At 37.5% G+C, this 144,179-nt stretch overlaps 2 protein-coding genes across 4 annotated transcripts; one reads left to right on the forward strand and one right to left on the reverse strand.

The window, feature by feature from the left end:
* Positions 1-3,811: 3,811 nt before the first annotated feature.
* On the forward strand, positions 3,812-53,198 carry FRMD7 (FERM domain containing 7; the record flags this gene model as incomplete). Of its 2 annotated transcripts, none has more annotated exons than XM_080718490.1 (12): positions 3,812-3,898; positions 30,464-30,568; positions 31,740-31,782; positions 34,651-34,729; positions 37,354-37,451; positions 45,404-45,518; positions 45,706-45,853; positions 47,535-47,630; positions 49,060-49,223; positions 50,829-50,897; positions 51,008-51,083; positions 52,110-53,198. In XM_080718490.1, the coding sequence occupies 12 exons, from the start codon at positions 3,842-3,844 to the stop codon at positions 53,196-53,198; spliced, it is 2,139 nt and encodes a 712-aa protein (XP_080574616.1). The 2 variants fall into 2 exon arrangements, with proteins under 2 accessions (XP_080574616.1, XP_080574615.1); XM_080718489.1 differs by having other exon boundaries at positions 3,842-3,898; positions 34,696-34,729.
* Positions 53,199-60,378: 7,180 nt separating this feature from the next.
* STK26 (serine/threonine kinase 26) lies at positions 60,379-120,921 on the reverse strand (the record flags this gene model as incomplete). 2 transcript variants are annotated; one of them, XM_080718683.1, is made up of 11 exons in its annotated part: positions 60,379-60,403; positions 62,156-62,292; positions 62,374-62,436; positions 62,882-62,975; positions 64,528-64,676; positions 65,769-65,954; positions 66,747-66,904; positions 67,000-67,108; positions 76,799-76,855; positions 87,838-88,068; positions 120,880-120,921. In XM_080718683.1, 11 exons carry the CDS (start codon positions 120,919-120,921, stop codon positions 60,379-60,381), a joined length of 1,251 nt encoding a protein of 416 aa, XP_080574809.1. The 2 variants fall into 2 exon arrangements, with proteins under 2 accessions (XP_080574809.1, XP_080574810.1); XM_080718684.1 differs by lacking the exon at positions 60,379-60,403 and having other exon boundaries at positions 62,181-62,309.
* Between the last annotated feature and the right edge of the window lie 23,258 nt (positions 120,922-144,179).

A 144,179-nucleotide genomic window follows, 5' to 3' on the forward strand; every position in this document is an offset into this window, starting at 1 on the left:
AAAACCATTTTTATTAAAAAATAATAGAATTATCTCATACCTGAAAATGCAAGAAACAAATGAGGAACTGCTATAAACATTTAAGAAAAGTCAGTATGTAAGATATAAAATTGATGTGTAAAATAAAGTCCCTCCACATATACAAACAATTGTCCATTAGAAGATATAATGGAGCCAGTGGTGCACAACAGTAATCCCAGTACTTGGAAGACTGAGACAGGAGGATCGCAGGTTCAAGACCAGCCTAAGCATCTTAGTGAGACCCTCAGCAATGTAGTGAGAATCTCAAAACAAAATAGGGTTGGATTCTAGCTCACAGGCAGAATGTTTTTCCTGTGCTCAATCTCCCCAAAAGATATAATGGAAGCAAAGATGTCCATTTTAAAAGAGCAGCCAAAAATAATATGTATCTTGGAGTCAATATATAAAAATACATAAAGCATATATGAAGAATATTCTCTCTCTTCTCCCACCCTTCTATCTCTCTTTCTCACACACTGGGAATTGAACTCACAGGCATTCTACTTCTGAGATACACCCCAGACCTATTTTATCCTTTATTTTGAAACGGGGTCTCCTTAACTTGCCGAAAGAGTTTCACTAAGTTACTGAGGCTGGTTTTGAACCTGTGATCTTCCTATCTCAGTCTCCCAAGTACTGGGATACAAGGTATGTACCACTGTGCCTGGCTAAATATAAACTTTCTGATTAATGATGTGTGGATTGCCGGGAAGCCACTTAGAAAAGGATTGAATTAGATTACTACCTCATTCCATACATCAGAATAATATCCAAATAGGTCAAAGTTTTAAGTTAAAAAAAAAACATTTAAATACTAAAAGGAAACTTTGAAGTGAAGAAAGCCCTTCTCATTATCACTTAAAATTCAGAGGCCATTTTGAAAGTGATTGACAAATTTTGCTACACAAAAATTAAAAAAAAATCAGCTAAGTGTGTTGGTGCATGCCTGTAATCCCAGTACTTGGAAGGCTGAAACAGGAGAATCAGAGGTTCAAGACCAGCCTCAGCAACTTAGCAAAACCCTCAACAACTTAGTGAGACCTAGTCTCAAAAAATAAACTTGGCTGCGGATATAGCTCACAAGTAGAATATCCCTGCATTCAATCCCCAGTGACACACACACACACACACACACACACACACACACATCCAAAAACACATGCACACACACACAACTTCTCATAGATACAGTGCATGCAGGTGCACAAACACAATCATATACATGACATACACAGCATCAAAAAACAGAGGACAAATGAGGAAATATTTTAACTCATATTCCTAATATTAGGAGTGTGTGTGTGTGTGTGTGTGTGTGTGTGTTGCCATGCTGGGGATAGAACTCAGGGCCTACTGCAAGTTAGGCAAGTGCTCTACCACTGAGCTACACCCCAACCCCTTCCTAATTTTTAAAAGAATTACTGGAGAGCTAGGGGTAGAGCTCAGTGGTAGATGCTTGCCTAGCATGTGGGAGGTCTTGGATTCCAAGGTCATCACTGAGGAAAAAAAAATGAGAGTTCCTAGAAGTTCATGAGAAAATATAACATACCAATATTTTAAAAGGTGTATATGGAAGTCCATGAAGAGATTGTTCACAAAAAAGAAACTTATATAATCCTTATCCATGAAAAGGAGTGCAACTTCTAACACTTTATGAAAATTCAAATTTAAATATATTATGTAGGGTCATGGTAGCTGATACAGGAGGATCACAGGTTTGATGATAGTCTCATAAACTTAGCAAGCCCATCAACAACTTAACATGACCCTGTTTCAAACTAAAAAATTAAACACGGCTGGAAGTGTAGCTCAATGGTATAATGCCCCTGAATTCTAGCACTATAAATAAATAAACAAAAAATACACAGATTATTTTTATTAGCTATCATTTTGGCAAAAAAATCTAGAACCTGGACACTACACTCTATTATTGAGCTGTGGAGAACATAGGCACTCTCTTACATTGCCCTTGGGACTGCAAATGGGTCCAACCATTATATTAGTTTTTAAAGGCTGCTATAACACAGTACTAGAAACTGGGTGGCATACATAACAGAATTTTTTTGTCATCATAATGGAGACCAGGATTCTAAGATTAAGATGTTGGCCTTCTGAGACCTCTCCTCAGCTTGTGGATGACCATCTTCTCCTCTCTGTGTTTTCATGGGGTCTTCTCTCCATAAGTGTTCATGTCCTAATGCATTTTTCTTATAAAGACACAAGTTAGATTGGATTAGGGCCTACCCTAATGACCTTCTTTCAGTTTAATTTCCTTCTAATTATATCTTTAAAGACTCTATCTTAGCCAGGCATGGTGGTAGATACCTGTAATCCGAGAACTTGGGAGGCTGACACAAAAAGATCACAGGTTCAGAACAGCCTCAGCAAATTAGAGAGATCCTATTTCAAAACAAAATAAAACAAAAATATTTTATAAAAAGGCTGGGGTTGTAGCTCAGAGGTATAATGCCCCTAGTTTCAATCTCTAGTACCACAAACAAAAATGATCCTATCTTCAAATCTCCAAATACATTCACATTTTGGGTGGGGGGGTTAGTATTTCATCATATTAATTTTAGGGGACACAGTTCCAGGCACAACAGGCCTTATGGAAGAAAATCTAAAGATAGCTAGCAAAACTACAATGCATTGCCCTTGACTGGAAACTCTACTTCTACAAATTTGTTCTATACCTGCACACATGTGAAACATCATATGTAGGATGATAGTCTCCTCAAACTGGTGAGTAAACTATGGTCCATCTACATGATACAAAATCATGCCACTGTAAAAAGAAACAAAGAAGCTCTCCTTGCATGGCTTAAGAAAGATCTCTACTATATATTGAGAAAAGGAAGATAAAAAACAGTGTTAACAACCTTCATATTTGCTTGTACAATATTTGCTTAAGGAAACACTGATAATTAAACAGCTAAAAAAAAAACCGAGACTGGGTAACTAATGTGGGTATAATAAGGACACAGAATATAGGGGACAGGAGTGGAAGTGAGACTTTCTGTATATACCTTGTTGTACAGTTTTTACTTTTAAGTCATGTAAATTCAAAATAATTTAATAAAAGTTAGGCATGGTGGCACATGACTCTAATCCCAGTACTTGGGAGGCTGAGACAGGAGGATCACAGGTTCAAGGATAACCTCAGCAAGTAGATTTACTTTCAGCAACCTAGCGAGACCCTGTTTCAAAACAAAAAAATAAAAATGACTAGGGGTGTAGCTCAGAGGTAGAATGCCCCTGGGTTCAAGCCCCAGTAGCACACACATACACAAATATACATGTATTTACTATATATGAACAAATAATATTAATATATTAATATTCATTTTATATCATTCAAATTCAAAATACTTAAAAGATCCCCTCCCATACACATATATATGTAGCCTCCTAGCCTAACTTTAATCTTTTTGAGACTGACTATTCTCAGTTTACCGAAGCTTCAGCTAAGGTTTTCAAATTGTGTTCTTGTGAGATAAAGAAAACCCCAAAGAGTGGCAAATTCTTTTATTTCCTTTGGTGCTTCCTTATAGAAAGGACCCAAGATTAAAGTCCAGTTGGATTTGCACCCAAGAGCAGGTTGCCCTTGGCACTATGGATCCCAGCACTTGGCAGCACACAGGCTCTTGGGTGTGCATCATTTCAAGCAAATAGAAATGGGCCCCGATGAAAGTAGGAATGCCTGGCTGGGGGTGGGGGACCTGAGCACATGCAGCTGAGTGAGATGCCTGGAGAAAGCCCCTTCCTGCCGCAGCACCCATAGCTCTCCGAGCCTGCTTGCAGCCCGACAGCCTCTCCAAGGATGCTTCATTTAAAAGTGCAGTTTTTGGATGATTCCCAGAAGATTTTTGTGGTTGATGTAAGTGGAAATCATATTACTATTATTCCTTTATTATTCATTCAGTAACCGTCATTTATGGACAGGCCATTAGCCACTGATCTGTCTTCTTGAGAAGGAGGGAGGGCTGTGGATTTTAGCTTGGGAAAAGGTATCTATATGTAATATCACAATTTAGCTTGTGTAATCTTTTATCTAGAATATGTTCTCTTTTTTCAAGGGAGAATAAAAGCAGATTTCAAAGATATGCTAAATATTTGTGAAAAGGGCAAACAGCAAAAACTTGGTTCCCCTACCCAGTAAGATATCACCATTCATTTGTCTGTGTCTCTCACACCCTAAGCTTTTGTGACAGAGCTCTGGTTCTGATGGAAAGGAAAGGGGAAGATGCCCTTCCTTCAAAAGAAAACCTCTGGGTTACGGGGTGTGGATTTATGTAGTTCTAATGAGAACTTCAGGAAGTAATGACAAGTTTCAAAAAGAAAAATAGCGTAAGAGATGATTTAGTTTGATTTAGGACTTAGAGTTGAGTTCTTAATATAATTCCTCGCTACAAGATGATTGCCAACAATTATACCTCATCTCTCCAGGAAAGAACAAATGGATTAAGCACATCATCAGTGCTCCTGTTCCAGCATCTTAAGACATGCACATTTTGATATCAGGGTTTATGTGTGAGCATTTTTAAACCTTCGACATTTTTATCAAAACCCAAAACTGCTATTTGCACCTCTATTTACATAACCTAACAAGGAACAAAAAATTCATTTTCCTTGAAATGCATGCAAAATACAGACTGCCTTCTTTTATACATGAGCTGACAACTGCTGAAGTTCAGCCGCGGTATTGGGTGTGTAGGTAGTTCATTTTTAAATGAATGTTTCATTTTTCTTTGGATTATGTGCTTTCCAGGTGATGATTTCATGACTTGGGCTGATGTTTGCTGTCTCTTTCTTTCAGTTTTATGTGCAAAAGGCATTTCTAGGTCCACAGACCTGAATGATTTGTTTTTGTAGCAAATAGCTTCCATTAGAAGAATGTGGCATTTCCTATTCTTTCTTGGAACACTATTGGGGGGGGTGGAAAATGTCTTTTGAGTAGTTTATTCATTTGCAGATTGCGGGTGGATGCTCATAGTGCTCCAGTACCTGAATTAGTGAGCTGGGAATCAAAAGACATTGCTTTAGGCTATGTTTTAATAGATATTTTGAGCAACTCAAAAAGCAATCTTTGACAAAAAGTGATGGAAGAGTTTTCTGAATATGTAGTTCTAATTCCAATCCAGTTAGATGGGGAGTGGGGATCGCAGACTGATAGCTTCCTACACTTCACCTTCTGAAAAGCTGATGCCAGCAACTTGAAGCCAGCATGATTTGGCTTTGAATCAGATTGTTTCTTTCCAGCTGCAATGCATTGTCTTCCTTGGAACTATAATGGGAGAGTTTTGATACCCAGTAATTCGGGTGTCAAAGCATCTGATTCCTTTTGCTCTGTGGAGGACTGCTCTGTAAGTAGCAATCATGGTGTTACTGGGAGTGCCAATAAAACCCGCTGCAGTCCTGTGAGCAGCTTGGTCCCGAAGTGATGGAACCTTGACTTAGCATTCAGCCATCCAACATATCTTCTCTCTTTAACAATAGTGGAAAAAAAGAGTGATGATAATGATGCTGGTGATGGGGATGATGCTAGCAGTGGTAGGGAGGCACTGGTAGATAGCACTTTAAAATTTACACAGCACTTTTACATCTATTACTTCATTGGTTACTCCATTCTACTCTGCCTGTAAAGGTAGGGAAAACATACTTTTCCATTTGTGTGTGTGGTACTTGGAATTGAACCCAAAGACATCTCCCTTTGAGCTACACCTCCAGCCCATTTTAGTTTTAGTTTTTGAAACAGGGTCTCACTATGTTGCACAGGTTGTCCTCCTGCCTGTGATCCTCCTGTCTCAACTTCCCAAATACTGGGATTACAGGCCTACACCATCATGCCCAGTTTGTTTTTCCATTTTATAAATTAAGACATTAGGGTTCATAGAGCTTAAGTGACTTATGAAAAACCATACAATATAAAAGTGCAGAGCTGAGATTTTTAATCTCACTCTTCCAGGTACAATAGATCAAGAAGATTCATATGTCTATAGCTTTCTAGCCTGAAATACAGTTCATACACATTATTTATTTTCTCTTGACCATAAAGGGCATATAGTTTGGCATACAGCAAATTTTATATGTTTCTTGTGAGCCCGTAATTATAATCTTTTTTCCTTACCCGTGGATGAGGAAGTATGTGGAAAAGTACTTCTTGGAAGTCAGGGAAACCATGGCATGAATATTTTTTTACTGACTTGGATGCTTAAAAAAACAACTTTAAGCTGGTTGTGATGGAACACACCTATACTTGGGAGTCCAGCCTTCACAATTTGTGAGACCCTGAGCAAGTTAGTGAGACCCTATTTCAAAATAAAAAGTTAAAAGGGCTGGATGTGTAATTTGGAGGTAAAATGTCTCTGCGTTCAATCCCAGCACCTAAAAAAGAGACTACCTTAATAATCATTTCTAATTAGTACTAACATCCCAAATAGGAAAAACAAATTCTTGGAATCATAATATAGAGAACTCATTAGTAGTTGAGGAGGAACTGTTGATACCAAACATAACTGAAGTCTCAGAAGCCAAGGATCATCTTCAGGAACAATTTTCCTTCAAAATAAGATTTGAGAAAATAATGGGTTTCATGAGAAAAATGGAGGGATCTTGTCCACTCATATTGGTTTTATAGGAAGCACAGTGAAAGAAATATAAAAAAGAGCCAAGTGTGGTGGCACATTCTTGTAATCCCAGCATTCGGGAGGCTGAAACAGGAGGATCATGGTTTGCAGCCACCCTCAGCTACTTTGAAGCCCTTTGCAACTCAGTGAGATCCCGATTCAAAATAAAGAATAAAAAATAGGGCTGGGGATATAAGTCAGAGGTAGAATGCCCCTGGGTTCCACCCCCATTACCACAAAAGAAAAAGAAATATAAAAAAGACACATGATCACATCATGTTATCTAAGGAAGTCTAATTGACTTCTAGAACCCTTATTTGACTCCATTGCATTACTTTGGCAAATTTGCCAGCTCCCCAAATTTGGTTTTAACCTGATTACAGGCTTGATTTTCCAGCACTTCATAAGAACTATAGTCAGAGACTCATTGTAAAACCACAATGTTAGTGCTACTGTTTAGCATCAGATTAGGGATACTGGGTCCTCTAGTTATTACATAGAAGGCAAAATGATGTCAGAAGGGTCAGATGTGAGAAATATGATTCTAATATTTGATGGCTCAATAATGAATTCATCTCTGCAAAAAGCATTGACACTGAGACCTTTCAGTCAATTAATTGAGTCATTTAGTTAACAAATTATCATAAAAGACCTAATATGTACCAGGCCCTGTTCTGGACACAGTTGATTTTACCATATGGGTAGCAAAAGTTCTGGAGCAAGGTCATGCTCTGATCTGGGAAGTACTGGTGGGCCACTACTATCTTGGATCCAGTGACTCCCTTTTTCCCCTCATTGTAGCATTGATTGTGTGAATGTGTGTGTGTGTGTGTGTGTGTGTGTGTGTGTGTGTGCATGTAAGTGTGTGTGTGTGACAGAGAGAGATTGTCCTATTGTCTTTAACTTAATACTTTAGTTAGGTTACTAGAATGGATGGCTTTAAGACATCCTGTTTGAAATGTCTTTGATTTTATAGAAAGGTGCTCTAAAATATTAACCTTTTTCTGTATGAACTTTTTGAGTGTTCAGGGAGTGCACAATAAGTATGTAACTTTGAGATTGCTGGTATCTACTAAAGTATAATAGAGGCCGGGTGTGGTAGCACAAACCTGTAATCTCAGTACTTGAGAGGCTGAGACAGGAAGATCACAGGTTCCAGGACAGCCTCAACAAGGTAGTGATGCTTTCAGCAACTTAATGAGACTCTCTTAAAAAAAAAAAAAAAAAAAACATGAAAAAAAGCCAGGTGTGGTGGCACACGCTTGTAATCCCAGCATTCGAGAGGCTGAGACTGGAGGATCGCAGTTCACAGACAGCCTCAGCTACCTAGTGAAGCCCTCTGTAACTCAGTAAGACCCAGTTTCAAAATAAAGAATAAAAAAATAGGGCAGGGGGTGTAGCTCGGAGGTCGAATGCCCCTGGGTCCCACCCCCAGACCTGCAAAAAAAAAAAAAAAAAAAAAAACCATGAAAAAATGAAATAGGGCTCAGGGTAGAGCTCAAAGGTAGAGTGTCTCTGGGTTCAATTCCTAGTCCTCCATCCATACATATACACACAAAGTATAATCCAATGGAAAAAGTGAATTCAGTAAGCACTCACCTTGCTTTTCAAGCCTTCCTATTTATTTCATAGGAGTGATAATCATCAAATATCACTGTCATTCTTAGTTTTGCTCTTATTCTGGACAATATATCCTCAGACAGTCCAGTAGAGCTTCCTAGAATGATGAGAGTGGGTGGAAAGAAAGAGAGATGGAATAAGGCAATGATTTAAAAATCAATTGCATAGGGAGGGAGCTTGGGGGAAGCTTACAAGTGCGGTGTGCATGTTTGTTCCTATCACTCTAAACTACATTTTTTTTTGGTGGTACTGGGGTTCCTGGAAACCCTTCTACCTCTGGGCTACACTTCCAGACCTATTTTATACTTCTTAAATTTGGAAATAGGGTCTCTTAAGCCAGAGAGGCTGGCTTCGAACCTGCACGATCCTCCTGTCTCTGCCTCCCAAGCTCCGGGATTACAAACGTGTGCCACCACGCCCGGCGTTCTAAACTACATTTTGATGTAAGACTACAATGCACCAATAAAAGCATTTAAATAAAGTCGAGTGTGGATATTAATGTAAATTAATTATTATAGTAAATTCAGGTTTGCTCTTCAATATGGGTAACAGGAATTTTTTGATAGAAAAAGATAGCCTAAATTCAAGGCTGAGGCTGAAATATTGGGGTAGAAAGGGTTAATTTTTAACTTTAATATGATCATCCCAACACATCACTCACCCAGCCAGTAATCATGACAAGTATCTTTGGAGGGCAATCTCTTGTTAAGCTGAAGCTATGTATTCATCTAAGATTTAGATGAAGAGTTTTATAAAATGGTAATCCCGTCACCATAAACTATACATTTCAATCTGATATTCATACTCCCACTTCCTGCTGTATTTCTGTCTTTATAGAAGCCATTGTTCAGAATTTCCAAAACTATGCTTCAGTGTGATAGTTTCTGGAACCTAAAGTTAGAATGAATGGTTAAAACATCTCTCCTCTTCCATTTCCCAAGGACAAAGTGATTGTATTGGCCATACTTTGGATACTCAGTGAGAGAACATAGTGAGTCACTCATGTGATTCCCTTGGAATCCATCATAAAGGCCACTGCAACTCATTTGATAAAAGAGACAGAGGAGGCAGTGTCAAAGGTGACACTATTCAGGCCAAATAGAAAAGCAAAAAATCACCTACCTATATTTCTTTTAGTCAGGTGGTATTTACCATAGGGTTGTTTTTCCAGCAGGTGGTTTTTCAATTTAGAATGATGAAGGAACATCTGTAATTTGGCCAATAGTGATTTAGATAACCTCTTCTCACACATTGTAAGGCTAAGTTCTTCCAATTTCAATAAGAGAAACCATTCTGGTGAAATAGAATACACTGGATTTGAGGCTACAAAACTGCATCCATTTAGCTGGGTATTCTTTGATGTTACTTCTCCCTTCTAGCTCCCTATGTTGCTGTGAGGAGTAAAAGAAATGAGATAATGTTTATCTGAAGTCTGATTAACCAGGATAAATTTGACTTTTCTTTTGTGGCATTGGGGAATTTATATGAGTATTAATTATATTAACTGTAAAAATTTAGTCTTAAGATATCAGGAAAAATTTCCCAAAGAAAAAACTATTGGAGTTGCTGAGTAGGAGCTAAGAACGTGAACAGTGGGCACTGGAGCACTGAAGGAAGAATGTTGACATGTGCAAAGGAGAATATGAAGACCAGTATGCAAATGACAGCATGGTCTGTCCACAAAAGCAAATCAACATCAGTCTGAATATAGAGTGGAGCCTTGAAAGGAAGATGTGATATAGATGGAAATCAAGACTGAATAAGAGAATCAGCAGATCCATTATGCAGGCACCATATTCTATATATTTAGAAGTCTGGTATTTATCCTAAAGGTGGTAGAGAACCACAAGTGGGGACATTAGCATCTGCAGATTTATTGATTTATAGATTTATTAGTTCAACCAACACTTAATAAGTATGTGTTATAAGTACTGAAGCCGTAAGGTGGTATTTGATTAATATCACATTTAGTGATTCCAATTTTAGATGGTTAAACTGTCTCCTAACATGTATGTCCAAATGTAATAATTCAGTCTGTTAGGACTTAAAGGAGTTAAAGATGTGCCATATCCATTATTTTAAGCTGAAATCACTTTAGGAACTCCATCTTCAACTGGTGCCCTTTGGCCTGTATTTTCCCTACATGCAGAAAGCCATAAATATTTTTTCAGAAAGGATGTCCTTCATATATCACAGCTGAAAAATAGCCTTGATCACTAGAGACTAGCCATTAGGGCTGCAAACAAACTCTTTGAAGTAACCCTTATCTTCTACTACCCATACATCTTTCCCTCCCTACCATACATCTTTTAGTTGCATCCCTAGAATTTTCCATTCTAGTCCAGATACCCGTTTGTCCTGTTATTCTTCATAAATTTATTTTTATTTGTCTCTGAAGTGTAAAAGAATCATGCCTTGGTCATTTTTTTGAATGCCAATCTCTTTGAAGTTCTCTGTGTATGTGTGAAATTAATAAAACTTTTGTTTTTCTCTTGTTAATCATCTCTTGTATTAATTTGGTTCCTAAATCCAGCCAAAGAGTGCACACAAGAACTAAGGGAAGTAGAGGGGCCCTCCATCCCCTATAGGGTCTGAATGTATTCAGTGCTGAATACAGACTGGATGGATGGTTAAAAGAGATGCTAAGGAGATAGCATTTGAAGAACCAAATGCGAGAGGAGTGAGAATGAATGTAGACACACTTTAAGTTTCTGGCAGAGATAACGTGTTCCCAAGATAGAGTACAAAATAGGAAAAACACATTAGGTTGATGGGCAGTGATCAGTTTGACTTTGGATTTACAGATGGGATTACAGAAAGAAACACATATGGAGTTTGGCAGACCTGAATCTTTGTCACAACTCTACCAATTGTAATTTGAAGGACTTCAGAAGGGTAACTTCACCTTTCTGGTCCTGTGCCTTTATCAGTAATAAAAAGATAATAATAGTACCTACCTCAGGAAATCATGATTAATATAAACAGGATAGAAGAGGTAAAGAGCCTGGCACAAAGTAGGTGCTCAATGCTTATGATTTCCCCTCTCCCCTGCTTGCACACCTCTATTTCTATGCTTTACAAACCAACATAGACCTGTATTTCACCTTCAGCTTGGAATTTCTTTTGAAAATCCAGCTCACCTTCAGATCTGGGGCTTCTTGAGGTGAAGTTATACTGCCTTTCTGTGATGTTTGCCCTCTGGCTAGTCAGCAGCCTGAGGCAATTTGCTCTTCTTCCAGGAGTCATTAATCCTGGGAGGGTCCATGATAAATATCTACAGTCATCTAAAATAAGGGCTTCCTTTAAGAAAGCAGATAGAAATAGCCAAGGCCTTTGCATTTGACTACCACTGTAAGTTACTCCATGGTCTCTATTCATAGTAATTCTAACACAGTTAACAATAACAATGATATTACTTACTATTTATCATAAATATATTTATTGACAGACTATGTTCAAAATGGATTTTGCATGGACTATCTTATGTAATTCTCATACAAGTCAAATAAGTGAGCATCACTATCTATGGCTGTTACATAACCTCTCCGTGACATGGGTTTTCTCATCTATAAAATGGGGTTAACAGTACTCACTCCATAGGGTCCTTACAAGTGAATAATGCATGTGAAAGAACAGTGCCAGTCAGTGCTCTATCAGTATTTGTTATACTGATACCTCATGGAATTAGCTTCAATTTTAGGTGGTGACCACACATCTTTGTACTTGTATTCAAACAGCAATATTCCCAGCTGATGAAGCCCAAAATATTTTTTATCTCTATTTCTACAGGCACATATGTTAGTCAGGCTTTTGTCACTGTGACAAAATGCCTGAAGAAAAACACTTAAAGGAAGAAAGATCTGTTTGTGCTCATGGTTTCAGAGTTTTCAGTCCATGGCTGGCTCCATTGCTTTGGGCCTGTAGTGAGGCAGAACATCATGGTGGCAAGGATGTGACAGAGCAAAGCTACTTACCTCTTGTGGCTCAGAATCAGGGAGAAGAGAAAGAGAAAGAGGCCAGAATAAGATATGGTACCTAAGAACACACCCTAAGAACTCATACCTTTCAGTTAGGCCTCACCTTCTGCAGTGTCTACCAGCTCCATTCAACTATGAATCCATCAAATGGTTTACTCCACTGATCAGGTCAGAGTCCTCATGATCTAATAACTTCTTCTAAAGTTCTCACGCTGAATGCTGCTGAGTTGGGGACCAAGCTTTCGACACATGAACCTTTGTAGACATCCAAAATCCATACCATAAACAGCATATAGATGAAACAGAAAAATTGACTTATCCAAGATTCTCTTGCTCTTTAATTCAGAGGGAGAGATAGGGTTCAAGCCATGGTCTGTCTAGCTTTAAAAACCCTGGCTGGTCTTTGTGTAGGGAGGAGGCTTATGACTCAAGTGTGATTACTTTAAGTACAACAAAGCTTCCTGGTTTTCCAGGACTTCATGGTGTATTCTCTAGTCCCCAACAACCCACCCTACATTGGATATTCACTCAATGTTTGCTGATAGATGGACCAACAGCTTGACCAGTTGACCACCATTCCTTGCCTGTACAAAGAAGGCCAAGAGAAAGAGCCTCTAAATCAGATTAGAGAAGTCATCCTAGAATCATAAGGTCCAAGCCTAGCCAATGTTGGCTGTTTCTTTGCCAGGGATTTATTTATTATTGTGAGGGTGGAGAGGCATGCTGCCTGGTGAATGCTTTTGTTTAAACCGAGTTTTCTCTGTCCCTCACCTCCTAAGATCTGTTGATTTGGAAAACAAATTGAACTGAAAAAGAAAGAAAGTGCTTGTGCTTTGGCTGGCCCCAGGCCAGACTGAGCAACAGGCCAAGTGTGGTTTGGGTACCACCCATTCTGCCCCACTGGGAGCCCCTTGTCTTTTGCCATCACCTGACTGCCAGGCTGCCTTCCTGCTGGAGCTCTGAAGAGAGGCCTGGCCTGCAGCCATCTCTTCCCAGCCCTTTCTGCTTCTTCTTTTCCATCCCTCAGCAGAAAGGAGGAGGGAGCCAAACCCAGGAACTGGGGGAGGAGACTGGGGAACTGGCTTTGGAGCCAGGTGGGTGGAATTGGGTGTTTGTTCAAGTCTGTACTCACAGGAAACTCTGTGAAGAGTTTCAGTTAGTTGGGGCCTTGCCACTATTTCACCTTTTATCCCAGCTCAGCTGAGCCTCACTACCCTGCAGCCAGGAGCTTTATGCTAAAGGGCAAGATTCCTTTGTAGCCTTCTTCTCTTTCTTGTTCAGTTACCCTGTATTCACATCATTGTCGTCCTGTTACAAACATGAATACATCGCACTCTCCAGAGTTTATCCTTTACTGTGCTTTAAAACAATGAAGTTGTCAATTTCAACCTAAAGAAGGGACATTCTTCAAACTAACTGAGTCCAGTGCTTTGGGGTCAAAGAGTATGGCTCCAGTGACAGAAACACCTGGGACATGGCCAGACAGGCCCTACCATTTCCTAAGAGGGCCTTCCAGCCTAGCAGCAGGGAGCTGTGCTGGCCTCTGTAATACTAGATGTCACTCAACAGCTTGGTGGAAGACTGTCAGGAATGGAAGGATGATTGGTTATACCTGTTCTGCTACTGAGAGATCCACCCTTCAAAGCTCACTGGCATCCTAGGTGCTATTGCAGTTAGCCAATGAGGTGCAAAAGCAAGGCACCCCTGGGAAGATCTACTGAGGGTTTCAGCCCTGGGGAAGATGGAAGGTGATAGGCGTTAAGAAGGCACATCTCTGGGGGCTGTAGAGCACTCTGATGTCTAGATTCTCTCTTTAGCACAGTTGCTGTGCAAAATCTGCAATTCGTTCCCCCACAGCATCTTTTTCCTGTCCTTTTTGCCTACTTGCCTCTCTTCCTCTTTCCCTACTTCCTCCTTCCCTTCTTGGTCCAAGGTATGAGGCCAGAAAGGGGAGTTCTATCTAGACAAGCTGACCCCAGGCCCTGGAAACACTTAGGCATGGTGCCTTACCACTAATTGCTGGGCTTAGCTGTCTTAAACAAGAGGCCCTTTGTCCTCAGAGATTCCTTCTATGATGATGAAATTCACCTTTCAGCAGACTTAAACAAAGACAAAGGTTCCCCAGAACATTGCACACAGAACATTTTAAGTGATCAAAAGAGCTTTATTACAAAGTTATTGTCAATGGCCTTTAAAGCTATGAGATGCCATTTCCCTGAACTTTGTTCCAGTAATGTCCATTTATCTTTTTTCCTGTGATAATTAGTTAATAAGTTTGTGAGATAGGTGTGATTCTGCTCATTCATTCATTTGTCATTCATTCAGCAAGTTCTGATGAGCAGCTCATTGTTTCAGGTTTTGTGTGATATTGAGGGTGCAGAGATGAATGGGAAATAGCACCAATCCTCCAAGAGCTGGTAAGCTAGTGGAAGGATCAGAAATGTAAACAGGTAGTTACATGACAATGTGGAGCATATGGATGACCACAGTAAGGATAATTTTTTTTTCTGGTCCAATGGAAGAGGTGCACCTGACTCTAATTAAAGTGTATGCAAGAAAGGGTTGGTCAAGTAGAGTTTTCAAGGTAAGCAATATCTGACCTGAACCTAAATGACCAGTACTTATTATTTAGGTATGTGCTAGGAAGTTGGGGGGATGAGAGGCTCAGAGTTGAAGACTGGTCCAGACAAGGGGAGAAGCACATATGGACCTGTGGAGTAGCTGGGTCTGATTGGATCTTCAAATAGAGGGCAGAGCTGGGAGTGGCAGCACACAACTGTAATCTCAGTACTTGGGAAGTTAAGACAGGAGGATTGCAGGTTCACGGCCAGCATGGCAACTTAGCAAGGCTCTCAGCAATTTAGTGAGATACTATTTCAATATAAAAGTAAAATATGGCTGTGCGTATAGCTTAGAGGTAGAATGCTCCTGAGTTCAATCTCCAATATCTAAAAAAATTGAGGGAAGGAAGTATGGACAGTACAGATAGACTGAGAGCTGAGACAGGAGAAACGACAAGAACCACATAATAAATCAGCTTTTTCATATGAAGGAATTAAGGATTAACCAGGTTAAAATATGAGCCCAAGGCATGGCATGGGCCTTTAATCCCAGTGCTTTGGAGGCTAAGGCGGGAAGATTGCCGGTTCAAGGCTAGCCTCAGCAATTTGGTGAGATCTTGTTCCAAAATAAAAAATAAAATAGGGCTGGGGGTGTAGCTTGGAGGTAGAATGCTTCTGGATTCAATCTCTAGTACCATAAACAAACTCACAAAATAGGAACCCAAGGTCATACAACCACAAGTAGATACTGGATTCAGGAATTACAAGTAAATATGCCAACTCCAGAGTCCAAATTTCTCCTATAGCCCGGCTTCTTCCTGGAGTCTGACTATCCAGTTTGGGTTCAAGAAATCTTTTCACTGCTTTACACAGCAAGGGTGATGATTGTTGTAAATTCTTCCCACAATTTTTACCATACTTTAGCATCCAACAGTGTACCTAAATAAGCTGAGGAATTCTATTTTTGAAGAACATAGCCTAAGTATATGGGTAAGGTATGTATAAGGTGTCTATAAAGATGTATGTAATATGTACATTTTACATGCTAAGATAGTTATCTTGAGGTTTGCAAAGGCGCAAACTTATGCCCAATAAGGTGTTTTCCTACAGAGTAACTAAAGAGATTCATAATATAATACTAAGTTTCATAATATTGATCATCAAAGAGGTTACATGCACTGAAAATTAACTGGAAAGCTTTACTTATACTGTCTCTTGATGAATAGGATTATGAACACTATTTCTTCTTTCTGATTTTCTGTTTATTTTTCTCTGATTTTATTTATTTATTTATTTATTTATTTATTTATTTATTTTGGGGGTCTGGGAATGGAACCCAGGGGCATTCTACCTCCGAGCTACACCGCCTGCCCTATTTTTTATTCTTTATTTTGAAACCAGGTCTCATTGAGTTTCAGAGGGCCTCACTAAGTAGCTGAGGCTGTCCGCGAACTGCGATCCTCAGGTCTCAGCCTCCCGAATGCTGGGATTACAAGCGTGTGCCACCACGTCCGGTTTATTTTTCTCTGATTTTTAAAATGAGAATATATTGCTTTGAATTAAGGCAAAAAATACATAAATAAAATAAAAGTAATTTCACTTTAAAAATTTGTCCCAATGATAAATATGCTAGGTAATGCTCATGTTAATTAGTTCAATCTAGCTATTCCAAAGCATATGTATGTATGTATGTATATATTTGAATGTCATGTTGTACATGAAAAATATGTATATAATTTTAATTTTCTCATTAGCATGGTGTGGCAGCAAATGACTATAATTCTAGTGGCTTGGGAGGCTGAGACAAGAGGATCACAGATTCAAACGTAGCTTAGAAACTTAGGAGACCCTCAGAAACGTAGAGACACCTTGTTTCCAAATTAATTAATTAATTAGTTAATTAATTAAAAGTGCAGCTCCGAGATAGAATGCCCCTGGGTTTAATCTACAGTACTATAACAAATAAAAATAAAAGCAAAATAAAAAGGCTGCTGATGTAGCTCAGTGGTAGAGCATTTACTTAGTATGCACAATCCAGTGTTGCCAAAAAGAATAAAAAATGAACAATTAAACAAAAACTAGTTGGTGTGTAATGTTAGGTTCATTTACTGTATAAGTTATCAAAATAACGAGTTCCTCTCAAAATGTCAGGCCAGTTTCCAAGCTGCTTACTGTCATCCTATCATGTGAAATGCAGAGGCTCCAGGTACTTGTCTCTAAAGAAAAACTCCATCACCCACCAGCCCACATTCACCACTCAATTGTTTTCCAACTTAAGCAGCAATGATAATAGTTAATACATAGCAAAAGAATGTTTATTATGTGCCAGGCACTAGTTTAAATATTTCATATGTATTAGCTCATTGAAATCTACAATAAAGCAGGTGCTATCAAAACTCCCATATTTAGATGAATAACTGGGAAGGTGAAGTAACTTACCTGAAGCTGCAGACTGCTAAGTGTAGACATAAGGCTTGAAGATAGGTATGGAGACACACACCAGTAATACCAGTACTTGGGAGGTTTACAGGCTTATGGATAGCTGCAGCAACTTCACAAGGCCCTCAGCAACCTAGTGAGAACCTTCTTCCAAATAAAAAATATAAAAAGGGCTAGGAATGTAGCTCAGAAGTAAAATGCCTCTGGCTTCAATCCCATCTACTACAAAAGAAAGAACGAAGAAAGAGAGGGAGAAAGAGAAAGAAGAAGAAAGAAAGGAAGGGAGGACGGAAGGAAAGAAGGAAGGAAGGAGGTAGGGAGGGAGCGATACTTGAATGGGATTAAGAGTCCATGCATTTAAAGACTTTATCCACTCTTTAGGGCTTGTCCTTCTGGAGCCACCATGTTGGAGTTGTCATAGTATTTTACTCTGTAAATACTCTCATGTGATTTAGATACGGTAATGTAGAAAATGGTCAGCAGTTGGCAGGGAAAAGTAACTTGAGGAGGTAGGACATGTAAGAGCCATTAAGGAACTTTAATGGGGATATGCAGAATGGATTAAAATACTTCACACAAATGGACACATTTAGGAAACTATGTGACATCTGAGCATTGACTGAGGCCAAAAATAAAGGTTATAGCCAGATACCATAGCATATGTCTGTAATTCCAGTACTTGGGAGGCTGAGAGAGGAGGATTGCTGGTTTGAGACAAGCATATGGTAATTTAGTGAGACCCTATTTCAAAATAAAAAGTGAAAAAGGACTAGGGCGTAGAGGGCCCCTGGGTTTAATCCCTAGTAACACACACATACACACACACACACACACACACACACACACACACACACACACTTTTAATTTAGCTCAATAGGTAGGATTGAGTGAGTTGTGTTAATTCTGGAAATCCCAAGTAAGTCTGTAGAATAGTTAAGACTTAACTTGAAACATAATAGACAATAAATATCTGTTGAAAAGTTAAAATAATGAATTCTGTTATTGTTCTTAGCTTCCAGGCAGCTAATACCTATTCAAATGAGTTAGCTGATAAAATGGTTGTTTGCTGATAAAGCATTCCAGGAAGTACAATCTTAAGTCAGGAGGGATGTGGCAGAAACATTTTGAGTATTACACCAATACTTTTTTCTCTGGACCAGCCCTGTACCCATGTCAAACTGTAGTTTCAGTGAGCCCTCTCTGACTGTGGGAAATGAAACAATGCTATGCCTCAGGCTCTTTTCAAGAACAGCAAAAGGATAGGTCATCTCCATTCCTAATAATCTACAAAGGTTTCTAAGTCTTTCTATGGATGCCTCTGTGAACTCTTTTTTTTTTTTTTTTTTTTTTTTTTTACTTCTGCATCTATAGGAATATGGATTAGAACTTTCTAAGTCAGGAAAAGTAAATGTCAAACTCAACATTAAAAAATAGAATAACTTTGGTTTTGATTAGCAATGAGTCAGTTTAACCAGATCCTTCTGCACAGATAATTCCACCTAAGCAATTAAAGGAAGAAGGTATTGAAAAAACTTGTGTTAGGAGGATACAGCTAATTTTAAGACACAAATTTTAATATCTCTTGGCACCCAGTTTACTACTGAAGAATACAAACACATTACAAATACTACTACTACCCCCACCCACCTCAGGTTACCCTCAATTCTTCATTTTGCAAGCTTCTCTCTCATTCTTGTACATTTGATTTTAGTTGATTAATGTTTAAAGGACATTATGAATTAAAGATGTTCTGTAAGCAGGGTGCGGTGACCTTGATCAAGCACCTACTGTGTCCACAATATATGTAGTGATCAGTCACGAGGAGAGCAGAGCTAAGTGGAGTCTACCTGGCTGTTCTAGTAGGTCTAAGTCAGTACCGAGGATCAGAAATCTAAGAGACTAGGTGAGCATGGATCAGGACTTGAGGCAGATGGCTAGAGAGAAAAAGAAGAGTGAAATGACAGGTCTTAAATGACTGTTGTCAGCATGGAGTCTGGCAAAAAACCAACAGGGGCCTACAACTGAACACACCTATTTAGACACAATTATTGATAAGGTGAGGGAATGAGAAGCTTGATGTAGGGAGCATAGCATGGCTGATAGCTCACATGACTTCTCAAGCTAATTAGAAGCCCTTAGAAGTTGGTTTTTCTTTGTTTGTTCTAATTTTGTATATATGCCTTCAATAAATGCTGGAATCTATGTTAATTCGAGTTCTGCAAAGCTAAAAGAAAAATATAAAATCCAATTCTGATCCCATCTCCCAAATTGTTGGGTATTTTATACATTGAAATATTACTCTCTGATGGTTCCCTAACCCCAAACTGTGCTTCCCTATTTTACTTAGTTTAGAATGGTTTCCTGAATATATTCAAAAGAATTTCTGCCCTATCAATATTGATATTCCATAGCAACCCTGATATATTGGCTTCCAAAGTGCACGCATGCGCGCGTGTGTATATGTGTATGTGTGTGTGTGTGTGTGTGTGTGACTGAGGATTGAACCCAGGGGTATTCTACCTCTGAGCTATACCCCCAGCCTTATTTTATTTTTGCTGAAGATGGCCTCAAACCTGAGATCCTCGTCTCAGCCTCCTAAGCACTGGGATTACAAACATGTGCCACCATGCCCAGCTTATACCCTCTTTTTAAGTAGATGGTTTAAACGGTATTATTCTTTAAGGACTTCTTTATAGAGTTTCTGAGAAATTCACAACCAGTCGTAACAGAGAGGCTCCCAGGCTGCCTGCAGCCCAGCTGGGCCACACAGAGAGCACTCTCCAAAGAGAACAACATAGAGCCAGAAACAAGTAAGGAAACGGAAGCTAAAAGTGGTTGGGTGATTAGTAAAAGGAGAGGAAAGTACCAGGTATGGTGGTGCGTGCCTGTAATCCCAGTAGTTGGGAGGCTGAGACAGGAGGATCACAGGTTCACAGCCAGCTTCAGCAATTTAGCGAGGCTCTCTGAAATTTATACACTGTTTCAAAATAAAAAAAAATAGGGCTGGGGGTGTATCTCAGAGGTAGAAAGATGCCTCTGGGTCCAATCCTAGTACCATGGTGGGGGAGAGAGAGCGAGCGAGCGAGAGAGAGCGAGAGCGAGAGCGAGAGCGAGAGCGAGAGCGAGAGAGAGAGAGAGAGAAAGAGAGAGAGAAAGAGAGAGAACACAGTCCAATTCTGAGAAAAAAAAATGGAATGTCAGGAAAATAGGCTGCATATGAAAGAAAGAATGAATACAAAGAGTAAACAGGTTGGTGGTCAAGCTTATTAGTGGAGTTTATATGTGCCTGGGTTCCATCCCCACTGTCACAGAAAGAACATGTAGGTGTTCTTTTCCCTCTTATCCTTCATGTACCTAGAAATTATTTTACCTTTATGTTTAAAAACAGCCTGGTATAATGAAATGATCCCATTTCTGGAGGCCAGAAGACCTGTATTCCTTTCCCAGGTCTACTATTCACTTGCTGAAAGACCTCATACAAGTCATTTTCCTGCTCTACATCTCCATCTCCACACATGTAAAATAAAGGGCCCTGAGTATGGGATTTCCAATAGCCTTAACTATGTCTCGGGCATCTCATATTGTTAAATGTACACAGAATCTATCTCCAGTTTAAAAGAAATTTCCCACTACCATGTAGAGTCTAGTTGCTCATGATGCACAGCACGTGGGTTTAGTGCTAGAGCATCACGTGAAACAAACAATTATAATTGTTTTAATTACCGACACTAGCTAGTAATTTCAACAAGACTTGGGAGCACTGTCTTGAGAATGCTATTATTACACTGTCACTTTGCAGCAGTCTTTCCAGGATACGCTTGATAATTTCAATGTCCTAGGAGTGGGAGTAAGATTACTTTTAGGATGGTATTCTTATGCAGGTTTTTGCCCCCCCCCCTTTTAGTATAAAAAGTAATCCTGACTGGTGAGAGTCTCTTAGATTCCATCCAACTACTCTAGTAAAGAATGTGAATCAGATGCAACCTGTATAGGTCATTGCTGGCCTCCCTAATGCTCCAAGGCAATGAAAGATTGCAATTCCCTTGTACCTTTGAAAAGGTGTCTGCCAGGAAGTATCATTTATCAGGCACTAGACTGACTATTTAATTCCAGGGTTCTCTTCCTAATTTGGTTTGCCAGTATCGATATAGATGAGGGGAAGTGGGTGGTGGTCAGGTAGCTGCTCAGTTGGAGTCTCTAGGATCTCCCCTCCCCAATGGCATTCATGTGAACCAGAAATCTTTCTGAGTAGTTAACTTAAGAAATATCACCGGATGTGATGGCGCACACTTGTAATCTCTGTTTCGGAGGCGGAGACAGGAGGATCACGCTGGTTTGAAGCCAGCCTCCCTGGCTTCAAAGACCCTGTTTCCAAATTTAAAAATATATAATATAGGCCTGGGAGTGTAGCCCAGAGGTAGAAGGGTTTCCAGGAACCCTAGTACCACCAAAAAAGAAAAAAAAAAATCAAACCTTCCATCTTTCCACACATGCAGCACTTTGAACTGCTCTATGTTTTCAGAAATCAAATAAAACCCAGTTGCAATTTGGTATGAATTTCACACAGGCACAAACATCTGTAAGGGTTGTTCTTTTGCTTATCCACACCAGGAAATATTGTGCCCAGAGTTAAACTGTACTTCCCTCTAGGGTTTATGGCTGAACCCTATGAGTTCTGGAGAAAAGTCCTTTTGACTTCCTACTTATTTTTTGTCCTTTGATGTGTGACTGCACCTTGCTCTCTACCAGATGCACAAAGACTAGACTGCCTGCAGAGAGAGCTCCATTTCAGAATGAGCTACTGCTACCTGGTAATTAGCCTCTCAAAGCTCTCTCAAGGTTTTTAAAACCAGTAGTTAAATCCCCCAGAAGGGTTATAGGCTTGCCAATGAAGTTCTTTTGCCCTGACCTAAAGGAGGCCCCTTCCCTAGTTCTGTGGATGGGCCACACAGTGCAAACTTTTGAATCACGTTAAGGATATTTCTTAGAAAACCAGTTGCATTCTACTATATCAGTAAATATGTAAGATGTGGAATTTTTTTTACAATGTCAAAATATTTGCATTTTTAATGAAAATAGTCTTTCAAAAGAAGCAGTCCCAGAGTTTAATCTCCCAGGAGCTTGAGAATTTCTGGATGTAGACTGTGGATTTTGTAAGAAAGGAGAAAGGCTTGCTCTATAGAAATGAGGTGCATACCTATTGCTGTTTGTAAATAACAGCTGCCACAAAGTGAAGGAATACAGAACGAGACACAGAACAAGATTTCACTACATGGCTGAAATTAAATCAGTATCATTGAAAATAAACTGCCTGGAAAGGCACCAAGTAGTATCAAAACATGGAAATATCTCCAGACTTCCTGTCCTACCTGGCATAAGTTGGATTCTCTCCCTTCAGTGTTTTGCTTGGTTCTGGGTTGGTTCCAAAATGCTATCTGGAGCTAAGTCTGGTGGCACATGGTTGTAATCCTGGTACTTAAGAGGCTGAGATAGGAGGATCGCAGGTTCTCAACCAGCCTCAACAACTTAGTGAGGCCCTCTGCAACTTAATGAGACCCTATTTCAAAATAAAAACAAATAAAATAGGGCTGTGGGTGTAGCTCAGAGGTAAAATGTCTCTGGGCTCAAACCCTAGTGAACACACACACACACACACACACACACACACACACACACACAGTAAATGCTATTATCTGGACTTCAGAATTTGAAGAGTCAAAGGAGAGACAAAAAGAATAGTCAAAAGGGAATAATTCACTATAGTCTTCACAAAATTGCCAATTGGCCATGTATTTATGTTAATTTGGATAAAACTGATCCCAGGCCAGTGCAGATAAGTGATTAAGGTCAGTTGTAAAAGAGATAATCCACAAAGAAGCTCTGAGAGTCACCACAAAAGACCAGAAAGGATTCTCCAGGTGGATGAATTTAAAAGGAAATATTGAATGTATCAGGAGTGAGGAGTCAAAAGGATATTTGATTCATTTATTCCACCAGAAGGCTTTAGGTATAACAAGCCATGATTTTCTTTTAAGACCTGCATAGACCAGGGAGTTTCAAAGGAGGGGCTCAAATATGCGCAGAGATCTGTGAGGAATGGCCAAACAACTCTACTCATAGATAGGCCAGTGTAGGAATAATTCAGTAAAAATCACTTAGAGGTAGAATGCCCCTGAATTCCATCCCCAGTACAGAAAAATAACGTGAAGCATAACTATTAAAAGAGGATATGTAGTTTGCATTTGTGACAAGAACAATTTCTTAAGGAAAGCATAAGAAATATATATATATATATATATATATATATATATAATTTTTTTTTGTGGTACTGGGGATAGAACCCTTCCACCTCCGGGCCACACACCCAGACCTATTTTTAAAATATTTTTATTTGGAAACAGGGTCTCTTAAGCCAGTGAGGCTGGCTTCGAACCTGCGCGATCCTCCTGTCTCAGCCTCTTAAGGGCTTAAGAAATATTGAATGACAGAATCAACAAAGGAATTAGGAGAAGTACCTATAAGATACTTTGTATAACATGCTTTCATTTTTAGTGTGTATATGTGTGTGTATGTGTGTGTGTGTGTGTGTGTGTGTGTGTTCCTGGGGATTGAACCCAGGGCTACTCTATCTCCTGAGTTATATCCTCAGCCAATTTTTGGGGGGGTCTGGGGATGAAACCCAGGGACACTGTGCCTCTGAACTACACCCCCAGCCCTACTTTTTTTTTAGTCTTTTTATTTTTGAGACAGGATCTCACTGAGTTGTAAAGGACCTCCCTAAGGAGCTGAGAAGGTCTGCGAACAGCGATCCTCTGGTCTCAGACTCCCAATGCTCGATTACAAGCGTGCGCCACCATGCCCGGATCCTCAGCCATTTTTATTTATTTAAAAATAGTGTCTTGCGGGCCGTGGTGGCGCACGCTTGTAATCCTCGCGCTTGGGAGGCAGAGACAGGAGGATCGCGCGGGTTCGAAGCCAGCCGCGTGCGCTGGTTTAGGAGACCCTGTTTCCAAAAAAAGTAAAAATAGGTCTGGGTGTGTAGCCCAGAGGTAGAAGGGCTTCCAGGAACCCCAGTACCACCAAAAAAAAAAAAATAGTGTCTCACCAAGTAGCTGAGGCTGGCTGCGAACTGCCATCCTCCTGTCTCAGCCTCCCACATAATAGAATTACATGTGTGTGCTACCATGCTAAGATTCTGTTCTGAAATTTTTTTTTTTGCGTGTCTGGGGATGGGAACCCAGGGACATTCGACCTCTGAGCTACACCCCCTGCCGTATTTTTTATACTTTATTTTGAAACCGGGTCTCACTGAGTTGCAGAGGGCCTCACTAAGTAGCTGAGGCTGTCCGCGAACAGCGATCCTCCGCTCGGCCTCCCGATGGCTGGGATTACAAGCGTGCACCACCATGCCCGGCTCTGTTCTGAAATCTTAATTCTATAATCTGAAGTTTTTTTTTTTTTTAAAGTAGGTGATCAAAATGCAGAAATATTAGTCTTCTTATTCTAAGGTTGTCTAAGTTGGTTCTTGTCTAGTTCATTGATAAAATTTGGTGAAATGGAGACCCAAATTAGGTCATGTACATATGTACATACCTTAAACTACTTATTTTAAAATAAAACAAATATATTTAAGTTCAAATATAATAAATATACATTATGTTCATATACATTATGTTCATACACACAAACACCTTTAAGTATTTATTTTCACATAAAGCATATATATTTATGTTCATATGCAATTCTTATATAAAGCCAAGTTCTTTTTGTATCAGTATTGGGGATGGAACCCAAGGCCAAGGCATGTGACTCCAAGTTACACTACAAGCTGTTTTGATTTCATGGTTTGAAACGAGGTCTTGCTAGGTTGTTGAGGCTGTCCTCCAAACTGCAATCCTCCTGTTTCAGTCTCCCATGAACTAGGATTATAGGCATGTTTCACCACACCTGGTTCAAGGCTTTATGTTAAGTGTGAACTTCTGATTATGTTCCCCTTGTATTTCATCCATAATCCCAGCTACAAAGTCTTACCTATAATTTCTATTATTGCTTTTTTTTTAACGTGGAAACACAATGCTGGGGAAAGAATTTGAGTACAAAATCTATTCAGTTTTGAATATATTTTCCTCCAAGATGTTCTGGGGCAGTGTGTGTATGGTACTGGTGATCAGACTCAGGCACTCTACCTTTGAACTATACCTCTAGTCTTCTTTATTTAGAAACAGGGTCTCGCTAAGTTACTGTATGCTAGCCTTGAACCTGCAATCCTTCTTTCTCAGGCTCCAAAGTACTGGGATTATAGGCATGCACCACCACACCTGGTGTCTCCTCCAATCTTTTACTAATTTCATATCCAAAACCAATTTGAAAGCACATTTAGGGGAATTTTTAGTTATTGAGTATTTACAAAGAAAACAACTTCCTTATCAGAGAAACTCTTGTTTTTACTGCTCATAATAATGTTTGATATGCATATAATTTAATTTTGTGGGTACTAGGCATTAAACCCAGGAGCATTCTACCTCCAAGATATACTCTCAGTTCTTATTTTTTGTTTTAAAACAGGGTCTCATTAGGTTGCTGAGGCTTGGCTCAAAAGTATACTCTTCCTGTTTCAGCCTCCCAAATACTGGGTTTACAAGTGTTCTTCACCAGGCCCAGCTATATACAATTTAATTCCATTGTGCCATTACAAGAACAAATAGAAGCTGGGCACGGCGGTGCATGCATGCTTATAATCCTAGTACTTGGGAGGCTGAGTCAGGAAGATCACAGGTTTGAGGCCAGCCTCAGCTACTTAGTGAGACCCTCTTTCAAAGTTTTAAGAAGGGGCTAGGAGTATAGCTCAGAGTTAGAACATTACTGGGTTAAATTCCCAGTATCATCATCATCATCATCATCATCATCATCATCATCATCATCATCTAATAAGAAATAAAACTATAAGAAATAAATTCAATAAAATATTTAGTAAACACAGGACTCAACTGGTGGATGTCAATGTGTGCAATCATATTAGTGTAGCCTTCTAGCTATGAGCTTTCATTAGAACATGGGCATTTGCCACTGTTTTCAAGAGAGAATAGAAAGTCCTGTCTACATTATGAAGTAGAAATGAGAACCCCATGAAATAATACTGTTCTTATCCTCATTTCATAGATAAGTAAACTCAAGCTCAGAAAGTTTCAGTAATTTCCCCAAGGTCATATAGTGACTAATTGTTCTTCCTGAGATGATTATCATACTGATATATATGAATCAAGTTAAATGTTTGGGTCCATTCATCTATTTATTCAGTATAAATGTTCACTCTTTGCTAGGCAGTGTGTTTAATGCTAGGTACAAAATTGTGTGTGTGTGTGTGTGTGTGTGTGTGTGTGTGTGTGTGTGTGTGTGTGTGATTGGAGCCAGAGACACTCTACCTTTAAGCCACACTCCCAGCCTTTTTTAAAGATAGGGACTCACTAAGCTGCCTAGGCTGGCCTCACACTTATGAGTCTCCTACCTCAGCCTCCCAAGTAGAAGGAATTTCAGTCATGCTCCACCACATCTGTATAAGCATATGGCTCTTGTCTCTAGTTACCTGGAAAAGGTAGATCAGTCTGTGAGCTTCATTATTTTTCCCAATTTATCCAGTTCGAAAGTGAGTAGATCAAGATTACAATCCAGGTCTACTTTAACAAATTGGTATATGACAGCTCTGGGTATATAATTAGGTACATGGTTCTTAGACCTAGCCACTTTTAATATTAGTGTTTCCATGAGAAAATGAGTTTAGAACCCCCAGGAACCAGTGTTCAGTAGTTATGACCCAGTAAATTAGACAGCAGTATAACAGGTTCAAGGTTAGCATGCAATAACTTAGTAAGACCCTGTTTCCAAGTAAAAAATAAAATAGTCTGGGAGTATAGTTTAGATGGGGAATGTTCCTGTGTTCAAACCACAGTACTACAAAAAATATATATGTTTATAACATATAATATATATTTTTTATTTTATAAATTTATTTGCATATTCATAATATATAATGTGTGTAATTTTATATCTATAAAATATATAATGGCTTTTTTGTGGTACTAGGGGTTGAACCCAGGGGCTTTATACCTTCAAGTTACACCTCCAGCCCTATTTAGTATTTTGGAACAGGGTCTCACTAGGTTTCTGAGAATCTCACTAGGTTGGTGACACTATTCTTGAGCCTACAATCCTCCTGTCTCAGCCTCCCAAGTACTGAGATTACAGGTGTACAGCACCACACCAGTTTATAGGTTTTATTTAAAGGTAGAGAGTACTCTTATTGTAATCCAATGGAGATGAGGGCAAGATAGGATTCAGGATTGGAGTGCCAATTCCTTGAATAGGAGGACTGGCACTGGTCGTACACTATCTAGATCCAAAAAACAGCTTGATTAGAATGTAGAAATGTGTCAACTAAATAAGAGCAAGCAGCTGGGCTTGGCGGTGCACACTTGTAATCCTAGGAGTTGGAAGGCTGAGACAGAAGTTCACGGTCAGACTCAGCAACTTAGAGAGGCCTTCTGCAACTAAGATCCTGTTTCAAAATAAAGAACAAAAAAAGAGGTAGGGGTATATATCAGATGTAGATTGTCCCTGGTCTCAATCTGCAGTACCAAAAATAAAAATAAAATAAAAATAAATAATTAGAGAGTAAGCAATTGTACAGAGAATCAGAGGTCTAGAAAGGAGAAAATAGGAAAGTTGTATAGAAAGAGATATGGTGAGGAAGATAAACATAACACAAAAATTGAGGAATTGCATCATCATGGTAGCAAAAGCTTAAAAGTTGCATGTTTAGACAGAACCAAACTACCTTTTATGCAACACATTCCAGAAGGCTGGCCAATTTCAATGTACACTAATGGAGGACTGAAGGGAAATGCCTGTCCTGGAGGCAGGTAGGGGGGAGAGTGGGTGGGGGAAAGCCTGAGTGCTGTGAGTGCCTGATCTCCAAATGCATGAATGCCTAAGGCTTTCCAAGCAGTTCAGCAGCATACAGGGATGGAAGAGTCGGGGGTGGGGGGTTCTTCCTATAAATGTGACATGGGATCTCATGGAAGGGAGCAAGAAGAACACCTTGATCTGAAACTCAAATGGCTATATATTCTTTGCGATTACAGACACATTTTAATAGGCAGACCCAGGGAAAAGTGACAGCATGGATATGGAGGATTAAGTGGCTGGTGGAAAATAAGAGTAAAAACAAAGAGGAAAAGGGGAACTCTTGGGTTTCTAAAATCGTTTGCAAAGAAATCAGAGTCTATGATGGAATTCGATCCTCGTGACTGAAATGTTTCTTTAGTGTTGGAAAAAGGATCGCCGTTATCCCTCTCTCTTTAGAAATTCCCTTTTTTTCATAATAAAAATCCCTTGGCAGTTCCTTGTATTCAGGACTTTAAAAATAGGAGCGATTTCATCTGTCTGGAATGGTTTGTGTCAGCACTTGCCCCAGGCAAGGTTGCTACATAGGCCAAAACGTCCTGTCCCTGGTCTTCTTCCTCCATCAGGCACCCCCTCTCCTGGCCTCTGTGCTTCTGGTACCCCCACCCCCATCCAGAACTGACTCTGCTTTCCCGACCCCTGCTCCCATGCAATCTTCCACAAGGAGATGGGGTCTGACTTTTCTCTCAGCAGCTCTCTCCCCAGGTGGTAGGGACATAGAAGGTTGTGGCCTTTGTGGCCTATTTGCATTTAAAAATAGGATCTTGGTTAACCCAAATGAATCTGGAGTTGGTGCAGTTCTGGGCAATGTAACCAAGCAGAGGGAAGTCTGGGGGTGGGGAGTGGGTGAGGTAGGCTGCCTTCCTGGAAGCTATTAAATCCCAGATGTGGGCTATGCTCAGTGAGGTACTGCCTCAGGCTGCGGGGGTTGGGGGAGTCGACTCTCTGACTTCTCAAGGTTGCTGTTAATTCTGTGAGATGGTGATTTCCTACACGCCCAGCTTCCTCTGCTGCATTATGGGCACCTTGTGACTGACTCTAACTAGGGGTTTTCAGCAGTGTGTGTTCATGCCTATCAGCCAAGGCCCAATTTTTCCATCACTGTCTTCCTGGCAGCAGCAGCCCTTGGGTTCAGCCACAGTGGCCAGGGTGGCTAAAGATCAGTCCCAGCCAAAACTGGCTCAAATAGATTTCTACAGAGAGCTTTTCAAAGCTATTGTTCTCAGAAAACCATCAGTGAGGCTCTGTTGTGTGTGTGTGTGTGTGCATGCGCTATATGAAGGAAAAACAAATATGTGTGGCCTTAGATGAACAGAGCAATACTGCATGCATATTTGGTGAGAGAAGATGCAAAATGAAATCTGCTCAACAAGCGCATTTATTTCATGTGTGATTGGCAAACATGCAAGAATGCAAGAGCTCCTATTATGTGCCAGGCTCTGAGTTAGACCTGACAAGTAACAGAAAAAGTAGCACAGTCCCTGTTATAAAGGAATTCAGACTAGGGGGAGACTTGCAGCCTGAGAACTATCCTGATGGAGGTAAGCCAGGGTGTTGAGGAACATGAGCCCTTGGCTCAACCTGCAACTCAGAGTGCAGAAGGCTCCCCTGGGAAGATGGCATCTGGACTGAGTACAGGGTAAGCCAAACCTCAGACAGGCAGGAAAGGATGACAGGAGCAAAGGCTTTATGGAATGAGGCCACCTGATGTCTGTAGGGTATTGTGAGCAGGCTATGATTTAATAAAGAAATGTCATAAAGAAAGTGTCAGGATGAGAGGCCAGGAAATGAGGCTGGAGGGATAGGCTGAACCTTGCAAAGGACAAACAGCCCAGCCCAGCCCAGGCATGGCCACTGCAGGATTTTAAGTGGGGGAGCTTTAGGGTCAGATTTACACCTTTATTAAATTATCTATGAATCTTTTTAATGAAATTATTCAAACTGTAAGATTAATTGATTAGAAATTTGCTTTGAAAGGGGAAATTGACACGTCTCACTATAGTTAAGCGCAAGGCTTTCTTTATCCAAGAGGATCTATCATTAAGCTGAGACTTTTTTAGGGATGTGGATAAAACCATCTGTATGGAGATGTGCCTACTATCTGTGAAGCTCTCTATACCATTTAGGAGGGCTTAGGTCCTTCAGATAGATGTTTTAAAGAAAAGGCTTTGAGAGAGTATTGTCACTCCTGCCCTTTATCCTGTGCTGCAGTGACAATATCAGAATGCAAACTTTGCTATGATTTATTTGTTTTGTTTAGCAAAAGTCATCTGGAAAAGCCCTGTTTAACCTGAGTTGCAGCCATCTCAATCTTGCTGAAAAGGAGTATTTTGGATTAGAATTCTGCAGCCATTCTGGAAACAATGTAAGTTGGTTTTTTTGCAGGTATTTTAGTGTCCAGAATTGCCTCTAAATGCAGTTTGTAACTCTGGGTTCAATCCCTAAGAACACACACACACACACACACACACACACACGCATGCACGCACACACGCACGCACGCACACACGCACGCACACACACACACACAAATAAAACACTAAATATCAAATGCAATTTAGGTCTAGCTATATAGGGCTCAACCCCTTGACTGAAAAATAAAAGCTATTTATATACCTACAAAATGATTTTATTTAATTACAATTGCCTCCTCCCTCCTTGTGTATTAAAAGTCACCTCAGAGCCGGTTGTGGTGATACACACCTGTAATCCCTGTACTTGGGAGGTTGAAACAGAAGGATCCCAGGTTCGATAATAGCCTCAGCAATGTAGTGAGATTCTCAGCAACCTAGCAAGACCCTGTTTCAAAACAATAAAATGAAATAAAATAAAATAAAAAGGGCTGGAGATATAGTTTACAGGTAGAAACCATTGGGTTCAATCCCTAGTACTGCATACACACACATCACCTCAGCTTGCCAAACACAAACTCTTCTACCCTAGGCTTCTGTATTGTCACTCTGAGCACCTATTCATGCTGTATCTATTGTGGCTTTCTAGAGGTTGAACCTCAACCACCCACAATGCAGACTCCCAACTTCACCAGTGAAACTTCAAATGATTCTTCTTGGCTATTTCTCAGTTCCTAAATTTCACAAGGTTCTCCCACTGTTCTATGTTGTATATATATTGGCACCTTAATCCGGCATTAGGGACCTGTAGGATTCAAATGTGGAGCCAAATGCCTTCATTAGTCTCTGTAGCAACTAATGAGCATTATATGTGACACTTCTGTTACCCAACTGAGGCAGGGAGCAGTGATTCAAATGGCAACAACAGAGTGCCTAAATCAACCATGTTCACTGGGAGGAAGCACATTTAATGTGGTGGAAGGCCATCATTTCTTTGACATATCTGTTCATTTCTTTGACATCTCTGTTTATTTCTTTGACATTTCTGTTCAATGTCTTTATAAACCTAAATAGACCCAGTATTTGTTTATTTCATGTTGACCTTTATCTGGTACTGAAAAGGAAAAAAAAAAGTCAGCTCTTAATGCTATGTTCTACCAATTTTTTTCATTAATGTTTTTACAGGTTTGGTTAGAACTTCTGAAGCCCATTACAAAGCAAGTGAAAAGTAAGTATGCAAAATCATTTAAGAAATATAGCGCTCCGTCCACACTTGAAAACGATTTCAGCAACCCAATATAATTTCCCACCTTAATATAAGGGAAGAAAGGCTTTGATATATTATCTCCATCCTCCATGCACTTAGCAATTTAGAAAATTGTTTTAATTTTGCCTGAGATGAAGGAGAACATGCTGCTGGAGCCTTGAGTACATCTGAAGAATGCTGGTAATTACTGCTTGCTGTGGATTGGCTCTAGGAATATATCTCATATTCTGGCCCTGCCAATCTTCAGGCATCCTTAATGTCAGTCTGCACTGCTACTTACCTTCTGCCTGAAGCTTCCTTAGTTTTAGCCTTTGCTAGAGGCACCCATTTTCTACAGTTTAAATTGGAGTGCCTACAATATGTGAACTATTTTTCCCTCTATTTCACAACCTAGTGCACTGGTTTGCAATTCCAGTGTGCCATAGAAGAACCTGGGGTTGTTTTTTTTTTTTTGATACTTGAGATTGAACCCATGAGAAGTGTGCCTCTGAGCTCCCAACCGTTCTTTTTTTAATTTGCATTTTTTTTCTTTTTTAAAAATTTTTATTGGTGCATTATATTCATATATCATATTGGGGTAAAAAACTTGTGTGTACATACATGTACACATCGCTGATTTAACCCCCCACCCAATTCCCACCCCATTCCCTCCCTGTCCCTTCTTCTCTTGCTTGGCTTAGTGGTTGACTTTGATATGTTTAAGTACATTGTGTTTTTTAGAGATTTTCCTCTCTCCCCCTCCTTTCTCCTCCTTTAGGCTGTCTTGTTTGCTCCTCTATAGGATTGCATACATATCCCACAGTTTTATAATCCATTCATCTTTTGATGGACATCTTAGCTGGTTCCATAATTTGGCAATGGTGAATTGTGCACCTATGAATATAGATACACAAATCAGTCCTTAAATTTATGTGAAATAACAAAAAGCCCAGAATAGCCAAGGTAGTTCTTATTTTTGTTTTAAAGCAGGGTCTCACTAAGTTGCTGAGAATATCACTAAGTTGTTGAAGCTGCTCTCAAACCTGTGATACTCTTGTTTCAGCCTCGCCAATACTGGTATTACAGGCATGTGCCACAACAACCGACTGGAGTTCTTGTTAAAATACAGAATTACTGTACCTCATTTCTGGTTCCACAGTTTGTATGTTTAAACAATTGCATACGTGTTTCTGAGGCAGTTAAACATTGATAAACACTTTGAGAAGCACACTTTTGGTGTTTTTTCCTGGTTCTTCCCCCATCTGGTCTTCACATGTTGGTGCTTCCCACAGTCCTGTCTGTTCGTGCTGTGTAATCATCATCAGTCACATTAATTTATCAGCTGCCATACTAATTCCTCCAAATACACCATCTACACTACGCCCAGAGAGATGTATTGAAAATATAACCTTGACTACCTCACTCTCTTGCTTAAAGTACTTCATGGTTCCATTACCTTTAAAGTTCAAATTCCTTAGCATTATGCCCACAGCACTGGATTCTGACTATCCTTCTTGCTTTGCCCTGCACTAGCCATTTGTATTCCTACCTCTGCTAATCTTGACAAAACCAATCTCAGGTGTTGGCTTCACAGATAAGTGACAGGATACCCACTAAAAATGGAATTTCAGCTAAAGAATAACTCTTGGTATAAGTACATTCCATTGCAATTGTTTAACTGAAATTCAAATTGAGCTGGAAGTCTTGTATTAGTTTTCACTAAATTTAGCTGCTCTGCTCAGTTGTCAGCTCCTCTAAGAAGACTTCATTGCACTTCTCTGAACTCTTTTCTCCCTCTCTTGCACTCACAGTATTCAGGGCTTACAGCACATTGTGGATTTGTGTTTGTCTATCTGGATACATGTTTATTCTACCAGACTGTGCTTTAGTTGTTTTTGACTTCTGTTATCTTCCTAATACAATACTTGGCACATGATAGACACACAATAAATATTTTTGAATACCACTTACTGAATGGTGCTAATGTTTCATGAATGTGATTATTTTCAATGCACAAGATTTCTTATTCTTTCACTTTTTTGTGGTGCTGGAGATGTAACCCAGGGCCATGTACAATGCTAGTCAAGCACTCTACCACTGAACTATACCATCCCTACACCAAATTTCTTGTTTTCAAATGCAGGTAGGTGTGAAAATAAGTACATGTCATTCTTTTTTTTTTAATTTTTGGTACTGGGGATTGAACTCAGGGGCATTCTACCTCTGAGAAACATCACCCAACCCCTTTTTATTTTTTATTGAAACAAAGTCTCTTTATGTTGCTGAGGCTGGCCTCAACCCTGAAATTCTTTTGGGATTACAAGAATGCAGCACCATGCCCAGTTAGATACAGTTTTTTTGACATATATATTTTAAGATAGAGACATTGATGTACAGTGTTTCTAGTTCTTTGTGTGAGCTCCTTAAGCCAGGTGATAGTCCTCTCCTCCAGCTGAACCTTGGCTCTTAAACAGGAACGCAGAATCCCAAGTAACATGTGGGAGACTTTTCTGAATGGATCACTTCTTAAGAGAGGGCACAGTGTTTTTTAAAGGGGCATATCCTTACACAAAGAATCTCAAAGGGAAAGAGGTGGGAGAACTTTCCAATTTGCTATCCACAAGGAGACATGACCCAGAAACAGCAACACTAGCAACACTATATAACTAAAAATTGAAAATTCAAAATAAAAGCCTGTGGGAAGAAAGGAGGGAAGTGAAGTGTGTGTGTGTGTGTGTGTGTGTGTGTGTGTGTGTGTGTATGTGTGCATGCAAACGTGCATGCATGTATAGACCTGTAACTGTTGTGATGGACATTTAAATAAAACTTATGGAGATATTGTGTTTTAAGCTCCTAAGGAGGTTGTTTTCAAATTTATGGTGAAATTTTTCCCAGTGGACCCTGGACATCTTCGAGAAGAACTTACAAGGTAAAGTACATACTTAACATAAAGTACATACTTAACATAAAGTACATGTTGCATGATGTTTTTGGAGAATTCTTATTCTCCATTTATGGGGGGGGGCTGGCTCTCTTTTGCAAGGCCTGTCTTACATCTCTCTATGGGAGATTGCAAGGAGCTGGAATAGGGAAGGCAAGGCTGGTCCTTGGGGTGTTAATCTTCCAAGAGCTTGGCACTGCAGTGTTCTAGAGATGGTAGAAAACCTGGGTGAGTCCTTAGGGATTGTGCCATTAACTAGTATAATAATAAGTATATCCTCATTCATGGCATGTGTTTCAAATAACTCATTGATATCCATGTGCATTGAAATGAGGGGAGATTATTTCATAGGTAGAAAGTGAAATATTTTATAATGATAATATATATTTATGAAAAATGTCCTTCAGGATTGTAGTGTAAACCTACTTCTGGAAAAATACATCCTTGATATAACACTCCCCCCAACCTTTTCTTGCTTTCTAGATTTAGACTCTTTCACATAAAATTTATCTAAGAGATAATCTAGTCCAGCAAACTTGGTTTACAGATGAGGAAACATATCCTACGATTTAAAGGTACTTGGCCACTATTACAAGATGTTGGCAGTTATTCTTCCTGACGTCTCTCCTCCTACGAGGTTCATGGCCAGTTCATCCTCATTCCTCTTGAACAGGGGGAGGCCTTTCCAAAGGGTTCCTGCAGAAGTCACTGTCAATAAGCCTCTCTATATCTCTCCCCTGATTTTCCATGTTTTAAAGTTGGAGGCTGCTTTCCCAGATAACTTGATATCTTGGTATCTATATCAGTTGGCATTTGCTAACCCATTTTAGTTGCGTTTTAAATTGTGACCAATTTGGATGGAGATAAACTTTCTCATAAAAAATGAAAAAATCAATGTGATGATAAATGATTCATCAGCTGTTCATAGCAAGGAGTTGGGGTTTGTGGGAGGCAGCTGCATTTTTAACAGCAAAGAATGTGTCAAATGACAAGAAGTTGTTTTCTTGCCAGGAGCAAAATGAACTTCACTTTCTTCGTAGTGACTGAAGTGATTTTTCTCATTTACACCTGTATTTGAAAACTAGTGGTGGCAAAAATGAGCCTTCCTTTCATGTTTCCCCATTGGTCTCTTTAAGATCACTTAACTATGGCTGAGTTGATGTGGATGGCTTGTTTGAGTTGTTTGAGGCTAGTGTACAGATTTCTTCAAGTGGCGTGCAAATATAATTTTTCTAATTGAATAATTTCTAATGCATTCAGGGAGCTCACAATTCAGAGGGTTATTATGATTAATGCTTATGCAAATTGAATAATCACCTGCTAAGTCTTTTCAATCTGGATTTTCATTTATCACTTGCAGTTAATTTTTATTCACCTTGTTACCTTCAAGCCTTAATTAGATGACAAAAAAGTACACTTAGAACTTCATTTAGAAAATCACATTTTGACCAGACAGGATAGTGGATTCCCATACTTGTAGCTATTCTGAAAGGCTGAGACAGGAGGATTGCAAGTTTGAAACCAGACTGGGCAATTTAGTGATACCCTATCTTAAAATATAGAGGAATTGAGATTTAGGTCAGTGGTAGAGCATGCATCTAGAATGTATGAAGCCCTAGGTTCAATCCCAGTACAAAAAAAGAGATAATTACATTTTATATAGGGAAGTGCCCGTACTCAAAAATGTTTTAATGCCTAAAATAAAATATTAGTACAAACTTTGGAGCATGAAAGAACACAGTCAGTGGTGGAATCTTTGCAATGCACATTTTTCCCAAAATCTGTCTCTCATTTGATAAGTTCTTAAAGATGTGGGGCAAATGATGTGTGTGTGGCAAAGCCCTGGGTGATAACCTACAATATGGATCCCCATTGAGGCTTCAGTGAGCAACATAACTTCATTCCAGTCAGTAAACATGAGTTACACACCTATTCCATGTAAAGTGCTGGACTGGACTCTGGTGAAAGAGATAGTTTAGGCAAAGGGAATAACATGGGCAGAAGTCTGGCCTCAAGTCCTTGATTTCTGAAACACATTTATTTGGAAAGGAGTTAGCCCAGCTCCTGAGTTTTAGAACTGAGTTTTAGCAGATCCAAGTTCTAGCCACAGTTTTAATATCTTTTGGTGACACACACATGTCACACACATCTCCAAACTCCTCTCTATGTTCATTATTGTAAAATGGGGAGATCACTCTTGCTCCTAGGTTGTGATGCCAGACAAAACATGGCAGCATGTGTTATAGTACTTTGCTGGCCTCCTGGACATTCTCCCTATTGCTGGGTCTTCTTTTCTCCCTAGATCAGGGTGTGGTTTTGCTACTTGGCAGAAACTTCCAGAGAATGATTGGTGACCACCTTACTCAAGTTGGCAGGGAGATTTGGCCAGGGCAATTCCTAATGGCCATGAAACCTGCCAAAGTGCTGGATGAGCCGAGTTGTGGCTGGGGCTGTTTTGAAGCTGAAGCAAAGCCTTACTCACCATACTTGAATGACATCTGTCTACTGGGGGTGCCTCTTGTTTCTTGAATCATCTTGGATCTTGAATAAGGGAAATGCTTCTTTCTTATTCATGCTTCTTTCTCAGGAGATTTTCCCCAACTCCTTTGCAGGTATCTTTTTACTCTTCAAATAAAGAAAGACTTGGCACAAGGAAGGCTTCCATGCAGTGACAACTGTGCCACGCTGATGGTGTCTCACATTGTACAATGTAAGTACCAAATGTCTGCTTTGGGACTGTCAGCCAAGTAGAGAACCAAGTAAGGGAATTGAGCTTCCCAATGTGTCTATTGCCATGTCAAGGTTTAAGAGGAAAGAAAGCATCAGGCATAGTGGTTCACGACTGTAATTCCAGAACTCAGGAGGCTGAGACAGAAGGATTTCAAATTTGAGGCCAGCCTCAGTGACATAGCAGGACCTCAGCAACTTAAGGAGATCCTGTATGTATGTATGTGTATGTATATGTGTATGTATGTATATATATATATATATATATATATATATATATATATATATATATATATTAAAAGGGGGCTGGAAGTATAGCTTGGAGGTTAAATGCTGCTGGTTTTAATCCACTGTACAAAAGAAAAAGTGGAGAGAAAACCTGGATACAATATTAGAGAAACAGCATGGCCCAGTGGAAAGAGGCTTTGTCATTGCAGCCATTGAGACTTCAAATTCTCTCTCCTAACTGTTGTAGGACAAACCTCCCTCTCTGAGCTTGATTTTTCTTGTCTTTAGTAGTGACAAGGCTAAATTCTTATAGTTCAGCTCTATAGATTTAAGTAAATGCTGATTTTTCTCTCCCTCAGTCCAATCTTCCCCTCCTATCGCCCCTAGGCTTACTGTCTAGGAACTCGTTTGGACAAATCTGGGCATGGCTTTTGCCAGGCAGGCCCTGGCTCCCTCTGCTTGCCAAAGGGTCTGTCTCTGGAGCACACTGTCATGTTGAATATAATTTCTTTGTTGTGCTTTATCATGATTCCAGGAGAACAAAACACAGAGTACAGCAGGTGGAAAGAGTCTAAAAGGGAAAAAGGCCTCCGGCATCAATTACTGTCCCCATATCCTAGAAGTGAAGCTGTTGGACTAGGCTGAATGACAAAGTTGGGAGGAAGGAGGTCTTGGGAACTATGGGGCTTGCCTGACAGGGGGCAACACTGTTCCCTTAGCCCTAGGGTCTAGGCAGCTGGAGATAACATCTCTTCTTTTAAGGCCAGCTGGACTTTCTTTTCTTTTTTGAGGCCTCCCAAGAATACACTGTTCCTTACTAATCCTGCAGGATCATAATTTCAGTTTTTTGTCTCATACATTCAGTTTTGACCTCTGTACCTTACCTTCCTTCCAGTCCATAAATGGTAGATTTCTGATTTCGCTGGGAGCTCCAAAATGAAGTACTTGGATAGGGACAGAGTTTGAATCAATGTTTATCAAGTGACTCTTGGCCCCCTCAGGAAAAGAGGGCCCCAGGATCTTAGAAATGTAGTGAGTGACAAAAGCCACAGTAATCAGGAAAGGCTGATGGAAGAGGTGGCTTTTGTGCTGGGCCTTAAAAAAGATGCAGAAGAATTGGATAGATAATTACAGAAAAAAAAAAAAAACAAATACAAAAACAAAATAGCATAAAAAAACAGTTGTGGTACAAGGAGCAGCTCGAGGATGCAGAATGGCCCAGTATTCTCAAGCATGGTATCTACTTAGAAGAGGGAACTGAAAGTGAAGCATTATTTTGAAGGGTCTTGAATGCCAAAGTCACTAACCAGTAACCAGCATTATACTTAAAGGGTTGAGCAGATAGAGAAAACACTGTGGAAAACATCTTTCTTCAGTTTGATTAGTGGTCAGGGTATTGGGGTTATTGGATGGCTTCTTTTGGGAGAGCCCAATTCATTCTTAACACATCTGCTTTGTGAATTTAGGCATTCCTTAGTGGCTGTCTCAGGCATAGCATACAGAAGCACTCAGCTTTTCTAGAAGTTCTTGTCTCAGTAGAAGCTCATTCCATGGGGGTGCGCGGCTAAATTTTTAAAAGGTTAGGTTTCCATTCATGGTGAATTTTCATCAGGTTCAGTAGACTCTAAGGTGTGGTGCAGAACACAACCAGGTTGTTTATGTATCTGTTTAATATATTCTATGCATTTAAGAAGCTCTGCCCTCTGACTTCATCTGCTTAATTCTCTCTTACACATATTTCTATTTTAGTTTGATGTTCCCTCACAAATATAAGTTGTACATTTCAAATAAAGCCTCCTCCTCTGACTTCTCCTCCTCCTCCTTTCCCTCCCCCTTCTTCTTTTTGGTACTGGAGATTGAACCGAGGAACATTCTACCTCTGAGCTACACTCCAGCCCTATTTATTTATTTGGAAACAGAGTCTCCATAATTGCAGAGGGCCTCACTAAGTTGCTGAGGCTGGCCTTGAACCTGTGATACTCCTGTCAGCCTGCCAAGTACAGAGATTACAAATATGTGTAACCACTCCTGACTTGAAGCCTCCCTCTTATGAACTCCCTTAACAATACTTCTTTGTCATTCATTCAAAGAACAATTTATTTTTTCTTATTGAATCTACCAAGTGCCAGATGGTATTATAAGCACTGGGAACAAGGCCTATAATACAAATTCATAAGAATTTGTGTTTACAGAGCTCTCCATTTTGACAGTGGAGAAGATTCAATCAATGACCCAAAGAAGAATTATATGAAGAGTATTTGAAGGTCATAAGAGAAATGGAGAAAAGTAAAACATGGAAGGGAGATGAGAGGTTCCGAGGGTGGCTACTGAATATTTTAATAAGGTGGCGGGTAACCCTACAGTTACTGTGAAGGTGACAGAGACTTGGAGGGGGTGAAAGAACAAGACATGCAGAAATATATGGTGGAAGAGCATTCCAGGGGAAGAAAATATCCTGTGCAAGAGGCCTGTGGGCATGCCAGAAACATCACAAATCCTCTTGGAACTGGCTGGAGCTGAATATGAAAGGGAGAGAGGAATCTTAGATGGCCTTCCAAGCATATCAGAGACATAGTTCCTGACTCTAAATGGAATGAAGACACTGAAGCAGTTCAGGGAGAGGAATGAAATAATCTGAATGGGGTTCTAACAGAATTATGTTGGCCTCTGTGGTAAAGAGACCTGTGTAGGGAATGGAGAAATGGGGATATCAGATCAGAGACCATTGCAGAAAGGAGGGATGCTGGTAGTTTGGACCAGCATTGTAACAGTAAAAGGATTCATGATATTTGTCACTTTCCTTTACTGTAGATATTTACTCATTTCTATGCCATAATTCTCTTCCTATATCGTTGTAGTCTTGTAAGGAGAGAAAATGAGCACCATCTTATGTGTTCTTGAATGTACTAAGGGCCAAAATGAGATCTTGTGCTTAATAATTTCAGAGCCTGAAAGACTGGTATATTTTTGTTTTGTTTTGTTTTGGTAGTGGGGATTGAACCCAAGGGCATTCTACCTCTGAGCTACACCCCCATTTCTTTTTATTTATTTAATTTTGAAATAAAGTTGCACTAAGTTGCTGGAGCTGGCCTCAAAGCTGCGATTCTCCTTTCTCAGCCTTTCCAGCCCTGGGGTTATAAGTGCAAGCCACTATGCCTGGCTATGTGATGCATTTTAAAAACTAGCTCTACTGAAGCATGTGTTACATATCATAAAATTTACCTACCCATTCATTCATTCATTCATTCATTCATTTGTTTTTTATGCTGGGAATTGAATCCAGGTGCATTTTACCTCTGAGCTACATCCTCAGCCCTATTTTTATTCTTTATTTTGAAGCACGGTCTCACTCACTAAGTTGAGGAGGGCCTCACTAAATTGCTGAGGCTGGCCAGGCTGGCTGCAACACTGTAATCCTACTTTCTCAGCCTCCCAAGTACTGGGATTACAGATATGGGTTCCATACATGGTTAAAATTTACCCAGCTAAAATATATAACTCAGCTGGGAATGATGGCTGTTTTGTCAGCACCTAGCAAGACAAAACAAAAAATTAAAAAAGTGCTGGAGCTATAGTTCAGAAGTAGATTGTCCCTGGGCTCAGTCCCCAGTAGCACGTGTAAACACACACACACACACACACACACACACACACACACACACACACACACAGAATTCAATGATTTTTAGTAACATTACAGTGTTGTGCCATCATTATCACAGTCCCTTTTCTGAACATTTGCATAATATCAATAGTGATCTCTCAGGCCCATTTGCAAACACATTCTGTTCACATGCTCAGCTCCAGGCAACCACTGACTTACTTCCTCTATGCTTCTATACATTTGCCTTTTCTATACATTTAATGTAAATGGTATAATAATATATATGATGGTTTTCATCTGGCTTTTTTCACTCAACATAATGTTTTTGAACTTCATACAAGTTTCAGGTTTTCCTTCTCTTTGCTTGAATAGTATTTAATTTTATGAGTATAATACATTTTGCTCACATATTCACTCGGTCACGGGCATTTGGGCTGTTTCCAGTTTATCTGTTAAGAATAATGCTATAAACTGGACATGGTGACGCACACTTGTAATTCAAGTACTTGAGAGGTTGAGATAGAAGGATTGGGAATTTTAGTATTTCTCTAATAACTGGTGATGTTGAACACATTTTACATGCTTATTCCTATGTTTTCTGTGGTAAAATGTCTATTTGAATCTTTGCCATTCTTAAAATGAGCTACCTTACAATTGAATTTTAAAAGATTCTTATAAATTCTGATTTATGAGCTATGTAATTTGTAAATTTCTCTCTCTCTGTGCTTTGTTTTTTTAATTTGTAGCAAGATCATCTAAATTTTACTGATGTATTTTGAAATACAACATTTTAATTTTTTATGAAATTCCAGTTTCTATTTTGACCCTGTTTCAAAATAAAAAATAAAATAGGACTGGGAGTGTAGCTTGGATGTAGAATGCTCCTGGGCTCAATCCCCAGCAATACACAGACACATAAACACACACACACACACACACACACACACACACACACACACACACAGAGAGAATAATAGTATAAACATTGAAATACCAGTCCTTATATGGATACATGTTTTCATTTCTCTTGGGTAGATTCCTAAAAGTATAATTGCTGGGTGTTGTGATAAACTTATATTGAACGTTTTAAGAAATTGCCAAACTGTTTTCCAAATTAATACAGCAACACAATATATGTATGAAGTTTCCAAATTTCTTTAGCATTTGGTATTATCTTTGATTATAGCCATTATAGTGGGCAAGAAGAGGTAAATCATTGCAATTTAATTAGCATTTCTCTAATGACTGATGATATTGAACAATTTTTCTTTTCTTTTTTTTTTCTTTGAGGTACTGGGGATGGAACCCAGGGGCATTCTACCTCAGAGTTATACCCACAGCCCTAATTTTTTAAACTATTTTGGAACAGGGTCTCAGTGAGTTGCAAATGGCCTCAATAATTAGCTGAGGCTGTCTGTGAACCATGATCCTCCTGTCTCAGCCTCCCAAATGCTGAGATTACAAGCATGTGCCACCACGACCAGCTCTCAACACTTTTTATGTGTTCATTCCTATATTTTCAGTGGTAAAAATTCTATTTGAATCTTTGCCTATCTTACAATTAAATTTTAAAAGATACATAATTTGCAAATTTCTCTCCTACTTTGTGCCTTGTCTTTTAATTTGTAGCAAGGTCACCAAAGATTTTTAATTTGTAAAGTTTTTGATTTGTAGCAAGATTTGATTTAATTTGTATCAAGGTCTTCTAAATTTTCACTGGTGTATTTTGAAGTACAGCATTTTAAATTTTTTATGGAATTCCCGTTTCTAAATCAACCTTCCTCCCTTCCTTCCTTCCTTCCTTCCTTCCTTCCTTCCTTCCTTCGTCTTGCTAGGTTGCTGAAAGTCTCTCTATGTTGCTAAAGGCTGTCCTCAAACCTGTCATCCTCTCATTTTAGCCTCCCAAGTGTTGAAATTACAAGAATCTCCCATCATGTCTGGCACTAAATATTTTAGAGGATCATATTTTTGCATTTTATCTAAGAACTCTTTTTCTAACTTAAAGTCACAAATATTTTTATTCTAAGTTTTCTTTAAGGTTTTTTTTATAAGATTTCCTCTTAGATTTGGGTCTGTGGTCTATTCTGAATAGTTTTTTCATATGCTTGTGTGGTGTATATTTTGCATGAGGATGTCCATTTGCTCCATTCGTTGACACCAAGTGTAGTGGTGTATGCCTGTAATCCCAGTAGTTGGGATGCTGAGACAAGAGGATCATAGATTTGAAGCCAGCCTCAGCTACTTAGTGAGACTATGTTTTAAAATAAAGAATGAAAAGGGCTGGGGTTGTAGCTCAGAGGCAGAATGCCATGGGTTCAACCTCCAGTACCAAAACAAACAAGCAAACAAACAAACAAAAAAATAGATAGAAAACATTCTTTGAAAATACTATTATTTTTTTTCATTAAATTGTCTTGGCATCTCTGTTAAAACTAATTGCTCCTAGAGTTTATTTCTGGACTCTGAAACATTCTACTGATCTCCATGTCTGTTCTTTTGCCATCACTTCCCTGTCTTGATTGCTCTAGCTGTGTCCTATGCTTTGAAATAGGGAAGTGTAGCCCAGCATGGCGGCAAATGCTTGTAATCCCTGTACTTGGAAGTCTGAGGTGGGAGAATTACGGGTTCAAGATCAGCCTCAGCAACTTAGCAAGGCCCTCCATAACTTAGTGAGACCTTATTCCAAAAATAAAAACTAAAATAGGCCTGAGTATGTAACTCAGAGGTAGAATGCCCCCGAGTGCAACCCACAGTAACACACACACACACACACACACACACACACACACACACACGAAATAGGGAAGTGTCCATTCTCCAATTTCATTTTTCCTTTTCAAAATCATTTTGATTATTCTGTGTCCTCCTCATTTCCACGTAAATTTTTAGATTGTCAACTTTTACAAAAAAGCCTGCTAGAATTTGATGGAAATTGCACTAAATTTGGAGATCAGTTTTGGAAAATATTTCCTTCTTAATAACATTGAATATTTTAGTCTATGAATAAGAAATATCTTTCCATATATGTAGATCTTTTTAAAAATTTCTCTCAGCAATGTTTTATAGCATTCAGGGTACAAATCTTATACTTCTTTTGTTTAATTTATTCCTCAGTATTTCATTCCTTTTTGATGTTATTGTAAATGAAACTTTTCTTAATTTCATTTTGGGTTGTTTATTGCTAGTCTATACAAATATATTTATATTTTGTATATGGATCTTTTATCTTACTATCTTGCTGAACTAATTGCTTAGTTCCATTAGTTTTTTGTGAGTTTCTTAGGATTCCCAGTGTACAGCATGATGAATTGACTGTGACTGGCTTACATTAGAGTTAACATGTTTATTCCCTTTTCTTGATAATGTATGATCAGAGTGGAGTGTTGTTTGTGGGGTATATTAGTTTACTATGGCTGTTATAGAAAAATATAAGAGACTGTATGATTTAAATGAAAGGAAATTTATTTTCTCATCCTTCTGGAGGCCAGAGTCCAAGACTAAGCCTTGGCATATTTGGTTTCTTCTGAGGCCTCTCTCCTTGGGTTGAAGATGGCTTCCTTCTTTCTGTGTGTTCATATGCTCCTTTTTCTGGTTTTTCATATCTCTAGCATCTCTCAGTGTGTCCACACTTTCTATTTTAATATGAACACTAATCAGATTGGATTAGGAGACTGCTAATGCCCTCAATTTTAACTTAATTATCACTTCAAATGCCCTGTCTCCAAATACACTCATATTTGGTGGTACTGGGGGTTAGGAATTCAATAAGGGAGAAACAAAATCCAACCTACAACAGAGGATGATTGGAAGTAGGAGAGATTATAAAAAGAATGTGGGAGAAGAAAGCCCTAACAAAACATACAACTGTAACTTCGGGAACCTTTTTTGCTGTAATTTACCTGTACTGAGCCAGCAACACACTACTTCTGATTGGAAAAAAATGTTAGTAGAAATGCAAATATACACATATCATGAGGAACAAGTAATGGAACTATCCTGGCTGAAAATAAAGTGCTGTTTTGGAGAGATCAAAAGGTTTCCCTGGTGCTCCATTACTAACTCCTCAATGGTAATGTCAAAATATCACTTTTTCTCTAATGCAGCAGAACTGGGAGACTTCCATGAAGAAACAGTTAGGAAACATCTGGCACAAACCCGGTACTTGCCAAACCAAGACTGTTTAGAGAGCAAGATCATGCACTTTCATCAGAAGCACATGTAAGTACTTGGACTAGCACCTGTTTCCCCATTGTAGGACACAAAGCCAGGGCAGACTTTCAAAGTAAGCCCTTCAGGCTTAAGAAGCTTCAGGCTCAAGAAAATGCTGAGTCCCTGATAGAGTTCTCAGGGTGGAAGTGTCATTCTTGCTGCATTTATTAGGCTCATAAATGCTTTCCCCTTTCAGTGGCAGGAGTCCAGCTGAATCTGATGTTCTGCTACTGGACATAGCGAGGAAGCTGGAGATGTATGGCATCAGGCCTCACCCTGCCAGTGATGGAGAAGGGATGCAAATCCACCTGGCTGTCGCACACATGGGAGTGCTGGTGTTACGGGTAGTGATCCTCTCCTTTGTAGCTCTTCAGTTGGAGGATGGTGGGAGGTGGTTATCTTGACTCTCTCATGGATGTTTCCAATATCACTCTTAAAACCAACTAGAAAAGAAAGTAACAGCTGAGAATATTGGGGGTAAGCCCTTTCCCCTTGATGTACTTTGCTGACATGTGAAGTTAGCACATGTTATGTAGATTCTGAGGCATTTACCCTTTAGTCTAGGATAGCATGGTATGCAAAATGTCTAGAGGCTCTTTGGAACTTCTAGTCTAAAAATCTTAGACTGCAGTATTGTCCAGATTCTCCATAGACACCTTGAGGGGGTCCAAAATGTGGGGTGCTCTTTTTTGGTACTGGAGATGAGCCCAAGGACATTCTACCTCTGACTTACACACCTAGCTTTTTAAAATTTTTTAAATGGGGTCTCACTAAGTTGCTGAGTCTGACCATGAACCTGCAAGCCTCCTGTCTCAGCCTCACAAGTATTGGGATTTTAGGTGTGCACTACCATGCTGGCTGAGATGCTCTTGTTCATGATTATCCTCATTGGAGGTGCCCGGTGCCAAATGGTAGCAAATTAGTGCCCAATCCTTCCAGTAACCGTTGCTGTTTACTGGTTCATTCTATTCCCAGGGCTTTTCCCCCCAGGTTAGAAACCCAACTCAAGTAGGGTACAATGGCATATAGCCTAGTGAGACTTTCAGCAACCTAGTGAGATACTGTTTCAAAGGAAAATGTAATTGGGCTATAGTTGTATCTCGATATAATGCCCCTGGGTTCAATACCAAGTAACACACACACACACACACACAAAAAAAAACATGAGGAATGGAACCACCATATAACCTAGCTATACCACTTCTTTGTATTTTTCCAAAAGAATTAAAGTCAAAATACTATTGTGGTATATGTTTATAACAGCACGATTCACAATAGACAAATTATTGAACTAACCTAGGTGTCCCTCAACAGATGAATGGATAAAGCAAATGTGGTATATGCACGCAATGGAATTTTACTTATATCATTTGCAGGAAAATGGATGGACCTAGAAAATATTATGCTAAATAAGATCAGCCAATCACAGAAATTCAAGAATCATGTTTTCTCTCATATGTGGGAGCTAGAGAGAAAATAATGAATAAAAGGAACTTCAGCTAAATGAGAAAGACCAGTAGAATAGTGGAAAGTATGGGAAGAGGAGAGAGAAAGAAAGACAGAGAGAGAGAGAGAGAGAGAGAGAGAGAGAGAGAGAGAGAAAGAAGAGAAGAGAAGAGAAGAGAAGGGAAGGGAAGGGAAGGGAAGGGAAGGGAAGGGAAGGGAAGGGAGAGAGAAAGAGAGAGAGAGAGAGACAGCACACAAAGAGAGGACAAATGTGGTTTGAGGAAGGGAACTGTTCAAGTAATGCTATATCCATATATGAAGGTTTTACTACCAATATCACTAACATGTACATGGAGGGAGGAGGGGAGAGTGGGGAGTGATATGGAGGGAAATTCACTAAGTGATGTTTTTGTGTATGCATGTATTACTTTGAGTCTTTTTATGATATATAACTGTCATGCACCAACAAAAGTAAAAATAAGATAGTCCTGTTTGTGAAGTTTTTTTTTTATCATATTTGCAATGTTACAAGTCAACTCATGCTAAAATGCTAAAATTCAGCCACATGTATAATTGTAGGGAAATACAAAGATCAATACTTTCAACTGGGCTAAAATTCGCAAGCTAAGTTTCAAAAGGAAGCATTTTCTCATCAAACTCCATGCCAATATCTTGGTAAGTAGATTTCTAATAAATTCTTTTACTTTCTGTTCACTTGGAATTTTGATTGTTTCTGCAAATAGTTTGATTCTGAGTGGTGAAAGTTGACAGGCCCTGAGGCATGATATGCCCCTTCTCTTGACTCTGTATAAACAACCAGAGCCTTAGCCACACTTTTACTAAGGGAAATACACTAAGAAATTTGATTTTTAGTTTAGAATGTATGAAGTAATAGGAAAGTGGAGCATCTGGGCTGGAAGTTAAGTCTCTGTGAAAATCATTTCTGAAGGACTTGATGAGTCAAATGAGGGTGACCCAATCTAAGACTATGAAAATAATTATTTGATGCTCTTGGCATTATATTCATCCAGTTTCCTTGGGAAAAATTTATTGAGCACCTACTATATGCCAAAGCTAAGCAGAATATGGGAAGTGGGTATGCATGGAATCAAAATAAACAATTTCTGGGCAAATTTTCATTGTATAGGGTGAGATCAAGGTGCTAGAGAGGATGCTCTTTTAGGACAATAAAAGAAAAGAAATGTGTATCAATTAAGTTTTTATCTACAGAAGATCCAATTTGGGCTTCATTCTCTGGATCTTGGTATTATATTAAAAGGTTCATTTGAGCAGTTCAAGGGACTGGATCTGGTTTGAATCTCATGGAGAGCCCCAGGAGCTGCATGCAAGAACCTGGAAAGGACTAAGGCGTGAGGCGGGGGATTCAGTGCAGTAGGTTGGTGGGGCTGCGGCAAATAGAGGGTGAGCATGCCATCTAGCCTTGGGCTTGTGAGGTAGATGGGATGGGAAAAGCCTTCAACTTTAGATCTGGAAGGCCAAGCTTCTCCAGAACATATTAAAGTATACCAAAATAGCAATGCAGAACATCACAGAACAAGACAGCACATAGAAGAAGTGTTTCTAACTGGGCCATTAAAAATGACTCGTAAACATGTAATCATCCTATAAACCCTTCCATCTTTAAGGAAATCTCCTCCTCCTTCTCCTTTCCTCTTTGTCATTTATAACTTCTTGTCACCTTGAAAGGATACCCTTTTGATGTTCATTTTAACCTAATTTACAACTTCATAAAAAAAGTTTCTGGCAGAGAAGAGAAGGGTTACAAAAGTGTTTAAAGGGAGCAGAGTGTGCAGTGCAAGGCTGGCTTGTAAGAGAAGGGTTACAAAAGTGTTTAAGGGGAGCAGAGTGTGCAGTGCAAGGCTGTCTTGTAGGAGAAGGTTCTGTTTGTGAGTAGAGGCCCTGTGTGCTACTTTGAAGATTGCCAATCAATTGTTTTGAGTAGGTGTGAAGAGAACAGGGAGCATGGTGGAAAATCAGAAGCTGCATGGAGCCCTGGAAAGTCAACACTAATATTTATATTGGGTTTGGATGGCCTTTGATATTCTTGAAGGATGTTTTGCTTGATGGAAATTAATTTATGCAGGTTCTGTGCAAGGATACCTTGGAGTTCACCATGGCCAGCAGAGATGCATGCAAGGCTTTCTGGAAGACTTGTGTGGAGTACCATGCTTTCTTCAGGCTTTCAGAAGAACCCAAATCAAAACCCAAAACTCTGCTTTGCAGCAAGGGTTCCAGTTTCCGCTATAGGTAATCCAATACTGTGCATAGCAAAACTATAACATGGAAAATACTGTTATAGGAAAACGCTAACATGGGAGATATACACTTGTAATTCTAGTACTTGGGAGGCTGAGAAAGAAAGATTTCATGTTCCAGGACAGCTTCAGTAACATACTGAGACTGTCAGTAACTTATGAATACCATTTCAATAAACAAAAAATAAGGCTGGGGATGTAGCTCAGAGGTTGAATGCCACCCCTGGATTCAATGCCCAGTATGGCAACACACACACACACACACACACACACACACAGTATTTAAAAAACCTGTTGTTTCCTTCACATGAAACTTATAAGCAAGCCATTGAAAGGAGAGCTTGACAAGGTCTTTTTGTTGAGGGACAGGCAAAATAAAAAGGGAGAAATCTATGGAAGGAATATGGGATAAGTTTAAGCAATATTGCCCTAGATGCTCCTTCCTACAAACCACACTCTGGAAGAATGGGAACAAGGTCTACTTAAGATCTTGTTTTTACTTGAATACACCAGATAAGAACTCACTGGAAGCAGCTTTCAAAAAACTTACCTAACATAAAAATTCTAATTGAATGCTACCACATAAGGGAGTTTTCAAATAGTGGAAGAACTGAGATGTTTAATAAAACATATTTTGGATGGAATCTTTCCAGAGAGTGTTCTGCAAATCTCTCCCTCAGGAAACAGATAATATTGAGCATATTTAGACCTTTTCTTAATGACCTGAGTTATTATATACATCACTTATTATCCTCTACAGGCAGCTCTGGTGTAGAGATGGTCTAAGTGTGGGGGAGGCATACCAGGCCTTGCACTTTGGTGATAAATGCCCTAGACTTTGGGGGTTTTGTGATTCCTGAGATTTCTCTTTTGGCTCTTGTATTTCTTCCAGCATGCAGCTGAATTTCTTTGCTAGTGTTATGTCTCGAAAATCCTCTTCTTTTGTTTAGTTAGCTCTTTTTTTTTCTACCATGGACTAGGAAACCAGATACATACTGCATATATGTCCCTATCATTCTGAATTACATTATGATGTGCTACTACAATGCATCAATACAAGTACATAAAATAAATGCCATTGAAATAACTTATGTACAATTCTTTGAAGTAAAAAGGTTGATATAACCAGGCGTGGTGGTGCACGCTTGTAATCCCCGTGCTTGGGAGGCAGAGACAGGAGGATAGCTCAGGTTCGAAGCCAGCCGTGCTGGCTTAAGAGACCCTATTTCTAAATAAAAAAGTGTAAAAATGGGCCTGGGAGTGTAGCCCGGAGGTAGAAGGGTCTCCAGGAACCCTAGTACCACCAAAAATGAATAAATAAAATAAAATAAAAAGGTTGATATATATATTTTAAAATGTAGTATATAAAATAATTCAGTTAGCTGTTTTTTTAAAGTTTTGGGTTCTATGTAATTGAGGTTTTTCTTTCTGATTGTTGAATAAGTGAATATTACCATTAATGTGATAGTTAAAGGTTCATGACATATTTTGTTTATTCAGATGCTTCTGGTTTCAATGATAAATGAGACCTTTAAGGTTTAGTAGCCCATTAATTTATGAATAGAATGAATGATTTTTATTTCATCTTTTATAATAGTGGAAGAACCCAAAGACAACTTTTGGAATATGGGAAAAAAGGGAGATTGAAGAGTTTGCCATTTGAAAGGTATATGCTTTGGTTTCTCTGGCTGATTTTAAGTTGAATTTGGAGATTTATATGTATCCTGGTATGTTCACAATGGCTACGTCAATGACTGCTCTGTTTGGGAATTTCAGGAAACATTACCTGTCTCAGTACCATGAACGACAGTGCAGGTCATCACCAGACATACTCTCTGATGTGTCAAAACACGTAAGGGTTTTAAATATTCTTTCTTTTTTAGATAAGTGTAGTTAATCCAAATTTCAAATGCTAAAGATTGATTCTGCTAGAATTTCTCAGTGTGTATAAGGGTTATCTGTTCAACTAGGTCAGCTTCCTTGGGAGGTCTGTCTGCTCAACCTTTCTTGCCAGTAGAAGATTTAGTAAACCACCACACTGGTGTGTACCATATAGACTCAAAGGTGTGGTACATTTTTACATTGCAACATGTGTTGTTAACATTTTGAAAATGTGTATTCAAATTAATTGCTATGGCTTTGCATGTTTAAAGCTAGAAGTTCTGTTTCTTTAATTTATGTAAATTGTAAGATTTAGAGGAAGGTGTACTGTCTGGTGATAATGTTTTAAAGTATTTTACTGCTTAATTGTGTAATCTCAGTAGAAGCTGTTCCTTGGAACTGTGAGGTAAAGGCTTCAAGTTCTATCATATAAACCTTGTTAGTAATTTTTCTTTGGATCTTTCTAAAATACTAATTATAGGTCTCCTAAAATTTCATGCCTTCATTCAAGTCACAGTTTTTTATCCAAAAGGCATCAGAGGTTTAAAGATAAAGGTTACCCTCTAGTACACAAAACTCTCATGCCATCCATAGCCTTTCTGCCCACTGATTTACTAAAAATAGGGAGAAGGCTGGAGCAGGGAGGTCAAAAGACCTGCTTAAGATTGTACAATAAGTCGAAGGCAGAACTAGGACACGGCAGTATTCCTGGTTCATTGGTATAAGTACTATACCAAACTACTGGAAATACATAGTAATCCTGGAGGCTAGAAATGGGAGGTCACTGAGAAAGACTCATCACACATACTTTTTAACATATGATTTGGGATATTATACAAGTTACGACACTTCCAATATACATTTATCAATCCTGGATAGAATGCAGATTGAAATGACTTTGTGAAAAGCTACCTTTCAAAAATTGAGACAATTTTAGAAACCTGCCCATATCCCAAATACATGTTTTTTTTTTCACCAATGCATTCCTTCTTTCAAGGTGGATGACTTGAGATTAGGATATGGTGGCGGGTACTACTGCAATGTGAATGGAGTACATGCTTCTGAGCCTGTGCTGGACAACAGGAGGAGGAACTCTGCAGTGGAGGTGACATTTGCAGCTGAGCTGGAGCGTTCCAAACCGGAGGCCAATTCCATATTGTTACACCAGTCCCAGAGCACTTCCTCTTTCCCTTTTATTTATTCAGACCCTGTCTTTAACACTGACCCTAACCCTGACCCCAGAGACTTCTTTGAGGAGAGGAGTCCTCTAAGCTCTTTCCAAATCAGTTCTCGGTTTGCTGACAACCACATTGGCACATCTACCAGCCTCACAAGCAAAGTTAATCCAGCAAAGCAGCTAACTTACACAGATGTGCCCTATACACCTTTTTCTAGCCAGCAGGTTGATATTATTCCTCCCCAAGTCTTTTTTTATGTGGACAAGCCACCCCAGGCTTCCAGACACTCTGCAGTCATGTCAGAGGAAAGAGCGAGACCAGACAGCTATATAGAGCCCTCTGCAATAAAGCCAGCCAAAAGAAGTCCAAGGGATATGAGAATTAAGAACTTTCAGCAAGACCTTCAAGAACACCAAGAAGCCATGGCCAGGACAAGCAAGAGGAACAACATCAGTGTAGATTCAGAAGAGGAAGAACCAAATTTAGAAAATGTTTTTGCATGTAACATTCAAGAGCAAACCCCCAAACGGTCCCAAAGCCAATCAGACATGAAAACCATCCGCTTTCCTTTTGGGTCAGAATTTAGACCTTTAGGGCCTTGTCCTGCTCTGAGTCGTAAAGCAGACCTATTTACCTGTATGTTTGCAGAACAGGAGTTACCAGCAGCTCTAATAGATCAGGGCACAGTGGAAAAGTATGTAGCTAGCGAATCCAGTGATTCAGAATCTGAGATTCTTAAATCAGACTACTATGCTCTGTATGGGAGAGGAATAAAGTCGCCCATGGCCAGAATCCGCTTGTCTTCTGGTAGTCTCCAGCTAGATGAAGAAGATGAGGATGTTTCTTTCAATGCACCAACTGCTGAAGACAGGACTTTGCTAAAACCATGTAATTACTTCTTAGCTTAAAAATGAGAACTCTATGACTATTTTGGGGCCTGTTCTAGGATAGCATCTTAGGTTAAAAAAATAATAAGGAACTCTGTTGTAGGCCATTTTTCCTAGTCACTCTTCATTGCTATTGGAGAACTGTCTCATCTGGGGCACCTGGCTTATGAAAAATCCAGGTGCAGCCTCATCCCAGGAGCCTCACTCTTCTTTCTGAACAGACCTTTGAGCCTTCCCTTTCTTCCCTGACATTCTGACAGGGTGAGGAGTGTATTTGCCATCTTCATTATATATTTCTTATAATCGTGATAAATGAAAGGCAGGCTCTTCAATACTGAACAATGGTGATCATATGGATTTGCATATGGAATTGGATTCTAATGACAGTTTTTGATTTAGTAGACTGTGATTGTATTATTTTCTACTTAAACAATACTGAGAAAATATTTCAGTCCTCGTTATTTGGGTGGAACCCAGTAAAAAGTAGTTATATGTTAAAGACTTCAATTTCTACAATATATATCTATGGGAGTATTACCCTCCTACAGCCTCAGGAACAAGGTGGTACCACAGATCCTCACAAAGGAACATATGGTTTTATAATTAATAGAGGACTTTGAAGAATTCCAAATCCAGGAAATTCATGAGTTAGGCCAATTTTAAAGCCAGAAATGTACATATGAGGGTACTATGATATCTGATTTATAATTTCTCTATTCTTAACTATGTTGTGAAAGATAAAAGCTAACAGGCTAGGTTGGTGATCAAATTTACTGTGAAAGAAGTTATTTATTGCTCTTTCTTTTTGCATGCATGTAGGCAAGGAAATGAGATGTTATTTTAATAAAGAGTGATGGAAAATACACTCAATTAAAACATATCTATGGTCTTCCTTTTGTTTTCATCAATTTTGTTTTTAGTTAAAATTATTATATTTATGTATATATACATGTACACATATGTCATATATAAACACACACAACAAATATATACACAACAAATATATATGCCATATATAGACACATGTTATGGTATATATTTGTTTAGTTTTGGATAGTACAGGGGAGTTATAAAATACTTATAAGATGTTGGGTCTGATAAGGTTGGAGAATATTGTGTAAGACTAAACATTTTTATGTAGTGTAATAAATTTAGAAATAGTGTTCTAACATCAAGGCGTGGTAGATTCCAAGGTATTGAGACCTGAGAGAAAAACAAATAACAAGGATGACTCTCTTATTTGAATAGAGTTCCACTGCTATGAAGAGTCTTGAAAGTCACTAAGAAATGTTTTAAAAATTAAAATAATTCATCAAGAAAATAATTAAAAATTTTACTCACGATTCCTCAAAACCAGTGACCATTTACTGTAAATTTTAAAATTTCTTTTTGATAACTTTTATAATTATTTAATGATGTCCTCAGAAATGATTTTTGAAATAAGACATGAAAGATGAAGCAGAACTGTGTTCTGTAGTGTGTGTGTGTGTGTGTGTGTGTGTGTGTGTGTGTGTGTGTGTAGTAGCATGGACATACCATAAACCACACATTTTTGAAGTTTTGATAGGTTTTCATGTATGAATGCACTCATCAGACCATCATGACCACCAATGCAATGAACAATTTTATCACTTAAGTGATTTTCATCCTTACTTCTATACTTCCTACTGTCCTTCCTTATTCTGTATCTTTTTCCAGGCAACCACTAATTTAATTTTTGTCACTATTATTTTGCATTTTCTAGAATTGTTTTTGTAAATGGAATCATACTGTACCTACTTTTTTTGTTTGGCTTCTTTAATTCAGGGCAATTATTTTGAGATTTGAGAGATTATTATGTTCATTCCTTGTTATTTATGAGATATATTTAACAATATGAGTGTCCTACATTTTTTTTAATCTAGCCACTTTTTTTCAAGTTTGGTATTTTTTTTTTTGGTAAAAACAATATATGTCTCTCTCTCTATATATATGTGTGTGTCCAAGAAAAACTAAAACATTAAGAAAATAAAAGGTATTGTTATTCTACTAGAATATTTAAATAACTATTGTTTTATATATGTAAAAATATTTGTTACTATAAATAATGTAATATTTTGTATGCTGTCCTGCTTCTTAACTTTTCTTTCCTTTTTTATTTTTTATTTTTTTTGTGGGTCTGGGGATGGAATCCAGGGGCATTCTACCTCCAAGATACACACCCTGCTGTAATTTTTTTTTTCATTCTTTATTTTGAGACGGGGTTTCATTAAGTTTCAGAGGGCCTCACTAAGTAGCTGAGGCTTTCCATGAACTGTGATCCTCCAGTCTCAGCCTCCTGAATGCTGGGATTACAAGTGTGCACCACCACACCCGGCTCATTGACTTTTCTTTTTTAAATTTTTTTTGGGTGCATTGTATTTGTACATCTTAATAGGATGAAAGATGATGGAGACATACATGCACACATCACCCAATTAGCCCTTACTCAGTTCCCACTGCATTCCCTCCCCCTCCCTCCTCATGTTTGGCTTAGTGATTGATATCAATATGTTGTTAAAGTGCATCATGTGTATTAGAGATTTTCCCTCTTCCCCTCCTATAACCCCAGTTTGGTTGCCTTATTTGCTCATCTGTAGAATCTCCTTATTCCTCTAGAGTTCCTCCTATGACCCATCATCAATTTCTTTTTGTTTTTGTTTTTGTTTGTTGGTACTGGGGTTCCTGGAAGCCCTTCTACCTCCGGGCTACACTCCCAGACCTATTTTTACATTTTTATTTGGAAACAGGGTCTCCTAAGCCAGTGCACACGGCTGGCTTCAAACCTGCGTGATCCTCCTGTCTCTGCCTCCCAAGCGCGGGGATTACAAGCGTGCACCACCACACCCGGCCCATCATCAATTTCAATAGTGATTAGTTCTACCTTGTTACTAAGGAACAGGACAGTTAGAGAACAAGGAAAGGAGGGAGGCAAGTAGAAATGAATTGTCAGGGGTGTGTAAATGGAACTGAATGGTAGCTGAAAAGATGTAAAGATAGTAATGACACCAGACTGTGTTAATCAACCAAAATTTTATTCTTGACTTATTCACAGTTTCTCTACAAGACCTCCTGGAAGGTATAACATTCTACTTGAGAATTTTATTTTGTTTATTGATCTTAATGTTAAGTTCAACATACTTATAAGATAATGTGTAATAAAACCTCAAACCTCGAAGAGATGAAGCAATCATGTAGATGAGCTATTTTAAAATATAACTTAATGGAGCCGGGCATGGTGGCACAGATTGTGAGACCCTGTTTCCAAATAAAATATAAAAAAATAGGTCTGGGAGTGTAGCCCGGAGGTAGAAAGCTTCTGGGTTCCACCCCTAGTACCACCAATATATATATATATATATATATATATATATATATATATATATCTTAATGGAGAAAAAATGAACTAAATAGCTTCTTTATTCTCATAGTCCTTACATTACAGAAATCTCTTTTACCTTTTTACCTGGTCATGGGTACTTGGGAGGTTGGGAGGCTGAGATAGGAGGATCACAGCTCTAAAGCCAGCCTCAGCAATTTAGCAAGACATTCAGCAACTTAGGAAGTCGCTGTTTCAAAATTAAAAAAATATATTACTGTAGTTCTCTGATTCAATCTCTTTGGAAAGATATGCAGTAGTGGTAGAGCTGGATCATCTGATGGATCCATTCCTAGTTTTCTAAGGTATCTCCACACTGATCTCCAAAGTGGCTGAACTAGTTTGCACTCCCACCAGCAGTGTAAAAGAGTCCCTCTTTCCCCACATTCTCACCAGCATTGTTGTTATTTGACTTCTTTATGCTTGCCACTCTGATTGGGGTTAGATGCAATCTCAGTGTAGTTTTGATTTGCATCTCCCTGGAGGCTAATGATGCTGAACAGTTTTTCATGTGTCTGTTGGCCATTTCTATCTTTTATTTTGTTAAGTGTCTATTCAATTAAGTTTGCACATTTCTTAATTGGATTGTTCATTTTGATAGTGTAGAGTCTTTAGAGCTTTTTGTATATTCTGGATATTAGCCCTCTATCAGAGTAGTAGCTGGTAAAGATCTTCTCCCATTCTATAGGCTTTCTCTTTAGATTCTTGGTGGTTTCCTTTGATGAGCAGATTTTAGTTTGATGCCATCCCACTTGTTAATTCTAGAGAACCACATTAACATATGCATATCCATGTTCATAGCTGCACAATTCGCAAAAGCCAAAATATTGAACCAACCTAGGTCTCCGTCAACAGATAAATGGATTGCAAAATTATGAGAAATACACACAATGGAATTCTACTCAGCAATAAAAAAAGAACAAAATCGTCATTCGCAAGAAGATAGAAAGACCTGGAGAACATTATGAAATTAGCCAAGCACAGAAAGTAAAGGGACATATGTTTTCTCTAATATACTCAAGCTAGGGAGTATGAGGGATACCAGAGGGTCTCCAGAAAATGGAGGGGAAACATCAGCAAAGCCAGGAAGGAGGGGTAGGGGAGGAAGAAGGCTGAGGTTAATTAATGGAAAAGCTACATTTGAATATGTGTATAAGTGTGAATATAGCATAGTTAACCTGGACACTCAGTATTGGAAGGGAGGGAAAAGGGGAAGCAGCAGAGAGAGGAAGGGCACCAAGTACTGTGTGAATATATGTCATTGTCAATATGATCCATGATCCACATTTTGATGTGAAACTATAGTGCACCAGTAAATATTAAAAATAAAAAATATAAAAGGACTGGGGGTGTAGGTTGGAGGTGGAATATTTTGGATTCTATCTCCAGCAACAAGAAAAAAATCCCTTTTAATATATTTTATTTCTTCTCTACTTCTGGAACCACATCCGATAACTCAGAAGTGTAGAGTAGCTATTTAATAAGACTGTATGGAAGGGTTGGGGCAGAGCTCTTATCTAGCATGCACTAAGTTTAATGCCTAGCATCCTAAAATAAAAATAATGAACTCTGGTCACCTATATATTAATTGTTGATCGCTGAAGCTATGTAAAGTTTATCCTTAACCTTCTCTCTTAGAAAAACTCAAACTCCTGTATGATACATGCTATCTTCTTGTCAATTTCTGAAAATCTCTGGTAAATTTATGTTTCAAAAAAACTCAATGGCTCACATCTGTATATAATATTCTAATAAAATAGAAATCAAGGAAATCACATAATTTATTGACTAGCCAAGGATATTTTCAAAAGGAGACTTTATTAATTTTGACAAGATAGGAGTCAGAAGGCAGGACAGATGTTAACTGTAGTTATAATCAATGCTAAATAAAATGTGAAAAGTATATCTTCTACTTTCCAACAACTTTGGTTATAGTGTTATGATAATAACCTAAAAGTCAAAAGAGACATATTTTAAACAATAAGATACCACAACATACCCCTTCAAGAAAAGAAACATTGAGGATAAAGAAATTCAAATATTTATTTTTAAAACTCCAAAACACTGGAGTATGTTTCACCTAGAAACAGTTTACAGGACTAATAACTACAATGAATCAGCAATACAAATTGTATCTCTGACACAGTTGTGTTGTAAAGTTTTAAATCAATTTATAAACTTGCTTTTAAGTTTTACAAAAATATCTATTTAATCCATGATACCAGTTGAAAAATGATTTCCACAGCACTACAGATTATAAACTTTGTTTCAGTTACATAGCAAGTGAAAATTTGAACTTAACTATTACATCAAAATACAATGCATTAAAAGCAATTGTTACCATATAGGCACCAATGAAATTTCTTGGCACATGCCATCACAACGTTCTCTTAAGAGTTTAAAGTTTAAAAAAGATGTAACAATCACTTTGACAAAAAAACTGTATTCTTTATTTATAGAACATCTTTAAAAAAAGATGTAACAATCACTTTGACAAAAAACTGTATTCTTTATTTGTAGAACATGTTCATAGCTGCACAATTCGCAACTAATATTCTAATATTTGGCAATTACTCAGATTTTCAAAAAATGAGTATGTGCAAAAACAAAATATGCAGACCCAAACAATAAAATATTAACTAGTAAAATTAATTAATATCAATAATTCTACAACTACCGATATACAGTCCTGGATATACTGGGCTTAAAAGAAAAAGACATTACTCACTTAACATTACCATAAATATAACTAAAATTTAACTGTACAATCTAACTTACCTTGTATGGATAGAAATCATCCTGTACTATGATTATTTTCTTACAAACAGAAATGCTTATTTAAAAAATGAAAATATGATGCTAATGTACTGGCAACTAAGAAAAACAAAAATATATAAATAGTTTATAAGACAATTTACTACCATGATAAAAATACACTGGTGTTATATTTATACCTGTTGATTTAATCACATGATAATCAGCTTTATTTTCAAGCTCTGTAAATCTAAGCATAGGATACATGATTTGCGTTGATGATTTTAAAAAAATGAAGCCATATTAATTCTTCCCTTTTTACCAAATATTCATCCTTGGTTAAATGATGTCACCTTAAATTTTTAACCCATATTATATAAAGGTTAAATACTTCCGTCTAAAAGAGAAGATAAATACTGCTTAGCAAGAGGTTCTTCCATCGCTACATATTGCCTGTAAATGCTTCAAACACAGGGCTCTCAAACATGATAATCACTGCGCAGCCTGGAATTCATACCAACCTGGTAAAGGAGTTAATATTTGTCCAAGTTTAAATTCTAAGAGCTTATTACAAGCTTGTAAGAAGATCTGACTTATTTACACCTTCCCACAAATAGCTATTTTTAGAACATGCTTGTGTAAAAATAGAAAGAAGCTTTTGAAGCTTGATGGTTTGCAGGAGTTGAATATATTAGATGACTTTGAATGACCTGTATATGCTTTATGAGTGTACAGTTAACCAAAGATCAAAACATGAAAGGTATTCATCTTAGTAACTAAAGAAATAAAGATATCTAAAAGGAAAACTATTTCTAAATATACTACAATAGAGATGAAACTATAGTATTAAAAGTTATTCCTTACAAAATAACCTCTTTAAAATAGAAAATGATAAACACCATTTCAAAATAGTTGAATAGCTTCTTCCAAGTCTTCAATGTTGCAAATATCAAAAAGGCACAAGGAACTCATGAGTTAAGCATTGTTACTTGAAGTAGCTTTGGTGGGTTGCTCTGGGTCCATATGAAAGAGAAGCCAATAATAACTTTCTTAGGAGGATTCATCTGCAGAACACCTAAAAAATGAAGGAAAACTTAACTTTTTGTACAATTATGCATTTTTATATTTCTTACATGAACTCTGTAATGAAGGATGTAATTCAGCAAAGGAGATACATTCTTTCAATTGGATCTTATTGTGTAAATATTAAAATATAAACAAGTACAAAAATCCCCTCTGCATCTAATTTCACAATTGTCAATTAATCTGTTTGCAAACTGGAAAACAGATGTGAGTTTTCAATTGGAATCTAAGGGTGTGTGTGTGTGTGTGTGTGTGTGTGTGTGTGTATTTGTTTTTATGTTATGAGGGATAGAACCCAGAGGCATTCTACCTCCAAGGTATACCCCATCCCTACTTAATTTTTTGTTCTGAAACAGGATCTTTTTTTTTTTTTTTTGCAGGTCTGGGGATAGAACCCAGGGGCATTAGATCTCTGAGTACACTCCCTGCCCTATTATTTTATTCTTTATTTTTTGAAACAGAGTCTCACTAAGTTGCAGAGGGCCTCACTAAGTAGCTGAGGCTATCCGAGAATGGGGATCCTCCTGTCTTAGTCTCCCAAATGCTGGTATTACAAGCCAGCACTACCACCACCGCTGAAACAATCTTGCTAAACTGAGAGTCTCACTAAGTTGCCGAGGGTGGCCTTGAACCTGTCATCCTCCTTTCTCAGCCTTCCTAGTACTGAAGTCACAGGCATGTGCCAATACACCTAGCTGAATCTAAGAAATTTTAAGAGAGCTTCACGTTATAAGTACAAGTGGGCTCATCAGATTGAATGACCTTTCAGTGTTTTAGTTTACAAGCCTTATAGTTCGTTCCAATTTAATCCAAGTTGGCATCATGAATACAACATTACAAAGATACACTGAAAAGAGATATAATGGATTTATTATTATTTTTTATTTTTTGGTGGTACCGGAGTTCCTGGAAGCCCTTCCACCTCTGGGCTATACTCCCAGACCTATTTTTTATACTTTTTAATTTGGAAACAGGGTCTCCTAAGCCAGCGCGTGCAGCTTGCTTCGAACCTGCGCGATCCTCCTGTCTCCGCCTCCCAAGTGCAGGGATTATGAGCATGGGCCACCAAGGCCGGCAGATGGATTTAAAGCTAAACTTTGCATCACTTTATAGTTTGCTTAAGGTAAGGCCTCTGTGTGTGTGTGTGTGTGTGTGTGTGTGTGTGTGTGTGTGTTGTGTGTGTGCGTATACAAAAGTTGTATTTAATAAAATAATTTAAAATGAATTGTTAGAACTTTTTGAACAAAATCAAACAAATAATTCAAGATACTATAGAGAAAGTGAAGCCAAACATAGATCATTTTATTCTCTGGACTAAGTCCCTCTACCTAAATCGTTTTCCTTAACTTTTCATATGGGAGTCAAACTTAGGCATTACAGAACTAGAAGCCATGTAGCCATGTGAATACTGGTGTTTCTGCAAATGTTGAAGGCAGTGGCAAGAATGAAAGCATTCCTAAACAATGTTTACAGTAGCCAATTAAGAACATGCTCAGTGACCTTTTGTCTGTCCTCCTATTGGCAAAGAAAGGGAATGGGGCAGACCTTTTCACCAGTGGAAAAATACCTTGTCATGTCTAAAGATAGTCATTTCAAAAGCTATGGTTTAAGATGGGCAACAAATAAAACTGTTCAAAAGTGATTGTGTAGAAATAATTTACATGCGTGCATCGAGGTAATGCTATAGCATAAAAAATCTAAAAAATATGTCAAAATAAGTTTACAAAATGTCATTCAAGCTTACTTTTGAAACTTTTCAATTAATTTTATCACCATTTTGTCTGTGATTCCAGGACAGGCAGCTTCAGCCACAGCGATACTTTTCTCAAGTTCTTCAATTGCCCGATTCCTGCTTGCATTATTCTCATCCTGTTGTTTAAGCTGAGAAAAATTGATAGCTGTAACATTTCAAATACCTTGCTACTTAAAATAGCTATCAAATGCTGAAGAACCTGCACTTACTTCAGCAAATGTTGGTGTGATTATCATAGACAAACAGCTCAGAGAGTGCACACGATCTTGCTCCTTTGAAACAAATAATATAAATTACATCCACAATATTAAAATAATCACTCACTTTTTCTTGTTCTATGAAAAATGTTAACTAATTTGAATCCCCCCCCGAAAGACCCAAGATCAGGCAAATTCCTATGCTTTTGTCCTATCATGAATTTCCATCTATCAGCCAAAAGGCCACTAACTTTTAGGATTGCAAGAGATATCTATGATCTCTTGGATTTAAGTATCACCAGGTGAAATGTATTTTTAAAATACCAATGGCCACTTAAATGATTTCTAGTACCTTTTCTCAATTAGCTCAAAACTAAGGATAAATGAAGCATATGCTACATGCAGATGATACAGACAGGCTGTTAGTGGAATTGAATTATAATAACATTTAGCCATTAGTATCTCACTACATAGTTTGAAAAAGTCTATTCAGAGAAAATGATAATGTCTATCTACATACTGCCCCATTCTGTAGCTTCTTTGGATCAGGCTTCTTTCGCACAGTGGTAAAACTCCATTCAGGATGAGTATTGTTTTCCCTGCTGGTAGATTCCCTAAAAAGATTGTCAAAGATACCTCTATTAAGTTCTTAAATAATTAGCATGGCCAAAATATCAAATCAATGCTGGCAGAATCTGAAGAGATAATTATCCTAAAAGTTGAAAATTTCACAGTATAAAAAGAATTTGATCATAGTTTCAGGTTGATACTATATTTTACTAAAGAATATTAGTGTTCTTCAATTCTAAATGTGCATCAGAAGCCCCTATGGAGACATGGTACACATATAAAGACTTGCCCCCCACTGTTCCCCAATGACTAAATCAGCATCTACAGTAGTGTGGCTTGAGTGTTTAACGCTCCATTGGGTGACTCTCATGTCAGCTAAGGGTAACAGCCATTAGAGCAGGGTACACATTATTTGAATACATTTTATCTACTTCGAATCTTGGGTAATAATTCAAAATACAAGAATCTGAGCGTATTAATCTAAAGAAATTTTGTGTTAGTTGGGTGTGCATGCTTGTAATCCCAGTATCTGGCAGGCTGAGAGAGAAGGATCATAGTTTCAAGGCCAGCCTCAGCCTTCAGTTAGGAAGTTAGAGGCTGAACTGTTATTATAAATGTTGCCATTAAAAATACTGAGGTTATTTTTCAAGGCGTAAGAATCATAGATGTATATATTTTTTGTGGTGGTACAGATAAAACCCAGGACCATGTATATGCTATATAAGCATTCTATGCCCCATAAATGAATATTTATTATCTATTTATTATTTATTTGGTGGTACTGGGGTTCCTGGAAACTCTTCTACCTCCAGGCTACACTCCCAGTACCTAATTTTATTCTTTTTTTTAAATTTGGAAACAGGGGCTTTTAAGCCAGTGAGGCTGGCTTTGAACCTGCGGAATCCTCCTGTCTCCGCCTCCCAAGTGCGGGGGATTATGAGGGTGCACCACCATGCCCTGAGGCTCATAAATGAATATTTAAATGTACCAATCTGTTCGTGGTTTGAGGTGTGGCCGAGAGGTGGGAAAAGACTGAATGTCATTCTCCAGAGGGATTTTGCAGTTTGCATTAAAATAAGAGAATACATAGCTTCTTGTTACTTTTTATGTAGTACTGGGGATTGAACCTAGGGATGCTCTACCACTCAGCTACTCCCCACCTCAGCCGTTTTTATTCTTTATTTTGAGACAGGGACTCACTAAGTTTTCAAGGCTGACCTCAAATTTGCAATCTTCCTGCCTCAGTCTCCTGAGATGCAAGGATTATAGGCCTGTGCCACTACGCCCAGCTCCTTATTACTTTTTCCAAACTAACTGAAAATCTTTAATGGAATCTTATTCCAAAATTTTGTAGTATACTCAAGTATCCACTAGGGGTTAGACCAAGACCATTTAAAACTAGAACAGTTCACTTCCAAGAAAAACATGTTTCCAAATGCATTGTATTGGACAGACTGTGAGTGAAGAAGACTTTTATAGTTTCTAAGGTGAAACCTGAGATGATTTACATTTATGTGAGAGCAAGCATACTGGATCATTACTAAAAGACATAATGTATTAAAATTGGCTAATAAAAGTTCAGTAATTTGTACATACGAATCAGAGCCATCAGAATCTGATTCATCATCACTGTGTCCTTCTGCTTTCCATCTCTTAAATCGATCTATCAGCTCAGTCAGATAAGAAGTCTTCTTTGAATTTTTCACAATGAATTTATGTTTCAGAAGTTCTTTAGCTGTAGGGCGCTAAGGCATAAAATGAAGGATACAGGAGTATCAATAGGCTCTTTATGATTGCAAGGGGTGGCAAAAGCATTAGAGTTATTAAACTGAAAGGCATAAAAATCTATAGACATGAGGACAATAAACATGCTGTAAGAAAAGAGTTAATTCTATTTGCCAAGTGGTTCAAAGAAACTACATTCAATTCACTACTCTGGTACTCCAATTTGTTAATACCCAATGAGCAAAATTTATCCTACCTACTAGCCAAACAACAGTGGAAGCCTCAAAAGCAAAACAACACATAGTAGTACTTAGAACAAAACTGCAACAATATTTTAAAATGCCTTAAAATAGCTTTATTACATGTACTCTAAATTGAAAAAATTCAAGAAAACTAGCAAGGTCAGACTTTTGCTATCACCTCCATATGTTGTCTGAATTCCTAATGTTGTTATTATCTGCCCACATTTTATAATCCCTTCTCTATCAGAAATCAATTCCTGGTGTATCTAAATGTGAACACCAGGTAGTGTGGGGAATATTTTCCCTGTAGCATTTTATTAATATCGACATATTTATTATTAACTTTAAATGTTATATTGAATTTAGCTAGTTGTTGATTTCTAATTTCTAGAAGTCACCAGGCAACTTTATTTTAACACTAACAAAACAATTATAATAAAACTTGCCAAAAGGAGCACAGTGGACCATGAAAAATATTAAATTTCATGTTGAAGTTTCTAAACATTAAATAAGAGTTAAATACAAATATACCTTTCACAAAAAATGAAAATACAGTTGAAAGAATTTACTGAAAAAATTTTATATGCACTTTAATGATAACATATAAAATGAATTTTCTTTCTCAAATTTCTTTTCCTTTGAATTAGGAAAGATCAGTTGAATAAGCAGGAAGCTGGAGACCAGGGAAGACACATGAAAGTCTACTTAAGAACTGAATAGAGTTAGCAATACAGAGGAAAATAAAACAGATTTCTGGGTGGACTTCAGGCAATTTTTACATACACAGTATCCCCCACTACAGGAAAAGCTAATTTCATGTCAAAATCTAATAATGGAAAATAAATAGAAATAAAAGCAGTATATACTCACAAATGATGGATCTTTATTCAGGCAAGCATCAATAAACTCCTTAAAAGACTTAGTAAAGTCTCCAATAAGAGTTGGAGGATTATTTTTTGGAATAAGAAACAGAACTCTCATTGGGTGCATATCGGAGTTAGGTGGCTCTCCCTTGGCTAGTTCAATAGCAGTAATTCCCAATGACCAAATGTCAGCCTAGTGTAAGAGAGAGAGAGAGAGAGAGAGAGAGAGAGAAAGAAAGAGAAACAGGTCCATCACCTTGAAACTTCGTTCCAGTACACTGTCATGAAAAAAATCTGTAGAATACAGTGGTCTTATACTATTACAGCATGAATATGGTGCTAAAACATTCTTTTTGTTAGTAGAATTCACTTAATTAAAATTTTATTTAATTTCATACTTTATGCCAGGAACTATTTTAGGCATAGAGGATTCAGGTGATGAGTGAATTAGACAGAAATCGGCCTTATATTCTAGTAAGATAAGTACGTAAGATAGTGCTAAGTTCTGTGAAGAAAATAATAGAGTAAAAGAAATATGAATAATGGGACCTAGAGTGTTGCAAATTTACCCAGAATCTACAGATGTTTAAGCAGAGATCTGATTGAGTAGAAGGTTATTCTAGACAGAGGAAGGGGCATGAGGAAAGGACCCGGGGCCAGAGTATACTTGCATTGTCTGAGGAAAAGCAAAAAGAATATTATGGTGAAGCAGAGTACAGAAGAGGCAGACTACAGACAGCTCAGGTGGAGTCTTAGCTGTCAAAGTAAGGACTTTGGATTTTATTCCTAGTGAGCTGAAAAGGCACTGAAATAAGCAGGGTCCAAATATTACTAGCATCAAGAGTATTTATGATGCAGCAGCAAAACATGGCACAACTCTTCTCTGAACATTCAGAAAAGAATAAAAAATAAGTCCAGTTATTAACTAGGATAGCAAACAAAATAAAATTTATTCATAAAACAGTTGGTACTGGTAATGCTTTACTTTTGAATCATAAGCTGACTGTTGAATAACTTCAGGAGCCATCCAAAATGGAGTTCCAACAAAGGTGTTTCTTTTAATTTGTGTATCTGTCAGCTGGCCAGCCACTCCGAAGTCAGCAAGTTTAACATCTCCTTGTTCTGAGAGCAAGACATTGGCAGCTAGGAAGCAACAGGGGAAAAGAGAAAAAAAAGCACACTGAATTTTCTCAGAATGCCTCTATTTTTTAAGCTTATATTAGACTGCTGTGTACTACCTTTTATGTCTCGGTGAATTTTCTTTTCTGAATGCAGATAGTCCAGACCTTTTAAAATTTCCTTTAGCATGGTAGCAATCTGGAATTCATCAAATGGACCAGCTCGCAGCTTAAGGGGAAAAACACATATACTTACACATATTTCAAAGTTAGCAAAAAATAAAATTTGAAACTGTCATCTTTAGAAAGAATCACTCAGGTATACAAAATATTTCTATGCATTAAATCAGTACTTAAATAAAAAATTTAAATATGGGTGAAAAAAGCAAAAAGTTTTAAGTCAGAAGGCTCAACAGGTTTTTAATGATAAAATTTCATCTTCAGAGATACTACAAGAACTTTTTGGTGGTACTGGGTATTGAACAAGGGGCACTCTACCTCTGGGGTATACTACCAGCCCTTTTTATTTTTTTGTTTTGAAACAGGGTCTTGCTGCATTTCCTTGGGTCTCACTGAATTATGATGTGCTGTTCTTAAACCTGCAATCCTGCTGTCACAGCCTCCCAAGTACTGAGATTACAGGTGTGCACCACTGCATCCAGCTACAAGCACTTTAAACTTAGATACTAGCTCCAAATTCCTGGGTTCTTGACTTTTACATGAGGATTTAAAAGATAAGTGTAAATTTACACATATTTGCTTTATTTCAGAAAAAAAGAAATCAGTTACTTAAATGCTGGCATTTGTTTTTACATTGATCTAATTTTGAGTTCAGATGATCTATAAGATTTCCATAGCAACTATTTGATCATACCAGTCAACTATAGCACAGTTGTTAGCATTTAAATGTTTTAACAATATCGTAAAGAAATAATCTTTTTAAAACTCAAATTTTAAATCCATCTAGAAAAATAATAATTAAACTATTCAAACTTTCATTTTAAAACAAAATTCAAATCATGAAGGGGTAATATTATTTAAATAAATGTAACATATTTCCCTTTCTCTATATTTGTAATGAAGCCAATAGTTCCAACTGGAATACAAAGGAAGCAATGATTAGGCTTCAGAAAAATTTGTAATGGAATATCTGAATATTTCTCTTTAAAATAAATGGTAATTTTAAAATTCTGGTACCTCATAAAGCACAAACAGTGGATTGTACAATATTATTACAGGAAAGGGTGGGAAGCTAAATTCAGAGCTGAGACAGAGCTCTGTTTGCTGGAAGGAGGGAAGAGGTGGTGAAAATCAAACATTGCATAACTGGGCCTCACCCTGGGAGGGATTCACAGCTCTTTGGCACCTTGTGTATTTTTTCTTTCATGAATGCCATATTTATGCTGAATAAAGGGCACTTTCATGTTGAAATTTAACAGCTTAAAATAGAAGCCATGCTTTAGGCCTCACCATTTGATATTAACTGTGGTCTTAGTATATAGAATACTCCAGAGATGTCTGTTACCTTTTCTGAGATAACATTATCTATTTTGTTTTAAATCTACCAACTTCCACTCCAAAAGTCCTGTGTAAACAGTCATAATTACAGTCATTCTAAAAGGTAAAAATGAGATATATTATTAATGTCTTGTAATGAAATTCTGAAGCAGTATCAAATAAATAAATAAAGGATAAATATCCTATTACTTAAACATGATATGTAGTTGCTGAGGCCGGCCTTGAACCTGTGATCCTCCTGTCTCTGCCTCCCAGGTCCCTGTCTCTGCCTCCCAGACTGTAACTGGGATTACAGTCATGGACCATCACACCTGGTTAAAACTGGTATTCAGTATCAAAAATTCTGACAGGACAAGAGGAGGTTTATTCTTACTTACTTATGACATTGGGCACTGTTATTGTGAGTAGATTCTAAATATGGCATGTTACAGAGTTAAAAATATATGTTAAGACAACAAAATTAGTTCTTAAAGACTCATCAGCTTGTTTTCTATGTTTTAAGTTCAGTTGAAAATTTAGTAAAAGTAAAACCTCAAATTTGCACTGGAAGAGGATGGAAGGGAGATTTTGTGGCAGGGAAATGGGTGTGGGGTGTTGGTGTGGGTGTTTATTCTGGTTCCCTAATATACAGAAAATTGTCTCAAAACTTGGAGATAAATTGTTTCCTTAGGTGTATTGGGTACTGATGAGATAAAGAGAACAAGAGAATGGGAAAGGAAAGTAGGTAAAACACAGGATTTCTAAAATATATACAATCCAAACTTGGGAGAGATTATACCAAAATTAAGTTTGGTCTACTGTTCTTGGAATGCATAAATGAACTTCTCTCCAACAACGGAAGAACTTATCATTTTTAAATAGGTAACAACTCTGGCCCATGGAACTTTACTGACCTTCTATAATTTGTCTCTGCTGTAAAGTGAGCATATACAAAGAGAGACATCTGCTCTTTTAAAGACTATCCCTGTGGGCTTGTGGATTTCCCTATATTCCTTTGACGTCTAGCTGGTCCCTAATATTATATGTTATATTATACATTCTTTTAGTGTTGGCATATTGTTTCCAATTTTTTTCTTCATGCTCATGTTTTATTCTATTTACTTCATTATATATGTTTTAGTAATAAGCCATTCCAATTTTTTTCTGGAAAGAAGTGGGGTATAGGACTTCTGGGAAATGGTGACTGAGGGAAGCAGCACATATCAGTCCTGCTGACACCTGATCTCCATTGCCTGTAAAACAGTCTTCTACAAAAGCCATAGCATGCCATAACTAGAAAAATAACACAATAAGTATAAGGCAGCAGAGGAAAAAAAAAAGTTGCAAGACCAATCAGAGAGTACAAAAGAAACCCTCTTGCCTTGCAGTTGTGGGCGCTGTAAAAGCACCATCTTTTCTCACTGCACCTGACTCCAGAGACAAACACGAAAACAACCAGGACCTGAAGTAAGGGGCCGCAGTCACTGGAATTGTAAGCCATCAGTTCCTCCTGTGCAAACAATGGCTACAACTTACTGCAGTGGCGGCCAAACTCATCACCCCCTCCAGAGACCCATAACTACACTCAACAACACCACAAAAGAAACCCACCTGCCTCGCAGCTGTGGGAGCCGTGGTGGCACCATCTTGGCTCACTGCACCTGATTTCAGGGATGAACAGGAAAACAACCAAGGACCTGAAGTAAGCGGCTACAGATAATCAGAACTGTAAGTCATCAGTTCCTTCTGTGAAAACACCAGCTACAACTTATAGCAGTGGCGGTCAAACTCACCACGCTCTTCAGAGGTCCAGACCTGCTCTCAACAACAATGTAAGTGAAGCCACAATCCCAAGAAAGAACACCTAGCACAGAACAATCTAATCACAAAGCCAGTAGAAGACAGGAAAATGTTAAAATCAGAGCAGAAATCAACAAAGTAGAGAATTAAAAAATACAGAAAATCAACAAAATCAAAAGTTGTTTTTTGAAAAAATTAACAAGATAGATAAAACACAAGCCAACTTAAAAAAAAAGAGAATCAAGCCAAATCACAAAGATAAGAGAAGAAAAAGAAGATATAACTACTGACAATGTAGAAATCCAGAGGATTATCAGAAACTACTTTGAAAAACTATACTCCAACAAAATGGAAAATCTGGAAGAAACTGACACCTTTATAGATAAATACAACCTTCCTAAACTGAGTAAAGAAGATATAGAAAATTTAAACCAACCAACAGTAATCAAAGAGATTGGAACAACAATAAGGAACCTACAATCAAAGGAAACCCCAGTACCAGATGGATTCCCAAGTGAATTTTATAAACCTTTATAGAAGAGCTAATCCTGATACTCCTTAATCTATTTCATGCAATAGAAAAGAAGAGACTCTTCCCAAACACATTCTATGAAAACAACATCACATTAATACCCAAACCAAATAAAGACAGCTCAATGAAGGAAAACTACAGGCCTCTATCTTTGATGAACTTGGATGCAAAACTGCTAAACACGCATTCAGAACCACATCAAGAAAATAATACACCATGACCAGGTAGGGTTCATCCCAGGGATGCAAGGCTGGTTCAACATACAAAGATCAATCCATGTAGTTCATCATATAAACAAACCAAAGGCAAAAAATATATGATTATTTCAAAAGATGGTGAAAAAGCATTTGACAAAATCCAACATCCATTTATGCTAAAAGCACTGCAGAGAATAGAAGGAACATATCTCAACATCATAAAGGCAATCTACAATAGGCTCACAGCAAACAATATTTAATGGGGAAAAACTTCAATAATTTCCCCCTTAAAAAAGGAACAAGACAAGGATGTCCATTATCTTCACTTCTTTTCAATATAGTACTTGAAACTCTATTACAGCTATAAGTCAAGAAAAGGAAATAAAAAAGAGTACAAATAGGAAAGAAGAACTCAAACTTTCACTATTTGCAGATGATATAATATTATACTTGGAAGACCCAACAAAGTCAACAAAAAGGCTATAGAACTGGTCAACAAATTCAGCAAAATGTCTGATACAAAATTTATCTTAAAAAATCAGAAGCTTTTCTGTATAACAACCATAAATCCACTGAAAATCAAATTTAGAAAACACTTCCACTCAGGATATCCCACAAAAGATAAAATATTTAGAAATAAGTTTATCCAAGGAGGTAAAAGACCTCTACAAAGAAAATTATAAAACATAAAAAGGAAATTGAAGAAGACCTTAGAAGATGGAAAAATCTTCCATTTTCTTGAATAGTCAGTATAAATATAATCAAAATGGCCACACTTCCAAAACTGATCTACAGATTCAATGCAATGCTCATTAAATTACCAAGGCCATTCCTTATAGACGTAAAAAATCAGCCCTTAAATTCATTTGGAACAACAGAATAACCAGAATAGCCAAAGTAGTTCTCAGCAACATAAACCATGCAGGAAGAATCACAATACCTGACTTTAAACTATACTACAAAGCCACAGTAATAAAAAACGGCATAGTACTGGCACAAAACCAGATATATAGACCATGGGGGCAGAATAGAAGAATCCGAAACAAAGCCACATACTTATAGTCAATTGATTTTTAACAAAGGGGCCAAAAACATACACTGAAAAAATGATAGCCTGTTCAATAAATGGTGTTGCAAAATCGGTTAACCATATGCAGAAAAATAGAAATAAATCCCACTTTCTTACGCTGCACAAGAGTAAATTCAAAATTGATCAAAGACTTAGAAATTAGACCAGAGACCTTGAGGTTCCTTTAAGAGGCCATAGGTCCAACACTGCAACACATAGGCACAGATAAAAACTTTCTCAATGCTGGGTATGGTGGTGCACACTTGTAAACCCAGAGCTTGGGAGGAGAGACAGGAGGATCGCACAGGTTTGAAGTCAGCCTCAGGTACTTAGTGAGGCTCTCAGTAACTTAGTGAGACCCTATTTCCAAATAAAATATAAAATAGGTCTGGGAGTATAGCCCGGAGGTAGAAAACCCCTAAGGTTCCTTCCCCAGTACCACCAAAAACAACAAGAACAACAAAACTTTCTCAGCAAGACTCCAAAGGCACAGGAAAATGAAAGGTGGATCAATACATGGAATTGCATTAAACTGAAGAGCTTCTGTACAACAAAGGAAACTTTCAAGAACCTCAATCTAGAGCCAACAAAATGGTAGAATATTTTTGCCAACTATTTTTCTAATAGAGAACTAATATCTATATATACAGAGAACTCAAGAAACTCAGCACTAAGAAAATAAATAACCCAATAAAAATTGGGCAAGTGAACTAAATAGACACTTCACAGAAGAAGAAATTCGAATGGGCAATAAATGCATGAAAAAATGCTCAACATCATTAGTAATCAGAGGTATGCAAATAGAAACTACCCTAAGATTTCACCTAGCTCCAACTAGAATGGCAATCATGCAAAACACAAACAACAAATGCTGGTGAAGATGTGGAGAAGTGGAAACTCTAATACACTGTTGGTGAGACTGCAAATTAGTGCAACCCCTTCAGAAAACAGTATGGAGGATCCTCAGAAGAATGGGAATGAACTTATCATATGATCCAGCAATACTACTTCAGGGTATATTTCCAAAAGAGAGGAAACCAAAGTATCATACTAATGCATGCTTATCTATGTTCATAGCTGCACAATTCCAAATTGCCAAACTATGAAACCAACCAAGGTGTCTATTAACAGATGAATATATTACAAAACTATGGGATATGTACACAATGGAATTTTACTCAGCCATAAAAAAAAAACAGAATTACACCATTATTTACAGGGAAATGAATGAAACTGGAGGACATTATGCTAAGTGAAGTTAGTCATTTACAAAAAATAAGAAATCAGATGCTCTCCCTAATATGTGTAAGCTAGCGAGATAATGGGTCATAGGAAGAACTCTACATGAAGGAGATACTATAGATGAGCAAATGAGGCCACCTAACTAAGAAGATGAGAGAAGGGAAGAAGAAAATTCTCTAATGCACATGATGTACTTAAACATATCAATGTCATTCACGAAGGCAAACATAAGAAGAAGGAAGGGGGAAGGAATGTGGTGTGAGTTGTGTAAGAGCAGTTTGGGTGATGTGTGTATGTCTCTACCATCTTGTACCCCATTAAGATGTATGACTACAATGCACCAATAAAAGTTTTTAAAAAGAAGTGGGGTATAGTAAATTCAATAAAATAATGTACAATATGCTCAAAATACGTTAACATTAAGAATTTTTTTTCAAGAAAGAAAAGGACCTGGCCGGGTGTAGTAACCTCAGCATTCGGGAGGCGGAGACTGGAGAATCATGGTTTTCTGACAGTCTCAGCTATTTAGTGAGGCCCTTTGCAACTAAGTGAGACCCTGTTTCAAAGTAAAGTATAAAAACTAGGGATGGGGGTGTAGTTCAGAGTTAGAATGCCCCTGGATTCCATCCTCAGTACCACACACAAAAAAGGAAAATACTCTTGAGATATACTATATACAAAGTGGATATAAACTACAAGTTATAATCTTTTATTATTCCATTAGTTAGGTACCATTTTAAAGTGAGAAACTCTCCACACAATGTTCCTTTTGTTCTTCCTTGTTTCTGGTAGCAGAGCCTTTCTCTATACCTAGTTCTTTCTTCCATTTCCAAATCAATAGCATTTATTTGCATAAGACTATACATGAAGAAAGAAGAACACATTCTCTTATCATCTGCTCTCCTTCTAAAGTTTAATTAAATGAGGTTGATAATTAAATCACAATATTAAATTGCAGACCTAGAAAAACAAAATGATGATCACTCATTCAGTTTCTTCATTCATCATTAGAGAAAAATTAAGGCACAAAGAGATTGGCTTGCCCAATTTTAGCCAACTAGTCCGGGACAGAATTGGAACTTAGACCTAGGTCTTTCACTTCTCAGCCAATACAGTGCTAATAAAATTTTAATTCACTGTGTTTTTATTAAGTGCCATTTTTAACTAGGTAGAGAGCAGAATGGCAGGAGGGAATTAAGAACTCACAATAATTTTACTCAAAAGCTTTACAAAACTGGCCAGACTACCAGTACAGGCTTTGGGTTAGTTTTGTTAGGTGAGTTTATGTCAGTGACAGATGCTTGATATTGCTGCTAGTGACCCTGAAAAACAGAGTGGACCAGACTAGCTTTGCTAGTTCCTAAAAATGGAGAAAAGACATAGTGAGTACCTTGGAGGACCAGATAATGTAACATACATTTGTAAAGGATTCTCAATATTTTAAAAGTAGAAGGATGTTCACAGAGCAATCGAGAGGTTTCTCATGGCACTAATGAACAAACTATTGTATAATAAACTTCTTTGACATGGAAAATAGCAATGAGATAATTTGGTTTCAAGAAGAGAATGAAGCCTGACTCCATATGCATAAAGAATATTATGTAAAAAAATACCAGTTGTGTTCTTTTACTAGAAAGAGAAAGAAAAAATGAGCTCAAGCTTTAGGATATGGGAATTAGATTAGAGACAAGGAAGGATTACCAAATTCCTGATTCAACCAAAATGAATTCCTAGAAGTAGAAGAGGCTCTTCATATCAATTTAAATCACTATTGTTTTAGAATAGTTTAAATCCAGTTCTGCCGAAGAAAAAAAATTACTATAGTCATTTGTGTTCATAGTATTATTTGAAACTTTGAGTGATTACTGAAACTTTGAGTGCCTGGTAGTCGAGGGTAAAGTCTTTTTAAAATATTTAATCACTTTCAGTTAGCAAAATTAATTTCCACTTAAGATATAAGAATTGAAATATTAATTTATGATCTTTTATTTATATTTTGGTACTGAGGTTTGATCCAAGGGCTATTGTACCTCTGAGCTACATCTCCAACTTTATTTTATTTTTAGTTTGAAACAAGGTCTCACTAGGTTGATGAGAATTTCACTACTTGCCAAGGAGGGTGTCCTTGAATTGTGATCTTCTTGCCTCAGCCTCCCAACTACTAGGATTACAAGCATGGACCACCATACCTATAATCAAAGCATATTTTTCCTAGAACACACTCCATAATAAATTCAAAGGCAAGAGCATGTGAATAAAATATAAGCTTTATAATACTAGAGATGCAAGAGAAGTTAGAAGTAACTTAGTGCAACTTCTTTGTTTTATAGGACACCCAAATCCAGTGAGTTTGTCTAGTTTACAGTCATAGATTTGGTTGAACAGAGCTGGCCCTATAACCTCAAACTTCCATAGGCAAGAACAGTAGTCATTCTACCACACAAAACAATTTTACATAATTTGCATTGAATTTTTAAATATAATGTCATATTAATAATTATCTTAAAGGGAGGAAATCAATGTCGATAGGGTCACAATAACTCAGGGAAACAACTAGAGTTTCTCTAAGGCATTCTGGATTTGAACACATGTTCATTGGATGGAAATTTTCCTCACACTGCAGGATTTAACATTCTGATACATGCCCACATGGTCATTGTAACAACCCCCAAAATTCCATCACATGTTCAAATATACTATATAAAGGGCCAGAGAGAATTCTGAAGATAACTATGTTTTTAGGCCACTTGATCAAACCCCTGAAACCAATGTCTTAGTCACTTGAGGCTGCTGTGTCAGAATACTACACACTGAGTTACATAAACACCAATATTCCTCAGTTTTGGAGGCTGGAAGTCCAAGATCAAGGCGCTGGCAGACTGGTGTCTGGTGAGCAAACTCTTCGTGGTGCCAGTTGCTCATCATCTTATTGTGCCATCACATGGTGGAAAGAGCTAGAGAGATCTCTGGGATCTCCTTGATAAGGACACTAATACCATTCTTGGCCATTAGTACCTTTCAAAGGTCCCACCTTCTAATGCTATCACATAGGGAGTTATGATGTCAACATACGAATTTTAAGGAGGACATAAGTTCATAATCACTTTTAATGCCAATTATCTCCATTATATAGTTCTAAAAATCTAAGAACATGCATTCTTAAGATAATTTTGCAAAAGTAAAACTCAAAACTGACAAGAATTGATACAATTGATACTCCTAATTTGGAAGAATTTCTTTTACTAAACTATTTCTTACATGGGCAGCAACAAGTTCAAACTACAATACAGTTGTACCTATATAAGAATAGTGGTGCTGAAGAAATAGTTTAATTTGAAAATATTAACTCAAGTAACCACTTAAATTGCCCCAAAGCTATTGCTTACTTCAACTAAAAGAAAAAAGTTCTCTGTAACTCAGTGAGACCCGGTTTCAAAATAAAGAATAAAAAAATAGGGCAGGGGCTATATCTTGGTGGTCAAATGCCCCTGGGTTCCATCCCCAGACCCGCAAAAAAAAAAAAAAAAAAAAAAAGTTGAAGTGTGTGTGAGAGCAATTATTTAAAAATACTTAAATACTTACAAGATCCAGTGCTGAACCACCACCAAGGTATTCCATTATTATCCATAACTTTGAACCCTGTAAAGCCATAAAACAATTTAATAATTATAAACCTGATTAAAACAATATATTAGCAAACATGTTAAAATTTTAATATGCTTTTATTGGTGTATTATAATCTCATAGCATAATGCAAATCAAAACATTTGATTAAATTGTATACACTAAGGCACTGATTCTAAAATATAGATTTAAGTGTGGTTGCTTAAAACACAGAATATATTTTTCCATAGAATGTTACACAAAGAAAAGTAAGTTTTTTTAAGCCTATATTCCTACAAATATATTTAGCCTTTGCTATAGCTAAACAAATAGAATATTGTTTATTTTGTTGAACTATTACTGATTTTTGTAAAAGCAAAAAAAGTGAATTATGGCTTCCTGTTATTATCCTTAATGATATTAAATGGAAAATATAATTACATTAAAGAACGAGGAGAAAAATGGACGCTTGTATTACTTTTACTGATGTCCATGTGACTTTAGAGTTTAAGAACACTGGATATTTTGCTGTATTTTGGCTTTTGATTTTTATTTGCTTTACTGTATCTTATAACCTTTATTTTAATGGTACTTGAAATTAAATCTAGGGTGTTAAACCTCTAAGATAACCACCAGCCCTTTAAATTCTTTTTAAATTTTGAAACAGGGTCTTGCTAAGTTACAATAAGTTGGCCTCAAACCTATGATCCTCCTGTTTCAGCCTCACAAATACTGAGATTACAGGTGTGTACCACCATGCCTGGCTTTTACATTACAACTTTTATTAATCATGATTAGTGAGCATTTTTGGTGCACTCACAGGACCTAGAAAGAATTGGGGGGTTTCCCCCTCTGATATAAATGGATAAGGAAAAGGGAGTCTATAGTTTAAAAAGCATGAATACTCCAGGTGAAATTCACTTCATTGTGACCTCAACAAGAAGAATTTGGCTCATAAGGGGGAATGTATGTATATGAATTCTAAAACACGCATATGTAATTGGGCATGGTGGCACACACCTGTAATTCTAGTACTTGGGAGGCTGAGACAGGAGGATCTCAGGTTTAAAGAGAGGCTTAGCAAGTAGTGAGACTCTCAAACAAACTAATAAGACTTTATTTCAAAACAAATAAATAAATAAATAAATAAATAAATAAATTTTAAAAATAAGGCTTGGGTAGATCAAAGGTAGAATACTTCCAGGTTCAATCTCCAGTACTCCCCATGGAATAAGTAAGTAAAGCACACATATGTATCATTTAGTTCTATCAGATAAACAGTGGAATAAATCACTAATCTTTTTTTCAGCTATAGTTTGAGTCTTCTTTGTTTTTGTGGTACTGGGGATTGAACTTTATGGCATTCTAAGTATACCTGCAGCCCTATTCAGACCTATTTTATTTTTTATTTGGAAACAAGGTCTCAATAACTTGTTGAGGCTGGCTTCAAACCAGCAATCCTCCTATCTCAGCCTCCCAAGTACTGGGATTATAGGTGTGTGCCACTACACTTAGCTACAGTTGGCAATATTAGGGAGGCCTCTCTTTCTCAATCAAACAAACAGCTGACTAGAAGTGGAAGGTTTGGTTTTACTTATAGTGGTAGCAGCCAAGTTGTGAATGAGCTAGGTCCCAAAAGTTCATTTTAGGTAAGATGTTTAGAATTTTTAAAGCAAGATTTTCCCATATAACAAGATCTAGGTCTCTGGAATAGTACCCTGGAAAGATCATTTTAACACGACTGTATCTGTAGTATATAGGATGAGAGTTTCAAAAAGACTTACTACTATTTATACCTTAATGATTTAATGAAAAATATATTCAGCGTTATGCTTCAACTTTGGGTGCCAGGAACACATTTCTCCACTTTACAACTCCAGTGGTGGGAGAAAGATTCTCAAGCTACCACTTGTAGCCCTTAAATGCTAAAATTCCTAGATGAACTGTGGAGTTCAATTTCAAATTTGGATGCATCTCCTTGGGGCTGGTATTTTATTAGGGCACACAAGGAACTCCAATTACATAACAATGACTGCTTAGCAGATAGTGAAGAGTCAAAGAATCAGAATTGAGTTGACACTGTAGCATGGGAACCAGAGTGTGGCCTAGAGTTAAGGAATGGGGAAGGAAAGCTCAGTTAAAATAAGAGAAAAAAGATTCTCCATTCTTGATGCAGATACCAGGTACAATATATGAGAGAAGGAGAGGAACAGTGTTTCCCTCTTCTGTCTACCCCTCCTCTATCTTTACCTGTACTCTGAACTGAGAAAAAAAAGAGCTGGGAGTCATGAGTACAGTAGGAAACAGAGGAAATAGATTTCCACAATAATGGGGAGGGAAGAGGAATTCCAAGAGAGGTTCATGTAATTTGTATAAAAATTTAATTTATAGAAATGTATAGAAATGTATATAAATTTGGTACTTAGGATATGAGAATTAGGATCCTGAGGTATATTTACTTTGAAAGAAAAGTGTTTAGTGCTTATTTTTATTTTTTTTAGTGCTAGGAATTGAACCTAGGGGTGTTCTATCTCTGAGTTACACACCTAGCTCTATTTTTATTTTCTATTTGAAGACAGGATCTTGCTAGGTTGCTGAGGTATCTCACTCAGTTACTAAAGCTAGCTTTGAACCTGGGATCCTCCTGTCTCAGCCTCTCGAATACTGAGATTACAGAAATTGTGCCACCAGGCCCAGCTGAAAAAAGTATTTTTGACAATGGCTTATAGCTTATGAACTTTTTCTTTTGCCATACAAGTACTATAATATGAATTTAGAAGGCCTCCTATCTACCTGACGATTAAAGGAAAAATATCTCATAAAACACACATGTCTCCACAAGTCTTTTATCCCATTAAGATGTATGACTAAAATGCACACATAAAAAATTAATAAAACATATTTCCCTATTTTGTAGTTTGGCATGAATGAATGTGCCTTTTTTCAAGTTAAAAAAGCTGTGTATATAAGGCAGGAAACAAAAAGAGAATTTAATGAGGAGAGGGACCAGTAGAATAATAGAAAGGGGTTGGGATAGCGAATTGGGGAAGGGAAAAGGAGAGTTGATGAAAGAAATTATTCAAAGAATGTTATGTCGATATATATGAAGCTTTTACTACCAATCTTGCTAATATGTATGCAGTGGGGGATGAGTAGGGTGACATATGGAGAGAAACAAACCAAGTATTGTGTGCATGCATGTCTATACTACTTTGATGCGCCAATAACAGTATACTAGATATTCATGTCTTTTTGTACCAATTCAGAATGAAAATTTACCAACTCTTTGTCATTCAGAGAAACCTTGAAATGTGACTATAAAACAGTACATACTGCTGAGTCATCAAAGTTTCACTAAGCAACTTCCAGATCTGAAAAGAAGCCTTATACTAGTAAGTAAGCTGTTCACCAGAACTAGGATTTAATTAAGACAGAAAAGGGCCCACAAACACCTGAGAACTTTTCTGGTTTTCTCTATTTTTTGGTGGTATTGGGGTTCCTGGAAGCCCTTCTACCTCGGGGCTATACTCCCAGACCTATTTTATACTTTTTATTTGGAAACAGGGTCTCTTAAGCCAGCGCGGCTGCCTTCCAACCTGCACGATCCTCCTGTCTCTGCCTCCCAAGCGCGGGGATTACAAGCGTGCGCCACCACGCCCAACAGGTTTTCTCCTTTTGATTGTTACTTCTGTAGATAAGTGTAGCTAGAGAAGCCATAAGCCTGTACAAATGGAAGAAGTCCCTAAAGTGAATTTAAATTTCAATTACTTTCTATTTCCCAATTTGCATGGTTATTTTGCATAAATTATATGCCCATATTGAGATCCTCTATTCTGGGCATCAGTGTTATCATAATTTCCTTTAATTAATCTTCTCTCTTTTTTTCTCCCCCGCTCTGTCTCTGTCTCTGTCTCTTCTCTGTCTCTCTCTGTACTATGGGTTGAACCCAGGGAGCCTTATGCCTTCCAGCTACACCCCTAGCATTTAAAAAATTTTTTTTTACCATAACACTGTCTTTTTAATAGGTGCATTGTAGTCACACATCTTAATGGGTTATAAAATGGTAGAGGCATACATACACACATGACTCATTTAGCCTTTCCCCAATTCCCACCCCATTTGCTCCTCCCTTCCTGTTTCTGATGTTTGGCTTAGTGATTGACTTTGATATGTTTGTGAATGTATGTCATGTACCTTAGGGAATTTTTCTCTTCCCCCTCCCATTCCCCTCAGTTAGGTTGCTTTATTTGCTCATCTATAGTTTCTCCTTCTTCGTCTAGAGTTCCTCTCCTATGATCATTTTCTCCCTAGCATATTAGGGAGAGCATCCAATTTCTTACTTTTTGTGACCGACTAATTTCACTTAGCATAATGTTCTCCAGTTCCATTCATTTCCATGCAAATGACATAATTTTGTTCTTATTTATGGCTGAGTAAAATTTCATTGTGTACATATCCCATAGTTTTGTAATCTATTCACCTGTTGATGGACATATTGGCTGGTTCCATAGTTTGGTAATTGAGAATTGTGCAGCTATGAGCATAGATACACATGCATTAGTTTGGTAGTTTGGTTCCCATTCTTTTGGGTAGATACCCAGAAGTGGTATTGCTGGATCGAATGGTAGATTTGTTCCTATTTTTCTGAGGATTCTCCATACTGTTTTCCAAAGTGGCTGCACTAATTTGCAATCCCACCAACAATGTCTTAGAGTTCCCACTTCTCCACATCCTCGCCAGCATTTGTTGTTGTTTGTGTTTTGAATGATTGCCATTCTAGTGGGAGTTAGGTGAAATCTCAGGGTAGTTTTGATTTGCATCTCTCTGATTGCCAATGATGTTGAGCACTTTTTCATACATTTATTGGCCATTTGAGGAAATTCTTTAAACATATTAATAATGGCTGCTTTGAAGTCTTTTCTGCTAATTTCAAGATCTCAGAATACTCAGAAACAGCTTCTCTCTCTTTCTTTCTCTTTCTTCCTTCCTTCCTTTCTTCCTTCCTTTCTTTCTTTCTTTCTTTCTTTCTTTCTTTCTTTCTTTCTTTCTTTCTTCTTTCTTCTTTCTTCTTTCTTTTTTGTACTAGGAATTGAACCCAGGGAAATTCAATCTCTAAGCTACACCCCCAGCCATGGTTTTTATTTTGAAACAGGATCTCGCTGAGTTCTTATATTTTGGCCTTGAATCTGTAATCATTGTCTCAGTCTTTCAAGTACTGGGATTACATCCATGAGCCACCATGTCTAGTTTATCTTTATTTTTAGAAAAAAAAAGAATGTTTTAAAATGAAAACTTTTCAATATTCAGTTTACTTCAAGTTTTATATAACTCCTTTCATTTTTTTGGGGGGGGTGGTACTAGGGTTGGAACCCAGGAGCTTTCTACCTCCGGGATATACTCCTAGACCTATTTTATATTTTATTTGGAAAGAGGGCCTCACTAAGTTGCTGAAAGCCTCACCTGAGGCTGGCTTCAAATCTGTGAGATTCTCCTGTCTCAGCCTCCCAAGTGTGGGAATTACAAGCGTGTGCCACCATGCCTGACATAACTCCTTCCAATTTTTAAAATAAACAATATTCCAGAGATACTGAACATATGGTAGATATATGGACACACAAAGTTTTATTGAAAAATGAGACCAGAAAACTATACAAAATGTATTCTAGAATATTTACTTTATTCATTAAATTCTTCTTAAAATAAATATTGGTGATGGTATATATGTATACATGTGGGGGTGATGTTTCCTTATCATAAATATAAATATAAAGGCTATTTTCAGCAGTAAATAAAGACATGGTTCAAATTCTACTCATTGCCTGAGTGAGTTTCACTTTAAGATTTAAATTGAACTAGAAAAATATTTAAAGATCAAAAGATTTTTGTAACATTATGAGATCAGAAGGGAAAGGTTTGCTTATTTTAGTGCTCTTCATAAAGACTAACTTTGTCAAGAAAATCTTCAGTGAACTAAAATTAAAAGTAAACACTGTGGTTACACTAAATGTTTGTCTGGTGTTTCCTCTTGTTTTTAAAAATAAAGTTATACACTGAGCTCAGTAAAAATGAACACCTAGTAGCTTTTTTATACATGTCAAGGAAATTACTTTAACTATACACAGTTTTGGAGAGCATTTAATTTTCTCTAAAATGCAATAACTTTTTTCTCCAGCTTAGAGGTCTTGATTATGAATGCTATAGTGTCTAATAACACCCTGAGAAAAAAATCCATATACTATGTTACTCAATTAATTTGAGTCACAAAATCTCCTGCCATCTCAAATGTAAGGATGGGCCACAAAAGGTACACACGTTGATGGATAATGCTGTTCCCTGATGATATTAAGAGAATGTGGCCTTAAATTGTGTTGACTAAAGCTGGATGTGGTGGCACACGCTTGTAATCCCAGTACTTGGGATTCTGAGACAGGAGGATAGCAGGTTTGCGGCTAGCTTCAGCTAATTAGTGAGGCCCTTCACAACCCACTGAGACCTGTTTCAAAATAAAGAATTAAAAATAGGGTTGAGGGTTTAGCTTGGAGTTAGAATGCCCCTGGGTTCAACTCCTGTACTGCAAAAACAAAACAAAAAACAAATTATGTTGACTACCTTAAACAGTTATATTTTGTGGTACTAGAGATTGAATCCAGAGTCTTTCTACCTCTAAGTCACACCCTGCCCCACTTTCTTTAAAAAGAATTTGTTTTTTCTTAATATGTGAAGATTTTATTTGTTAAGTTGTGATGACAATTATGGATGATAAAAGAATTTGAAACACAGTTTTGCTAAGTTACTGTGTGCTGGCCTCGAATCTGTGATACTCCTATCTTGGCCTTCCAAGTACTGGGATTACAGGAGTGTGCTGTGTACCTGGCCCCGTTATATTTGATATGATTTTAATTAAGAGAATGATGAACGTAAACATAATCATTCTATGATTAATATAAATAGAAAATAAATGAATTGCTTAAATTAAGAAAGTAGTCTAGATAAGTATTAATAGTTATAAAATTATAAGACATCTCTCTCTCTCTCTATATATATATATATATATATATTCATACACACACATGCGCGCACACACTTATTTACTTTATTTTCTGCAGTACTTTAAACAGATTCAGGATAGAAATAATTAGTATCAAACAGAGCATGGTGTTGCAATGCCTATTTTGGAGGCTGAGATAAGAGGATTGCAGCTTCAAGAATAGCCTCAACAAATTAGCAAGGCCCTCAGTAACTTAGTGAGACCCTGTTTCAAAAATTAAAAAAATGGTCTGGGGATATAGCTCAGAGGCACGGTGTCCTTGAGTTCAATAACCAGCACCAAATAAGAGAAGAAAAAATCAGTATCAGCCATGTAAGCATTTCTATACTTTTATTATGAAACACATTCTTCAAAGTATTCTCTGTACTTATAGATTTGAATTAATGATTGATACAGTAGATAAGAATAATAATTCAGTTTAATCCCTTAGGAAACATCTAGGACAAATCACTCATTGCTCTGAATACAATACAATCAAGTTTTGAGACAAAACAAAAACTAAGTTTTTATTTTATTTTAAGATTCAGTAATTATTGGATGACTAGTATATGTATACTGTTGTACTAATTTTTGAAAATAATTTCTTAAATGTGATATTTTAAAAATAAAAAATACAGTGCTATAACACATTTTGCATTAAAGTGCCAAATATGAGCAAAGGTTCTAAGAAAACAGTAAAAGATTTGACTCCATATCACTACTTATTTTCATTATAATATATAAATCATCCATTTTATTTTTAAATTTTTATAAAGCATCCATTTTAAATAGGGCTTATTTAATATTTTAAGACAGTCACCAAAAATAGCTTATCTGTTATAGGCACCTAAAAATAGCAAGGGCTCAAGTTTGCTCTAGACTGGGTCTGGAATTACCAGAATTCAATCCAGAAAGAGTAAATGAGAATGAGCAATAATCACACACACACACACACACACACACACACACACACACACACACACACCAACAAATCCCTGGGACTGCCTACAACCAAGTCTGCTGAAAGAATTAGGAAGAGAATATAAGAATAATGAGATTGGGTGATCACTCATAATATTTCTATAAATAAATACAAATTGCAAAACTACCTTTTTAAGAAAAAAAGCAAAAGCATGTTGCAAGACACCAAAAATTACATATGTAGGAAAATAAAGTAGCATATAACAAGTAGAAATAAATGCTAAAATTGGATAGAAATGACTTGTATTATCAGCCTCTCTTGGAGGCCTGTTTTTCATATCATTCATAAAAAATAATACAAGTGAGTGAGTACTTGCTTATTTTTGTTTTATTTGTACCTTCCACAAATCTTAGTCATAGAATTTCCATTATTTAGTACATTCCCCATTCATCTAATGTCCTACTTCATATAATGTTAGAATAAATCTAATATTAGGCTTCGTGAAAATGCAGTGAAATTGATGAATTCTTCAATTTATATTAACTGAATATAAAGACAGATATATCAAGAAAGCAATGTGAAGTCACCAAGATAGAGTAAGAAATATACCTGTCTTCACCACCCTTCCTGCAAGCAAAAACAAACACGGCTATCCACAAACCAAAATAACCCTGTTAGTCTTCAAAGGATGATTTAAGAATCTACAATACAATCCAACACAATCTCACAGGATGGATGATGCTGGTATTAGCATACCTGAGAAACCAGACACTCAGACACCTGAGTCACTGCCTCAGAGAGCTGGCTCACACCCTGGCCAGAAGCAAGATTTTCCTGCATGTGCCCACACTCTGCATACCAGTGGCCATTGAAAAGACAGCAAGTGCTCTGAACTGTACCCACCTTGACTCAGACAAGAGAGTCACCACCATAGCCAGCCATATCTCAAATCTAATCAGAGCCAGGGTCACTGTGCATATCCTTGCTCCCAACACACATTGAACAGCTCTTAGAGAGACAACATACGTTGTGGCTGTGAGCTGTTTTGGCACTGTACCCACCCATGCCACAGAAAACACAACCACAGACACAAAAAGATGTTGCACACTTTATCACTTCTTGCACATGTGTACACTCTGGACTGCTGCACCACAACCTCAGAGGTGCTCTTCCCTATGCCATCATATCAGTGTGCAAGCTGGACATTCCACCTCCACTACCTTCACAGCACCAGCGCCTTGTGGACCATTCCCAATGCAGCAGCTGGGGTGTCTCCATTTTGGGTACCTGCAAATTAATGCCCTGGGCCCCACAACAGCCATGCCCATCCCAGTTCCATGCTGATTCCAAACCGACTCCACTGGCTGCAGCCACCTAGAGCACACACGTAAGCCAGACACAGGACCAGAACAAATTGCTTCAATCATGATTTCCCCAGTGGAAGAAAAAGAATTTTGCAAATCCTATCAGCCACAGACATTGAAGGCACTCAGTATCAACTCTGGCTACTAGTTCAGATGGCATTGGCCGCCAAAGGTCACTGCAATATTTTATAATACCGACCTTAGTTGACAGAGGACATGAAGATTATGCTGGATCACGTTAAATGATACCAGAACCACTACAGCCCACCTGGCTAATGCTCTCACATCCTCGCAGGGGAAGATCTTTTGATACCAAACCAGGCCATCATATCTGGAAGAGATAACTGGCTACACCAAATCTTCAGAAAATCAATGTAAAGCAAGAAACAACCCCATCCCTGCTGTAAACTTGGAAGTCAAAGATGTATTCCTTTGTAAAATTTCAATACTAGAATAATTTTAATTTTAAGATAAATCAAATTTTATACATGCATACCTATGTTTATAGCAGTAAAATTTACAATAGCCAAATTATAGAACCAAACTAGGTGTCAGTAAACAGATAAAGGAAACATGGTGTAAACAAACAATGGAATTTTACTTATCCATTAAGAAGGACAAAATTACATCACTTGCAGGACAATAGATGGAACTGGAGAATACTATGCTAAGTGAGACCAGTCAATCTCAGAAAGTCCAGGATTTGTTTTTACTCATATTTGGAAGTTAGGAAGAAAATAGAAAACAAAAGTGATATCACTCAGATAAATGAGGAGAGACACCAATAATTAAATTGGTGGAAAGGGGGGAAGAGTAAAAGGAGGATTAAGGAAAGAAATAGTTCAAATAATGCTATTTCCACATATGAACATATCACGACCAATTTCACTAATATGTTTAAGGATGGGGGAGGGACATAGGATGTGGAGGAAAATATACCAAGTGCTATATGCATGTATATTTATATGACTTTGAGCCTCACTCTGATGTATAATTACAATGTATAAAAATGTGAATTAAAAAACTTTCAACCACAACCTAAGCTAGTGTTCTCTAGCTCTTTTTCCTTTTCCCCCTTTTTTTGTGGTACTGGAGATGGTACACCCTTAGCCCTATTTTATTTTTTATTCTGAAACAGGGTCACACTAAATAGAGGAGGGTCTCACTAAGTTGCAGAGGCTTCCCACAAACCTGCTATCCTTCTCATGTCTTGAGGATGGCAATGAATGATTATATTTATCATATATCTGAAATTTGCCATACTCTGTGTGAATTTAGAAACCAAGAATGTTTAAGCTGAACTGTGTGTAATCAAGAAGGTCACAGCTGGTGGGAAAGAGAAATCTGTAAATAACCATCATAACTCAATTTTTAGATTGTGACAGCTTGGACTCTTGGGAATAGTGTGTGGAAATCAAAGGGGATTGCTTTCTCATGACAAGGGCTAAGTCTCAAGGACCAGATGCTACATTTCTACTCTGACACAGAATCAAAAGTTCAGGTAGATTAAACTGCTAAGAAGTCCTGGGATGATTCAGGATACAGCTTATTATTATTTATTTGGCACTATAAATGAAGCTGTATTCTGCCTAAAGGCCAAAGACTGCCAAATCCTAATTTAAGACATTGACTTCTGAAAATAGAATTAAAGAAAGAAAAACATAATGAAAATACCTTACGACAAATAATATAGCATACACATTACCTTTAAATATGACCCATAGTATTTTGTTACATATGAGCTGTCACACTGACTTAAAACAGTTATTTCTTGTTGAATGTCTTCTATTTCATCTTCTGCTTCCTCAAGGTCAATGATTTTAATAGCAACCACTTGCTGAGTACGGTTATCGATTCCTTTGAAAACTTCTCCAAATGAGCCTTTTCCAATACGTTCTAACTTTGTGAATAATTCTTCAGGGTCAGCTATGTTATTCTAATGGGAGGACAAAAGAGAGAAAGAACACACATGTTTTAAATAAAATTTAAATAAAGTAAAATAAAACCACATAAGACAATAATACTTTTTATAGGATTTCAGTTTTTATTATTTTAATTTTATGTATTTATTAGCTACAGTATAATTCAATACATGTATGCAATGGATGCTGATCATATCAAGGTAAATGACATTTTAATTTCTTTGAATATTTATCATTTCTTGATTTATTAAAGCATACAAACTCCTTTCAAACCTTCCTATTTGCTTTGTTAGAACAATTGCAATCCCAAGGAGCCAGCTAATCCATATTCTACTGGATTACCCAACCAAGTGGGTTTTGCTGATCTTATTACCACAATCCCATAGAGCCAACACAGTCTCTGGGGTCTTCCAAAGGAAAAAAATACATTTTGTAATAAAGCAGCAGATTATATACACTTTGCATATTAATACAAATGTAGCAATTGTGAGAGAACATCTTAATTTTACATGAAACATTAACATTTTTAAATTCAAACAATATTATCTTTTAACTCTCCTCTGTCTCTGACTCAAACATTTAAGTTATCCACCTAAAATCCCAAAGCACCATCTAAACAACACAGAACACAAAAGACGTGAACCTTTCTTGTCTTTGCTTAGGATGTGAAATGCTCTCATGAATGGCTACAATAAAATTCCATGCCTTTATTAAGCACTCTCCGCCAAAGCACAGGAAAAAAAAATAAAATTAGACAAATGGGATAATATCAAATGAAGACACTTCTCTACGGCAAAGGGATGATCAACAAAGTTAAGAGAAAAGATAAAAAGTGGGAAAATATTTGTGAAACGATTTATCTAACATGGGATTAATATTCATAATATTTATTGGGCTAGACGACCTGGCTACAATACATGAGGCCCTAGTTTAATATGCAAAAACATAAATAAATCAACAAGAATTTAAGAACTTTAAAAACTTATCAGCAACAAACAATCCATTTTTTAATGGGAATCTAGGCACGGATTACATGCCTGTAATCTCAGTTTGAAAAGGCTGAGACAAGAGGATAACAGGTTTTAGGCTAGCCTCAGCAACTTAGTGAGACCTGTTTCAAAATAAAAAATAAAAATAAAAAAGGGCTGAGGGTGTGCCTTGGAGGTAGAATGCCCCTGGATTCAATACACAGTATCAAAAAGAATAAATAAAATGGATTGTGTGCACGTGGTGGCACATGCCTGTAATCCCTATAATTGGAAGTCTGAGACAGGAGGATCACAGCTTTAAAGCCAGCTTTAGCAATTAATGAGACCCTAATTCAAGAACAAAAAATAAAAAGTTCTGAGACTGTAGCTCAGAGGTAGAATGTCCCTGAGTTTAATCCCTAGCACCAAAGCAAGGGAGGGGGCAAATGATGTAAATAGACACTTCTCAAAATAAGAAATTCAAGTGACCAGCAGATTTTTGAAAAATGCCTAACTTCATTAGTTACCAGGCAAATGCAAGCAAAACCCACAATTAAATATCTTCTTATGCCAATTAGAATGGATAAAGCCAAAATAAAAAAAATACCAAATTCTGGAAAGAATGAGCAAAAAAATTGAGCTTTCATATACTCTTAGTGGGAATGTAAACTATTACAGTCACTATGGAGAATAATATAAAGGTACCTTATGGAACTAAAAGCAGTTCTTTCTTGTAATCCAGCTATCTCACTTCAGTGTATATGTTCAAAAATCAGCATATTAAAGAGACACCTGTGCCATGCCCATGTATATTACTCTTTTAAACATAATAGCTAAGAGAGGAAATCGATCTAGATTTCAATTAAAGGGTGAATGAAGAATGAAAATGTGGTGTGTATTGTATATGATGGGATATTATTCAGCCTTAAAAAGAGATGCTAACCTATCATTCATAGCAAAATAGAGCTGGAGGATATTATTTTGAGCAAAATAAATCAAACAAAGAAAAAAATATATTTTTTTCTCTATGTGCATGTTTTATAAAGGTAAATAGTCAGAATGCTTAACAGTGATAACTAAAGGCTGAAATGCAGTGGGTGGGTTATGGGAAGTTTGATGATAGTTTCCAAATTAGAAGAAATAAGTTCTAGTGCTATATGGAAGAGTAAAAGGACTATAGTTCATGATAACCTATTATATATTTTGGGAATAACTCAAAGAGAGGAACTTGAAAGTTCTAAACACAGAGCAATGATAAAAAGATAGAAATGTTAACTGCTCTAATTAGTACATATTATATACATGCAGTGGAAGCTCATATTTGACCATATAAGTATATAAAATTATTATATGTCAATCAAAAATTAAAAAAAATATTAGGAACATGTAAATGTTAACTACTCTGGTTTGTTACATACTGTATCCGTGTTTCAAATGATCACAAAGTACTCCATAAATATGTACAATTAAAATTATAATTAAAAATATATAAAAGAACTCTTGCAGCTCATTTCACAGTGGGGTACAAGAATAATTTAACATTGCTACAATAAAATCAGTAATGAATGAAGTATAGGTTTTTAGGTTAACAAATGTGTATGTGTGACTTAGATTTACAAATTCACGGTTCTTTTTTGATAAAGAAATATTATTTTTCCCCTCGTGGTGCTGGAGATAAAACTCAGGGGCATTCTTCCTCCAAGCTGTAACTCCAGCCCTTTTTTATTTTTGGGGGAAATAGGGTCTCGTCTCAGTAAGTTGCTGAGGCTGGCTTGCCTGTCTTAGCCTCCCAAGGTACTGGGATTATAGATGAGCATCATCTCACCTAGCTAAGAAATATTCTTTATCTTTTAATATACAATTTTGAATTAAAATTTTACTCCCATAGGATAATCTTTTTATCCTTACTTTAACTTATATTGCTAAAGATATACTGATCAAATGGAACCACAATATTTCTGAAATTTCCCCCCAAATTACATTATTAAATTATTTTAAGCTGGGTGCAGTGACACATACTGAAAATCTAAGTACTTAGAAGGCTTAGACCAAAGAATCATAGATTTGATGATAACCTTGGCAATGGAGCGAAATTGTCATCAACCTAGAGAGATCTTGTTGCAAAATAAAAAAAAATAAAAATAGGGCTGGGGTTGTAGCTCAGAGGTAGAAGGCCTCTGGGTTCAATCACTAGTGCCACATTTACTACAATTTCACCTAAGCATCAATTTCAAGAGACAGCCAATTATAGAGTTACTATGACCTTTATACTTTATTGGACAAAAAGGCTATTAAATTTTTTTCCCCACTTTTACCATGATCACCAAATAGATAGGATACCACACCAGTAAATTAGTTTCTTTTGAGTTAACTTCAAACCTTACTACTGCTTTTAAACAATTTCACCAAATTTTTTCTTGATCTGCCTATCAAGTTTGCACGTGATGTTCACTTTATAACTTCTCACATTCTCATTGATTGGATTATTTATTTCTAAAATTTGCACTTTCTATGTGATACTGCAAGGTACTTACTTTTGTGTCTCCATCAAACTGCAGTACCCACATGAAACAAATACATCTAGAAATACCCATAGAGCCTTAAAAATAGTCTTAGACTTCTGATAGGTTTCAAACACTTCGTTAAGGCCCAAGTTTTGTTATAACTTCTCAAAAACTTGAGTACTATTTATTATTGATCTCCTTGGTGTTCTTTCTCCTTTAACCAAGACACTGTACTTCTTTGTGATTTCTACTATAAGCAGCTGCAAACCCAGTTAACCTTTTCCTACTTTGGGTGGTTTTTGTTTTAATAGTAACCTTTGGTAAAAATATCTACCAAATACCTGGGTAATGAGTTTGCCTCTGTATAACCTCCCCAATTCTGTGAAATTTTCTCAAGGTTGGAAATATACCATTGCTTAAAAAACATATGGTATTCGCCGGGCGTGTTGGCGCACACTTGTAATCCCCGCGCTTGGGAGGCAGAGACAGGAGGATCGCACAGGTTCGAAGCCAGCCGCGCGTGCCGGCTTAGAAGACCCTGTTTCCAAATAAAAATGTAAAAATAGGTCTGGGAGTGTAACCCGGAGGTTGAAGGGCTTCCAGGAACCCCAGTACCACCAAAAAAAAAAAAAAAAAAAATAGAAGAAGAAGAAAAATAAAAATATATGGTATTATTCACCTTCTGATAACATGTTCTGGGAAGTGAGTGTATATTCATTACCTTCTTAACAAGAATCTTCTTCTATTAATAAAGAAAATTAAACATTAATCTTCCTAATTAATGTCTTAGAAGGTTTTGACTGAACAATCAACTCCAGGAAGGGTACAGCTGTTTCTTGCTTCCTATGATAAATGAGATTCAGCAAATATGTAAATCTAAGATTTAGAAGCCAAGTAACATTTTGCATTTTCAGGAAGCTCCGAAGTAAATCCTAACATATCAATATAGTTTAAGATTTTAAATTGAGGAATAGCAAATATCATTCACACGATATTTGTGCTTCTACTCTCATTTTGGGGTTAAAATGTATGCAATGTGTTAATTTTCAGAATGGAAGGGATCATGAAAACAACTTTCCACTACTCTAATATCACTTCCTTAACTATTTGAGAAATAGAGATCCCGATACCATTTACCAGTTCTTGAATCCATGAGCAATACAGCCAAGTTCTAATGCCCTCTTCACCATCTTACGGAAGGATATTAAAAACCAGGTGTGCTGGTGTATGCCTGTAATCCCAACACTTGGGAAGCTGAAACAGGAAGATTACAGGTGCAAGGAACAGTATTGCCAATTTATCAAAGCCCTCTGCAACTTAGGGAGACCCTGTTTCAAAAAAATATAAAAAATAAAAGAAGGCTGGAAGTAAACCTCCGAAGTAGAATGCCCATTGGTTAAATCCCCAGTTACCCCTTCCAAAAAGAGAAAGAAATGTATTAAAAGTATCCTTAATAAAGACATATTTCTTGTTATTTTTAGTACAAGGGAAAAGTCAAATAAATAAATGGTAAGCATCCCAAATAATGCTATTTTACAACACCAACAGAAAGAAGCGGGTTTGCTCAATCTTTCTCATCGCTCTTGGAGACTAGAAAAAAAATTCAAGTCAGTTCCCTCTCTACCAAAATAAAATATAAAGAACATCAGAATTTCTAAATGTTTCTACCTAGATTGCAAAATTACAAATTACTACTCTGGGTTTGCATTGTTTTTTCAAAGCCATAGCCCAGAAAGAGTTTCTAAGTTCAGAGTACCTAAATTCACTTCATATTGACTTATGACTAATGATGGATGATTTCTGCATGCACTCCCCAAGAGATCTGTAACAGTGAAAACCTAGCCAGGTGTGGTGGTGCATGACTGCAATTCTAGTATTTGGGAGGCTGAGACAGGAGGACCACAAATTTAAGGACAGCCTCAGCAATATAGCAAAATTCTCAGCAAACTAGCAAGACCCTGTTTGAAAAGTAAATAAAATATGGGCAGAAAGTGTTGTTCAGAGGTAGAATATCCCAGCTCTATGTTCATGCCCCAGTATTGCACATGCGCATATGTGCGTACACACACACACACACACAAAAAAAAAAAAAAAAAAATCTCACAGATGTGCTTGAGGACATTCATGCAATTCTTTGATCTGCTTTGCCTGTTCTTTGGCTTCAATCTGCATTCTTCACTGATAGGCACACTTTTACACATATAAATCTTAGGCAGTAGATATCATTATCACTAAACAACAACAGTTCAGTATGGAAATATTTTTATTTTTCTGTGGCAGGTGGTAAGAGGCTTTTTGAATTCTCAAATCATGGAAACAGAGAGCTGGAGGAACTCTGAAACATTCTCTAAGAACTGCCAATTTTGGCTGTGCAGTGGAATCACCTAGGCCACTTTAAGAAAGCAGATATCTAGGATTCATTCCCAAACTCCTGATTCAGAATATCTGAGATTGGAGCCCCAGCATTAAATTTTTTTTTTAAAAAAAGTGTCCCAAACTAGTACAATTGTCATTTTGATACAAGTCTTGAGATCATCACTTGGGAACTACTGAGTAGATAGATATGAAATTTGTATCCTTCATTACAAGGAACTCATTAAACTCATTTTTCCCAGACAAACATATCGGTCTCTAATTTTGTCCACTAAAAGTGAACAGCATAGTAATTAAAATGAAATCAAGAGGATGATTATTTATATGTACCTGTATTAAGTTTGCAACACTTCTAAGGACTCATTTTCTAAATTAGTATTATTCTCAATGCTGGAAACACAAACCATATAATCCCATTCTCCTTGTGTAATCCCCCCTTTCTATTTGGTACTGGGGATTGACCCCAGGAGTATTCTACCTCTAATCTACATCCAGCCCTATTTCATTTTTTATTTTGAAACAGGGTTTTGCTAAGTTTCTGAGGGTCTCGCCTGAGTTGTTAAGGCTGTCCTTGAATCTGAGACAAACCTGTCTCAGCCTTCCAAGTACTTGGATTACAGGTGTGTGCTATCACACCCACTTTGTGTAAGCATTTATAAACATTGTTTCACAAACAATATAGTCTGTATTCTGTAGGGCATACAATAGGTTGAGATGTGACTAATAACAGAGCTTTGAGATTGAGACAACACTGATGAAAAGTAAAACTTTAGATCTAGTTAGGAACAGAAAATGGGTTCAAATTGTAGAGAGAAACATTAGGAATAGATGGCCAGAATAAATAAAATTGTGAAAAGAATCAGAATTGGACTTAGGTTTCTAGTAGAATGATGATCTGGAAAGCCAAAGTAAGGAAGAATTGAAGGTAAGGAAACGGTTTCTTTGCGTCTAAAGTAACTAAGTAAGAAATCCAATCTGGGGCTGAGAGTGCAAAAACAGTGTGTTTAAGGAAGTGACAGCAAATTTCTCAGAGGATTTGACCAGGAAGCGTTAAGCTCAGATGTTCTGAAATATAGCGACTCAGGCACTTGCTTCCCTACCTTAATGAAGCCTAGGAATGCTCTTAGTTCTAACTTTTGGCACTTTACAAAGGCTGGCCTGTGTGCAGGCCTATCAGTGATTCCTGATGTGAAGGAGTATCATAGGAAATGATGAGCAGAGTGTGCTAGTGATATCAAGGCTTTGAAAGAACGATCTCTTTCCCCATCAGAGGCTCAAGTGGTAACATTAAAATGACATGCAGTGAGCGTGGCATACCTTAACAATCACAGAGAGTAACTAAAAATTTCAGTTTAACAATGCACTAAAAATGAGACAATGCAGCTAGTTACCTGCCTATTCGAATTGTTCACATTAGTTCTCCTGAGCTAGAGATGAAATGGTTTTCTAAATTACTCCCACATTTATACTATTAACTATCATCTGACAGGTAGAATGCATATAAATCAAAATCATTCTCTACTGTCTACATGAGCCTCGAATCAAATCATCGTTTCATTGTGATCACCTATGTTAAGATTTTTCATTTGCTTTAGGAACATTGCCTAAAAAGAAAACTAAGAAAGAGAAATAAGCCAGGACATAAATACATACTGCATGATCTCACTTATATGTGGGATCTGAAAAAGATGATCTCATAGATCACTAGAGAGAATAGCAGTTACTAGAGGCTAGGGCACTTGGCAGTGAGTGGGGAAGTATGAGGAAGATATTAATCCAAGTGATATAATTCCTTCTAATTTTTCAGCTATTGTGCAATTGGTTGACCCAGTAAATATGCATAATTACCACATATTTCATATTAGAATCTTAGGAAAAAATTAATTTCTGTCAAGGTTATTATACATGGTCCATTTTTTCCATGTCAATAATTAGGCTGGAATCGACTAGCCTCTCACGGGAGGCAAAGTAGCCATGGTATTCCATATCATGATTTCTATAGGATATCAGGTCCTATAGTCATGCAGTATGTATTTACATCCTGGCTTATTTCTCTTTCTTAGTTTTCTTTTTAGGCAATGTTCCTAAAGCAAATGAAAAATCTTAACATAGGTGATCACAATGAAACGGTGATTTGATTTGAGGCTCATGTAGACAATATCAGGAGGCCAACACCTCCAATTCCGGCTCTATCAGTGATTTATTGTAGACTTCAGTAACTCTTTAATACCATGCTTTTCAGTTCTGTTCATTAAAAAAGAACCACAGATTGAAGAATTTGGCCACAAATAAAAATAATATTTAACATCAATTGTTAATTTGTGTTACAGTTTATGTATGTCTAGAATTGTTCAAGTGACCATGTGAAAGCTTAGATTAATAATGAGACAGATAAAACAAACCCCCTCATAAATTTTTGTAAACTCTTAAAGACTGTGATGTTAGTGGAGTATTTATCTGCTTTGCACAAACTCAGATTCAGATTACAAGTATCTGATAAAATGTTATGGAATCTTTAAGAAATTCTGTGATTTCTATTTCTGAAGTAAAATACTTAGCTTTACTATATTTTGCATATGACAGAATAAGAACTCAGATAAAATTTAAATATGCCTATATATTGTTCCAAATTAAACATGAATAATCTGCTTTGAGGTAAGATTCCTTTAGGTGTTCAGTCATTTAAGTCTGCATTTCCATGTTTATAAGAGCTGTAAATATTTAACTAAGTGTATAAAGAGAATGTTCTTAGTTTATCTATGTTTATGGTATGCTCAGATTTTTTACATCTCTCTTAAAGGATGGTATAACTGGCCTTTGCAACATAAAGTGACAGTCCAGTCCAGGTGTCAGATTTTACACATGTGCAAAGAGATAAATGAAACACAGTAAAGAATGCAGTTAGAACAAATCTGGTATTCTTTATGGTCATTAGCAATATTTGATAGGGTCACCACTGAGTCCCTTTATGCTCCCCCACACAATGTAAAAGAAAATTTTGAGGTCAGCACTGCATCCCTGTTCTTAATAGCAAAGTACCAAGTCAAAAGTCTCTCACCGAATTGTTTTACTCTTAAGGCAACTGTTTAAACTTCCAGCAATATTGTACATGGCAACAAGAAAAATATGTTCATAAAAGCAGAAATAAAATTAAATTTATAAGTATTTTTTCATCTCCTCTTTATTTTATTATTCCTATTTTTAAATGCACCTTATTAGCAAAAGTACTTAGAATGTAAATATTTTAGTAAAGGATAACTTTATTAAAATTATTACAAAAGGTTTTGACATAGCCACATGAATAACAGAGCCACTGGAGGAGTTCTTTCTGATTAGTAATTGTGAGTCCACTTCCATCTTCAAGAACAAAAGAATACTAGATAATACTTCATTACAATTCCTCCTACTCAAGAGAGTGATAGAAGAGCTTCCTCTGCCTCTTAACTTGCATTCTCTCTACTGATCAAGCTCAGATCACAAGAAAAGAACAGTAAAGCAAGGGTGAAACATTCCCGGCTGCAAATAATGCAGTTCTTTACATGTTCTATTTACAACGGAGTAAAGAAAAATGAGACATTTCTTTGACTTTATTGTCACATTACTACATACCATATTTTCTAATGAAAGATAAAATACAGAAGAATGAGAAAGAAATTTAGCCATAACTACCTCCATATTAGAAATCCTCAAGCAAGGACCAAAGCATTAATAGGCAGCACTTTTATTAGCTGCATTTGCCAAATACGGAGAACTTGTATTCCTGTTATTTTAATTGAGGGTACAAGTGTCAGATGATTTTGTTCAGCCAGGTAATCATGCTTGGATCTAAGACCTCATGAATTAAAGGAAATAGGTAATTTTGTGTTTTTTTTTTTTTTACTAACTCTAGGATCTTAAGTTCCCTTAAACCTTTAATTATAGGAAACATCTTATGAATAATCACATTCTTATCCAAATAAACCCAAAGTCAAGGCTATCATCATAATAAATGCTCGATGCAAATTCCAATGAATCATTTAGCTCATTTTTCTCTAACCTTACAGCTATTCCAAAGGAAAAAAGAGGTCTGGTTTCTCAGACATATTATAGAGGTAAAGAGAGCAGAGAGGTCAGGTGAAATTGGTTTAATTTTGCTTATCCCACAATTACAAGAAATCGGCGAATAAACATTGGTTTCGCAGTCTATATAATGAGGGAAAAGAGGTGGTCTTGATGATTTCTAAGTCTCTCCCTACTCTGATGCTGTGTCAATCTGTGAAGTATTAGAAGACAAGTACCTTTGTTCTCCTCCCTTTTTTGCTCGAATTTTAAAACAAGGTAAGGGATGGATTGGTTCTAGCCACATAGTAAATTCTCTAGCAGTACACAGTGGCCACAATGAAAAATAACATTACCCTGTTATTCCAGTAAGAAAATTTAAATCACTAGTAAACTGTATTCAATTTCAAGTCTCTCATTCAAGTTGCAATCCTAGAAGCCAAGAAGAGATTGAGAGTTGTATAATAAGTCATCCCACAGACTAATCTGTGCCCCTCCCTTTAGTCACATCCTATTCATATAAGTGACTGTCCCCAAGAAAGCCAAAGAGAGCCCAAAAATACAGGACCTACAGTCCTATCCTCTGTTTTAATGGTGAAACAAATTCACTCAGAAAGTCTCACAATTCAGAAGGCAACACCATTGTACTTAACCATACATAGAACTTAGACATCCAACAACATGCCCAAAGGGATAATTCCAGAGATCTCAACATATTTCAAGCTCATTGCTTCAGTATGTAATAGTTTAGACATACAAAGTTATATTAAGTCCCCCATTAGGCAATGCCTCTACTTTAAAATTTTTTGAACCTTTGACTCTATTTCCTCAGACTACAATACCATGCCTCTCCTTCTCCATCTTTGAGTATTTCAGCATCTTTAAAAAAAATCAAAACAGAAAGTCTGGGCAACCTACTAGGGGAATCTATTAATTGGACCTTTATTTTCCCATTTCCCTTCCCTCAAAACTTCACTACAGTACATGTGTTATTAGGTTGGTAATTTCTTTTATTGTCATAGTATTTTTAATCTCAGCAGTAAACTAATTAATAGGACTCAGCCGGGCATGGTGGTGCACACTTGTAATCCCAGCATTTGGGAGGCTGAGACCGGAGGATCACAGTTCGCGGACAGCCTCAACTACCTAGTGAGGCCCTCTGCAACTCAGTGAGACCCGGTTTCAAAATAAAGAATAAAAAATAGGGCAGGGGGTGTAGCTCGGAGGTCGAATGCCCCTGGGTTCCACCCCCAGACCCGCAAAAAAAAAAAAAGAATAGGACTCTGTCTTAATGCCAAGTACTCTCACAATACTCAGTACCATGCTTTGTATACTGCAACCCGCATGTTTGCAGGATGTTTATGTAGAGATTGCCTAAGAAATCTTTGACATGAAGTTATCCTTTTATTTGCAATTTTATTTCTGACTTTTGCTGGAAGGGAGATTATATTCAATAAACTGAAGGATGTTAAAATAGGTTTCAAATTTTAAGCTAATTCCTATGTAGTAAATGCTTTCGCCAAAAATTCAAGATCTCTTTTTTCCCTTCCAACTGGAGAGTTCATTAGGTTGCAAAACAACTGTTCTTGAAATAATATAGAGCTGTGCCCAAACAAGAATTGACAGGAGCCACACGCACAATGATGCGTATCAGTGGTATAAGTAAATCAAATACTTGAAGTACATCTGTAATTATAATTAACCAGAGTACAGGACTACTGCACATCCTGCAGTCCTCTTGGATTTCATACTCTAATGGAAAGATTAGAGAGCTTCAAGAGCGACCATTTTCATTATCGCTCTGCCATCCATGTCTTTTAATTTAGCTGGACTAAATGCATATAGAAATATATAATTCACACAGGGGTCAGGTTTAACCAAGAACTTTAGTGCTAAAATTAGAGGGATTATTACTGACTAGACAGGATGTTATATAAATATGGCCTGGGATTGTTAATAAACCCTAAACATAAAATATTCATTTGAAAATAGGGGAAAAGGCCATACAATGAAAGGAAGACAGAGATTCTGTTAATATATAAATGTTAAAAGCAGATATCCTAATTTATTCAATTTTTAATCAAACCCACACAGGGAAATGGACAATGAGAGTCTCATTATGCGATCCATATTAGAGGGAAAATACAAGGTTGTCATTCTAGTACTTTCAGAAATAAGCACCCCTGGTTAGAATCGGAGGAAACAGCAAATACCGAACTATCATGGGTAATGTTCTGGTGAATCTTTAGCACACTTATTAAAATGCATTGGATTAAAACAAAATTGATTTGCTCACTTCTATCTTCCTCCTATATGTCGAACTCCAATTAAAATAAATAGGTTTGAAGCTTGTAAGCACAGCACTAAATTATTAACACCATGATTTCTTTTAAAATATTAACACTGATTGAAAAAGTGGAATTCTACATAGACTTACCTTTTCATTCTTAATGAGAAAGTGGCTGCAGAATAATTTCCATCAAACATTTGCAAGGAGTTACCCAATGGAATCTTAGGACTAAGGAAAATTATCTCTTGGGCCCTGCTGGCTTTAACATTCTATGATCACAAGAAAATTATACTGATGGCATGATGGCATCAATAGCAAATTATTTTAATCTTGGCAAGCACTAAGAATGGAGATTATAGCATACTCTAAAAAGAATGGTCTCTAATATGTTCAACAATCTACTCTTCATTTCCCCAAAGCACAAAGTACCATCACAGGATGTGTTTATGTGTATGAGTATGTGTGTAAAACTAAGAGAATTCTTATTGTCATTTTATACTGTTCTTTAAAAGATTTGGAAAAGAGCACTGATAAATAAGGATACACTCAGAATTCAAGTAAAATGGCCCATGTGTGCAGATGTATGAAATGGTTAGACCTGACAACATAAGTTAAGAAATCTACTACAGATGAGCAGACTGCACTGGCACATGATACATTCAACTCATCTGAGAAAGTATCATATCGTATTTTCATGATTCCAAAAATTGCAACTGAGAAACACCTCTACTTTCTATTGTGAGTTAATCTTCTCTAGAAGACCCCCAACATTTTCTAATCTGAAAAATTTTACATTGATCCATCCCACCCCACACTCCATTGTTCTCATCAATAATATTTTGAATATCCTAATCTCTGTTCTTACAGACCCATTGAAGTGTGCTGACATTTGTGCATATTGCCAGTGCACCATTGAAATGTTTAACAAACAAAGTGCCAAGTAAAGGGAATTTAAATGTTTATCAAAGTGCCAAGTAAAGGGGAAAATGTTACTGAATTATGAAATATCTAATATATGTTGAATATTTTAATTTTAACAAATAATTATTATCAACACAAAGCAGTTTCCATGATTTCCATACAAATATGACTAATACAAAATGAATGCAATCCATCTTATTAGTTGAAATATATAGTCTTTGTTTATTTAACAGTTTAGTTAAGCTGTAATTCTCCAATTAGGATAATCAATACCCAACACCAAATTTGTATTCATATACAAAATTTGATTTTTTTCTTTCAGCTAAGGCTGCATAGTCATTTAGGAACTTGAAAGGGCAATATGACTTTATAACTGAATGTGACCCTTATAAAACATGTGGCTTTTCTGATTTTTATAATGAGTGATTTCCAGCTGGGTAGAGCAATGACAATTCCAGGATAAAGACAAATGACAAAGTTCCTTGATTAGTTATCAACTTGCCAAATAAGGTGATGAGCAATTCAGAGTAATTGAAATGTTCTGAGCAGTGTCTACCCTAAAAGATCTGTGATCTACAACTTGACGTGGCTTGTGCCCTATTATTTTACAGCCCTAACCAGATAAAAAGTAGCTGTCACTGAACAAGTCCTCATTTCCCACCCAAAAGGACTTCAAAAAACACACTGAAGAATACAGCTTTATGATTCCCTTCGTTCTATCTTGCCTGGGCTAATTTTTCCCTTTCATTTCTTTCCCTTCCTCACACTCAGTATTAAAGCCAGATCCGCTATCTAGCATGCCTTTTCTGACCACCTCTGCAGCCTAGCGTGATTCATCTCTTCTTGGAATTTCTAGAGCCACTGACAGCTTTCAACAAATGAATGAAAAAATAAATTCTGTGTTTCAGGTAACTCAGTCATGTGTGCACACAGCCTTGAGTCTACTTAGTGATAAAGGCCAGAATGGCATGATAAAAGAAGGGATGTCTGACACTTTCTGGGGAAAAATTGCTGATAGAAATTCATGATTAAACAGGAAGAGGAAGAAAACAGCAAGTTACAATAATGCCTAGCAGTCTTTTTCCCCCTTGATAATTTTGTGATTTACCAATCACAAAATTTGGTGATTAATGGCATGTTGCCAACTTAAGTAGTTAAGTTGCATTCAGTAGAGGCTGATTATGTCATATGCTATGATCTAATAATTGTAATGCATTTTTTGATTATTATTATCCTTATTGCTGACAAGGTACCTAAGATGCTAATTGTAGGGTGAAGACACTTATTCATTTATAAGGAGGAAACAAATGTGATTATATCTGACAATACTCATTATTCACTTTCCTCACTAATAGGTATATGGTTGTTTAATTTAAAATAGTGATAAAAGCAATTACTGTTCTTCCCAGGCCTCCCTTAAATTCCTTGATAAAATCCATCTACTGTTATTTTCTTCCTCTAGGGACTGAGAAAAACATTAAAATGTATCTACATGCACAGGTATGTGCACACAGTTTATTTATTTGTTTGCTTATTTACTTAATGATATTGGCGGTGAATCCCAGGGGCCTTCTACCTCCAGGATATAATCCTAGCCCTATATTATTTTTTATTTGGAAACAGGGTCTTGCTAAGTTGTTAAGAGCCTCACTAAGTTGCAGAGGCTAGCTCTAAACCTGCAATCCTCCTGTCTCAGATTCCTAAGTGTGTGCCACCATGGCTGGCCATGATTTATTACCATTCTTAATATACCCTGCCACATAATTCAATTGTTAAAATTTACCTTTAAAAAGCAAACATGACCATTTCTTTGCATTTACTATGATCTGAAGTCTTTCTTTGAATCCAGCATTATAATAATGAGACCCATAAACAAGTCTGTTGCCTTAATAAAGAAAAAAAAAACTTTCCGATTTCCATATCACACCCCCAACTTCAGTGGAAATACTACATAACACTTTTTTTCTTTATATCAGTAATTCTCAGTAGAGTTAGAGGCCCTAAGGTAGGAGTCAGGAAACTTTTTCTGTAAAGAACCAGATAATACATTTTTTAGGGTTTGTAAGTCAGACACTCTGTAGTCTCTGCGTTTCCTTCCTCTTTCTTCTCTCCCTCCTCCTCCTCTCCTTTTTCTTCTTAACAATTTTTAAAATCATAAAAATCCCTCCTTCATGTTCAGGCTACCTATAGATAGGCTGCAGACCGAATTTAGTCCTTTGCTGCTGGCATTTGCCAACTCTTTTCCTAGAAATCCGCTGTATATAAAAATTAACTGTTCTCTGGTGCATCTAGAATTGTCCATAGTCATATGTCTTTCTTGGGAGAATTGAAAAGCGAATAACTCAGATCATTTGTTCTGTTCTATGGTTCAGATGAACAACCCTGGCAGATAACAACTGCACTAATTAACAAAGCCCCCAAACACTAATGAGAAAATGTGGATGGTCATTATTTTTTAAAAGATAGGCATTCAAAGATATTTACTGGGGAGAACTTAAAATCTAAACTTCACACATCCAGTTGCTATAGCATATGCCTGTACTCCTAGTAATTGGGAGGCCGAGACAGGAGGATAACAGGTTCCGGCCAACCTCAGCAATTTACTAAGACATTGTTTCAAAATTAAAAAATAAAAAGAGCCCAGCTTGTAGCTTGGTGGTAGAATGCACCTGGGCTCAATCCTCAGCAAAAAAAAAAGATCAATAAAAAATAAATTCAAACAACTTTTCCTTTTGTCTGAAGCATAAGACAAACACTAGAGCCTTAATGCCTTTTAAAATAAAATTATTTACAGTCAGAAAGTAATTATAGATTAATTGCCTCTGTAGAAAAATAGATTACATCTAATTTAAAAATTTTCCTGGGCTGGGAACCCAGTGTCTTTGATAAACAGTCACATGTATATTGTTTTTACTAATAATTAATTCCTGAGAGGGATCTCCAAAATTCACAATTTAAGGGTCACCTGTGCAATATAACCTCTGTATGTGCTTGCAGTATAGTATTAGAGTGTATATTAAATTCTTCTTCCTACTCGGTAGGAGGGAATACTTTAGTGCCCTACTAGAGAAAAAAAATTAAATACTCAAGCTTGGAAAACACAGGCCATATTAATTAATAATATTTTTCACAATAAACACATCTTTTCAGTTAGGAGTTTTTGTAATGTTTAAAAATGGCTGGGGGGATAGCTCAGTGACATGTGCAAGACTCTGGATTCTATTCCCAGCACTACACACACACACACACACACACACACACACACACACACACACACACAAACACACACCCCAAGTAACATTAATAAATGAATAAAGTCTAAAACTGTGCCTTACCTTTCATCCAGGACCAGCCCTTATGTTATAATTGCATGACTTATGCTATAAATGCATATCACATTGTCATAAAAAATACATACCAGTGTAATAAAATCGCAATGCTTCTAGTAGCCCTGAACCCAGGCATATAATTGGACAATTGGAGAGATCTGTTTCCAGGCTGGAATTTGAAGAGGGGGCTGTAAACCCAGTATACAAAGCAGTCATTTTGGTTTAGGTTTATCTTTTTTAAAGTATAAAGATATTTACACCCTTGAAATGACTGGATAATTTAAGTCACTAATAGAAGCAATATAGTATTTATTATTCATAAGTGCTCATTTAAAAAGTAAATTGGATTATTACTACTTAGAACACTTCTCTCAGCCAACACATAAATCAAATGGTGCTAAAAAGTCATCAGGAAAACTTATTTTAAAGTAAATCTGAGATGTGCTACTCAGTCTCAAAATGCTCCAAAAACAATTTTAATCATCCCCCGAGGAGACCTTTAATGGCAGAACCTACTGAAAAAGCAACAATGATATTAAGTTCAGTCATTCCAAAGTAAACATCCTTCTCTTTTGCCTTCCCTACCCACAAATAGCAGTCCAAATTAGCTAAAGCAAATAGAGTGAAATTCTGGCCTTTCCCCCCATATTAATGAAAAGGATACCTTTAGCTGTTGAAGGGGACAGCCCACCCAAAATGACTCCAGAATTCAGAAACAATTTATTGGACCAATACACATATCAGCAAAATTGCACATCTTACCATTCCCCTGTTGCCAGCTCTTCTCCCCGATCTTTCCCAAGCTTTCTCCCAATCAAAAAGACTCTTAGCAGACATTTCTGGACATAAAAATTAATTATGTAAATGGAACTTTCATCACAGAAGTCATAAGCAACAAGAAATAAATTACTATTACCTCCCCAATTTTCTTTTCTGTTAGCTTTGTCTCCTCTCTGCAGAAAGTAGAGAAATTTCCCATTCTAAAGAATAGAGAGTAAATTCTCTTTAAAGCAAAGACTACTTTTCCCTTTCCCTGGAAATACTGCCTTTCTGTTCTTCCAGAGTCCAACACCTCTTCCCTCACCTACATTTTCTGTTTGCTCATGAGGCAGCAGTAATCCTCTGGTATTATGAAATTCTACCCTCCCTAAGCAGGGTTTACACCGCAGCCTCCAAAAACGATGCTCGAACCTCAGCAGATACAAGATCCATAGCAACAGCGGTAATAGTTTTTTTTTTTTTTTTCACTTGCTATTACCAGAAATCACAGTCCAAAAAGACGGCCATGGAGGTGTCATCTATGTTAAAGCCTCGAAATTGATTCATTATTTAACTAGTTGAATACCATGTTTTCATTTTAAGTGCCCTTTGGGAAGCTTGTGACACAGGAAAATATATCTTTCAGTGACAGTCATCATTTTTCATAAAGAGATAAATAGTTTTTTTTTAAAAGCAGCTCTCTGGGTACAAGATTTTGTTTGTCACTGAAACAGACTCTAACGTCTGGTTCCTTCCATTCCCTATCACCTTAGAATCTACAGTGTGAAGTACCTATAACGAATTTAGCTTCAAAATAAGAGCTTAGACAAGGATGACAAGTTTCTGTTAGCTAGAAGTCATTTGTACACTGTCCAACATCTCTGGTTTTCCTAACATGTAAACACATTTCTATTTATCCAAGGCAGTTCCTTGGATTAAGAGTTTTCTGTAAGACTATTCTTAAAGGAGAAATTAAGCAGAGACTTGGAAATCCTGATAAATGTAATCCTATGTAATGTTCAATTCGGATTCACTAACACTGCTTAACACTAATAATGAATTTCATTAAAAGTCATTCCCCATGATTTCTATCCTGTATGGAATAGACTGATGTGAGTTCAATTTCTTCAAAAATAGTAGGAGTTTAAATATTGAAAGAAGGCAGGAAGAACTAGCCATGATAATAGTGCAAAATGTGTCACAATAGAAGTACAATATGTAAAACCCTTGTGATCTTGTGCATTTAGATATTTTACATACACACTTTAGAGTAGAAATTTTAAATGAGCAGAAATATTATACACACACACATATATATACATATATATATATATATATATATATATATATATAATTTTCTTTGTGTAGTACTTGGGGTTAAACTCAGGGGCGTTCTACCTTCTAGCTACACTCCTAGCTCTATTTTTTAATTATTTATTTTGAAATAGGTCTCACTAAGTTGCAGAGGATCTCACTATATAACAGAGGTGGGCTGCAAACCTGTAATCCTCCTGTCTCAGCCTCTCAAGTACTGAGACTGCAAGTGTGCAACAGCATGCCCATCTACCTTATATTTTTATGTACAAACTATTTAACAACCTATGGATACTACAATTTTTACTGAATACTTAATTTTTACATACGTTTTACTGACTTCTTTTATATGCAGACCTTGACACTATTGAATATATGCCTCTGCTTCTTAAACTTAGTGATTATCTTATCTATTGCTCATTTTTTTCTGATAGTGTATTTTTTCTACTTTTTTAGAAAAGATTTTTCTAGCCAGGTGTGGTGGCGCATGCTTGTATTCCAGCATTCGGGAGGCTGAGACAGGAGGATCGTGGTTCGCAGGCAGCCTCAGCTGCTTAGTGAGGCCCTCTGCAACTCAGTGAGACCCTGTTTCAAAATAAACAAAACTAAAAAATAGGGCTAAAGGTGTATCTCGGAAGCACAGTGCCCCTGGGTTCCATCCCCAGTACTGCAAATAATAAAAAGATATATCTACAGTTGGCACAGCTGATTAAAAATTTCATAGTTAATGTTGAGCCTCTGCTTTTTGTTTGTTTTTGTTTTTTCTGGTACTAGGGATTGAATGCAGGGGTCTTCTACCTCTAAGATATATCCCCAGGTTTATTTTTTTCTTAATTTTGAAACTGGGTTTAACTAAATTGCTGAAGTCCTCTCTAAGTGCTGAGGCTAGCCTCAAATCTGTGATCCTCCTATATCAGCCTCCCAAATACTGAGATTACAGGAATGCACCACCATGCCTGGCTGAGTCTTAGTTGTTTTTGTTTTAAGTGGATTAAAGTGTTTCACATTTAAAAATATATGTCAGGTGTAACTGTGGGTGCATATATACAAATATGTATTTTATCTGTACACACACTTATCTTTTTTTTTTTTTTTTGGTGGTACTGGGATTTCTGGAAGCCCGTCTACCTCTGGGATACACTCCCAGATCTATTTTATACTTCTTTGTTATTTGGAAACAGTCTCTTAAGCCAGCATGGCTGGCTTCGAACCTGCACGATCCTCCTGCCTCTGCCTCCCAAGCGCGGGGATTACAAGCGTGCGCCACCACGACCCGAACTATCATTTTCTGAACCCAGGGGCTTTCTACCTCCGGGCTATACTCCCAGACCTATTTTCTATTTTATTTGGAAACAGGGTCTCACTAAGTTGCCGAGAGCCTCACTAAGTAGCTGAGGCTGGCTTCGAACCTGCGTGATCCTCCTGTCTCAGCTTTCAAAGTACTAGGATTATAAGCATTCACCACTATGCCCGGCTTATCTATCATTTTCTATGTTTTTTTTTTTGTGTTTGCTTCTATTTGCTTGTCTGATATTAGGAATTGAACCCAGGGAATTCTACTTCTGAGCTACACTTTCAGCCCTTTTTTATTATTTACTATTTACTTCAAAACAGGGTCTCTAAGTTTCGGAGGCTGGCCTCAAACCTGCCATCCTCTTGTCTCAGACTCTCAAGTGGAATTACAGGTGTGGACCATGCTAAGCTCATTTATTATTTTCACCACCACCAACAACAACAAAAAAAAGCTGCTATTTACAAGAGTAAGTATCCTAGAAAAGGGACAAAACTACCTGAGAAATGTGAGGTGCAAGGTACATATATCTGAATGTTTACAAAATTTATTTCCTAAAAGGGAAACAGGTCTAGTGATTCTGTGGATTTATTCTAAAAATAACTGAACATGGTTTAAAATATTGTAAGAAAGTTGGGCGTGGTGGTACACGCTTGTAATCCCAGCATTCGGGAGGCTGAGAGTGGAGGATTGAGGTTCACGGACAGCCTCAGCTACTTAGCAAGGCCCTTCGCAACTCAGCAAGACCCTGTTTCAAAAAATTAAAAGAATAAAATATAGAGCAGGGGATGTAGCTTGGAGGTACAATGTCCTTGGGTTCCATCCCTAGTACTTCAAAAAATAAAATATTGTAAGAAAATATTTCTGTACATACTTTTGAATTTTCTTATAGGTGGCAAATCTTTTATTCTGAAGAATTGACTCATGTTTTCTGGCTGTGTGTTCATTTGAGAAATTGAAAAGCAATCTAGGTACAAGGCGGGTGAATCAAATTGAGGGAGGGTACACTGTTTGGTAGAATATCCCGTGGTATTCTACCCAAACAATTTCCCATTACCACAAAACAATAAGAAAAAATTAATTAATATATAACACTGAAGTACTTTACCGATGGCACTCACGGGTTGATAGTAAATACTAACAGTGAATATTTACTGCCTAAATTGCAAACGTAATTGAATCAAGGAAAACAGAAGTCTTGGTTGACATTGAGATTTTGGAATCTGCAGAATGTGACACAAAGTTGTAGTCAACTTCTCAGAATATTGATTGGAAATCTTATACTTTTCATCTCTTACAATTTCTTCTACTATCTGTACCTATGTAGGACTCTCTGATCTCCACCTTCTCTCCTGAAAAGATTTACCAATTGCTTGAATGAATGACCAACACTTCAAATTCAATATGTTTTTTGTGTGGTCCTAAGGATTGAAGCTAGGGGCATTTCACCTCTGAGTTATACTCACAGCTCTATTTTAATTTTATTTGGAAACAGGATCTCACTAGGTTGATGAGAGTCTCACTTCTTGCTGAGGCTGTCCTCAAACCTGTGATCTTCCTGTCTCAGCCTCCCAAGTACCAGAGTTACAGGCATGTGCCACCGTACCAGGTCAAATTCAACATTTTAAAAATAGAACCCATTTTCCTTCTAACTCGGCCATATCTTTGACTCTTTATATTCCCCCATCAAATATCTCCTCTTCCCACAATTAGCCAACAAAGTTGGCTAAAGTATATTTTCTTTCTTTTTTGTTGTGGTGCTATTACTGGGAATTGAACACAGGAGGATTCTACCTCTGCGCTACAGTCCCAACCCTTTTTATTTTATTTTTAATTTTTAAAACAGTTTCTGATTAAGTTGCTGAGGTTTTTTTTTTTTATAAATTGCTGAGGATGACCTCAAGCCCGGGGTCCTCCTGTCTAAGGCTCCCAAGTACTGTGACATCAAGCCTGATCTAAAGTCTCTGGAGTTGTGAACAAATAGGTTCCCAAGATAGAGCATCTGGGAATCCATTAAAAATGCAAATTCAGACTCCACTCCAGACAAACAGGAACAGAAACTTTGTGATGGGGCCCTTCAGGTGCTTATTAAGTTAGCTCAGATTTGATCATCACAACCTTGCATTGAACTTAACTAAAGCATTTGGGTATTCCCTATCTCCACCTCAGCCAATTGGGTTTTTGAAAGCCTTATGCAAATAAGGCTTCTTTTGAAACCAATAGCACTGTTTCCATCATTTCAGTATCTTCCTGAAAACCTTATCTTCTGAGTAAAGAATACATATCTCCATCTGTTATTCAAGGCCTTTTACAATTTGGCCAAAATGCAGTTCATGCCAATAGGCACCTATTTTAAACCTGTATAGAAGGAACCTTGAGCCATTTTTTGATGGTCTCCCATTCTATTTTAAGGATCTATTGAAGACTGCCCTGCCTACAAGTAGCAGAGTGTGGAGTGGTAAATTATGAGTGCCTACCATAAAAGTATTCTACGAACAATAGTTTCCTGCCTTAATAAAAGTATTCCTTAGGATACTTTTATATTAAGCTTCTATTCAATATGGGATTCATCACTTCTGCCTGCACTGTAAGATTGCTAAATGTGCTGGTGTTGATGGTCACTAAAGTTAGAGTATAAACTTCTTGAGGTCCCAGACTCTCAGATACCTTTTATATCTTATCAACAGACATTAAGTTCTATGCCCAAGTCACAATAAGCCTACCAGACTTTTTTTTTTGCTGCTAATAATTTTCTAGCTTAAATCAGGCCCAGTTGTTTCACAAAAACGTAGTGTGTAAAAACATTAAACCTGGGTCAACACTGTCCAATTTGGGAAATGCAATATATTACCATTGACTGACAAGCACAGAGGAAAGTTCAAAACTAAGTTCGATGAAAAGATATAAACTAAAACTGGAGTAGCAAACAGGCCTTTAACTAATGAATTTGATAACTGTTATTCTCATGGGGTCAGTAGCATTAAAAAGCATACACTTGAAATATGCTCCTTTCCCTGAGGCTGCCAGACACACTGACTATAGTCTGCTTAACCACAAGAGGCCAAAGTTCTATTTTCTATCACCATACTTAGTAGCATGTGTGCAAGTTTCCTGATTGCTTTATTTTGTGCTTCTGCTTAAAGTTAAGGCGGCAGCAGGAAATTGAGACCAGGGAGTCTAGAAATTTTACCAGCTCTATTGGGCAATAATCATGATGATGCAGAGGCTTTGATTTTGACTTTATAGGTTCTATATATTCAGCTCCCTCACATTTTCTTGCACTGGTAACTCCATCTGATTATATTTATTTCCCATCCTTTCTCCATCACCTGCTGCTCTGTTATTTATACTATACTGCAGCAAATCGTTAAGCCTAGCTTAATATACATACTGTAAACTGATATGTCCCAAAGCCAATGGCTTAATGGAAAGCTGGGGGAGGAAGAGGGTTAAAAGGGCAACAGACCAACTCAAACTGCACTTTCAAAGAAAAATCTGGATGATTCTAGATGTCCTTGAAGTGTTCCCTCTACCTGCCAAAAATTCACTCCTAGGATTATGTTACCAGTCATTAATGAAACCTGGCGGAGTGATTCACTAGGATGTTTAGAAATGTTCTAAGACTCCTAGTGTGGTGTGAATTTCAAATCCAGTAAAATTTCATTTAAATGATACTAGGTACCTGTTTCCATTATTCAAAGTAACTGTTAACCTTGGCTAGACACCATATTATTCAGGAATAAACATTGAGGAAAAACCCCAGTTGGTGGGTTTTAATCTGACAGCAACTTGTTTCAGTCTTTTGTATTTTAAATTCATAGGGTTCAAACCAATCCAGGGTGGTAGCATAAGCCTGTAACCCCAGTCCTTTGGAGGCTGAGACAAGAATATTCTAGGTGTGGGGCCAGCTTTGGCAACTCATTGAGGCCCTCGGCAACTGAGGAAGACCCTGTTTAAAAAAAATAGTGCTGGGATTGTAGCTCAAAGTTAGGATGTTCCTGGGTTAAATTCCCAGTACCAAAAATAAATTAATAAGATTTTACAGATTTTCCTCTACTTTTAACAGGGTAATGGGAGAAAGGAAAAAAAGTCCACCAATGTTCATTTTGTTTCAAGGATCACCAAGAAAAGGTTGAAAAGGTTTTTTTTTTGTAAACATTTTTCACAAGAAAAGCAAAAAAATACAATGCCTTGGAGTTTTCAACTACACATTTTTAAGTTATTTGACCAAAATGGAGGGAAACTAGACACTTTAAAAAGAGCTAATTACAATATCTTCAGTTCTTTCATCTGAGCTGTCCACATTTTGTTTACTCTGAATCTCAGGAAGTATGAGCCATAATTTCATTCTAATTTTGCCACACTATCCAAAACGACATCATACTAATTGCTAAGCTGATATTTTGGAATATAAATCATTTCAATCCGTGATGCTATGATAAATGAATTCGGAAAAGAAAGACCAGAGAGCCACTGTCAGGAATTGCTGGAAGAAGACCAGAAAAGGCTGAGAGAGAGAGTTCTCAGTTCTATCCTCAGTTTAGAATGTAATGATAAGGGACAATGGGGAGAGGCAGACAGGGACAGAGAAAACAGATTCACTCCCTACATAGGCTTCTAAATTTACCAGAGCATGCATATCAGGTAATTTGCCTGGGTCATATAAAGTTTGGGGGAGGGACAATAAAGAGAACCATGGGTACAGATGGCAAGCAGTGTACTGGTTGTATTTTTAGATCTAATTTTCAAGATACTTTTCTGTAGAATTACTTAGGAAATAAAAAATTTCCTAAGATTGAGAGAAATGTGTTTGTTAGTATCGATCTGTGTGTGTGTGTGTGTGTGTGTGTGTGTGTGTGTGTGTGTGTGTGTTAGTAGGAATTGAACCTAGGGACATTCTGCCTCTGAGCCACACCCCCAGCCTTACCTTTATTTTTTTATTTTGAAAAAGGGTTTCACTAAGTTGTGGAAGGCCCAAGTGAGTTGCTGAGGCTGGCTTTGAAGCTATAATCCTCCTGTTTCAGCCTCCAAAGCACTGGAAATATAGACCTGTGCCACCATGCCCAGATTGTTAATATCTTTAATAAACATTTGATTTGACAAACATTAATTCAAAGATGTAGTCTCTACTATAGAACATCTTAGTTTAAAAGGCAGAAGACCAAGTGGGAAATGTACTGAAGATGGGGATAAATATTTCAGTTGTATGCATTTTATTGATTTTTGCTTGTTTAAAGACCAGCTACGTCATGACATAGCTCCAGAGATATGTTATATATGTCCATGTTAGGGCAATTTTTTGAGACTTAATTATGAGAAGAAATGAAAAGGAGTTTGTTGTATCACACCTAGTAATAGTCTTCATTTTTGTTCTCCTAAGACCATTTTCTAGCAACAAATAAAACAAGTTAAACCAACACTCTTTTAGAAGACATAGCTCAGCCAAAACCTATTATTATGAAGAAATTTTGGGACTGGGTACAGTGGTGCACACCTGTAATCTCAGTACTTGGGAGGCGGAGACAGGAGGATCCCTCAGGTTCGAAGCCAGCCTCTCTGGCTTAAGAGACCCTGTTTCCAAATAAACTATGAAAATAGGTTTGGGAGTGTAGCCCGGAGACAGAAGGGTTCCATCCTCAGTACCATAAAAAAAAATTAAAAAAGGGATGGAGGTGTGGTTTGAAGGTATAATTTCCCTGGATTCAATCCACAATACCAAAAAAAAAAAAAGATATAATCTCAGTAGTTGGGAAGCTAATTCAGGAAGATTGCAGGCTTCAGGTTAGTATACAGTAGCTTAGTGCAACTCTGTTACACTAATTTTCTTTGTTTTGCAATCAGTCAGATATTCTTTTAATTTCAAGTAAGTAAAATTAGGAAATTATTGCATAACATAAAATTAAACATAAAAGTCATATATGAGAACAAAACTAATATATTGATGTCACACCAAGTCCTGTTTCACTAGTTGAGGCTAGTCTTGAACCAGTGATCCTCCTGTCTTAGCCTTCCAAGTACTGGGATTACAGGTACAAACAACTATGCCAAGCTTCAAAATTAAAAATAAAAATGGCTGGGGGTACATCTCAGAAAAAGAATGCCCCTGGGCCCAATCCTCAGTACCACAAAATAGGATGTCTAAAATATTACTATTAGATTTCCATTTCTTTAAAGCACTATTCCTTGGTGCCTTGTCTAAGCCATTATTAAAACCATCTTAACACTAATGAAATTATCAGATTCTAATATAAGAACTGGGTCAGGGAAATAAAGGTTTTTTTTGTATTTTTTGTTTTCTTTCTTTCTTTCTTTCTTTCTTTCTTTCTTTCTTTCTTTCTTTCTTTCTTTCTTTCTTTCTCTCTCTCTCTCTCTTTTTTTTTTGGTGGTACTGGGGTTCCTGGAAGCCCTTCTACCTCCGGGCTACACTCCCAGACCTATTTTTACATTTTTATTTGGAAACAGGGTCTCCTAAGCCAGCACGCGCGGCTGGCTTGGAATCTGCGCGATCCTCCTGTCTCTGCCTCCCAAGCGCGGGGATTACAAGCGTGCGCCACCACGCCTGGTGGAAATAAAGATTTTAAAAATATGTTTGTTTAGGAGGGAGGGAAACTATCATGAGAAGGAAGAAGAGGAAAAGAGATGAGGAAGAGAGGAGGTTATTTTTCATAAAGACACAGATTTGTCTGAAATCACCTCTGGTTACTAGGAAAATGATGAGACTCCTTTTTATCTCAAAGGCCTTGGAAAGCAAGGAAATGAGAACTTTGGGGTTGGGTAGTTGAGTAGTTTAAAACTATAGAATGCTAGACATATGATTTTATGATACATTAAGATCATTGTAATAACTATTGAAAGCCTATTGCATACATATAAAATATTTTTCATGATCCTCAGAATTTAGGCATTATATACAACATTTAAATAAAGTCAGAATTGAAAAAAATTATAAAAGTCTAAGTGTCTAATACATTCAGTGTCCAACATTTCTATATATGATTCATACATAATGGTAGTTAGAAATGTAAAATGCATGGTTCCTCGCTTCAAGAAATTTACAACCTAGTTTGGCAGACATCTAGAACATAGATATTAGGGGAAAATCTATGGCAGTATATAAATCTAGGGCTGTCTGCTGCTGACAATAGACATGAGGTGCTTGGTAATAAAAGAGATTACTATAGCCTGGAACATTCAAAGAAAGTTTAAGGAGAAGGCAAGATAGTGACCTTTAAAAATTGGGCAGGAATTGGCCAGTCTGTGATTAGTGAATTGTAATAGGCATGGTAGAGCAAAAGGAATTTTTTGGCTAGGAAGTAGTAAGAACTCAGTTTGTATTTCTAGAGAGAAGTCAAATAACAGAATATATAACGAGGTAGAGCAGTGGACGTTGGATCCGACTGGGAAAGTGGGGTGCCTGTGATTGGGTTTCAGTAGAAAAATGTGGGTTATAAAGCAGGAGAGAAATAATGATACAGTTTTTATGCAATTAGCTTAGCATTGTTTTGCAGGATGAAATCTCCATATACACCATAACACCTTTCATAAAGGAGCCCAAAATCTATGCCACAGATGAGAGTTAGTTCATCATAATAACTTTTCATTGAGGCAAAGGGAATGCAGCTTTGATTATTTCCAATTTTGTAGATGATTTTCTCAAGGTCACCGAATAAATGAAAGGCAGAATAAAAAATACAGTCTCACAATGTTCAGTGGTTTCTAAGTACCGGGAAAATTATATTCTCTCATTTTCTATGACTCCAGCAAAGAAGGTACATGATGGACCTTTGTACTCAAGTGCCATTACAAGACCCTCACTACTGATCAAATCACATGTCCTAGCATGCCCAAATCCTATATACTCTTCTCTACAGTCCATAGCCCCTACCTCCCAACCTTCCAGTTCCCTGTAACCTCTCCAATATCCCCGATTACTTTGATTACTTTGTTCCAGCTGGTCTTTGTCATTATCCTTAGCATATTGAACACCTCTGCATCAAACACACAACAACCAGGACAATAGTTTGTGTTCAGCAATTCAAGGCAACACTTTGTACCTCTTCTCACTTATGCTGAAAATCTGACTAGTCCTCTAGGAAGGTAGAAGACACATAAGAACTCTATAGATTGGATTTGGGTACCAAAAAGAATTTATTCTCCAATTTAGGTTTTGTAATGGCAGTTAAATGAAGAATTTTCCTAATTAAATCTCTCTCTATCTTGACATATTATCTCATCCTCCTATGTATCTTTAAGTCACTCATCTTTTTCTTGCAACCTAGATTTTTTGTGTCATGTAGGCCCTCAGTTCCACATATTCTATCTGGTATTATGAACCTCTCCCTCCTTGATGGTTCCCCATCCTTCATTTTCAGATCAAGTGCCTGGCTTATAAGTAGATGCATAGTAAATGCCTGATGAGTGGTTAAAGCTTTAGTTCCATATCTCCGATTACTTGTTGGCCATTTTTATTCTCTCATCCAAATAGTATCTCAAAACTCCCAAGTACAGAACGAAGATTATTAACTTCCTGCCAGACTGGGCTCTTCCCAATTACATTTAAATTTCTTTCAGATGTATCATAATTCCCCCAGCTCCCTAAAGGCAACACCACAAATACTTTGTCTCTTCCATCTGTAACTAGTTAGTTATTATGGCTGTTAATTTCTTTTTCTTCGCAGTATTAGGCATATAAAAGGTAATCTATCAATGAAAGGTCCATTGTATCTGTACGCTATGACCACCCCACTTCAAATAGCCTTAATAGCTGGGCGTGGTGGTGCACACTTGTAATCTCAGCATTTGGGAGGCTGAGACAGGAGGATCACAGGTTTTAGACAGCCTCAGCTACTTAGTGAGGGCTCTTTGCAACTCAGTGAGACATTGTTTCAAAATAAAGAATAAAAAATAGGGCTGGGGATGTAGGTTGGAGGTAGAATGCCCCTGGGTTCAATCCTCAGTGCTAATATAAATAGATGAGATGATAGATACATAGATAGATCCTAACAATATTTTGGAATCAGATTACCTTCTGGGAGCCTTCAGCTCTTCCAGTCAGAAAACTGTATTGCACTTAGAATTCACATACTTGGCAATATTTATTTCATATACTAATTTTAACAACTCAACAAGATTTTAAAATTGTTACTGCTCATTATGTAGTATACTTCCTAGAGCCCAGTACAGGTTCACCAATGTCAGGCAAGTTTTTCTACCTCTTAGTCAAAAGTCTTCAATAAAGCATTCATTAATTCTAAAACTTCATTTCTACTTATAGCTCAAATACAACCACTATTAAACTTTACCACATTGTCCACATTCAAAAGTCCATAAAAGCTAATTTTAAAATATTTAGCAGCAATATTTAAAAATTCTTTATAAGCACAGCATAAAGCAGAGCATATAATAACACTTAGTACTTCAATTTAACATTTAACTGTATTCTCTCATGTAATTTTTTTTTTTTTTGGTGGTACTGGGGTTTCTGGAAACCCTTGTACCTCTGGACTACACTCCCACATGATTTTTATACTGTTTTAAAATTTGGAGCCGGGCGTGGTGGCGCATGCTTGTAATCCCAGCATTTGGGAGGCTGAGACCAGAGGATCGCGGTTCGCTGACAGCCTCAGCTACTAAGTGAGGCTCTCTGCAACTCAGTGAGACCCGGTTTCAAAATAAAGAATAAAAAAATAAGGCGGGGGGTGTAGCTCGGAGGTTGAATGCCCCTGAGTTCCATCCCCAGACCCGCAAAATAAAATAAAATAAATAAATAAATAAAATAAAATTTGGAAACAGGGTCTCTTAAGCCAGGATGGCTGGCTTCGAACCTGTGAGATCCTCCTATCTCCGCTTCCCAAGCGCAGTTTTACCATTTTATGAAAGACAAATTTAGAATATTTGTCTTCATTAATACTAACACAAGTTTCAAGAGAAAGTATCTTAAAATTTAAGTGTGATTTATAGCCATAAACTTCAAAAAATAAAATAGGTTTTAAATCATTAAGAGTAAATATTGGGGTGGAAAGAAACAGGTTTACTGGTTTAGTATTTTTTATTTTTTTAATTGTTTTGTGATACTGGGGATGGAATCCAGGGGCATTCTACCTCCGAGCTATGCCTCCCATCCTATTTTTTATTCTTTATTTGGAAACAGGGTCTCACTGAGTTGCAAAGGGCCTCACTAAGTAGCTGAGGTTGGCTGCCAACCACAATCCTCCTGTCTGAGCCTCCCAAATGTGGTCTAGTATTTTTTTAAAAGTAGTACCTTAAATATTGTTCAAGAGTTCAAGTCCTGGGATGGAAAATTCCTTTAGTAATACACTAAATAAGTAAGCACAAATTAAGTACACAAAAGTCATAGCCTCAATATTTGGGGTAATAGGAAAAAAATATTCATTACCACAGTATTAAGAAATATCAACAATATGAGTTGGAGTAATTCATAAGGAAGAGTTTGAATTGGACTAAGTCCTGGCTTTCCTTTATTTACTCCAAGTTTCTTTTCTATTTTAAACTAGTGGCAACAGAAATTTCTTTGTTCTAAAGTCCTAAGTAATAGAGCAGGTAGCTCAGCTTCTACTTCATATCTCTCCTCGGAGAGAGAAAAATATTGTGGACAAAGTCATTTTGTTTTTATTTCTGAAAAAATAATTGTTTTCTATCAATCTTCATACTTCTCTAAAATAAACGGTTAAAAAGTTATAGGCCTATAGACTACTTTACCTTCCTTTGTAGAAATATTATAATTTAAAGAACACATGGCTAACTCATGTTCTCTTACTTTTCGAAAGGCCCCCAAAAGTTCCTCTTAATTGTAATAAATTTTCAGAATTTTAGGAGCTTAAGATACATTACTGTAACCCATCTACAACTTTTTTGCAAAAAAAAAAAAAGAAGCTATCTAATCTCAAGGGTCATACTTCATGCCATCAAATTTATTTTCAGGGTCCTATACAGTTCTGACTGTGGAAAAAATTTGGGGCTTCACCAAGTGCTTAATATCCACATTGAGAAAGCAAATAGAAATGTCAAGAATTTACTGTCTCATTAAAATGGGAAAAAATAAATAGCCTTCTCTGCTAATACGGAGATGACTGTTGTACACAAATTTGGTTTGGCAAAGTAATCACAACTTTTGGAGGGCACGAAGTGAAAGGGAAAATTTGTAATTTAAACTATCCCATTCTTACTCACCTTAATTAAGGTTTAAAAATTCAAAAGATAGCCAACTCAGATAATTAAACAAAGCAAGGAGCAATACGAAATACTGAAAGCAAGCAGTTCCTAAACCATATAAATCAAATCAAGACAAATGAAATAAAAACCAGAAACCATTTTCTCCTCACACACAGGGTCCCATAGAATCACAAACGCTGAAAGGCAGGCAGGGCTAACACATGCATTCAGGTGTGTGCACACAAGGGAGAGAAGCATGTAGACCCTTGGGGACAAACTTTACGTATGTAATGTTCAGTTCACCTCTTAAGTAGAAAACAGAGTGATGTTAGGAAAAAGTCACACATCCATATCAGAAGGAACAAAACTACAGTTAGTATTGCAAACTACTAATTCCCTTAACCATCAAGGACAGAACTGAATGAATGGGTTGTGGGGCATGGTGTGTGGGGAGAAGAGAAGGAAGGAAGGAGGGGAGGAGAGTGTAGGCGAAAAAGAAAGTTGGAGGCACTTTGCAAAACTTAAATGGATTAACTTTAAAGAAAAAAGCCCTATTATTTCCTATTTCACATTTTCATACCCCACCCCAATTTTTTATGAAATATGAGGACTTTGTGGGACTGGACCCAGGTTAACCATAAATATAGTATAAAGGATGGTGCTTGGGGTGCACCAGGCTAGATATATGGCCTATACAAATGACCCCCTTTTGTGGTAAAGGATTTTTAAAATCACTTTTGTGATCATGCATAAAATGAGACCAATTGCCAAAGAAAAAGATGCAGTCTGTGCATCAATAAATAAACTGAGGCTCCAATCCTCAAGGTTTTCTCTACTAGAAACATAAGCTTTGTGCTATTCTCAGTATTTTCCGAAAACTTGAAAAAAGTTTGTTTCACATTTTTAGAAGATCATGGGGACTGAGGCTTTACTGTTTTTAGTCTCTATCGATTCATAAACAAGTTTTTTAGACTATTTAGTGAAGCGGAAAAATAAAACATGAATGCTTTAAAATGTTAGATTTTGATCTCATCTTAGTAGACAGGCTAAGATGATTTATTTTATGATTTAAAACATAACAGCAAAAAATTCTCTTGACACAGCTTTTCTTTAATAAAATTAAATATAACGGGGCCCGAAAAGGGGAGGGGTATGAGAGTAGACCTTGCACGAGAAGTTGGGTCCCCATCCTTATATCGGACACAAAGCTTCCCTTAAGCATATTTCACAGTAATCTTTTTGGGAAAAGCAGGGAGGAAGGGTGAAAAGTCATCACCTTGGCCACTCCAAATAGGACCCCTGCACGTTTCATGCCACTGTGGGTTGAACCAGGTAGGGAGCAAGATACAGCTTTGCCCTAAGAAGCAGCTCCGAGAAAGGGAAAAAGAAGTCACTCCGCTCTTTGCTCTAGCACACAGAAAGAGCCCCCATTCAATCCTACCACCACCCCTTGCCTTGCCCCCCCAACTTGTGTGTTTTGAGGGACACAACTCGCGTTTTATCTCACAAGTTTCAAGATACTTCCATCTTCTCCAGGTTAAGCCCCTCCTCAAGTCCCCTATAAGGTCACGCTCGAGCTCAACAGGCACAGGTGTCTCTGGCCTATTTTTATCACTCCCCACACCCTCCACAAGCCCCATCTAGTTGTGCCCCATAATCACTCCCTGCCTAGGCAGCGCACAGCACCACCTAGCCTAGACTAAAGGAAACACCTCTAGCCCTACTGGTTCACCTGGCCAGAGCGCCCAGAGGGCCCTGCCTTCAGAGGAGATCTGAAACAGCCCTCCTCGCTGGTGTCCGGTGCTGGGCATGCCTGGGGCTCCCAAGCAGTCACGTGGAGGGCAGGGGAGGCCTGGGCTTCCTCACCTGCATCCCAGGCACTTGGACAGCTACTGGTGAGTGGGCCATGAAGGCGACAGTTGCTCCGCACGGCTTCTGTAGCGGCGGCTCCTCAGACTCACACTGGCTCCTCCTACAGGGGTAGCTTAGCGGCCCTCCCAGGCTTTTCGATCGAGGCCTGGAAGGACACACAGAAGTAGGGTGACTGGGCTGATGCCTTGTAGCCCTGGGGCTAGGAGGTAAGTAAATTGCGGCACAGCTCCTTTGGACTCAGTTTACCTTTCTGGCACCCGTCCGCTGCCGCTGTCGCTTCTCTTCCTGAATGCGGGGCTCTGTGCGTGGCGGTGGCTGGGACCTGAGCTCCAGTGATGCCGCTCCTCTGCGCCTCGCCGCTTTAGGAAGAGGAGGTGGAGGCGCTCCAGCCACCCGCCCGCCCGCTCGCAGGGCCTCAGAGGCGTTTGGGGGCGGATCCACTGTTGGCCCTGCCCCTGCCTGGCAGCCTAGCAGTGTTGGGGGAACCCCTGCTGCAAGCAGCGAAAGAGTTGAGCTGGGGTGGCCACAGCCTGAGATAAGGGGGATTTATTTTCCCGGCTTTCGGACAGCAAGTCCCCAAGACTGGGAGACCTAGAACACGGCTGGGCCTGGAGAGAGAACGAAAGAGTTTTGGAGTTCCTGGAGGGACGAAGGTGTCCCAAACGCAACCACGTTGCCAGCAGGCTTGAGAGGCTGGGGCACTTGCAGTCTCGGAGAGTCTGTAGCTGAAACTTGGGAAGTTTTTCTTGGCTCCCCCACCTGGCCAAAGGCAGGGCCGCAGAGGGCTGCAGAGTCTGTGGATCCCGAATGCTCCCAGCGCTCCTGTCTCCCCAGACACTGGCAGCCCCACTGGGCGGATCTGTAGCCACTCTCTGCCTTTCCTTCTTTCTAGCCCCCAGACATGCTTCAGATGACTTCAACCTGCAGCTACCCCTACTTCTTGAGTTGGGGAATGGCCAGGCTGGAGTTTTTCTCCGCGACTTCTAGATGTGTGAAGGAGAGGGAAATGGGAAAACAGATGGCGTATTGGCAGAAAAATTAATGAGGATAATAGAGGCAGGGGAAATGAGATTGTATCATTAGCAGTACCGCAATACCTATTATTGAATTCAGTACGCACAGCAATGTTTTCCGCAATGATCTGCCTCTGCCCTCTATCCAGTTCCACTCCGGGAGCTCTTTTGAGAGTGCCCTAATAATAACAATGACAAAAATTATATTAATACCTGTTACAGGAATCTCATTATGAAAGCACTCTTGGGAACACACAAGTTAATTACATTTCACAAACGTAAATTCCAAGTGCCAGTTTAAAATGAGGATGCTGTATTGCGGGGGTGGGTGTACCCAACACGCTGGGGGTGTCTAATAGACACTCAATAAATCTGTAGGGGACCACAAGGAATGGAAACCAGATGCATTTTACCTTTGAGCTACACACCTAGCTTTTTTCCACACCTACCTTTTATTTTATTTCATTTTAGTTACTTTGTTTTTTGTTTTTTTAAAATAAAGCCTTACTCAGTTACTGAGAGTCTCCTTAAGTTGCTGAGGTTGTCCTCCAACCTGCTATCCTCCTTTCTCAGCCTCCCATGTACTAGGATTACAGGTCTGCACCACCTCACCAGGCCAATAAATTTTGTTATCCTTGTAATATTTCTCAGAGAATACCATATAATTATTATCAATATTATTAATGTAAATGGATGTCACTTATGTGTATGCCGGGGACCCCCCAGTGCTCTTTGTATGTGTTACCTCATTGAATCTTGACGTGTGCCTTCTGGGATTGTACTGCTTTCCTCATTTTATAGAAGAAAAAAGGCAAGGCAAGGCTTTTTTTTTTTTCCGGTCCTGGGGATGGAACCCAGGGACATTCTACCTACAACCTACAACCTCAGCCTCCTATTCTTTATTCTTTATTTTGAAACAGGGTCTCACTAGGTAGGAGCTGAGGCTGTCTTCAAAGTGCAATCCTTCTGTCTCAGTCTCCCAAATGCTGGGATTACAAACGTGCGCCACCACACCCAGCTAAAAGTTTTTGACTCAAATATCACAAAATTAGGAAACCGTAAAGCTGAAAATTTAAACCCAGGCCTTTCTGGTGATCAACTTACTACTTTCTATAGAGTTTGCATGTTTTTGAAGATGAGAAAGAATATAACTGCATTTTCTTTTCTCTTAGTTCCCCAAGTCAGGCCTTTAGGATTTCTAAGCAGATGGTAGACCCTAATCTAGTCTTAATTTCCTATTAAGCCTGCTTATACTTAATGTCAAGCTAACCTGAAACCTGCAGAGCCTAAAACTTAGGATTTATAGGAATCTTTGAGAGTTCTTTTAAACTGCAGATGTCAATCTCCAAAGGCTAGAGTGAGCCCTACATTCCGCATTGCTAACAAGCTCCCAGATGGTGCCCTTACTGTTGATTGTTCAGGTATATATTGGGTTAGCAAAGTTCCACCATGTAAGACACAACTTAAGTGACTTTGTTAAGCCTTCCTCTTTGTGTGACTGATCCTTTCTACTTTCTCCAATCCCTCCATCAAACTCTTCCTATTACATGCTGGTGGGAGCAGCACTCGTATTGTAGTTCTTATTTCCTGTGTTTTGTCTGCCTAACAAGATTCTTAAGTCCTTGTGGCCAGAGATCCAGCTGCTCATACATGAGAATTATTCAGGTAAAATGGCTGCTATCAGAGGAAAAGCTTTTGGGTGTTTTATTGTTATTCACTATTATACCCTCAAAGCTATAGCCTAGTATCTCAAATATTTATTGAACAAATTCACTTCCTTTGAATTTTTCACTGAAGTCATTATGTGTGGAATGGATACTCTGTTTTATTAATGTCAGGCTTAACTCCTATGATGCTGAAACTTCCTGTTTTTTTTTTCTTTTTTTTTTTTGCGGTACTGGAGATGGAACCCAGAGACAGTCTACCTTAGAGCTGCACCCTCGGCCCTATTTATTATTACTTTTGATTTTTAAACAGGGTCTCACTGAGTTTCAAAGGACTGCACTAAGTAGCTGAGGCTGTCCTTGAACCATGATCTTCCTGTCTCAGCCTATGGAATCCTGGGATTACAAGAATGAGTCACCACGCCCAGCTTGCTGAACCTTTCAATTAGTCAATCTATATATTTCACAACTGCCTGAGAGCATGATGTGTGTGTGTGTGTGTGAGAGAGAGAGAGAGAGAGAGAGAGAGAGAGAGAGAGAGAGAGAGTTGCTGGGGATTAAATCCAGAATCTTACACATGCTGGGCAAATTCTCTACCACTGAGCTACATATTCAACCCAAGATTTTTTTATTTTAATAAATGAGTAAATAAAACATAAAAAATGGCTTTCTCTGACATCACTCTGGGCCAGATTTATGTAATAATTGGAAGAATGACTGCTAAGTTTTGAGACCTGGACTACTGAGACATTTTCTAAAAGACACAGATTAGTCAACTATTCAAGTGTACTGATATTAAATAAACCATAAATTGTTCTTATTTATAGAGATCATTTAAGGTGTTTTATGTGTTTGCAGTGCTAAAGACAGAACCAAGGACCTAACACGTTAGGCAAGTGCTCCACCACTGAGATACATCCTGGCCCTTGCCTGAGTTCTGACATGAATTTCCTTATGGGTTTGCTTATATATTTTTCTGTTATGTGTACATGCCCCACATGCATATATATGCATGCACAAAATCTTGCGAAAGCACCAACATTTGAAAGCAATTCAATTTTTTTGAGCACCAGGCTCTTTCCCTTGCACTACATTACTTTTCAAATTCTTAATTTAAGTCAAATGACTAGAAATTCAAGTATTCTTTTGTTACCTCTCCCCCCACAAAAGGTCATTTGAATATTTTACTTCAAAATATCAGTGCGGAATCTAATGATACATATTGAGTATTCCTTATTTGAAATACTTCATACTAGGAGTAATTTCAGTGTTTTTCAGATTTGGGACTTTTGTCTTAGAATTTACTAGTCAAACAACACTAATATGAAAATTTGCAGCCTGAAATGCTCCAAACTTCAAACATTTTTGAAAATCACATTGACACAAAAAGTTTCATATTTCAGAGTGTGTTATACCTTGAATTTTCAGATTATTAGTGCTCAACCAGTATGTCACAGCTTGATGGAAGAAGTTCTTTCTTGGTTCCCCCATAAGATGTAATGTAGTACCTCCCATCAGTTCTGTTTCTGGCTTGATTCATGTGAACTGAGTGGCTATAAATACTTCATAGTTATATGAAGAAAGATTATACACATATTAAGTAGTCACTGAATTTCATGTTAATATACTCAAGTCCCACAAAATTTAAGTTTAGCACCTGTGGATCCAATATTCTGATATTTGTCATACCCATGAGATTAAATAACTTTACCCATTTATTAAATATTTACTGAATGGACAGATTAATAACTAAAACATAAGGTAACAGAAATGGCCTAATATTAAAGTAGTCCACTCTTCTCAATCAGGAGCAATTTTGCCTCCTGAAGAACATTTGGGGATGTCACAAATGGCAGAGATGATGCTAATGCTATCTAGTGGATAGAGGCTACGGATGCTAACCATCCTACATTACTCAGAACAAACGCCCAGAAAAATAATTATCTAGCCCCAAATGCCAACCATGCCAGTTTGAGAAACTGCTCTACACTCATGCGTATCATTAGGGACTACTATGAAACAGACTTGAGAATCACTTATTCCTTGAGAAGTTCAGTCCGATATGGTGTACGAGGCCTGAAAAAGAAAAAAAAAAAAAAAAAACCACACAATATATTGGGCCATTTCAAGTGGGTACTGGAAACAATGTATTCTTTTATTTGTTGTTGTTGTTTTTATGGTGATACTGGGGTTCCTGGAAACTCTTCTACCTCTGGGCTACACTCCCAGACACCATATATATGTATATATATATATATATATATATATATATATATATGTGTGTGTGTGTGTGTGTGTATGTGTATATGTGTATATGTGTATATATGTGTATATATGTGTATATATGTATATATGTATATGTATATATATTTTTTTGAAACAGGGTCTCTCAAGTCAGTGCAGCTGACTTCGAACCTGCATGATCCTCCTGTCTCCGCCTCCCAAGTGCAGGGATTACAAGTGTGTGCTACCATGCCTGGTGGAAACAGTCTATTCCAATGTCACCTTTATACTAAACCCTAGATCATCTGCCTCCAAGGAGTGAATACAGTGTCAATAAATTCTAGTATGCTTTTGTGAACTCTACACACACAAACACAAAGAACACTCAGACATTTTGCTTCAAAGTAATATTGAACAGAAAATATCTTTAAGAGAAAATTGTTTTAAAAATGGAACAGTAGGAGAGGAAAAAGGCTAAGGTTAATGAGTGGAGGAGCTACAGTCGAATGTGTGTGAAAGTATGAATGTGGCATGGTTAACCTGGACATTCATTGTTGGAAGGGGATGACGGGGAAGTGGGGTGTGGGAGAGGGCACCAAGCACAGTCTGAATGTATGACATTTTCAATATGTTCCACATAAAAATAAAAACAAACAGTCACTGAGAGCCAGGCGTAAGGGCATATGCTTGCAATCCCAGCATTCGGGAGGCTGACACCAGAGGTTTGCAGTTCAGAGCAAGCCTCAGCTAATTAGTGAGACCCTCTGTAACTTAGTGAGACCCTGTTTTTTTTTTCTTTTAATTTTTTTTATTGGTGCATTATATTCATACAACATATTGGGGTAAAAAACTTGTGTGTACAAATATGTACTCATCGCTGATTTAACCCCTACCCAATTCCAACCCCATTCCCTTCCCGTCCCTCCCTCCCTTGCTTGGCTTAGTTGTTGACTTCGATATGTTTAAGTACATTGTGTGTTTTAGAGATTTTCCTCTTTCCCCCCTCCTTTCTCCTCCTTTAGGTTGTCTTGTTTGCTCCTCTATAGGATTTCCTCTTTCAAGAGTTCCTCCTATGGAGACCCTGTTTTAAAATAAAGAATAAAAGCTGGGCGTGGTGGAGCACGCTTGTAATCCCAGCACTTGGGAGGCTGAGACAGGAGGATCACATAGGTTCGTAGCCAGCCTCAGCTACTTAGTGAGGCTCTCAGCAACTTAGTGAGACCCTGTTTCCAAATAATATATAAAATAGGTCTGGGAGTATAGCCCGGAGGTAGAAAGCCTCTGGGTTCCACCCCTAGTACCATGAATAAATAAATAAATAAATAAATAAATAAATAAATAAAATAAAGAATAAAAGCCAGGTGTGGTGGCACACGCTTGTAATCCCCGCGCTTGGGAGGCAGAGACAGGAGGATTGCGCAAGTTCAAAGCCAGCCGCGTGCGCTGGCTTAGGAGACCCTGTTTCCAAATAAAAATGTAAAAATAGGTCTGGGAGTATAGCCCGGAAGTAGAAGGGCTTCCAGGAACCCCAGTACCACCAAAACATAAATAAATAAAAAATAAAAAATAGGGCAGGGCATGTAGATCAGAGGTCGAATGACCCTGGGTTCCATCCCCAGACCCCCCAAAAATAAATCACTTAGCCTGTTCTAATGTGCCAGCCATTACCTAAAAGCCTTCAAAATAATGAATTAATCAAGAGAAATTTGACCTCTTACTACACTTCACAAAATAGAAAAATAGGATTTTCCATATTGGACTTTCACATTTTGTGCCGAATGGCTATGTTGAAATATAGAAAATGTGTAAAAGTATAATGGTGATGTGATATAACTCTGAATATCTTTCAATTATCAGAATATTGAAAATAAAATAAAATTATCTAGGTAATTCTAGAAGTTCACCATCCAATGATAGGAATCCATTAAATCCTAACACTGGTAATTACAATATTCAAGAATACTTTATTTTTTTTTATAAAAAAGCATATGTAATGTTCAAATCTCCTCTTTACTCTCTGTGGGTATCAAGTTGGAAGCCATGATATAATAGACTTTGCAGATGTTGTGTTCTCACTATTCCAGCAAAACGTCTTGAGAAAAAAGTGATTGAATAAGTTATTGGTAATAAAACATTAAAAAAACGTCAAAATTGCCAGATTCTCTGGAATAACCTTGTACCTTTGGAGGGTTGCAGAATCTCTGCCATAGTATCATATATAATAGAAAGTGTAGTATCTAAGATTCTGCACAGCTGACTTTTCTCATCAGCCTCACTTCCTGCTCTACCAGGGGAATAAAGCAACAGAGGAGGTGGGTGGAAGCAGATGCTGCTTAAGCGGTTTCCTGCTTAGTGTGTTTCTTTCCACGTACTTACTTGCTTTGAAATATTTGCGTTTAGGTACTGAACAAACCGAGGTTGTAACTTCTTGCCTCTACCAGTTGGTTACACTGCTAAGACAGGTAAACATGGCCAGGGAAATTTCTTATGCACACAGAGATAGGAGTCAAAAGATGGAGGGTTCTGAGCTTCTTTCCTGCTTCCAGTTTGCTACCTGCCTAATCTCTCCATTACAGATTCCCCCTGTTGACCTTTAGGTGGTTTGGACATGAGGTCTAGGGCCTCAGAGCCTTTGTGGGCTGGCTTTCAGTCTGCTTGGTGCCATGCATTGCTTGCTGAACTTGTCATCCCATAATGACAGTTTTGTCTTGCCATATGGATACAAGAAAAGACTCTTTTTGTGAAAGGAGTTTGAGGGACATTTCTTGGGAAAGCTTGGGAGGCTAGGCTCTTTGTGATGAAGTCAGATAACTCCTCTGTGCTCCGGGGTATAGTTTTTAGTCACAGGGGAGCCTTTTCATGGGTTTCCATAAAATGATGCTAAACATCAACCTGAGTGGTATTTTTTTCCTCTGAGTTGACTTTTGGAAATGTATTGAGTTGACTGCTTGTTCTTTTATTTATAGGCTTCTCAAGAGAACCATTCTAGTCAAAGGGGGCCATTAAAAACAGGAAAAAAGGCAGCTGAAACCAAATAGGAAGTGACTGTGCCATCGACTCACACTGAGGAAAAAGAAGTTGTTGCCAGGACCTCGAAGCAAGGCAGTCATGTAAAATGACCATTCTTTCAGTGGTTTAGCTGAGGTTCTATTAACCTGTTGTTAAAAAGTCCATGCTTTTGTACTTCTGTACTCTAGAGAACATGAACAGTCAGGGATATCAGGCACCCTGTGCAGGACTGTTATCAGGGACTACCAGAAGGTAATAGGGGACAGAACTCAACATTGTAAAGAAGCAAAGCTCCTATTCTATTCCTATTCTTCCTGCAATGTTTTAAGCTTAGTGAACATTCTGCATGATGTTTTATGAAGTCTGACACAAAGATCTAACTGCAGGCCACAATGGAGATTTTACTGAGAAACAGAATGACTTTTTACACCTTCATTTTACCCTAGATCCAGCCTAAGCCATACCACCTTTCCCTTTTCCTTTCTCCTCTCATTTATTGTGTGTGTGTGTGTGTGTGTGTGTGTTTGTGTGTGTTACTGGGGATTGAACCCAGAGACATTTTATCTCTTATCTACATCTTCAGTCCTACTTTATTTTATTTATTTTTTTTTAAAATAGGGTCTTACTATGTTGCTGAGGCTGGCCACAAACCTGAGATCTTTCTGTTTCAGCCTCCCAAATACTAGAATTATAAGCATGTGGCACCATGCCCAGCTATCTCACTTATTTCTTCGTATCTCACAATAAGATAGTACTTATTTTTTGAGCATAGCACCAGACACCACTCTAAGTGCTAGGAGTACAAAGAAATGTAAGGCCTTTACTTTCTCACAAGAGAATGACATAAACAACAAGAGATGTTCAAGGTAATACATGATTATAGTAGAATCCGGACATGGTGGCACATACCGTAAACACAGTACATGGGAGGCTGAGACTGGAGAATCACAGGTTCAAAGCCAGATTCAGGAATTTGGCAACCCTCAGCAACTTAATCAGACACTGTTTCATATTTTTAAAAAGCTTGGAGGTTGAATGACTCCAAGTTCAATTTCCAATACCAAAGCAAACCAAATCAAACCAAACAAGAACACACACCAGAAAACAATTCATTTTAACTACATAGTTATGGAAAGATCCTTAGAGGAGGTGATATTTGAGCTAAGATTTGAAAAATGAGTAGGAGGTAGCCAGGTAGAGAATTAAGGGGGAGGGTAGCATGGCCAACCTGGATACTCATTGTTGGGAGGGGAGGAAAGGGGAAGTGGAGGGGAGATATCCAAGCACTGTTTGAATGTATGCCATTTTCAATATGATCCACATAAAAATAAAATTAAAAGGAGAGAGGGTAGGGAAGAGAGGACATTCTAGACAGAAGAAAGAACATAAACAAATACCAAAACCAGACAAGTGTATCCCCTGTTACTCATGACCTGATTAAAAAGAGAGTTTCTGCTATTCATTCATATAGATTCTGAATTTCCAGGTCTCCAATGAAGAAAGGGCAGTTATCTTTATTTTTTTAAAGCTATGACTGTGTATTCTTGGTTATTCTTAGAGAAATGTCAATGTTTCCTTAAGAACTAGGTGGTAGTTTGCTTTTGAACAGGAAGATACACACAGTCCACGAAGCATCCCAACAATGAAACTGGAAGGATAATCTGGGGACAGACCATAAGCCTTGTATGCCATTATGCAGAGTTTAGACTTGATCTCATAGGCTCCTAGGAGTCCTGAAGGGTTTTAAGAAAGAGAGGAATTTGATCCAGATTTGTTTTTTCAAAAGAAAGCTCTGCTTAGCATATAAAGGATAGATTGGATATGGGAAAGACTAGAAGCAGAGGGACCTCTTAAGAGGCCATTAGGAGGCCATTGTAAAAGTAAAGGAGAGGAGAGTGAACTAAATTAATGGCTGTGAGAGTAAGAGAAAGGGCCGATTCCAGAAACAACTTGAAGGTGTAATCAGCAGCGTTCATTGATTGTCTATGGACAGGACCAAAGGGAGAGGTTTAGAATGTTAGAAATATCTAACTCAAGGACCCCGGTAAATGATACCTGCCACTGAGTGAGGACTGGGGAAGAGATATGGAGTTCCATTTGTGTACCCTGAGTTTGAGGCACCTGTGGAGATGTCCAAAAGGCACTTGAAAATAGCAAGAAGTGAATTGAAAATATAGATTTGACAACTGCAGGAAGGAAACCCTTTGTAACTTCATGATAAGATATCAATAAAAGATTTAAAAACAGAAACCAAGTTGGAACCATTTACTTCCCATTGAAAATACCAGTTCTTGAATAATTGCCCTATGTTTAGAGCCAGTGAAATGCTGCCTTTGCTTACTGGCATCTGATCTCTCTGCAGAAAATGTATCGTTTTCTTCAAAGTAGTGACTCTATGTCTTGTGTCTAAAAGATTGTATGACTAAATATTTCTGCTGTAATACTGCATACATAAATTGCCCTCTGAATGCCGGATAATGACAGTAAAGATAGGAGCATAGTAAAGGACAGAAATGATCTGAAAAGATCTGAATTGTATGTTGCCAGGTTTTCTGGGCTGGTTCTTTTGCCTGCAACTGTAAAATAGATTATTGTGCACCAGAACAGCTTGCATTATATTTCTCCTTCTACACTCAAAAGAAAATGAGGTGGGAGATGACATGCATGCCTGGTCCCACAAAGCCAAGAGAGTGTCTTATTCAATGGGAAGCAAAACAGGAACAATTTATTGAAATGTAAATTACAGATTACTGGCAAATTCACAGCATTTGTCTGCTGCAAAAGTACACAGCAACTTTGTTTAATATTTCTCCAGTTTTTCAGAATCATTCATACTGCTCTGGTTCTTTCATTCTTTCCATGCTATTGACCTTTTATGAAATTTCACACATTCTTGTAGTTTACCCTATGTGAAGGCAAGCATTAAAATGGCTAAGCACCAACTTTAACAGATAAATCCTGCTTTCCAGATAAATTGTGAAAAAAGTGGTATACATTTACAATATGAGATCAGGAAAACAGTACAAATAGATTACATCTTAAATGTTTTGTATGCTGAATTTTTATTATGTGTGTGTAGTTTTTTTCTCAGGTGTTTCAAGAAACTAAAATATATCAGCTCTTAAATTTTAATGTTTCTTTTGCATCTGAAAGTGTACAGATTCCTGCTCTGCAAATATAAAGAAAGGGTACATATATTCTAAGGATGGACTTAGTTCATAAAACATATTTTTAAAAAGATATATTTTCTTATTTTCCAGGTCCCCTAAAACATAGAAAAGGTTATTGCTGTATGGAAAGGTCATTTATATGAACAATAGCAGAAGAAACTGTGTCTGGGTTGTAAAATCCTGGATTAGTGTACATGCTTCCTAGTAAAAGAAAAAACTAAGGTGTTCAAAGTGTGTATATATAACAAACCATTCCACTCTTATTTCTCTGCTTTGGTTCTACATGTAGTAAATGAAGTATAATGTAATTCATTGTCTTTCTTAAAGCAGAAGCCCAAGACAACCTTGAATTAATGTGAACAGAGGAATTCCTTAATTGTAATAGCTGTCATTTGTGTAATGCTTACTCCGTGCCAGGCATAAATGCAATTTATATAGATTCCCATTGAATCTTCACCATACTCCAGGAGCAAAGGCCTATTAGCATCACATTATTCCCATTTCACAGATGAAAAAATTGAAGCACAGACAGATTAAGTAACTCACGTGAGATTGGCTCATAGGATATAGAATGCCAGGAAAATTTTAATTTTACATACACAATGGATTACTGCATGAGACATATTTGTACTTCAAAGTTATTGTTTGCTTCTAAGCCAAAGTCATACAATATATAAGAGTTGGAGCCAGAAGTTTTTTGTTGGTGGTGGTACTGGGGATTAAAACAGGGGTGTTCTACTACTGAGCTACACCTTCAGCCCTTTTTATTTTTTATTCTGAAAGAGGATCTCATGAAGTTACCGAGACTGATCTCCTCTCTCAGCCTTCCAGATGATGGGATTACAGGTGTGCACCATCATACCTAGCTTAGAGAAAGAATTTGAACCTAGGGAGTATAATATCAGAATTTATGTTTTTAACCACTACACTTACACTGACAATAATGAATGGAGGAGACAGTGCTTGATTTTCTATATCTGGAGTATTAAAAACATGCTTGACTAATGTATAAGTGTGGTGAGCAGGATCATAGATCTATGACAGCTTAGAATTTACTTTAATTTACTGTAATTGTTAATATAATTTAAACAAAGTATTTTAGTGTGAACTTTTGTTCCCAGTGATAAGATCTGTAATATTTTTAACTGAATTTCCTTCTGTGCTCCAAGGAAAAAATTAAGGAAAAAATGTGATTCACAGCATGATCCATTCCAGTAATTGGTACTAAATAATCAGTGCTGTTTTTCAGAACACCTTTCTCTTCAACCACAAAGCAACTTTATGTTATATAGAAAGAATAAGAGTTTTTTAAAAATACATATTTACTCAAATCATTTTCTTTTGATATTATTACTCTAAATCAAGCAATAAGACATCTACTTTTTGAAAATCAGTGAAGTTAAATGAGAAGGGGAAATATGGGGTTTGGAGCCTGATCGATCTTATTAGTGTGCCAACTCAATGTCAGAGCCTCATTTTCTTCATCTGCAAAATGGGGATTATTAACACTTGCATCAAATGGTGGTGGTCATGATTAAATGAAATGAGCATAAACTGCTCTAATGCAATAATTGGTATGGAATTGATATTTCACAAAAAAGAAGTTCTTCTCTCCTTTTCATTTGTCTCATTTCTTGAACCTCTACTACTCTTAGCAACATTCATGCATCTTTGAATACCTAACCCTTACTTATGATAGCATTTTGACTTGCCCAGCAGTTACATGACAATGAAAGGCAGAGTCAATTGGAATCCAAAGTGCCTAAAAGCTTTACTTTCTTCTGTGATTTTCTGAATCCCTGCTCATTTGGAAAGATTTTCATAAGCTGCATTTGTAAACATTGAGAATGGTCTTAGAGTTTCAGATCAGGGTTTCTATACTTCAGTCTCTTTAAGGCACACAAAGAGATAAAAAAAATAGATGGCAAAAGTGGAGAAATTGTCATTAAAAGACTTTATCTTTTGTCCTTTAAAATTAAAAATTTTTATTGGTGCCTTGTAGTCATACATCTAAATGGAGTACAAGATGGTGGAGGCATACATGCACAAATCACCCAATTAGCCCTTACTCAATTCCTGCCCAGTTCCCGACAAGTGTGCCAATACTGAAATATGTGTCCTTCCTGAAACATGTGCCACATCGGACATGTGTGTCAATCCTGACACGTGTGTAATTTGTTTTCTTTTTTGTGTGTGTGCATGGGGGGTACTAAGGATTGAACCCCGGGGCAGGCTACCTCCGAGCTACACCCCTAGCCCTAATTTGTATTATTTTTATTTTGAGATCCTCTTGTCTCAGCCTTCCAACTACTCGGATTACAAGTGTGGGCCACAATGTCCAGGTATCACGTTGTACATGTTTGTCAATTAGAACATATTTGTCACTGAACATATGTGTCACATTGAACATGTGTGTGACGTGTGTCATTTCAGACATGCATGCCATTTTGGACATGTAAATCAAAGAGTTAATCATCAGAAAATGCAGAAGAGCCAAATAAACTTAGGACCAAAGAAAAAGTCATTATAAGATTGAAAAGCAAATAAGCTTGCTACTGAGAAAACTTCAGTTCTGAGAAATTCTATATAGTGTACAGATTAATGTTACAAACACAGCCAGTGGAGCCAGACTACTGAGGTCCAAATCCTAGTATTATCTACCTGCTTGCTCTGGGATCTTCAGTAAGGTAATTTTTCTGTGCCTTGGGTTCCTCCTCTGTCCAAAGAGGAAAATAAAAATACATACCAAAATAAATTGATATAAAGCTGAAATTAATGATGAATTTCTTTAAACTTTAATTGAAGTATAAAATACCTACAGAGAGCTGCAGGAACCCTAATTGTCTAACAGCACAGTAAATTTCATGTATTTACCTCCAGATCCAGACAAAGCATGCTGCCTATATCCAAGATGTCATTTCCATCTGGTCACTCCCTCCCCCAGCTCAAACTTATCCATTTTCCTTATACATAGATTCACGTCATCGACATTTGAATTTTATATGAGGAGCTATGTAAATTGATTAGAATAGTGCTTGGTGCATAGTAAACAGTACATAAATTTGGCATAGGTATGTTTGGAAACTGAATTCTTAAAAGATATTAAAAAAGGAAACTTGTAAGTTAAAGTGTAGGAGAGTAAAGTTCAATGTAGCAAGCTAATTTTTTACATTGGGTTTTCTGAAACACTTTCTTTCATAAATTGTATCTATTGCACCTTCAAAAGGCATTCATTCCATCTGAGACATCATAGAAAATATATTTGCAAATATTTCATTATGATCCAGAATAATTGTTATAAGATTAATAGATGAAAATGTGTTTGACTTGAAGAAGCCTCTTTTTAGGTCTCCATTCCTCTCTCTCTCTCTCTCTCTCTCTCTCTCTCTCTCTCTCTCTCTCTCTCTCTCTCTCTCTCTCTCTCTCTCTCTCTCTCTCTCTCTCTCTCTCTCTCTCTCCTGCTGTGCTAAGGATTGGATTCAGAGACTCATTTAAGCTAGGCACCACTATAATTCTGAGTTATACCCCCAGTCCCCTGTGTCACAATTTCCTTATTGAAACATGAAGATAATTGGGATATCTTTAAAGTTCTGACATTTAACTACTTCATTACAAATTTTTTTTATAAAGCAAATATTTGTACATCTTCAAACCATTGTTTTATACTCAAATAAGAAATCTAGAATCACAGTCAAACATTACCTTTCAGAAGTAAGGCAGCAGGGTTTCTGTGAGGGAAAATTATGTCTGACTAATCCATTAGTGTTCCTCAGTAGAGTAAATAACAAATAGCATATGGACAGGGAAGAACTTAGGGATAGAAGACTTTTATAAAATCTTTATAAAGACTTTTTTTGTTTTTATGTGAATCATATTGAAAATGGCATACATCCACACAGTGATCGGTGCCCTCCCCCTCCACTTTCCCTTTCGTCCCATCCCAACAATGAGTGTCCAGGTTGACCATGCTACATTCACACTTAAACACATGTTCGAATGTAGTTCCTCCATTAATCAAACTCAGCCTTAATCCTTTCCTAACCTTCATTTTGATTTTAACATGACATAGGGAGGTCCTTCTTTGATCTTGCCTTAATGGTGTTCTGTATGTCTCCTGAACGTGTACGTCCAAGTCTCTTTTCATGTTTGGTAGTTTGCTGAAATTATTTCTCAGAAGAGCTTATGAATACCCTTGGTCTGTATTTCTCTCCCTTCTTCAATGCCTTTTTTCCATAAGTTAGGATCTTTATGTTGCCCATAGTTGTTGGATGTTTAGATATTGTTTCTGCAATGACTCCTATATGTTGTTGACTGTGCTTTCGGTTTTGAATGAACTGTCTTCTACAAGAAATGAAAGTCAATAAATGAAATGAAGACAGCAATAGAAAGAAATTCTGGAAAATTAGATGAAATGGAAAATAGAATATCACTGTTAGAAGACAGGTATGATGTAATACAGAGCCTGGAATAAAACAACTTGCAACCCAAACTGCTAAATCCAGCAAAGTTATTATTGAAAATTGATGGAGAACCAAAAGTGTTTCAAGATAAGCAAAATTTCAAAAAATTCATAAATACAAAGCCAACACTAGAGACAATGCTTAAAGAAATAAACAATAAAGAAGAAAAAAGGAGCAAATTTCAGAACCAGCAAAGAGAAGAAGTTGATCAGCAGGGCATCTAAGTAAAGAACAAATAACATTATACCAAACAGAAGATAGAACACAAAATGACAGGAAACAAATATCATATTTTAATAATAACTCTGAACATCAAAGGACTAAACTCACTAACCATGAGAAATAGACTGGCAATGTGGATTTAAAAAATGGCTTGGCGTGGTGGCGCACCCTTGTAATCCTTGCGTTTGGGAGGCTGAGACAGGAGGATCGCGCAGGTTCAAAGCCAGCCTTAGCTGGTTTGAGACCCTGTTTCCAAATAAAATGTAAAACAGTTCTGGGAGTGTGTAGCCTGGTGGTAGAAGGCCCCTGGGTTCCATCCCCAGTACCATCAAACACAAAAAATAATAACCCAAATATATGCTGTTCGCAAGAAACTCACCTTACAGCCAAAGACATTCATAAACTGAAAGTGAGAGGATGGAAAAAGATATTTCATCCTAATGGAGACCAAAAACAGGCAGGGGTAGCAACACTGATATCCAACAAAACAGACTTTAAGCTAAAACACATCAGAAGAGACAAAGCGGGGCACTTCCTTTTATTAAAAGGAACAATTCACCAAGAATATGTAATGATAGTAAATGTTGATGCCCCAAATATGGGTGCACCCACATTTATAAAACAAATCCTCCAGGATATCAGATCTCAAATAGGCCCAAATACAATAATATTGGGAGACTTCAACACAACTCTCATAGCACTAGATCGATCTTCAAGGCAAAATATGAATAAAGACTCTTCAGAACTAAAGAAAACTATAAACCAAATGGATGTACTAGATATATACAGAATATATCAACCAGGAACAGCAGAATACACATTCTTCTCAGCAGTCTATGGAACCTTCTCTAAAACAGATCCCATCCTGGGTCACAAATCAAGCACCAGCAAATTCAAAAGATGTAATATAATCCCTTGCATCTTTTTTCTTTTCAGACCACAATGGAATGGAAGTAGAAATCAACAACAGGAAGACCAAAAGAAACTATTTAAATACATGGAGATTGAGTGATACACTATTGAATGATGAGTGGGTAGGATCAGAAATAAGGGAAGAAATAAAGTAATTTCTAGAATTAAATGAAAATAGATACAAAACTTACCAATATCTCTGGGACACTTTGAAGGTGGAGTTAAAAGGAAAGTTCATAGCATTGAGTGCCCACATAAGAAAAACATAGAGTCACCAAGTAAACACTCTAATGACACATCTTAAGGACCTAGAAAGAATGCAAGAATGCAGGGAATTATTAAAATCAGAGCAAAAATAAATGAAATAGAGAATAAAAAGCAATTTAAAGAATAAACAAAACAAAAAGCTGTTTTTTTAAAAAAGATTAATAAAATAGACAAACTCCTGGACAACCTAACCAAAAGAAAGAATCAACTAAAATTATTAAAATCAGAAATGAAACAAGAGACATCACCACAGACAGTGGGGAAATTCAAAGGATTATCAGAAACTATTTTGAAAATGTATACTCCAATAGACTGTAAAACATGGAAGAAATCGATAGATTTCCAAGCACATATATCCTACCTGAACGGAACCAAGTGGACATAGCAAGCCTAAACCAACCAATAATAAGCAAAGAAATAGAAACAGCATTAAAAATTCTGCCATTAAAGAAAAGTTCAGGCCCTAATGTGTTTCCAGCTGAATTCTACAAAACCTTTAGTGATGAATTAATCCTAATACTTCCAACTTGTTCTGGGAAATTGAAAGAGATGTAATTCTCCCAAATTCCTTCTATGAGGCAAGTACCACATTAATCCCAAAACCAAATAAAGATACCTCAAGGAAAGAAAATTACAGACCAATATCCTTGATGAAAAGAGATGCAAAATTCTAAACAAAATACTACTATATGCATTCACGACCATATCAAGAGAATTGTACACCATGACCAAGTTGGTTTCATCCCAGAAAAGCAAGGCTGGTTTAACATAGGCAAATCAATACATATTATTCACCACATAAACACAACTGAGAAACAAAACACATGATCATATCAATAGTTGCTGAAAAAGCATTTGTCAAAATTCAGCACCCATTCATGTTAGAAACACAACAGAAAATTGGAATATAAGGAATGTATTCAACATTATTAAGTCAATATACATTAAACCAAAAGCCAACATCATAGCGAATGGGGAAAATTTCATTTAAAATCAGGAACAAGGCAAGGATGCCCACTATCACCACTTCTTTTAAATATATTCCTCGAGACTCTTGCCAGAGCAATAAGAAAAGAGAAGGACATTAAAGGAATTAAAATAGGAAGAGAGAAATGGAAGCTATCCTTATTTGCAGATGATGTGTTCCTTTATCTAGAAGACCCAAATAACTCAACCAAAAGACTACTGGAGCTGATTAACTAATTTGGCAAAGTTGGAGGATACAAAATCAATCTAAAGAAATCATTTGGTTTCTATATGCCAACAATGAATCCACAATGAAAGAAATAAAGAAAACAATTTCATTCCATATACCTTCAAAGCAAATAAAATTCCCAGAAATAAACCTAAGCAAAGATGTAAAAGACCTCTACAATGAAAACTATAAAAAATTAAGGAAAGAAATTGAAGAAGACCTTGGAAGATGGAAAGATCTCCTTTGCTCATGGATAAGCAGAATAAATATCATCAATATGGCCATTCTGCCAAAAGTGATCTACAGATTCAATGCAATTGCTATCAAAATACCAATGACATTCTTCATAGACCTAGAAAAATCAGTCATGAATTTTATATGGAGAAAGAAAAGACCCAGAATAGCCAAAGCAATCCTCAGCAATAAGATCCAGGGAGGAGGCATCACAATCTCTGACTTCAAATTATACTATATAGAGCAATAGTAGTAAAAACAGCATGGTATTGGCACAACAACTGGCATACTGACCAGTAGAACAGACTAGAAGTTATAGAAACAAATCCACACACCAATAGTCCTATAGTCAATTGATCATTGACAAAGGGGCCAAACTCATATGCTTGAGAGGAGACAGCCCTTTCAACAAATGGTGCTGGGAGAACTGGTTATCCATTTGTAGAAAGATAGAACTAAATCCTTAACTCTCACCACACACAGAAATCATCTCGAGATGGATCAAAGACTTAGAACTTAGACCAAATACTGAAGTATAGGAGGGCATAGATTCAACACTCCAATATATAGGCACAGTGAGTAAGTTTCTCAACAAGACCTCCAAATCTCAGGAAACTAAAACAATAAATAACAAATGGTATGGTATCAAACTAAAAAATGCCCTTTCATAAAAAAACCCATCAAGTACCTTAAAAGAAAGCCTACAGAATGGATGAAGATCTTTACTAGTCTCCATTCTGATAGAGGGCTAATATCCAGAATATACAAAGAACTCAAAAGACTACACTAACAAAATAAGTAAATCAATCAAGAAATGGGCAACTGAATTGAATAGACACTTTATAAAAGAATAGATACAAATGGCCAATAGATACATGAAAAAATGTTTAACATCATTAGCCATTAGGGAGATGCAAATCAAAACTACACTGAGATTCCATCTAACTCCAATCAGAGTGGCAAGCATAAAGAAATCAAATAAGCTGGGCATGGTGGTGTATGCTTGTAATCCCAGCATTCGGGAGGCTGAAACCAGAAGATCTGAGTTCGAGGATAGCCTCAGCTACTTAGTGAAGCCCTGTGCAACTTAGTGAGATCCTGTTTCAAAATAAAGAATAAAAAATAGGGCAGGAGGTGTAGCTCTGAGGTTGAATGCCCCTGGGTTCCATTCCCAGACCCGCAAAAAGAAAAAAAAAAAAAAAAAAAACAACAAATCAAATAAGAAAAAATGCTGGTGAGGATGGGGGAAAAGAGGAACACTTTTACATTGTTGGTGGGAGTGCTATCAGGGTTCAGTCACTATGGAGATCAGTGTGGAGATTCCTTAGAAAACTGGGAATTGATCTACCATATGATCCAGCTATACCACCTGGTTATATTTCCAAAGGGTTTGAAATCAGAGAACTACAGTAATATATGCATACTCATATTCATAGCAGCACAATTTGTAATAGCCAAAATTGGAACCAACTTAGGTCTCCATCAACAGATGAATGGACTGCAAAATTATGGGAAATACACACAATGGAATTCTACTCAGCTATAAAGAACAAAATCATGTCATTCTCAAGAAGATGGAAAGACCTGGAGAACATTATGTTAAGTGAGATCGGCCAAGCACAGAAAGAGAAGGGACATATGTTTTCACTAATATGCCCAAACTAGGGAGTATTAGGAATACCAGAGGGACTCCAGATAATGGAGGGGAAACCTCAGCAAACCTGGAAATGGAAGGGTAGGAGAGGAGGCTGTGGTTGATTAATGGAGGAGCTACATTTGAATATGTGTAAAAGTATGAATGTAGCATAGCATGGTTAACCTTGACTTTCATTGTTGGCAGGGGGAAGGGTAAATGGGTTGGGAGAGGTTACTAAGCACAGTCTGAATGTATGTCATTTTTAATATGATCTACATAAAAATAAAAAATGCAAACTATTAAAGTTACAAAAAAGAACAAAAAGAACTAGTGATAGTGTGAGAGGAAAATAAAAACTCAAAACAACAGTTCTGTTAATTTACATATATATTGGCTGGGCCCATATAATATCTGCATGTTTGTACACTGTGGTAGATTCTCGAGTATACTTCAATGTCTCTCTTTTGTTCTGTAACCTGTTTTCAGCTCTGGATCCACTTTATGAGTGTTAGTGCTCCTCTTTATCTGGCCCCAGCTCTGCGCTCTCCATCCTGTTCTATGATCTCATGCCTTGTGCTCTGCACCTTTCTGCCCTGGCTGCATCTCCCAACCTGCACCAGTCAAGGGCCTCTAGTCTAGTCTTGGAATACCTCCTGCGATCCTGTGCAGGCACTGTGCCTTGAGCACTAAGCTTTTCCTGTATCTCTGGAGGTTCTAACTGGACTATCTTCAGGATGGGCTGCCAGGACTTAGCCTCCCAGGGTCCTTTGACTGCTCTGGGTGGTTGTCCTCCTCCCCTTGTGAGGCAATTGGGTTACCTTTCTGCCTGTGGGCCAGGTTTCTGAAGGGCACAGTATGCCATTGTAGCCCATTGCAGGCACCATGCCTTAAGAACTCTGCCTTTTCTGTGTCTCTGGTGGTTCTAACTGGACTACCTTCGGTATGAGCTTACAGGTCTTAGCCTGTCAGGGTCTTGTGGCTGCTCTGGGCGGCCTCCGCTGAGTACCAAGTAACACAAGTGGTTAACTTGCTGTCCTGTGGGCCAGGTCTCTGGAGGGTGCAGTCTGCTGCTCCGGGTGCCACCTGTGGTGAGCACTCGGGCTTTTGGATAGTTTTCTGTGTCCTTGAAGCATGGTGCTGGTCGATTAAGATGTTGGAGCTCTACTGCTGCTTTCTGCACTTCAAGTTCTTAGATTATTTGTTGGGATTTCTCTAGGCTGCAGAACTGGAGCCATCACAGGCAATAGTAGTTCAGGATTTTGGCAGAGATGGCGCCAGCCGCCACACCAAAACAGACAGGTGTTTGGGGTTTTGGTTTGGATCTTGCACTTAGAGTACTGGATTTCCTTCTGCCATCATTCCTGTTTGTTTTGGTTCATAAGTATCTTCTGCTACTTTCTTTATCTTGTTTGTCAAGATGCTTTCTTCTCAGTAGTTGAACTTTATTTGTTCCAGCTACTGAGATGTGCTGCATTCAGCAGTTGCCATTTTCTTTCTTTCTTTTTCTTTTCTTTTGCGGTACTGTGGATGGAACCCATGGGTTCTCTGAGCTACACCCTATTTTTTATTCTTTATTTTGAAACGGGGTCTCACTGAGTTGCAGAGGGCCTCACTTAACTAGCTGAAGCTGTCCAAGAACCAAGATCCTCCTTTCTCAGCATCTCAAATGCTGGTATTATAAGCCTGTGCCACCATGCCTGGCACCATTTTCTTTATGAAAACTTTTTAAAAGGCCCTTGACCAGCGACAACATTGTTGACTTTTTTGTTGTTAAATTAGTATAGATTTTGGGGAAAGATTTTTTCAAGAATGACAAGCTAAATTATGGAATGGATTGGAGGATGAGAAAAAGTGGTTGCTTCTCTGAATAGAGAAGTATCTCACTAAGAATCACATGGGTCTAAGCTTTAGTATTGTAAAAAGGTGTTGGGAAGAGGGATATTCCCTAGTGTACATGATGTACTTTCACAAACATATCAAAGTCAGTCACTAAGCCAAACATGAGAAGGAGAGAGGGTGAGTGAGTGGGGGGACTGGAGAAGGGCACAATGAGTGATGTGTGCATGTATGCCTCTACCATTTTGTACTTCACTAAGATGTATGACTACAGTGCACCATTAAAAAATAAAAAGTGTACAATAAGATATGCACAATAATATTCCTATGTTTGTGGCTGGCACTGACCTCTAATTAGTAGTGAAATGCCAGTCAGATATAGGATAAATGACAAGAAAATGTCATTTGAAGGTAAGGGTGGGAAAAAGTAGAAAGAAAAAATAGATCAGTGAGATAAAATATTTCCAAAAATTAACTGTGCAATAGAAATAGTTAAATGTATTGTTTCCTATGACTCTTCAATGTGGACTGAGTTGAATATTATTTCTGGAACAGTTCCCACTCACTATGCCACTTCGTGCAGAAATGCAGACAAAATTCTCTGCATATATAGCAAATAGACTAGAAATAGCTGGAAATGGCAGTGCATATCTATAATCCCAGTACTTGGGAGAATGAGACAGAAAAATTGCAGGTTTGAGGCCAGCCTGAGCAACTTAGCAAGACCATTAGCAGTTTAGGAATACCCTATTTTAACATTTAAAAAGGACTAGGAGTGTAGCTAAGAGATAGAATGTCCCTAGATTCAGTCTCTAGTACCATAAATAAATAAATAAATAAAAAGAAAAGAAAAGAAAATACCCTAGAAACAAAATAGGATGTTATCCTATTCTGGAAAATATGTTAAAAATTTGTTGCAGTTGGGCATGGTGGCACAGGCTTGTAATCGCAGTACTTGGGTGGCTGAGATAGGAGGATCACAGGTTCAAGGACAGCCTTAGCAACATAGTGAGGCTGTCAGCCTGTTTCCAAATAAAGAAATAAAACAGGAATATGGTGTATTTCAGTAAAATCCCAGCACACCGCCCACACACCTCTTTTGCAGACATTTGAAAAATAGTGTTCAGTTTGAGTGGTCACAAATAAACAAAGGCAAAATAGAAGTCAAGGTGCCTTCAAGGTGGGCAATGAGAATGAGGTAACAAAGTCAGACAAGGTGATACATACCTGTAATCCCAGTAATTGGGAGGTGAGGCAGGAGAATTGCAGGTTCAAGGCCAGCCTCAGCAACTTAGGAAGATCTTGTTTCAAAATAAAAATAAAAAAATCTGGGGCATAATTTGGAGTTAGAACATTCCTATGTTCAATACCCAGTACCCTCCAAAATAGATAAAATGAGGAGCTATACAAAAATGGATTCAAAATATTAGCATTAGTCCAAGTAGATGAAAAT

Source organism: Muscardinus avellanarius (assembly GCF_963383645.1).
Source record: "Muscardinus avellanarius genome assembly, chromosome: X".
Taxonomy (NCBI): domain Eukaryota; kingdom Metazoa; phylum Chordata; class Mammalia; order Rodentia; family Gliridae; genus Muscardinus; species Muscardinus avellanarius.